The 139,163-nt window shown below is 39.5% G+C and overlaps 14 protein-coding genes, 1 non-coding gene and 1 pseudogene across 31 annotated transcripts in view; 10 read left to right on the top strand and 6 right to left on the bottom strand.

Moving 5' to 3' along the window:
• LOC147167081 (putative nuclear hormone receptor HR38) overlaps positions 1 to 5,099 on the top strand; it is a 10,113-nt gene extending 5,014 nt beyond the window's left edge. Inside the window, exons 3-7 of the mRNA XM_086086946.1 lie at positions 422 to 551; positions 798 to 961; positions 1,114 to 1,316; positions 2,898 to 3,076; positions 3,172 to 5,099. Coding sequence (XP_085943072.1) covers positions 422 to 551; positions 798 to 961; positions 1,114 to 1,316; positions 2,898 to 3,076; positions 3,172 to 3,434 — 939 coding nt within the window. The 3' untranslated portion in view covers positions 3,435 to 5,099. The remainder of the gene's footprint in view (positions 1 to 421; positions 552 to 797; positions 962 to 1,113; positions 1,317 to 2,897; positions 3,077 to 3,171) is intronic.
• Positions 5,100 to 9,649: 4,550 nt separating this feature from the next.
• Positions 9,650 to 15,751, top strand: LOC147167080 (uncharacterized). 2 transcript variants are annotated; one of them, XM_086087588.1, is made up of 6 exons: positions 9,650 to 9,749; positions 11,854 to 11,925; positions 13,301 to 13,432; positions 13,504 to 13,712; positions 13,796 to 14,007; positions 14,763 to 15,751. In XM_086087588.1, exons 3-5 carry the CDS (start codon positions 13,321 to 13,323, stop codon positions 13,970 to 13,972), a joined length of 498 nt encoding a protein of 165 aa, XP_085943714.1. In that variant the 5' UTR covers positions 9,650 to 9,749; positions 11,854 to 11,925; positions 13,301 to 13,320; the 3' UTR covers positions 13,973 to 14,007; positions 14,763 to 15,751. The 2 variants fall into 2 exon arrangements, with proteins under 2 accessions (XP_085943714.1, XP_085943713.1); XM_086087587.1 differs by lacking the exon at positions 9,650 to 9,749 and having other exon boundaries at positions 11,764 to 11,925.
• A 2,433-nt stretch (positions 15,752 to 18,184) lies between these two features.
• On the bottom strand, positions 18,185 to 27,189 carry nab2 (NGFI-A binding protein 2 (EGR1 binding protein 2)). Of its 2 annotated transcripts, none has more exons than XM_086086007.1 (8): positions 27,000 to 27,189; positions 26,821 to 26,880; positions 23,946 to 24,851; positions 23,729 to 23,862; positions 22,551 to 22,602; positions 22,337 to 22,445; positions 22,057 to 22,245; positions 18,185 to 18,481 (listed from the first exon to the last, which is right to left on the bottom strand). In XM_086086007.1, exons 3-8 carry the CDS (start codon positions 24,843 to 24,845, stop codon positions 18,384 to 18,386), a joined length of 1,482 nt encoding a protein of 493 aa, XP_085942133.1. In that variant the 5' UTR covers positions 24,846 to 24,851; positions 26,821 to 26,880; positions 27,000 to 27,189; the 3' UTR covers positions 18,185 to 18,383. The 2 variants fall into 2 exon arrangements, with proteins under 2 accessions (XP_085942133.1, XP_085942134.1); XM_086086008.1 differs by having other exon boundaries at positions 23,946 to 24,755.
• A 2,720-nt stretch (positions 27,190 to 29,909) lies between these two features.
• On the top strand, positions 29,910 to 41,080 carry dnajc14 (DnaJ (Hsp40) homolog, subfamily C, member 14). Its single transcript, XM_086086763.1, has 7 exons — positions 29,910 to 30,006; positions 31,104 to 32,500; positions 32,627 to 32,733; positions 34,008 to 34,127; positions 34,214 to 34,374; positions 34,455 to 34,557; positions 37,580 to 41,080. Exons 2-7 carry the CDS (start codon positions 31,292 to 31,294, stop codon positions 37,875 to 37,877), a joined length of 1,998 nt encoding a protein of 665 aa, XP_085942889.1. The 5' UTR covers positions 29,910 to 30,006; positions 31,104 to 31,291; the 3' UTR covers positions 37,878 to 41,080.
• inpp1 (inositol polyphosphate-1-phosphatase) lies at positions 40,601 to 44,925 on the bottom strand. Its single transcript, XM_086086765.1, has 6 exons — positions 44,719 to 44,925; positions 42,807 to 43,022; positions 42,656 to 42,716; positions 42,243 to 42,443; positions 41,990 to 42,164; positions 40,601 to 41,869 (listed from the first exon to the last, which is right to left on the bottom strand). Exons 2-6 carry the CDS (start codon positions 43,008 to 43,010, stop codon positions 41,380 to 41,382), a joined length of 1,131 nt encoding a protein of 376 aa, XP_085942891.1. The 5' UTR covers positions 43,011 to 43,022; positions 44,719 to 44,925; the 3' UTR covers positions 40,601 to 41,379.
• On the top strand, positions 44,031 to 47,661 carry LOC147167076 (protein S100-B-like). Its single transcript, XM_086086766.1, has 6 exons — positions 44,031 to 44,134; positions 44,858 to 45,015; positions 45,679 to 45,794; positions 45,887 to 46,030; positions 46,145 to 46,283; positions 47,246 to 47,661. Exons 3-6 carry the CDS (start codon positions 45,771 to 45,773, stop codon positions 47,296 to 47,298), a joined length of 360 nt encoding a protein of 119 aa, XP_085942892.1. The 5' UTR covers positions 44,031 to 44,134; positions 44,858 to 45,015; positions 45,679 to 45,770; the 3' UTR covers positions 47,299 to 47,661.
• Positions 47,662 to 52,015: 4,354 nt separating this feature from the next.
• LOC147167075 (peroxisomal succinyl-coenzyme A thioesterase-like) lies at positions 52,016 to 59,485 on the bottom strand. The gene is made up of 11 exons (XM_086086764.1): positions 59,275 to 59,485; positions 57,591 to 57,797; positions 57,196 to 57,295; positions 56,102 to 56,292; positions 55,856 to 56,028; positions 54,349 to 54,465; positions 53,614 to 53,699; positions 53,426 to 53,519; positions 53,273 to 53,353; positions 53,054 to 53,189; positions 52,016 to 52,943 (listed from the first exon to the last, which is right to left on the bottom strand). Exons 1-11 carry the CDS (start codon positions 59,399 to 59,401, stop codon positions 52,843 to 52,845), a joined length of 1,413 nt encoding a protein of 470 aa, XP_085942890.1. The 5' UTR covers positions 59,402 to 59,485; the 3' UTR covers positions 52,016 to 52,842.
• A 2,419-nt stretch (positions 59,486 to 61,904) lies between these two features.
• On the top strand, positions 61,905 to 65,066 carry sys1 (SYS1 golgi trafficking protein). Of its 2 annotated transcripts, none has more exons than XM_086087635.1 (4): positions 61,905 to 62,015; positions 62,793 to 63,042; positions 63,140 to 63,207; positions 63,853 to 65,066. In XM_086087635.1, exons 2-4 carry the CDS (start codon positions 62,881 to 62,883, stop codon positions 64,091 to 64,093), a joined length of 471 nt encoding a protein of 156 aa, XP_085943761.1. In that variant the 5' UTR covers positions 61,905 to 62,015; positions 62,793 to 62,880; the 3' UTR covers positions 64,094 to 65,066. The 2 variants fall into 2 exon arrangements, with proteins under 2 accessions (XP_085943761.1, XP_085943760.1); XM_086087634.1 differs by having other exon boundaries at positions 61,935 to 62,078.
• Positions 65,067 to 65,982: 916 nt separating this feature from the next.
• On the bottom strand, positions 65,983 to 72,619 carry LOC147167073 (neuritin-like). The gene is made up of 3 exons (XM_086087636.1): positions 72,363 to 72,619; positions 69,830 to 69,983; positions 65,983 to 69,078 (listed from the first exon to the last, which is right to left on the bottom strand). Exons 1-3 carry the CDS (start codon positions 72,412 to 72,414, stop codon positions 68,844 to 68,846), a joined length of 441 nt encoding a protein of 146 aa, XP_085943762.1. The 5' UTR covers positions 72,415 to 72,619; the 3' UTR covers positions 65,983 to 68,843.
• Positions 72,620 to 72,854: 235 nt separating this feature from the next.
• LOC147167072 (translocon-associated protein subunit alpha-like) lies at positions 72,855 to 77,885 on the bottom strand. Its single transcript, XM_086088004.1, has 9 exons — positions 77,722 to 77,885; positions 76,703 to 76,824; positions 76,533 to 76,626; positions 76,298 to 76,425; positions 75,904 to 76,038; positions 75,587 to 75,663; positions 74,436 to 74,514; positions 73,598 to 73,691; positions 72,855 to 73,483 (listed from the first exon to the last, which is right to left on the bottom strand). The coding sequence occupies exons 1-9, from the start codon at positions 77,789 to 77,791 to the stop codon at positions 73,419 to 73,421; spliced, it is 864 nt and encodes a 287-aa protein (XP_085944130.1). The 5' UTR covers positions 77,792 to 77,885; the 3' UTR covers positions 72,855 to 73,418.
• On the top strand, positions 77,351 to 81,352 carry LOC147167071 (uncharacterized). 2 transcript variants are annotated; one of them, XM_086088006.1, is made up of 6 exons: positions 77,351 to 77,375; positions 79,712 to 79,828; positions 79,916 to 79,943; positions 80,048 to 80,109; positions 80,186 to 80,277; positions 80,569 to 81,352. In XM_086088006.1, exons 1-6 carry the CDS (start codon positions 77,354 to 77,356, stop codon positions 80,806 to 80,808), a joined length of 561 nt encoding a protein of 186 aa, XP_085944132.1. In that variant the 5' UTR covers positions 77,351 to 77,353; the 3' UTR covers positions 80,809 to 81,352. The 2 variants fall into 2 exon arrangements, with proteins under 2 accessions (XP_085944132.1, XP_085944131.1); XM_086088005.1 differs by lacking the exon at positions 77,351 to 77,375 and adding an exon at positions 79,056 to 79,289.
• Positions 81,353 to 82,272: 920 nt separating this feature from the next.
• On the top strand, positions 82,273 to 83,704 carry LOC147167070 (ammonium transporter Rh type B-A pseudogene; annotated as a pseudogene).
• Positions 83,705 to 90,120: 6,416 nt separating this feature from the next.
• arfgap1 (ADP-ribosylation factor GTPase activating protein 1) lies at positions 90,121 to 98,668 on the top strand. 9 transcript variants are annotated; one of them, XM_086087143.1, is made up of 14 exons: positions 90,121 to 90,332; positions 91,335 to 91,400; positions 92,197 to 92,306; positions 92,517 to 92,688; positions 93,359 to 93,459; positions 93,537 to 93,623; positions 93,708 to 93,822; positions 94,903 to 94,959; positions 95,083 to 95,115; positions 95,935 to 95,964; positions 96,614 to 96,670; positions 97,372 to 97,431; positions 97,869 to 97,924; positions 98,000 to 98,668. In XM_086087143.1, exons 2-14 carry the CDS (start codon positions 91,341 to 91,343, stop codon positions 98,337 to 98,339), a joined length of 1,278 nt encoding a protein of 425 aa, XP_085943269.1. In that variant the 5' UTR covers positions 90,121 to 90,332; positions 91,335 to 91,340; the 3' UTR covers positions 98,340 to 98,668. The 9 variants fall into 9 exon arrangements, with proteins under 9 accessions (XP_085943269.1, XP_085943270.1, XP_085943271.1 ...); XM_086087144.1 differs by lacking the exon at positions 95,935 to 95,964 and having other exon boundaries at positions 98,000 to 98,667; XM_086087145.1 differs by lacking the exon at positions 97,372 to 97,431 and having other exon boundaries at positions 97,875 to 97,924; positions 98,000 to 98,667.
• A 3,880-nt stretch (positions 98,669 to 102,548) lies between these two features.
• On the top strand, positions 102,549 to 102,636 carry trnay-gua (transfer RNA tyrosine (anticodon GUA)). Its single transcript is given in 2 exon segments — positions 102,549 to 102,585; positions 102,601 to 102,636. It is a non-coding gene; the product is annotated as a tRNA-Tyr (tRNA).
• Positions 102,637 to 102,936: 300 nt separating this feature from the next.
• On the top strand, positions 102,937 to 123,630 carry LOC147167067 (engulfment and cell motility protein 2). Of its 4 annotated transcripts, none has more exons than XM_086086795.1 (23): positions 102,937 to 102,988; positions 105,744 to 105,813; positions 106,003 to 106,100; positions 106,243 to 106,283; positions 107,436 to 107,508; positions 107,580 to 107,630; positions 109,652 to 109,821; positions 109,999 to 110,098; positions 110,503 to 110,648; positions 111,242 to 111,320; positions 113,857 to 113,892; positions 114,178 to 114,228; positions 115,257 to 115,379; positions 115,814 to 115,933; positions 116,020 to 116,124; positions 116,208 to 116,316; positions 116,399 to 116,535; positions 118,451 to 118,614; positions 118,748 to 118,860; positions 118,975 to 119,082; positions 120,533 to 120,615; positions 120,968 to 121,045; positions 121,811 to 123,630. In XM_086086795.1, exons 3-23 carry the CDS (start codon positions 106,023 to 106,025, stop codon positions 122,009 to 122,011), a joined length of 2,166 nt encoding a protein of 721 aa, XP_085942921.1. In that variant the 5' UTR covers positions 102,937 to 102,988; positions 105,744 to 105,813; positions 106,003 to 106,022; the 3' UTR covers positions 122,012 to 123,630. The 4 variants fall into 4 exon arrangements, with proteins under 4 accessions (XP_085942921.1, XP_085942920.1, XP_085942923.1 ...); XM_086086794.1 differs by having other exon boundaries at positions 110,503 to 110,654; XM_086086797.1 differs by lacking the exon at positions 113,857 to 113,892.
• A 1,848-nt stretch (positions 123,631 to 125,478) lies between these two features.
• Positions 125,479 to 132,941, bottom strand: LOC147167066 (leucine-rich repeat neuronal protein 2-like). 2 transcript variants are annotated; one of them, XM_086087623.1, is made up of 2 exons: positions 132,738 to 132,941; positions 125,479 to 129,075 (listed from the first exon to the last, which is right to left on the bottom strand). In XM_086087623.1, the coding sequence occupies exon 2, from the start codon at positions 128,727 to 128,729 to the stop codon at positions 126,420 to 126,422; it is 2,310 nt and encodes a 769-aa protein (XP_085943749.1). In that variant the 5' UTR covers positions 128,730 to 129,075; positions 132,738 to 132,941; the 3' UTR covers positions 125,479 to 126,419. The 2 variants fall into 2 exon arrangements, with proteins under 2 accessions (XP_085943749.1, XP_085943750.1); XM_086087624.1 differs by having other exon boundaries at positions 125,479 to 129,070.
• Positions 132,942 to 139,163: the final 6,222 nt, after the last annotated feature.

Below are 139,163 nucleotides of genomic sequence, written 5' to 3'. Positions count from 1 at the left end.
AAAAAGAAGACCTATCTATCCCATTATAGCATGTTTCCATAAAATTTAATGAATTAGTTCCTGATTGTAAAATGGCCACTAGAGTGAGACTGATACTAGTATCGGCTAACGTCGTGAGTACCGATACCTTGAAATAAGACCATGTATCAACCTGAAACGACACTTGGTAATAATATTAATAATAATAATTATATATATATATATATATATATATATTCATCCTTTTTTTTTATGACTGACATTATTTTCATTTGTTGATTGACTTGACACAGTTCATCTCCCTCTTAGTAAGTCTGAATACGCTCAGGCTACCAAATATGGTTCCTTGCCCAATAAAGGGATCCTATTACTACTGTAATTTTAGCATGATAAACAATCATCCATCGGTAGTGATATTGTTTTTTGCCCCCCTGATTGACAGCGAACTGTGCAGAAAAATGCAAAATATGTTTGCTTGGCCAATAAAGACTGTCCAGTGGACAAGAGGAGGAGGAACCGCTGCCAATTCTGCCGTTTCCAGAAATGCCTCACAGTGGGAATGGTCAAAGAAGGTAAAGTCACGTCAGCCTCACTTTGAGTTTTCACTGACTTACGCATGATGTTGGCCAAACCAGGGTTTGTAATGACAATCTGAAACCAAAGCTCGGCATGAAAGACACATGTTAGTCAAGATTTACAATGCCAGCTGCAGAAAGAAATGGATATACTGTAGCAGCTGCTTTTCCCCCCCATGTGTGTGGTGTAGCCATGTGAAGGACACAAGCGTGCACTTAAAGACTTCCTCTCATCTTTTCTAGTCGTTCGGACAGACAGCCTGAAAGGTCGTCGAGGTCGTCTACCATCCAAACCGAAAACGGTGGCCGAGGCTTCCTGCACCACCCCCAACGTCAACATCATTTCCTTGCTAGTACACGCACATCTAGACTCTAATCCAACCATCGGCAAGCTTGATTACTCCAAGGTAAGTTGTCGCTGTTACTAGTACCATCACTATTATTGGGGCTCTCGAGGTTCTGGGCTAGCAGTAGCGAAACCTGTATTCGGAATCCATAATACAAAATCAAACATAGAGATGAGTGAATGATGTATTGCCTGCCTGCTCTTTCTCCTCAGTACCAGGAGACAGTGGGCAATGTGTCGGAGAAGGAGGATGCCGGTGACATCCAGCAGTTCTATGACATCCTGACCGGGTCATTGGAGGTCATAAAAACCTGGGCTGAAACAATCCCAGGATTCTCCGACTTCTGCACGGAGGACCAGCAGCTACTTCTTGAGTCTGCGTTTGTTGAGCTGTTCATCCTACGCCTGGCATACAGGTAGCTTGTCTGCTTTTAAGAAGTAATGGAATGGGCACCATTATGCCTTTTTGTCTTATATATAAACACTAGGGTTGAATGCTTGATCAAATTCAATTTGCAATTTTCAAATCATGAAGACTGTGATTTGGAAAGGGTGGAAAAATGGCCGAAAGCAAAAGTTTCAGTGTTTCCAAGTCCCCAGTAAGGAAAGTAGCTATTAGCTGTCCTATAAGTAGCGAGAAGTCGCTAAATGATGTCATTCCCTAATTTGCATAATTGGCAATTTGCGTGTAATAGTAATGGACACTGAGTTAGAGAGGAATAAGGTTGTGGGAGGGACAAAAAGTGAGTAAAAAAAACACCCTAAAGAACACCAAAGTTGCTAGTTTTGTCGCTATAGTCGCTTTTGACCCCCCAAAAATTGATAAGAGGCATTGGAAAGTCGCCAGATTTAGCGAGAAAATCGGCAAGTTAGCAACACTGCAAGCTTTGCATGTCATCACCTCCCATTTAATCTCTCTCACACACAAACATTAAACCTGGCCAGTAAGTCATTGTTTTAATATATATATTATATAAAATACCATCCACACTCATTGTTTCATGAAATAAAACGCAGACAAACACAGTACAGACTAATAATACAAGCAGGAATAGCCTAATAGCAGTCAATAACAACATTTAGCTAAGCTTGTTTGCTTTTCTCACTTTCCGTTTCTGACTCACTAGCTTATAGCCAATCAGAGTGATCAATTCTCGCGGAAGACCAACTCCATTTTGAATCTGGCGAAAACGGCTAATGGCTGACTCATTCAAGTCACATCTGTTCTTCACGTGCAGCAAGACAGAATTGATTAACTCGATCTAACAGCAATTGCTAAAGAATTTGTCAACAGAAATGTTAAACAAATACATTATTTGGGGAATTTTAAATAGGTTTTCAGATCAGAACTCCACCCAAAGAAATCCATAATATTTGAAAATAAGTATCCATATTAACTCAATTTCTTCTATTTCAGGAACACCTTTTTATGGAAGCAGCATATTTTGCCAATTAATAACACCAACAAGTTAACAACAAGCAGAAAACACACCACACGAATAAAAAGGTTTTATTATGTTGTTAAAAAAATAATTGCAGTTGAATAAACGAATGAACTGAAATGTAATGAATATTTAATTTCAATATCAGAAGGCGGCCATTTTGCCATTTGCTGTCGAGTGAAAATGATATAACAGTTGCTCAGGTCTGAGGAAACAACCAATCACAGCTCAGCTTAAAAAAACTGGTGAGCTATGATTGGTCGTTGCCTGAGCCCTGAACAACTGTGATGTCATCTTCAGTCGACAGCAAGTGGCAAAATGGCCGCCCTCTGAGATGGATAAAAACGGCAGGATTTTGCTGCATAACTCATATTCCACAAATGTAATATTAATCACCAGAATGGCATGTTTAGACTGGTGAGGTCACATATAATAATATAATAATAATATTATCAAGAAATATTTAAGGTTGACTTCCACTTTAAGAGAAAAAAAATCATTCAGCCCTACTTAAATGCAGCTTATCTTTTTATTCGTTGACTTTCATTTTTCCAGGTCAACCCCCGAAAAGCACAAACTGATCTTCTGTAACGGCGTGGTCCTCCACCGACAGCAGTGCGCTCGCAGTTTTGGCCACTGGATCGACTCCATCATGGATTTCTCCCAGAGCCTTCACCGAATGAACTTAGACGTCTCCTTGTTTGCGTGCCTTTCAGCGCTCGTCATCATCACCGGTTCGACCGTTTGTTTCCTTCTCACGGTCAATCGCAGTGTGTTGGTTACATGTCAGGACAGTGTTTTCTCATGGTGTGCCATCTTTGACTCTTAGATCGCCACGGCCTCAAAGAACCCAAACGTGTTGAGGACTTCCAAAGCAACCTCATCTCGTCTCTGCGGGAGCACGCGAGCGGAAACGGATCGGAAACAAGCCGAACCCAGCCCAATTATCTCTCTCGGCTTCTGGGTAAGCTTCCAGAGTTGAGGACTCTTTGCACGCAGGGCCTGCAGCGCATCTTCTACCTAAAACTGGAGAACCTCGTCCCCCCTCCACCCATCGTGGAAAAAATCTTTATGGATATTCTACCATTCTGAATCCAAATGAACACAAAAGGAGAATGAACGCACCTTATATGACTTTTGTGGTTTGGCTGGTGCTACAAAGCACTTTACTTGTCACCTAATAATGGGGACCCGATCTACAGAGGCTATCTTTAAACATGCATGCAGAATCTTTAAAGATTGGCACCCCACGGAACCATTAGAGGTGTTGTAGCACCAAGCGCTCTAAAAAAAAACACCTCTGTGTGTAATGATGTATAGTGAGATGTCTTCATGTTACATTATGTGTTTGGAGTGTGCTAAGGTCTTTATTGCTGTGCTATATTTGTAAATGTTGCCATGCTATGCAACTTTAAAAAAAATGTTGGCAATGCAGTGTCAATGATGGTAGCTAAAAACGAGCACACAAATCTCTTAAAGGGGAAGTCAACACCCAAAAAATGAAGACCCGCTAGTCTAAGTATGATATTCTGGTTAATATTGCGTTAGTGGAATATGACGCAAAATCCAGCCATTTTGGAGGCGGCCATTTTGCCACTTGCTGTTGAATGAAAATGACATCAAAGTTGCTCAGGTAACAACCAATCACAGCTCTGCTTCAGAAAACTGGTGAGCTGTGATTGGTCGTTGCCTTGAGCAACTGTGATGTCATCTTCAATCGACAGCAAGCGGCAAAATGGCCGCCCCCTGAGATGGATAAAACGGCTTGGTTTGGCTTCATAACTCATATTCCACAAATGTAATATTAATCAGAATGTCATGTTTAGACTAGTGAGGTCACATGTAACATATTATTGTCAAGAAATAGTTGACTTCTCCTTTAAGAGCTTTCTTGCTTGTTGGTCCCACTGAGAAATGAAACACTTACAGACAAGTCACAAGTTGCAAGTTAAAATGGACATTGCGCTTCAAAAGAGAGACACAATGACAGTTGCGGAAGGGCCAAAGTTTACACCTGTTATGATAAAACATTATAGTTTAGTAATGATCCTTAATGGTTTCCACCATTGCTCACCTGTTGCCATTTCTAACACCTTTTAAAAGCTGATGCTGGCAGGCTTCCAGTTTACGCACACGCTTAACACAAACTGAATAGCGGAGAAAAAAAAGAAAAAAAGTGCCTTCACAAAAACTCCTCAACACTTCCGGTGAGTTCATGTGACTCAATGTCACTGTCATTCCTAATATTATTATGATGACAAATTTGAAGTCAGCCATCACTGAAAAAGCTTTTTTTACAGAAAGTGCCTGTCGTGTGTGAGTCAATACATCCATCCATTTTCAAAATGAAAAGTATATACAGTAATATCATGTAAACATTGCACAGAGTGAGCGAGTGGTTTACAGAGTGGTTCACTGGATCAAATGTCTACAAATGAATCAGTTATTCAAAAGACTATTTGAAGCCATTTTATAATCTGAACGTGAGGATCATGCATTTCACTTTTTGGAGTTATTGTTCCTCACGCTGATCAAATGAGTACTGAATATGTGCGTTTGTGTCTGATGATGTCCTTCACATTCTTTTGTTATGTGTTTCCTTCTTCTTATTTGACCCTTGATGTGAACCACGCAAATAGATCTCAAACCAATGAGACATTATAGACTTCATTCTCCATTCATGCGGAGTGGGGATTTTTCATGATGCAGAAATGTTCACGTGGAGTATATTTGATAATAAATTCTGAAAATGTGTCACATTGTGCTTTCATTTTGAGGTTTCAATGTTTTCTTTGAATGCACATTTCTTGACTAGACAGTATTTTCACTGACATAAAAACCTACTGTGATCTACTAAAGATTGTCAATCTGGCCACGTCAATAAAGCATCTTCCTCCCGACCGGAGGAAGAAGACACTGTGCCGCTGTCCCCATCCACGCGACACTCGATACTACTGTACACCGAGATTTGGTCGTCTGGGCTTTGGTGCTGGCAGACTGAGCGGAAAGATTGGGCAGAAATGTAGAGGAGGGAATGTGAAAGTTAGACCCCACTTACAGTTTTTTTCACTTCTTGATCAGACCAAACCAAAGCCTCGGTCATCACTCGGTGACGTGGTCAGTCTGGACATGTATGCACAGTGAACTCTCATGCTCCCTGCACCCCCCCCTTTTTTTTTCCTTAAGTGTAACGGTATCATCTGGATATGCTGTCTGGGTTTCAACTTTAGAACTCTGTTCTGACATACAACACTCAGCATGCGGGCACAGACGGTAGCAATACACTCTCAACACACGGAATAATGTTCACACCGAATGTATATGCGCATGCATGTATATGTATATGTGACTTGCTTGTCATAGTGATTTGTTGTACTTTGCATGAGCATCTTCTATTACAGCAATAAGACGTATAAAAAAATTTGATTCTGCAAGTGAGTCAGGGCTCGTTGGCAACATGATTTATGATAAAAATAAAGTTGACAACAATTATTTATCACATTTCATATGACGCTTACATGTGTTGCCCACTATAGTAATTAGTTTGACATAGTTTGATTCTAACTTTTTTTATTTATTTTTAATCTTTTTTTTTTTCTCTATCATTGAATTTAACCCCATGGAGCAAAATACTACATAATTCATATTAAAACAAACACACACACACACACACACACACACACACACACACACACAAAATCACAGAATTTTCTGCTCACTTGTTGCTAAGCAGAATTCCGCAAAGCACTTTCCAGATCCACAAATGGGGGATAGGACAAAGAAAACCGGCACAAAAACACAGGTCTCAGGTCTCAGGTAACAACCAATCACAGCTCAGCTTCCGAAGAGCTGTCGACAGTAAGTGGGAACATGGCTGCCTCCTAAAATGCATAAGAATGGCTGGATTTTGCTGCTTAATTCATATTCCACAAATGTAATATTAATCAGAATGTCATGTTTAGACTAGTGAGGTCACATATAACATATTATTTTCAAGAAATGTTTAATGTTGCCTGCCCCTTCAAATTTAAAATACTTTTGTAGTCGTAGACATATCGTAACATCCCACATGATTTAATATCTTTAGATGAATTTCAAATGTATTAGCGAAGCAAATCCTATGAATTAGCGCGGAGCATTTGTGTGTGTTTAAGGGAGAGGCCGACGATATTGTCGTTGTGGGAAGAAAGCTAATAGGTTTGTTTGTGAGGATGTTGCACCTGTCGTTTATTGATGGACTGAGCCGCAAATAACTTTGGGAAGCTGCTTTGTATTCTGTAGGGACATAGCTGGATTGAATTCTTCCTCTTTCATTCCCATCTCTGTCAAAACTACAATCAGGCGTGCATTTTTTTTTTTAATTGCTGAGATTCACCTTTAATTCCCATTGCATGTTGATGTTTGTACATATGTGGCCTCCGTTTTAAAGCGTGGGTGTGTTACTGAGTGTGGAAAGCCCTCTGTGAGTTTATTTATAGCCGGCCATTGTTGAGCCCATAGAAACGTCTGTAATTTGATCTGGCCTCTCTCACCGAGAGAGTCTGCTGATAAATGACTTGGCAGACGTCAGTGGCCATGCCATCCCTGTGATACGCGTACACCCCAAATCACCAGCTAAAGCTCTTTTGCTCCCCAATGTATTAACTTCTAAGTGAATTATCATTCTCAAGTGGAGGATCCTGAAGGTTGCTGGGGATCTGTTTGCACTATTAAATGGCTCGTGTTGTTGTGTCTTTGGTGTCAATTTGAGTTTGACAGCGATGCGCTTCTTTTTGCATATGCCATGATGATTGCCATCTTGAGGAGCAAGCCAAGCATTAAGTTTGAGGTTAACCTGTTGTAAACTTAAATCCAAATGGACAACAAACCTCACTTTCAGGCTGTGGAACCATGTCATTTATTCCAGGCCACCAGCAAGGTAATGTAAAAGAGATCATTAGGAAATAAGAAAATGTACAATATACAATGAAGCAAATACCGATGGCCAACTGTTGCAATAAAAATAATAATAATAATAATAATAATAATAATAAAATACTGACTGAAAATGTATATTGGGTCTTACTCATGGTAACTCTATGGTAACATTTTTTTGCAGTGAGAATTTTTAAAATTTCAAATTAGCAAGAATTAGCAAAACATTCCTTAATAATTTCATAATTATAATTCATAAATGTATCTCTCTCTCTCTCTCTCTCTCTCTCTGCCTCTATAGAATGGGATCCTGTTTATGCCAGTTAAAAAATAATTAGGGGATAATTCCCACATTTTGTCGTGTATTAGTTCACTATACCTTAACTCTCAATTTTAGCTTCCCATGGAGCGCAACGACATCCCCGTATTGCCCAAACTTTTTTTCAGTGTGGGTGAAAAGTAATATCTAATATATTATGACTTAGTAACTCATAATTAAATATTTGTAGCTCTTAATTAATAATTACATTGTTTAGATTTATTTATTGATTAATTTTTCTGTTTTTCTTGGTTGGGTGGAGTTTGGGGGTAGGCTTCCCTAACCCTCTGGCACTTATTGTTTATAGTTGCTTTGTATTTACACTAATTATCTTCCCCTGGTGGAAATTATATTTTTCACTTTAATATGTTGTAGGGATGCTCGATACCACTTTTTCAGAGTGAAACCAGTACAAGTACTCAACTTTTGAGTACTCAATGATACCGATGTTAAGTACCGGTACCACTAGTACATTTGATACGTATAATCTTCCCCAAAAAACAATGACAGAATTAAAAAATACAAACCAAAAAAACCTATATGCAGGGTATCCCAATTTTGCATTTTGCAAAAAAATATTAATATTTTTCTTTCTTTCTAATTTCTAGCTCCTGATTCTAAAACGGCCACAAAAGGGCAACCAATACTGGTATCGGCTCCCGTCGCGAGAACCGATACCTTGAAATAATGCCGAGTCCTGGTGCGATACCGATACGTGGTATCTAGTGGTGCAACGGATCACAAAAGTCACATTTCGGATCGGATCAAGGATTTGAGTCACGGATCGGATCGTTTTTCGGATCAGCAAAAAAATAAAAAAAACATAAATAGTAATTTGTCTTCATTTATTTTGTAAAGCGCTTTTTCCACTACATAAAAAAAAAAATCAATTCAAAATGTCTAATATAGCCGTGTAGGATTTAGTGTCTTCATTTATTTTGTAAAACGCTTTTCCCATTAAATAAAATAAATAAATAAACAAATCAATTCAAAATGTCTTATATAAGCTTATATAAGCTTTTAGGATTTAGGGACACTCTTTTAGTACTCACTGATACTGAGTACCAATAACTCAAGTAGTTGTAATATATAACATTTACCACAATGACAGAAAATTGTGAACAAAGACCTTTCTTTCTGATGCACATGATGAGGAAGATTTACTTAATATCACATTTTGTTTTTCTAAAGTATCAGTAGATGGTATTAGCAGAGTCCATGAATACCTATACTTTAAACTAAGGCTGGTATCGGCATCGATACTGATAGCTGGTATTGGTACTTGCTCCTCCCTATTATGTTGTATAAACTTTTCTGCTTAACTAACACAATAAAATTGTGTGGAACTGATAAACAAGAAAACATCAATTCAAATAAAACATTTCAATGTCTCTTATTTAAAATAATAACGTCACAGCTGCTTGGAAAGCACAGCGCGAGATACAAAGGATATCGTTTTCCGTGTGTGTTCATGTGCGCTTCTCACTATGTTGGAAACATCTCTCTGCTCAGCCAAAAAACATGAGAATGTTACAATTATAAAACGAGATTGACAGGACGGATTGTGTTGCACTGGCAGATGACAGTTCCTGGCCCAGAAGTTATTCGCAGCAAAGCCCCCCCCCCAACACTAATATACACATATGCACGCACACACACATGCACACTTCAGAGAGCCCCCCAACACAAGGATCAAGTGCAATGCAAGGGTGGCAAAGTCCATGTATGTGGAAGGAGAGGTTCAAGGTCAGGACTAACATGGTATTCAAACCAGCAAATACAATTTGTGGTAGGAGGGATAAGATAACGAAACACATGCATAAATAAATAAAAAACGGGCCACTTCTCTAAAATGGACGTAAAGCATCTTTAACCGATATGTGTTTCTACCACATTAGCATTTTAAAAGCAATACATTCTCTATCGTCTATCGTCTTCTCGAGCTGTGTTGGAAGGGACAACGTGTTAAACAAGTCCTTGGAAACAAGAGCAGCTGTTAAAAATAGCGGTGCAAATATTTTGTGTCAAAAGCCTTCATACGAGCAGCCATGTGAATTTGCATCATACATTCGCACCAGCATCTGTGCTCCTCTGTCTTATGTTACTCGGAGTTGTACGTGCGGAGTGTGCAACTCTTATTGCCCCACCGCTGTCAGACACGAGCGCATGATCCGGCAAGTACATCATTTAAAATACATAGTGTATATAGTGTCTATCTTCGTTTTTATTGCCACGTGTGGTATCTTGTACATGTTAGTAACCTGACGCACATGATGAGTGTTACAAATGTAATCAAAATATAATATGTTAAGAGTAGTATTATTAGAAAATGTCTGGCAAAGAGCAGGGACTTTCGAAATAAAACTTGAAGCTTGACTTGTTTGTCACATGATCGTCTACTTTAAGCGCGAGTAAACTACAATAAGTGTCAATATATTCACCATTTTCAAACATATTAGTTGGAATTGGCTAATTTTCCCAAAATGATCTCTCATGGCACATTTATTTGCCACAGCACTCTGGCTGATCATAAAACATTATAAAACTTATTAACTTTGAATGTGATCTATTAAAGCGTCTGTTCTGTTCCACCGCCATCCACACTGAAGCCATTTTGGAAAGATGTGATGAGAGAGTGAGGCTCCCCATGTTCCTTAAAAAGAGAGTTACATAAGTGAAGTGGACTGGCAAGTCCGGGGGGGATCACAAGGTGCTGGCTGGGTGGTGGTGGTGGTGGGCGGGGGGCACTCAAGTGGATTGATGTCAGAGTCTGCCACCCATCGGACTCCGTCGCATTAAACAGGGTTTATTTATAAACCAATATCAGACTCAAGCAGCACTTCCATCCTTTCGTCTTATTAAAGGACATGACACTGACTCGCATTCATGTACGGGACATGTGACCAGCCACACCTTAATCATGCAGTTTGACAAAGACAAATATGTTTGGAATTTTTTATTCATATTTGGGAAAAAAAACTTCCCATCGAAAATAATGACAAATAATTATATTGTTTGTCATAATAAGAAAACATTTTGTCCCCCCCCCCCCCCACACACACACACAAATAAATCTTGACATTTTGTTCTATGCAGCCCCACTAGTCTAAATATGCTATTAATGTTAATATTGCGTTAGTGGAATATGAGTTAAGCAGCAAAATCCAGCAGTTTTTATCAAGATCAGAAGGCGGCCATTTTGCCACTTGCTGTCGAGTGAAAATGACATCACAGTCGCTCAGATCTCAGGTAACAACCAATCACAGCTCAGCTTCAAAAAACATGTGAGCTGTGATTGGTTATTGCCTGAGCAACTGTGATGCCGTCTTCAGTTGACAGCAAGTGGCAAAATGGCCGCCCCCTGAGATGGATAAAAACGCCTGGATTTTGCCGCATAACTCATGTTCCACAAATGTATTATTAATCAGAATGTCATGTTTAGACTAGTGAGGTCACATGTAACATATTATTGTCAAGAAATGTTTAAGGTTGACTTCCTCGTTAACAAAATCTGCAAACTTTTTTTCTTTTTTAAAACTCTCTGTTATCTTCAGCCAGTCTGCATTGCAAATGACTGTCTTCTCATTTACCTTAAATAAATAATAATATAATTAAAAACAAATAGTCTAAATAAATAACTTAATTCATCTGCAGTCAGTTGTTATCTGCACGGTTTTTGTGGACAAGAAGTCAACACATTTAGAGTGTAACAGGGAAATGATGCACAGAGGTGCAAGAAAGCAGAACACAAACTGACTTCCGCATTTTTTTTTATCAGTAAACTGGAGGAGGCCAGTGCTAGTGAAGATTTACCTTAAATCTAAAACTATGAATTAACAAACAAATGATGAACAAATGATAGATGACACATTTTAATATGTGTTTTAAGGGTGAAATTTGAGTTTTCACATCTCAGGCGCTGAAAAGTGGCACAGTTAAATATAACTGGGACCTAACGAAAGAATGGCATTTGTTGGGCTTACTGTACGTACAGTATGCTGCAGTTCAAAATAAAAATCTGTTTTCCAAATCCTGACACTGACGCTATTCTGATGTTGTGTCACGCAACAACAGATCATTGCACTTCCTATGACGTTCTAAAAATATATTCCGTATGTTTATTTAACCGATCAGGTCCTCTTTCAACAAAATGCTTTTCACTTCCTTATTCTCCTTAGCCACTTCCCTTTGCTTTACATCTTCTAGTGTAGCGAGGCGCGGGAGAAAAAAAAGCAAAATGCCTAGTATTTATATAACAACTGTTTTTGGATCTTACAGGAAGTCTGTATAAGATGAAGATGGTTGTATAGAAGTGAATGCCTGGAGCTGCGACAGTTGATCGTGTGACAGGTCAGTAAGTGTTTAGTGTTTAGTGTTTACTGAGACACGCTCAGTGGATGCTACTATTGCATTTTACTACTCAAATATTTGACCTTCTCATGTAGCTAAAATTGCGGTTCTGGACAGATGACTATACTGTTGAAATCCCATAATTGCAAGAAGAGTGAATCAAGAATGATAGTCATGGTGTGTATACAGTATAGCAGCTGTGGGCAAGTGGGTAGCACATCTGCCTCACAGTTCCTAGATTGGAGGGTGAAATCTAGCTTCCTGCGTGGAGTTTGTATGTTCTCCCACATTCCTTAGGTTAACTGAGGACTTGTCAATAGGTGTGAATGTGTGTGGGAATGGTTGTTTATCTGTGTGCGCCCTGAGGTTGGCTGGCAACCGGTTTCAGCCTCTCGCCCCAAAATCAGATGGGATGGGCTCCAGCTCACTGGCGACTTTTGTGAGGACAAGCTGTACACAATATGTATGGGTGGATATTATCTTTGAATTTATGAACATCACATGATGTCCATTTCTGTCATATACTTAATATAAACTCATCCCAAATATTCAAATCCAATTTAATATTTATGTTTTACTCATTGTCCATGCTTCTCATTTGTTAATGATGTCTTATTCAAAAATAAGTGTTGTCAATAAAAGTACATTTAAAAAAAATCTGTTATGTTATGTTATGTTATGTTATGTTACGTTACGTTATGTTATATTATAGTAGTAGTATATATATATATATAACAAGGACCTAAGAGCTGAGCTAGGTTGGCGCTAGCTAGAATGAGGCTAGTACAACACATTGGGACTAGACTTATAATGGAAATAAAAAGACCAACAACAAAAAATATCCTTTGGCCAGGATACAGTGCGGGATCCTGGGCAATAAAGTAAGTTAATTTAAAGTAAAAAGTAAAACCTTTCCATGGGTTGATAGTTGATATGTTGTGTCAATGCGCCGGTGTACACTCTTATACGTTTGAATGAGATAAGTGAATATGGCTCTGTAACTGTATGAGGAAGATATTAGTGCACTCCATTTACCATTTAGCTAAAATTGTATTTTTCATTTGTTGGACTATGATGTTTTTTCTCGGGGGCGGGGGGGGGGGGGGGTAAGTGCAAGCTGAGTGATGAGTAATGAGGATAAGAGGTAGCTTATAGAAAATAAATGTAGGCTATAGATGGTGTTATGTTAATTGTACATTTAACATACATTAGCATCTTATTACATTTTTCCCATCGTGGAAGCTAATATAGCCTAGCAATTGAGAAACAAGCTCAGTATTTACAGTTTTTGTCACAGATTGCTACATGTAGCAATTTCTATTGACTGTGTTGACAAAACTCGATCCTCATTCAACTAAACCATATGTTTCTACAGCTGCAGACTAATGAAGTGAGATGGAGGCAGCATACAGGGAACTTTACCAGGAGTTTGTTCGCCTGAGATCTCTTTGCCTTAGACAGGCGGCCCTCTTGCACCGTCTCATGACAACCCTAGAGAAGGCGAAAGGTTCAACAAAACCATCCAAAAAATAAGTCTCACAATCCATCATGATGACTCAGTAAAAGTGTTGTCTGCAGATGCTCTTAATGGAGACTTGGCCGCCGAGCGTATCCGAGAAATCCAAGCGCATTTCCAGGGAAACCCAATAAGTGCGCACAACACTGCAGCACAGTCTGACGTGTATGCACTCCATCCAGATGAGAGCGCATCTCATCTCCTGGCTGAAGATATGTCCAAGCTCAGCATGAAGGCGCCTGATGGCGGGAGACACAAGGACTCAAGGAAGGTAAATCAATGCGATTGTCATTTCTTTGCACCAACACATTGCTTCATACCGTTACCTGTAAAAATGTGTTGCGTTTGCCTCAGATGTCTCTGTCAGACCGTCAGTACCTCGGCTTTGACCTCCCGAGTCTTCCAGGTAGATTGCTGATGTCTGATGTGGCGCTGCAGTCTCACGTGTGCGACTTCTGCCAGGCCGTCTTTCCGGGACACACAACCACCAGGGGGGAGTTCCTGCAACATCTTCACAACCACGTCACCTAGTTACCGCTGTCAAAGGCATGGCACGAAATACAAGGGTGGGTTTCCTCTATTGGCTACTATTGAATTTATAAATTTGTACAATTTGTTTGAATTTGTAATTTGTAAAGGCGTACTCAAACTGTTGCCTGAGGACATTAGATGTACTTTAAAGGGGAAGTCCTGCGATTGGCTGGCAACCAGTTCAGGGTGTACCAAGCCTACTGCCCAAAGCCAGCTGGGATAGGCTCTCGCGCCCCCCCTAAACAAAATAAACAAATTCTTGACAATAATATAGTATATGCAGCCCCACTAGTCTAAATACAGTATGTTGGTTAATATTGGGTTAGGGGAATATGAGTTAAGCAGCAAAATCCAGCAATTTTTATCAATATCAGAAGGCGGCCATTTTGTCACTTGCTGTCGAGTGAAAATGACATCATAGTTGCTCAGGTCTCAGGTAACAACCAATCTACAGCTCAGCTTCAGAAAACAGGTGAGCTGTAATTGGTTGTTGCCTGAGCCCTGAGCAATTGTGATGTCATCATCAGTCAACAGCAAATGGAAAAATGGCCGCCCCCTGAGATGGATAAAAACAGCTTGATTTTGCCGCATAACCCTTATTCCACAAATATAATATTAATCAGAATATCATGTTTAACTTTAGACTAGTGAGGTCACATATAACATTATTGTCAAGAAATGTTTAAGGTCGACTTCCCCTTTAAAAACAGATGTGTACTATTCTATTTTGGGTACAATTTTGTACTCTAACTACAGTCTCTCAAACTAACAAATTAACTCTTAATCGTAGCCCTTCAAAGGGATCTTCTTTCTCAAGATCAAGTCGACCCGCTTGACTGTGACCAACGTCGGCGAAAGCTTCCTCGTAGAATCTACGGACTTGATCACAAACACCAATCATACTGATCCGATGAGTTTCATGACATCCTCTCTCCTACACAGTTTTATGCGATTATCATGTTTTCACATACTGACGTTGCCAATGTACTAGTTTCCAAAGAAAAATTATAAAATCTTCTTGAAAGGAGTTATTCGGTTTTACAGAGTTATGATTTGCAACATCGAATGATGCTGTGAAAGGTTGTGTGCCATTTTGCTCTTTTGCGCTCAAGCTATCATTTTCAAATTCTTAACTGTCATACAAGTGTCAAGATGAGTTGACCACTGAATTAAAAAAAAAGAAGAAGTCAAAGTGTGAATCTGTGAGTCTTAACATGCCTGACAGACATGGACAGTTGGACACAATGGAGAGGGAACATGAAGGTGTTTTCAGAGTCATACTGTCGCCCACTGCTGTTTATAGATATTGCAACTGTTGGCAGGTGGTTAAAAACATCTTATCTGCATTAAACTTGGAGTTTTGTTCGTAGGCTTCTGTGGCCATTTTTATACTAGCTGTTAGCCGTTATTTTTCAGCGATCAAGTTGTATATGTATTTGCTAATAGTGGCAACAGGACCCTCTCCTATATTACAATTAGAAATGAAAATTTAATACAAATATTATATTGACCACATCATATATTTAAGCACCAAAGTCATTACATCAATTTTTTAATTTGAAAACAAATATATGACATTAGAAACTCTGTGAAATGTGAGCCTGAAGACAAACGTATTATTCTGTTGTATGAATGGCAACAGGTGAGATTAATTATGTTCCTGCTGCCATCTAGTGGTAGTGCATTTAATTATTATTCCTGTCACTATACATCACTTGCATAGATAGAGGAACAATGATACGTATTTTTGGGTTATTAGGTTATAAATAACTTTGAACCCAAAAAGTGGGATGGGATCCTTTCCTGCAGCACACCTGATGATCACTCATTGCAGTGGTTGGGAGTTCATTGCTGTGATGCATGCTTTGGCTTTATGTATCAGACTAAACAGAATTTCACAGCATATTTTCAGATTTAAATGTTACGTAAGTCTCAAACGGTAATGAGCCCCCATAGGTTATTGGAATGGCAACCCAATTAAAAAAAACAAAAACAAATGGTTACTGTGTGTGTTTGCAATCAAGCTCTCACTGGTCATCTGTAAGCTGCTCAGTGCTGTGTTGCTAAGGAGGGAACACCGAGGCTAAGAATAGCCTCCGAGAATGAAGGCGTTAATTAACACTGCTGACAGCTGATTGATGACACTGTATTCATCTGCCTTCATTCTCCATCTTTCCTTCATAATTACGGTAACGAATAATTGAAATGTGTGTGGATGTGAAGGCCTTGTATTAAAATACATTAAATCGGATTGATTAGCCGCATCAAAGTTAAGACTCAGGGCTTTATTTTCATGACCAGCGTAAGTCCTGCTAAGTCTGCGCAGAGGCAGGTTAGACCTGATGTTGGTAATTTCGCAGAAGAGTGCAGGCTGTCAGATTCGGGGGTTGTGCTGCTGTAGGAGTGATAGTACATAGTACGACCAGGTTTAATACTTCTCAAAAGGAATTCAAGCCACAACTCCACTTTTAGAAGTTTGCAAGACAATGCTAGCTTTATTTAAGACATTGTGATGCATCTACTGTAACTTTAAAACCATCATTATGCACTCAAATGCACAGTATAAAAAATGGATTGAAAATGTATTCACCTAATTTGTATGACAAATAAAAATGTAACATTTAAAATTGACTTTACAGTTACTAAATATATATGCTTCCAAGTAAGTTTCTTGCAAGGGTGTTTCCATGTAAGTGAGTCCTGGTGGCGTCATCGTGAGTCACGGCTCGCGGGGGAGCGTCATCACAACAAACAAGATGACAGCGGGTGTGTTGTTGGCTTCTCACACAACAGACAGAAGTTTGTGTGTATTACGATACAACACACCGCAGCCTCAGGCAATAAAATTACTTTTTTTTTATGTGCAACAAAATAAGTGATCTGTTGGCAAATTAATAACCGTCACTAATGCTCAAAACAAGCAGGTGGAACAAATGCACAGCCCAGAGTGTATGTGTCATTAAGCAAGATGTTGAAGTTTCAGAGCCAAACGTGCTACTGCAACATTTGACGTGTAAAATGGACCCGTTGAAAACGTATGCGTTGTTTTGAGTGCAAATTCAAAGGTGAAAGCAAAAGCAAAAAAATAAAATATATATATATTGAAAAAATAAAAATAAAATACAAAATTTACAAATTTACAAATAGAAAATTTGAAAAATTAAAAAATTTGAAAATTTTAAATGTTAAAATTGAAAAATTGGATTTTTTTTAAAATAAAATTCGTCTCTATTACATACTAGTGACACAAAACCCCTGTAATCATATATTGTTTAAACCCGTGTCACCTTTAGTCTTGATTCTACAAGTATTGATGTGCAAAGTTGTTCTGATGATGCATATTTGGCACAACACATAAAACAAATAGAAATCAAAGTGAAGTGCAGCCGAGCCAAACGTCTACAGCTCATCAAACCTGAATTCAGTCCAAAAAAGGCAAACTTATTTTTATTTTATTTTTTCTTCTAAAGAGCTCAGTATTGTTCATTCGGTAATGTCATCATCATTGCTCTTTTTTTCTTTTTCTTTTTTTTTTGTATGTGGGTGACTATGTGTATGTGCGTGCGTGCGTGCGTGCGTGCGAGTGTGTGTGTATTCGTTAGTTCACCAAAAACCTATTAAAAAAATCCCATACCGTTCACCTAAACCGAACACCGCCGTCAGGAGACCCGAGGAAGGACCAAAGAAAACAAAGGAAAGTGAAATCCAGCACTGACCAGACACCACCCACCGGGCCACCAACCAGAGTTCTTCACCAACCCCAGAAACATCTAAATTCCAACAAATCAGGGAGACCTCAAGAGACCAAAGGAGAGACTGAGGAAAGGAAGGAAGGACAAACAAAGGCAAACTTCTTAATGAGCTTAGAAAAGGAAAAAAATGCATCAGATATACAAAAATAAAGATGAAGACCTATTATAAAATAATACTACTTTCTGTATAACAACAAATGTTAACACTAAAACAATCAACATCATTGACTCATTTTCTTCAAGTGTTTCCTGAAAGTAATAACTAGCACACTGTTCTATACTGTAGATGCTTGAACATGTCAATAAGACTTTTTTTTTCTTTTCTTACAGTGTTCTACTAGTCATTAAGAAGGTGTTCATTCCCAAAGTTGTAGTGCCCCCTTGTGTGTTGGGGTGTTTCAAGTCAAGGCACTGCTAGCATGCAACGTTGCTTATAATAAATAAATAGATTGATTCAATATGCAGAATGAATGCTTTTAATAACAAAATATCCGATAACAGGTCCATACAGTTTCACTGCAGGCTGATAATGTCATCAAATGAAGTTGATGATGATAATGATGATGTTATCGCCACTGGATGCTCTTCACGCCCTGAGCCCGAGAGTCCTTTGTGGTATGGATTGGATTTTTTTAATATATACTTTTAAAACTTGTTTTTCACTTTGCTCTGTGATTGACACTGTCTTTGGTGACGTTCGGGCTGATGCTCCGGCACACTGTGATCGGACTCCTCTGCTGAACTTTATCGGCATGCTCTACGGAGACAGGAAATGGAGAGAATAAACACATCTTCCCCAGCATTTAAAGCTGTAGTATATAATTTTACCTTGAAATTTCAAATACTAGGTCGGGTATACAGCATTCTTGTTGAGTGAATAACATCCCTGTCATCCTTATGGTGACTCACAATTAACCTACTTCAGTGGTCTAAAATATATGTATATTTCATGTTGTTAGCATTAGCATTAGCATTGCTGCCGGTGTGTCTGTTGTGTGTGGCGCTTATAAAAATACAAAAATGATTAAATTGCAATTAAATAAAATGTTATGGTTTGTTAGTGTTTTGTTTCATTAGTTAGCTTCTTTAGATTCAAACCGTGGCGTTGTTGGTTTTATTCCCTTTAATTGCATGACAGACAAAATACTCAATGGTCTCAAAGTGAAAACGCAATATAAAATAAAAATTAAAAAGTCCCCCTTTTTTGAGCTATGTTAAGAAAAATGCTACATAAATTAAATTGATTATCATAAATGCTTAGCAATTGTCTATCAAAAATTCAATACCTTAATGTTTTTACATTAGTAGTTTTTTGTTGTTTTACTTGTGTGACAATAAAAGGGGAATTAAATAACTTTAAAAAAAACCAAACATATTTATTAAAACTGTCAGTATGACGAAAATGATCTTATAGTACAAGTAGTGCATGACAAATGATTGCCACCTCGTCAGTCACGCCTTCTGTCGCTGATTGGTTATTTTTCCTCAGGCGCGGCGGTTTCTTGCAAATCATATTAGAGGACTGATTTATTTTTATATAATTTTACTCATATACTGCTGTCAAGTGATACTGACAGGTTTCACAAATATGACTTGTTTGTTTGTTTTAAACATTTTACTTTATATCTATCATTTGTATATTTATTTTATTTTTTATATTTTATTCTTACTTAAAAACGTTTCTTACAAACATATTGAAAATTCTTTTATTTCAAGATTGTGAAATTGGGAGGTTGACAGTTTTGCTTCACTTTTATTCACTTTATCCCGCTGGCTATGCAAATTATATTTATGCTCTCATTTTATTTTCAGTGGCCCTAAAGGAAATCACACACAGTTATTCTCTCCTGCTGCTTTAATGGCTTGTTACTATCTGAGAATCACTAAGGACCAACATGCTGCAGGCAAACACTTCTCTAGTCCATAAATGGAAGTTTAAAGAATTACAGAAAAGTGAGATTTCTCTAATACACCCCTTGGGCTCTGATGTGATACAGTAGTCTATTTAATATGACTGGACGGCGTTAAAGGCTAAATATTAGTCACCGCCACGAAGTGATGTGTTTTAAAGACTTTGAATAATAGTTTGGGGAATTCAGCAAGAAACACCCCCACATGAAGTGAAGTCATCACGGTTCATAAATTGCGTGAAGAACATCTTGCCAGTTGAATAACAAAAAGATGTAGCCATAAAGTAAACAAATGAACAAATTTACTGGCGATATATACGGAAACACACTAACAAATGCATTATCCTGACTAGATCTATAAGAAATCTGTGAAACCACATTCAGAGGAAGTGAACTAAAGTTAGGCAAGTGAAAAGACAAGAAGTGAGGCAGATTGACGTCAGAGATGAAACGTATGTCACTTTTCTTTTTTTTATTGTTGTTATTTCCGCAGTCCTTTTGGTTGCGGGAGTAGAGAAATAAAAAAGACTGTGCCATTTCGCAGCCCACAGGTTTTATTTTGGTGCACTGTCGCTTGGTGAGTCAATGCAACGCCCCTCAATTACCTCCCACTCCATCGCCCCCACAGCCCATCCTTCCCGCCCCTCTGCCCACGCAGCCAACGCACTCTGACGTCAGTTGCCGCTGAGGTGGCGGCGTTGCTGCTGCTCCTGATGCTGTTGGTGGTGGTGGTGCTGGTGGGGGTCTTATGCTGTCGCCCACAGAGTACTTCCTATACCACCTCCCTCCCTCTTCGCTCCCTCCATCCACGCCCACTCATGTCTTGGCCGGAATCCTTTTTCTCGCTCTGCCTATCACAACTAACTTGTACACATCACTTCTTCCTCATAAGGCAATGTGATACTAGGAAGAGCCTGAACGCCTCTCATAGAATCACTCTAATTTCACTCTATAAATATATATTAGGGTTGTCCAATGCTACTTTTTTTCAGGCCGATACCATGAGTACAGATACATAACATGAAAAAAAAAGGAATAATGTCAAGCAATTAAAAAAAAAATTCTATATATCCCAATATAACATTTTTCCTTCAAGTTGCATGAAATTTATGGCAATTTCTTATTCTTATCATTTCTAATTGGCCGCCGATATCAGGTATCGATACTCGCCATTTAGGGATGTCCCAATCAAAATGTTTTCACCCTCGCCCAAGAGACTTTATTTTGAGTATCTGTTGATACTAAGTCCTGATCCAATACCTATATAATGCAATTTAATGAAGAAGAAAAATATCACATCCAAATAGTCTAAATTAACTTCTTTTTTTCCTTTTTTTATTATAAAGGTATGCCAAGAATATGCATTTTTTTAAGGCTGTAATCCAGTAGAAGTTAAGAAACAAAATATTATATTCTTGATTTATGAAATTATGAAGAAGTTTTTTTTCAACCAATAAATCAAATCACATGATCGGCCCAGCTGTTAAAACAGATTTGGTGTTGTTTAGTCTCTGGAATAATAAGACAAAATGTGTAAGCATCCATTCATACTGTATATTATCTACCATGGACTGTTGCCAGCCAATCGTAGGCCAAATATAGAGATTGAAACTATCATGCATGGTTTTGGAATATGGTGGAAAAATATAAACAAACAAACAAATAAATAAATAAATAATCCATACAAGGGTATGCAAACGCCACACAGGAAGGTTGCAAACCACTAGACCACTGTGCTGCTCCAACAAAATGCTAACAGCTAAAGTCATGTCGACTTACTAAATTAGCATAAGTTCACAACATAAACAACTATCATAGCTAAATTTCTAGGACCTAACCTAAACTCAAAACCATAAAAAAAAAAAACTTTAAAGGTCAGTATAGGAACATCACACATTATTATTGCGGCTAAACTTTTGCTGCTGTGATGCTGTCAATTAATAGCTTGGGTAAAAAGCTAATTTGTTGGAAATATTTGGGATGATAAGTGCAGAACTGGACAAACTATGTAACATTTGTGATGTGTCCAATGAGGAAATGTTTACCCTGCCTGCAGTAATCTTTCCACTGCTTATCCTCACTTGGGTCGCAGGTGAGCTGGAGCCAATCGCTGTTGACTTTGGGTAAGAGGTAGCAGGTGTGCTAACTACTAGCTCACTGCGCTGCGTGCAAAAGGCAAAGGCGGATAATGCTGGGCCTTCTGCAACAACTGTATTGCACTATTTTGTGGTGTTTTGTTTAAGTGATGCTAAAGATGGTCAATAAATATGCATACCATACAGGTTTTTTTTTTTGTCTAAGTATGGATATTTTTATTTTTTATTTTTTTACTTGCAAAGAGACGGGCAATCATTCCAAAATAATCGTTTATTCTGTTGGCAAAAATAAGCACATAATAATGAGTTAATATCTGAAAATTCACCTGTGGAGTGAGTTCCGTCTGACCCCAACTTGATCTTGGCGGCCCGATCATGTGACACCATGCGAGCCAATCGCAGCCCTTCGTCCATGAGCGTTTGTTGCATGAGATGGCGACTCCAGTTGGGCGGGTTGGAGCTGTCGGTGGCGGGGCACGGCGTTGGCGACTGGCTGCATTGTGAGCTCATCACGTCTGACAGGACAGACGGCAAGAGAATGCTGTTCAGAGTTTTAGAGGCAGGAAAACATCTGGAATGGACTGAATAGCATCTTTAAGTGTTTACCGTGTGACACGCTGTCCGGACTTTCTGCAGACAAGCTGTCATCATCGGCCCTCTGATACAAGGCCTCGTCTGCTCCGAGGAGTGACGACGTGCTCTCGGGCGCAGTCACCTGGAATTAAATACACATTTGCTTGTTAAGAGCCACTTCTTATTTCGGTCAATATCGAGATGTTATCATCACAAGCACTCCCATAAGAGGGCTTTGTCAACTCACTTCCAGTCTTGCTCTCTTCTGGGACGGCAAGCTGTTCTCTTCCGCGTTTGACCTGCAGGGAAATCACAATCAAAATTTCGACCTTTGCATTGCAGCTACTATCCAATTTCAATGTTCTACCTTTACAAAGATATTTTATTATCACTTTTTTTGTTGTTGCGGTTTTTCATTCATTGATTTCATCATTTCAGTGCATGTCCTCATTAGGAGTATATTCCTAATAGCACCACAAAAATAAAACATTCACATTTTGCAACAATTGACAATTCAGACTTGAGTCTAACATGCGTGTTTTTGGAATGTGGGAGGAGCCATAATGCCCGTAGAACATACAAACTCAAAATCCGAAAGCCTGAACCAAGATTTGAATGCAGACAATCTCAATTGTGAGGCAGATTAGATTACTTTTTTAGCTGTTTGGGTTATGATGGAAGGGCAGTAAAGTGGAATAGTGGAAAGAAGTATGTGTTACATGTTACTAGCTGGCAACCAGTCCAAACGCCCGGGTTAGGCTACCCTGACTAGCAACCCGGTTAAAGAAAAAGATAGATGAATGGACGTAGTTATGATGGATGGTTATGACCTATTCTCAACATGGTAGTACCCTGTTGACTAACAAATGAATAGACAAACACACAAACACAAATTCCTATTTTTTGTAAGAACAATTTGATCTCTCTTTAGTCTTGTGACCAAGGATGAAAAAAATGGTAGAGTCCTGCTATCTTTCATCATCTTTTGTAGGGATGAGCGAGTACCGATACCAGGAATTGGTCCTCACTACAAACTAGAAATGAGAAATTAGAAGAATTGAAAATTGCCATTATTTTCATGCAATTTTTATGAAAATGCCACATTGGAATGTATAGGTATCTCTTTAAAATGATCTGTCATTGGTTTTGGGGGGGAAATTGTATGTATCAAAAGGACTAGGGGTATCGTGACTACTCAAGAGTTGAGTACTCATACTGGTATTGGTCTGAAAAAAAAATGGTGTTGAAACATCCTAATGTAAGGTTAAGGTTAATATTGTTTTGGGACAAGATCATCATTATTTCAGTACATATACTTTTTGTGCCTTGGCTCAGTAAAGGTTGTGAAACACTGGTTTATTCATTCCTTGTTTGTTTTTTTGTTGCTGCTGCTGCGTCGCTGAAAGACAAACACGTTTGTCTTACCTTGCGTGCTTGAGAGTGGAGGTGTAGGCACATTTTCTCGCCACCTGCCGAGCCAAAGAGAAGAGCTCCACCCTCCTGAGTAAAAGGGCGTTGTCGCGCATACAGAACTGGGCAGCAGCCTCGTTGATGATTAACTGAGGAGAGAAGACGGATGGGAGTTGTGAGCCGTCGGGTGACACAAGGATATGAAACATCTGCGCTCTTTGGGCTGTTTTACCTCATGCTGTGTGAGTAGCTTGCCTTCTCTCCGCTTGGAGTCGAAGCGTCCGTAGATGAGGCTGTACTTGCGGATCTCCTCTTCCTTCTTCCCGTCCTGGGAGCCCATGTTGAAGATGTGGCCCACGGTCTTTGCGATCTTCTTGTTTATCCTCAGCAGACTCTTCACCTCCGTCGGGTCGGAGCGAGGCAGAGTCCTGAGGAGTCTCTCCACGCTTTCTGCCACGGCGCGGCTCGCCTCCCCGTCCAGTTGTCCTCCGGGCCAGGCTGACAGAGGGGCGGGGGCAGAGGATGAGCTTGGGGATGTGGAAGGACCGGGAGGACCTACGGGTGGGCTGGGCGGATCTTCTTCGATTCCTGGTGCGGAGGCTACAGTGCCGTTCCCGTCAGGCTCCGGGGTGAGCCAGTGTGGGTCCATGGGGGACAGTTTTTCCCGGTAGTGTGAGTCCGGTGGCTGGGGGGAAGCCTGCGAGCAGGGGCTCCGGGGGCTCCCGCTGTGCATGGGTGTAAGACACGCCCGATCCTCCCGCTCGCACGGCGACCCCGGCTGCCCGTTGCTCAGCGACTTCCTCGGTCCGCCCGCTGATCCGCTCGGACCCGTGCCGTCCACTTTAAACAGCGGGATCCCCCCGAGGGAGGGCAGGCTGGAAACGGGCTGGCTGAAAAGAGCCGGATTCGCCGCCCAGTCTCGGAGGGCCTTCTGCAGCCGACGCACATGCAGCGGCTTGGTAGCCATGCCGACCAGGGCCATGATCTCCAGGAACTCGTCCTCGGCCGCCTCGCAGAGCTGCTGCACGTCGTCGCCGCCCTGCTGGATGAAGGTTTCGTAGTAGGCCAGCAGGTTGGCTCTCTGCAGCACCCGATAGAGCTGCAGCTCCCCAAGTGTGCGTGGCAGAGACATGGCACGCTGCATGCAAAACGGGAACACAAAGGAGACGCACGGAGCTACCTATGAAAAGTTGGACATCTTCGTGATGAGACAGTGAAACATGTTGATGCGTACTTTTGAAGCTGGTTCATTCTATTGGAACCATTGAGCAGAAGTGGAAAAAGTAGTCACGCGCTGTACTTAAGTACTTTGGATGTTCAATACTACTTTTGTTTCAGACCCATACCAATAAAAGTACTCAACTCCTGAGTAGTCACTGATACCGATACCACTAGTACTTTTGATACTTTTTTTTTTAAACAATGACAGATCATTTTAAAGAAAGACTTATGTATCCCAACATAGCATTTTTGCTTAAAAATGCATGAAATTAATGACAATTTTCTATAATCTTTTTTTTCCATTTGTTCATGAAATCATATAGGACACACAATGAAATTAATTGTAATAAATAAATAAATACATAAAGTAAACCAGTGGCCAGAAAAAGTCAATCAAAAATATATTTAAAAAATGCTGATTGAGTACAAACCCAGCAGGGCTCTGAGATCTACAGACTTGGGGCCAACTAGTGGAACCCAAAGTTCAAAGTAAACAGGGTGAAGCTGCATTTAGCTGTTATGCTGCACATCAATGGAATAAGCCCAGAATGTAAATGCTTTTAAATCCAGGTTACAAACTTTGCTCTTTTTTTTTTTGCATACCTTTGATTAAGGTATTTTACACATTTTTAAATCATGTTTTTCCCCTTTTAATATTATTATAATTAATTTTAGTATTATTATTGTAAAATGTCCTTCTGTTACCTATTTTTGTTTTCTCTTCTTTACTTCTGAATGTTGTTAACTGCTGTGTTTGTTGATGCCTATAGGTATTGTTTTTCCTTGTGTAAAGCACATTGAGCTGCCTTGTGTATGAAATGTGCTATACAAATAAACTTGCCTTGCCTTGCCTTATGTTCCAGATCAAAAAACGGTATCGTGAGCAGTGGCAAGTACTGATACCTAAAAATAATGTCCGATACCAATACCTGGTATCGGGAGGTTGCACAAACTCTAAAGAGTACCCAAGTACAAAAGTACAAAATTATTTTTGCTGCCAGTTACATACAAATAACACTCATTTTTATAAGTTGACAGCACAATATGTTGTTTGCTGTTTCCAATGATCTAGCTAGCGTTGGTTTTTATGCTATAAAAAAAATCATAGCTTTGCTAAATTTGTGTCCTGAACAACAAAGTGTGAAATTAGCTAATGATGCCAAATGAAGTATTTCAGAAAGCCAGAAATCACTGTTTTTTAAGATGACACAAGAAACAGTGCAGTCTCCACCAATCATTCTTGTAGCTACAGCAAACAATACTCTTAAAAAGACCTGATGGGGAATATCTTGCTTCTCAGAAACTGTTGCCGTTAATGCTCCCTCGGCAGGGCTGGACCGGCCATCTGGTCATTTAGGGTAGATGCCCGGTGGGCCAGCGACTTTTGGAGCCGATTAGTTGTTATTTAATTATGTTCCCTTTTTATAGCCCAAGAGACCGGCCCGCAATTTAGAGGGAGCAGCCCATGAATCCATTTACAATAAAGACAGCAAACATCAACATCAGTGTCAGAGCTATGTGGTAGCTAGTGGTGCTCAGGAGTCGGGCCAAAATCCCAGGACCATTTTTTTTTGTGCCAGTCCAGCCCTGTCCCCTAGGAAATGTTCCTCCGCATCTCCACCTTACAAGATTCCAAGAGCTCAGTCAATCAAGACCTTAACATCGTCAAAGTAAGCCAATTTTGACAATAAAGAAGAAGAGGGAAAACAGATAAATGTTTTTGAAATGCATGCAGTATTATCACAAAGTAATGAGAAAAATAAATACTTAAGTAAAGTACTGGTACATGAAAAATCTACTTCAGTAGGGTTAAGTCTTTTTTTAATTTTTTTTTACTTTGACTGATTTTCAGTCAAGAAAGTGTTACCAACGCGCATTGCTCTTACCTTCTTCAGGTCAGGAAGCAGAGTGAGGCTGCTGAGAAGTGTCTCAAACAACAGATGTTTCTGTACATAGGGGGGGGGGGCATCTTCAATCATTGTATCGTTTAGTCAAAACAAGTATCAAATACATCCATGCGCCATTGAATATGTTGCAACCGAACACGTTGCAAAAATGCGCCTACCTTGAAGCAATCGCGTCAGATCGGCGTAGTAAATCCCCTCAGCCTACAGCGGCTCGTCTGAAATCACTGGCAGAAATCCTCCTCCGGCGCACCGTATTGGTCGCTGGCTGCCTCTCTTTCTCTCTGTGTGTCTGTGTGGGCTGGAGAATGACGGGGGCGGACTGCAACGCGCCATCTGACCGAAAAAGAGCCTTCCTCTCCCGGTAGAGAGGCGGCTTTCAAATTGGAGATGTGGGTGGTGGTGGTGGGGGGGGATCGGAATTAACCCTGTGCGTCTTCAAGATGTGTTCAGGAGCGGGACGACTTTAAGGGGGATTTCCAATGTTGACAGAGACCCCTTGAGTTAAATAAACAAATAAAGAAATATCACATGTCAATAAAAAATGTTTTTTAATTGTGCATGCTGCTTTCTTAGTTTGCAGGTCTTACACTCGTACAGTGCTCAACATGAGTAAACACCCATTCTGAAAAGTAAGCGTATTGTCCATATTTCTGAATTTTTATGAATTATTTTGCAATGCATTTTTAACAAATTAAAAATACCATATCTATCTATCTATCTATCTATCTATCTATCTATCTATCTATCTATCTATCTATCTATCTATCTATCTATCTATCTATCTATCTATCTATCTATCTATCTATCTATCTATCTATCTATCTATCTATCTATCTATCTATCTATCTATCTATCTATCTGTCCGTCCGTCCATCTATCTATCTATCTATCTATCTATCTATCTATCTATCTATCTATCTATCTATCTATCTATCTATCTATCTATCTATCTATCTATCTATCTATCTATCTATCTATCTATCTATCTATCTATCTATCTATCTATCTATCTATCTATCTATCTATCTATCCATCTGTCTATCTATCTATCTATCAATGCCAACGACTTCAACTGCTGTTGTACTCGTTTTTGCAACGTTAAATTAATTTGTTTCAAAGTTGACATTTTTACACGTTTGAATCTCAATAAACACCTTTTTACTCATTTTTTGACTGATTAACTTGTTTTTGTCCCTAAATTTTATGTTGTTATGTTTTATCCATCATTAACATATTTAGCTTTAAAATGCCCCTTTTAGGTTGCTCCAGTTAGTTTGATTGTACAACATTTTTTTTTAATTATTAGTATAATTTAATAAGCCACACTTTCTATTTTAAAACAACCGTTGATTTCCTTTTATCAGGTTTGCAAGATCTGCATTGTAAACGCCCAGGATTTCCTTTTTTCAAACTACTTTGTATTTTAGTTGGTCTAAAATGCCTGACCAGTTGAGAAGACTTGGTTTCTCATTAATATTTGATATATAATTAAGCTTTGCTCTGATTGGATGGCTCCTCACCTTGATTTGAATATGTAAAAGGGCTTTGCTTTGCTCTGATTGATAGTATGCCATGTCTCGACGTCTTGTTGCATTTCGCTGTCAGTTCTTCCTATCATCGTGAAGCAGAATTTGCCAAGCAATGGATTGTTTGCCCACTAAAAGGGAACGTGATCTGGGTTTAGACAGTCATTAGATTCGTTAACCTGTGTTGTCACAAAAGTAAACATGGAAGCTACCAAGATATACCCTAAATCGGACCGGCCAGTGGACACATATCTCTAGCTACTTTAGCTGCAATTGCTACATTTGCTGTTCATGCTAGTATTGGTGATGTGGTGTAGTTACAGGTGCTTGCTGGTTAGTGTGGAGGTGTGTAACCTCACCTGCATGAAACTGAAATTACACATTGTGTCGTAAGAATGTTTTCTACACTGGATTTCCTTTGCTGATGGTTATCATGTGTAACATGCAATCTCTTAGGTGTCATCAGGTGGCCAGATCCAGCCCACACAAGTCTAATGGAAATACAGGATGTAGAAATATGCTTGACATATTATGACAATTTGTTCAACCATTTTGCATGTAATTTCACAGGGTTGTCCAAGACCAGAAAGTATAACCCCTGCCACAGATTGGCTTTGGCCACAGATGCTTCTCAATTGGCAGGTGAACGAGCTTGTCTCAAACTGTTGGGTAGAAGCACCTGTGGCTAAAGCCAAATAGTTTCAGGGTTTTTACTTTCTGGACCTGGGCATGTAAAGAGTTAAACAGAAAATGTTTCCAAGATTTTTAAAATCAGAGCTAAAAGTAAACCTTTCTAGATGTATTTTTTTTTCCGAATCTGCTGTCATTTATTCTCTAGCACATCCATTTTAAATAATAATAATAATAATAATAATAATAATAATAATAATAATAATAATAATAATAATAATAATAACAACAATAATAATAATAGAGTCATATCTAGAGAGTCATATTTAGTAACATTTATGAATTAAGGGTGAGGTTCAGCAACAGGTGGATCCCCCCCCCCCCCCCCTGAAACGTGACGTCTATAGCTGGAAATTACAACACATTGTAAAATTTGTACTCAAAAACTGGATGTGCAAGAAAAAAAGTATACATGAAGTAAAATCATTAAAATGCTGATGAACAGTGTAATAATTTTCATGGATGTGCTAAAGCATTTGCAACTTCAAAGAAATGAGAAATTTTCTGTGTATAAGTGACACAATTGTTTAAACATTGAACAAGTAGTTTTAAGAAATGATATTCTGATCTGAGGAATGTAGCAAAACAACTGAGAAAAACTGTAAAATAAAACTAAAATGTTCCTGATATGACATACAGTAGGGCAAGTATTTAGTATAGCTAATAAATGACCTTTTCAATTAGCTATAAATAAGTATGAGTATTGAGTAAGTATAAATCATTTTGAAAAACACTCAAAAAATCGAATTCAACCAGTCAGTCGCTTGAATGCTTCTAGTCTGCCTGGTCAGTAGGTGGCGGTAGCACCCACATGTGTCGGTGGACTCTGGAAAGGTCCGGCAATAAAGAAGCCGAACAAGAAGCAAGAAGGAAGTTAAAAAATGAAGAGGAGAAGAAGGGGACCATAAAAACAACACTACGGGCACCTGGCAGTCTGTTCACAAACAAGGTTACACACTTTCCGAGAGATATACATAGCACCTACCGTATTTTGAATGCACATGAAAATTAAACGTCCGTCTTCCCGGTGGCCAAATGATGTTTGCACTGCTTGGTGTATTCCCACAGGAAGGGGAAACAGTGGTTTATCAGCTAACTGTTACCACTCGTCGCTAGCGAATAGTTAGCTCATCGGTGACATGTTTTCTCTTGAAAGGACAATCTATAGTTGTGTGTGGGTTTTATCGCCGCATTTCCTTGGCATGTAACGTAAAACGCTGACAAGCGGCGGAACTAAATTTAACTCATTTATCCCGCCTGTACGCCTGCCTTTTTTGGTAGGGTGTTTCCCAAGGCTAACAATCAGGGCGTTTGCTAACATAGCCGCCTCTAATGCACCTGGCTGACATGAACTCTACCAGTAAAGCTATCAAACACAATAGCAATATGATTCCACTTTATATCAGATTTTAGTCAAGCTGTTGGTTACGTTTATTTAGCAAAAACAACTTGAAAATAATGTGACATACTTTTACTTTGTTAATGTGAAAAGTTAAAGTTTGCCTACGCTATCAAAAAAATTTATTCTTGTATTCATTTTTATTTACGTAAATCGACTGTGGTTAGTGGGGACGTACAAATATCAGTACACAAAGTGTAATTTTGAAATATACTTTTGAGGTTGAATTGAATAGTAGATTGACATTGTTCAGTTATTTCACGATGTTGTGGTCAATGATCTGCAATAGTTTATGTATAAATAAAAATCACGTCTGAAGTTCAACCAAATGTGCAAGGACTGCAACACAAGCAACTTGTTAATATGCTCACTTTTGGTGAACGCTTTTTAAAATTGAATGATGGGCACACTTCATGTGTCCTGTTTGGACAAGTCTTGGGAAGGGTTGATTTTTAACTCATGTAAAGCACATTGATTGCATTTTTTTTGAATGTATAAATAGTGCTTTATGAAGAAAGTTTAATTGATTGATAATAAAGAGGCTTTCTAACAGTATAAATTTATTGTCACAAATCAAGAAATAATATACCAAACATAAATGTTCTTTCTCTTTTTCTGTGTTTGTAACCTGTGGTGTTTCTTTTCAGATTATTTCCCTGCTGCATGATGGTAAATGTTTAAAAGCCAGAATCAGCTGCTGATATGGTGTACCCCAGAAGCCCCCAGTCTCACACTGGAGTGAGGGTCTGGGGAGAATATTGTCACAGATTATGGCTTTAGGAGATCGTCTTCCACAAGATTCTATTTTCACCGCTCCGAAATAAGAGATTGGAAGATGGAGAGAGTGGCAGCTGAGAGGGAGATGGACGCCCTTACAGATTCTGACGAGGAGCTCACTGATGGTGATCATTCCACTTCAGTAAATAAGTCGAGTCATTGGGAGACAAGAGCTGTGGAAGACGACCGTGAGTACTTGTCTAATGCTCAGGACACCCCAAACCCAGCCACCCCACATGACTCTGGGATTGGGGACGTGGAGTGCTGCGGCTCCACGGAGGGCAGAGACGAAACCGAGGACATTTCTGACGAACACGAAAGCGCTGATGGTCACGTGAGCTCCGGGGTCATAAATCAAGAGGAGGACGAGTCTGCGAAGGAGCAGCACATGAACGGGGAGTCGGCTTGGAGGAGATTCGGATCTGGAAGGAAGTGCAAACTGAGGAGCGGAGTGTCGGTTTCGGAAGAGAGTAATCAAAGCGCCTTTACGCCGCCCTCCTTTCAAAAAGGCGGTTTCATGTCGAGCGGCGGCAGGCACAAGCAGACCCGCAAACGCAACCATCATCACCATCAGTTGAACCGAGGTCGCAGGCGCTCGGGCAAACAACTCGTGTTTGCTTTGAAGGAAATGCTGTCAGAGTCTGTCAGCGTCTGGTGCATCTCCTGTGTCCACATGATGATCGAGATTATCGTCACCTTAACTCACAATTGTGGCGTCTGTGTGGAGACCGGAGGGTTGAAACTTTACAGCTTGGGGCAGCAGCTCATTGGAAAAATCACGGACATCCCGGGAATGAAGGCCGATGCCAGTCGGATTTTAAAATGGACGAAAAGCGTAGGCACGGACGTGGCGGATAAAGTCGTTCGGTCACTCAAGTGGACTAAACAAGCTGCCTTATCGACTCTTAGACTTCTTTGTGCTTTGGTTGTGCTCGGGTCCCAAAGGCTGAAAATTGTCTTGGTCCGGCTTGGTGGTGAGAGGGGAAAACGGTATTGGACAGCATTCCAGGATTCACGTTTTTGGAAGCGGGTGCTACTTATTGTGGAAAGAGTCAAAAATTGCTTCAGGAGGGTTGGCCACGCGCACACGTCCGAGTTTGAATCACCGGGACGAGCCGGGAAAGGCCCTCCAGGTCAGGAGCTGGAAAGACTTCTAGCCCTGGCTGAGGTCCCCGAAGACGAGCTTGATCCCTTCACGGTGCTCGGCGTGGAGGTCCACGCGACTGAGGCCGAGCTGAAGAAGGCCTACAGACAGCTGGCTGTCCAGGTTTGCGATTTTAAACATGCAATACAAATGCATCTATTGATTGTCTTAGATGAGTGGATGACTAATAAATTTGTCTCTTTACACACAAACCCTTTTTTTTTTTTCTCATTCGTTCGTCTCTTTTAGGTCCATCCAGACAAGAATAAACACCCACGAGCTGGTGAGGCGTTCAAAGTACTGCGGGCTGCCTGGGATATTGTCAGTAACCCGGAAACACGAAGAGAATATGAATTGTGAGTAGAAACATGACAAAGTATTGCGCATTGGCATCTATCAAAACAATTCATTCAAGGTTGCTGGTCGATGTGTCCTTTTTGCAACATTCTTATACTGACATAACTTCATTTTGGAATGTCACAAAAAGAGAAGAACATTTTGTTTCTGCCATAATTTAATTAAATATAATAAGCAATAATAGCTTAGATTTGTATAGCACCTTTCAAGGGACCCAAGGATGCCAAACAATAACTCATGAGTGCTTCAAATGTTGAGTATGTTAGTAGGGCCTTGCTAGTGGAGGAGTAGCTCGCTAGTAAACTTCTCAAGATGAAGCAGAGAAAGGTCAGTGGTGGAAGTTAACAGCTGATCAGTTGGTAGCGGCTCACTGTAGAAGGTACCGCAATTAAGGATAAAGAGTCCTTTGCAATATACTGCTGCTTGAGGCTGTTTTTCTTCAGCTGGAACTGGGGCATTAGTCAAGGTGGATCAGTTCCAAATAGCAATCCCTGTTAGCAGAAAACCTAAAGGCTTGTCAGGAAAAGCTGAACTTTATTTGAGATTAAATAAAGGCGCTTTTAATTTAACATGAGTTTTAATGTGGTCGGTTAATTGTGAACCCAGTTATAAGAGGGTGTGTGCACTTGTGCAACCACATTATCTTAGCTGTTTATTTTTCCTTACCCCCTCAAAAGTATGTATTTTTTTTAATTGTGTTGTACAGGTTATTAGTCACAATGGTGGATTTTTTTGAGTTATCTTGGTTTCATTTTTTATAAAAACAAAAACCTGCATTTAAACAAAGGGGTGTAGAATTTTATATTTATGAAAGGAAAAACACTTCTTCTTTTTTAACCACATGAATAATGTCTCGTCTGTACGTGATCATTTTAATGTTACAGTGTATGAATTGAAAGACATTTCATCTTATGCACTAATGTATTAATGCACATTAATGAACAACAAATTAAGTTGTAAATATGCCAGACTCTAGCAGCAGTAGCTAATTTGTATCTGTAGTCCCCTATAACAAAATGATGCTTTCAAAAATAGACCTCAAACCTTTGAACAGTAGTTAATGCATTCAAAAAAATTTTTATCTTCGTATCACTGAGCCAAAAATGTAATAAAACGGCTGCATTTGCGTAAAAGTTTTGGAATTGTACGACCTCTGGAACGTTCAGCTTTTGAGTTAATTATCCTCTAAGCGTTGCCTTCCATTGAAATGGTTTTTATCATACCTGCACATTCAAATCCACATCAGCCAACGATCTGCTCTCTCCAAACTCAGGAAGCGCATGGCTGCGACCGAGCTCTCCAAGTCCATGAACGAGTTCCTCACCAAGCTGCAGGACGACCTGAAGGAAGCCATGAACACCATGATGTGTACCAAATGTGAAGGCAAGCACAAGTATGTCCTCACACACGGACTGCAAATTGCATGCGTGCACGTTTCGAAGAGAATGACAACCACCGACGCGTCCTTTTGTCCCGCAGGCGCTTTGAGATGGATCGCGAACCTGCCGAGGCCCGCTTCTGTGCCGAATGCAGTCGTCGCCATAGCGCCGAAGAGGGCGACCTGTGGGCCGAGTCCAGCATGTTGGGTCTACGTATCACGTACTTTGCTTGTATGGACGGCAAAGTCTACGATATTACAGGTGGCGTCTCTTCAGGCATAAACAATGAAGATGTTGTCGATAGGGTGGAAAAAGGTTCTATTTGTGATGTTATGTTTCAGAGTGGGCGGGTTGCCAGAGGATAGTCATCTCTCCCGACACACACCGCGTGCCCTATCACATCTCCTTTGGGTCCAAGAACAACAGCAATGCCACCAGAAACAGGTGACAGGATGTCCATCAACTTCTATCGCTCACGTCATCTCATATATTATCCCTTCTATCGTTCAGTCCATTCCAGTATTTCCTCGAGATGTCATTGAGGGCAGAACAATTAATCAAATTCAAAATGACATCACAAACTAGTTGAATGCAATGTTTTGAATTTGAAGCGTTGCAGTTTTGAAAACAAAAAACAACCCTGCTTTATTTTGGTCAGTCAGTCGGCTTTATTTTTATTGGGGATGTCCGATGCCATTTTTATTTTTTATTTTTCAGACCAATACTAGTACGAGTCTTTACTCTTGAGTAGTCACCAATACCAATTTTGTAATTTAATTTAATTTAAACTGGAAGTCAACGTTAAACATTTCTTGACAATAACGTTAAATCTGCCCTCACTAGTCTAAACATAACATTCTGACTAATATTACATTTGTGGAATATGTGTTATGCAGAAAAATCCAGCTGTTTTTTTTATCCATCTCAGGGGGCGGCCATTTTGTCAGTTGCTGTCGACTGAAGATGACATCACGGTTGCTCAGGGCTCAGGCAATGACCCATCACAGCTTACCTATTTTCTGTAGCTGAGCTGTGATTGGTTGTTAGTGAGACCTGAGCAACTGTGATGTCATTTTCACTCGACAGCAAGTGGCAAAATGGCCGCCTTCTGATTTTTGCAGCTTAACTCATATTCCACTAATACAATATTAACGAAAATACTGTATTTAGATGTGTGGCTGCATAGAACATATTTATTGTCAAGAATTTTGACGGTGGGTTAACACCTTGAAAAAAAATTGTAGCCGAAGACCTTTTTTCTGATGTAGATGATGATTTAAAAGTGTTATACCGCCAACTACTGGCAAGGAGGACTTGGTGTCAGATTTTGTTTTGCCTCAGGCATCGGTGGCTGCATTTAACTCTTTGACTGCCATAAACATTATAAAACGTTTAGCATAAACCTAGGGAAGGGCGCCGAGGACGTTAAAAGACGTCCCCTATGTTTTTTTTTTTTTTTTTCCAAAAACGGGTGCAGGAAAGCCTTGGGCAGCTGTGCTGAAAGTATCAGGCAGATATGATTAGTCAAAGACTCGTTTTGGCCCCTAGAGGGCAGCGATGACTCTCTTTGCACAAGGTTGGATGGGCCGCCCACCGTGGGCGTCAGTAGAAGACGTGAGGCGGAGCTAGAGTGTTGAGGAGACAATGGCTGATCCAAGCCACAATGGCTTGACCAAGCAACCGGTTACAAGCAGCTCACGCTTGAGCATTTTTTTCAAAGACGGAAAGCATCAATCAATACTAAAAAGCGCATTGATGTCGACGATGATGATGACTCCGAGCTCTACGCCAAAGTTGGAAGCTTTGGCGCGACTGTTACTATCACGTAGTAAGCCTCACCGGCTAAGCGCGGCTAGCGCTGCTAAGGCCGGAAAACGCGCACAATAGCCGGCCGGGTACTTCTGCACAAGCGGACATTCGATCGGGCGATGGAGAGTTGGCATCGACCAATGCAGATTGATGATGATGATGATGATGACTCCGAGTTTGACGCCAAAGTTGGAAGCCTTGACGTGTTTACGATCACGTAGTAAGCCTCACCGGCTAAGCGCGGCTAGCGCGGCTAGCGCTGCTAAGGCCGGAAAACGCGCACAATAGCCGGCCGGGTACTTCTGCACAAGCGGACATTCGATCGGACGATGGAGAGTAGTCGAAAAGCATCGACCAATGCACATTGATGATGATGATGATGGTCACTCCCGAGGTTGACGCCGGAGTTGGAAGCATTGACGCGGCCGTTATTCTCTCGTCATAAAGCCTCACCGGCTAGCGCTGCTAACGCCGGAAAACGCGGAGCTGCACAAGCGGACATTCGATCGGACAATGAAGAGTACCCCGAGTCCAATGCATATTCATCGGAGGAGCGGGTACAGTCTGATCACGGAGAAGACACTGTTTCTGGACTACGATGCCACCATGAATGGAGTGGATAAAATGGATCAGAACATCTCCTACCACCCGGTATAGCAACTGAAGGACACGGGGAAGCGAGATGTAACGAAACCGTAGCATGATCCTGATATTAGACTTGATGACACACTGCAGTATATACTTGCTATTCCCCGGAAAAAAACGGCCTGCAAGAAAGTGGCGCACGCGAAGAGGCAATCTGTTGTGCAAATGCTGTTGCGTCTCCTTGCACGCAGGAGAGTGTTACAAAAAGAAAAACTGTCGTTGAAACATCCACATATTTGTAAATAGCACCACAGTTGCACACATTTGTAAATAGTTTGCCAAATTGTTGTCAAATTGTTACACTGTTGAATGTAAATAAACGTATTTTGCTATCAAAAAACACTTTTTCATTCTTGGTGGTAGTGTTTTATAGAAGTAAAGCACTATTTAGGTGTTTGTGGCATCATTCATGGACAAAAAGAAGTGTAAAATTCACTAGAATGCATGAAATAATATCGTTTCACTAAAAGCTTGATTTCTCCGTATTTTGGTCCAAAACAGGCGAAATTGGGTCAAACTAACCATTTTCTATTGTTGATTACTAAAGAACGGAATAAGGTAGAAACAAACTCTTTTTTTCTGATGAAAGATGAAAGTCCAATCTTTCATTTGGTAGTACGTGTGTTTCCATAGTCCAAACAGAACATTTTCTGTGGACCTTGAAAGATCAGTCAAAATGCTTAAATCGGCTGGCACTGACGGCATCCCTTTTCTGAAAACGTCTGGCAGTCAAAGAGTTAAAAGACACTTGAGTAAAAAAAATAAAAAAATAAAATGTTGGTAAAAAATTGACCAATCCACTATCTGGGGCTATTTGACCCAATTTTCTGGGTTGATACAAAACGACTTAATTTTATTTGTAGTTGTTTTTTACAAAACAATCACATTTTTTCAATTGTTTTATACTAAATGATCCAATTATCCGAAATATTTTGGGGAAAGTCGGTTAAAATTGACATTACATACTCCTGTACTCACACACATCCCTCCCTTCCTTCCTTCTTACTTGCAGGCCAACCTCAGAGCACGGTCCCGGTCCGGCCAACCCGGCAGATTTGCAAGACTTCTTCAACCGCATCTTCAAGGGAGCGTCCCCCAGTGACATGCCAGCCAACGGGGGCTTCTTCCCCTCAGGTCCATCTCACCACCCTCCACCCGGTGCCGGAGCTCCCCCGTTCTCTCCTCCTCCGGGCCAGACGGGCTTCTTCATGCCAGGAGCCCAACGGCCCGAATCTGGCGAGCCTTGGAACGAGGGCGGCAAACCTCCGCCTCGGAGGAAGAAGAAAGTCCGCAAGCCCTTCCAGAGGTGAAGTCTGCTGAGATGGGACAGCTACTGAAACAACCCAGGGACACTTTCTGCACAGGCCGCTTTGGGTCTGGCTGACATCCCAGCGAGACGAGATTGATGTTGCTTGGGAAGGCTGCGGTCCCACAAGACCTGAAGATGAGCTGTGTGCTCAATTTCACATTTTGGAAGGTTCAAGAGGTGCCAGTGGTGGTGCGTTACCTCTCGTTTCATTTGAGGTTTTTTTTTTTTTTTTTTTTTGCTTCATGCTCACACCGACTGTAGCCTCGCCATTCTTCTGCAACTTTTCCTACCAACTGCCGCAATGCGCCGTTCATTTATTCATCCGCTCTTTGCCACTTCCAGTCACTCACTTCCTTTGGAAAATACATCTTCGCAAGCCATCGTGGCACCAGGCATGGCTCACCGTAATCAGCTAATCAATTATGTGACACCATGATCACCTTGTCTGCATCACTGTATTACAGTGAGCAGCCATATTAGCAATTTAATTTGGTAAATGCGCTTTCACTTGTGTAGTGCTTTTCTACCTTAGGTACTAGGGGTGGGAATGATAATCTTTGTATTTATTTTTTTAAATGCATTGATCGTTGTATTAAAAAAAGATTCTAAATTGATTCAGAGGTATTAAAAATTTATTTTTAAAGTTTAAATAAAAAAAACTAAAAAACATTTGTCTGCTGCATATTGCACTTTTATGTATTAAAGTACAGGTTACGCTAAATCAGATCAATTAAAATGTTTTTATAAATGTTATAAGAGAAGTTAGACATTTGTTACAGCAAATGCTGTCATTGGCGCGTTTTAAAATTTGTGTTGACACACTAGTCTAAACCAGGTTGCCTTGCCACTTTAATAGAAGTCAAAGTGTGAACTATAAACCCTTGCTTTTCCTTGAGTTCTGCGACTGCTTTAAAAAGGTAGCAGCAGTGTTTTACATGGACTATAAAATGCAAGTCAATGTGATGCTGCAGAATCAAATCGAATTGTAGGCCTCTGAATTAGAATGAAATCAAATCAGAGCCTCTGAATCAGATTTATAGAATAGATTCCCACCCCTATTAGGCACTTAAAGCGCTTCAACACTCGCCTCATTTGATCTACTTCCTACTTTACCGACATCGGGAGCAACTGGTGGTTCAGTACGTTGCCATGGAAACTTCAACATGGTTACAAGGGTTGAGGATCAAACCCACAACCTTCGGGTTGGGAGATGACCACTCTTACCATCTGAGCCATGCTGCCCCACAAAAACACAAACATGATTAGTTCTGTGTCTGTTCATAAAGTTGTCTTTAAGATCGAAAATCCCAATGAGCTCAGTCCCAAATGATTAGCCACCATTGGTGCTGCGGTGATGCAAAAGTACATTTGTTTGGACAGATATACATTTAATGATGTCAAAAATAGCTCAGTTTAAATTAAAAGCTGATGTCCAACTTTTTCCCACAATTTTCTTGATAACCAAAATCACTAAGTTTTTACATCAATAACTATGACATTGCACTGGCGCTGCAATGCAATCCATGTTTTGATTATATTAGTCACATAATACACCTGGGGACGCCTCTTAGCTAAATACTTGATAACCTTTAGTACGGTGCCAGTGCTTTTGGAGGTCCCAAGTGGGATCAAAAGTTTTCACTTTTCAAAAACAAGGAAGTAGCTCCTTTAGCAAACTGCGGTGTGCCACCGGGTTCAGCGTCAACTCAAGTTTTGTGCTTTAAAACGTTTGTCACGCTGCCATTATGCCATTAAATGCTGTCCGGAAGTTGACATACCTAAATATTGGCCTATACTGCCATCTGTTGCTTTTCAGTGCAATTACAGTTCATCAAACTAGCTCCACCTGGTTAAAAAAAAAGCACTACATTGTAAGTGATATCTATCTAAATTTCAGTGTGTCTACTAAAGTAATTTAATTTTAGTGGTAATTATTCAAATGTTTAAAACGGCCAGTTAAGTTTTCAAAACTAGAGAAATGTATATTTTGTCTGCATTTAACAGCATGATGGGTTTGCTACTTTCTGCTGCTTGCGTTCATAATCACTTCAAATAAATTCAGGAAAACTACTATTTACACTTACTGTGTAAAGAGTGTCAGAACACGCAGAATTTGGCACTTGTATGAGACTTTATTATTATTATTATTAGTCAATTTGATACCTTTTGTGTTAGGGCCTGTGACCTCAAGACTGTTGGATGAGCCCAAGCAGTTTGTGTGCAGCTGCACAGAATTGTGACGTTTGCTGCATTGTGATGCCTCTATGGGTTGGAGTGATTGCCTGTTTTATTATCATTTTTTCCCAGAATATTTTAGTGTGTTGACACAGGATGCTGCCATGGTCCTCCCCGTGTCAAATCGCACATCTTTTATGCATTTGTGGTGTCCGATCAAATGAGCCATGCCAGAACCACAAAGGCTTGTAATGCTTAAACATGAGATTGCTCCTCAGCAGTGGCACTAGAACATCGCAAAGAACAGATTTATATTTTGTTCATAAAGTAGCACGATTTTAAGTTTTCGCTTTGGTTGATTTTTTTTTCCAATGATGTGCAATTTGTGGTCTGCCGTCCATTGTTTTAGGCTTTGGTTATCTAATTGCCATGAACATTGAGAAAATGTGCATTTTGTTGACTTCATATTCACCTCAGCATGAAAATGTAGATTGATGGACATAAAGGGTGCTGCTTGAAAGTTCAAAAAGACAACGGCAGAGTCCACAATGTTTTCTTTTGTTTTAATGTTTTTAACAGAATATGCAGAAATATTGTACAAATTTTATCTGACAATCATCGGGGGCTTTTGTTCCCTGGCTGGCAGACCATTTTCAAATATCACACTTGGGTAAGGTTCCCGTGCTTTCTCTGGTTTTTAAAGTAAAAATAATTTCCTAAATGCAACAAGTTTGCCCTGGTTTGTATGCATACACTGTTTACAATGAAACATAAAGCAACAAATAGATATTGTAAGTCTAATATGCTGTACTACAAATGGCTCAAGCAAAGGAAGTTGACTTGTGTGATTGGCTGATCTCCTTACAAGGAGATGTTTGAAAGAGGTGCGCATGACTGCACACCGCTCCATCCACTTGACATATTTATAGTATCTTGACAGGTCAGCTCAACAATGAAATGATACTTTACATAGTTACAGGTTGGACTCCTGCTCTTTTTGAGGCCACGTCACCTTCACGCTCCTTACACAGTCATGCCACAGACGGGTTCTGAAAGTCATTTAAGACAACTTTTTGCATAATCCTGTGGAAGGCATGTCATGAAAAAGAAAACCTGTGATGTGAGTACATTCTTGCCAGCATTAAACACTCATTTACTTCATATTCACACAAGTGAATACTCACTTGAACCCGTACAGCTTTAGATCATTTGGCCCATTTGCCATATATACACACACATATATATATTTGGTTAAAAATAAAATGTTTACAATTTAAAATATCAGCAGACCTTTCTTTATAATGAGTATGATCTAGGCAACAATTCATCTACAGCTTTCCTCTCAGAGCCCCCATGATGCTGCTCAGCTGAGAACAGTCTCCATATGCCACCAGGCCTCCGTAGTTGGCCCAGCGGTCAGCACCTTTACCCTCAGTGTAAGGCTGGTGATATGTCAGTTCTACCTTTGCCTCCGAACTGCACTTTAAACTCTTCGTCAGGTCCACCACGCCCCCTCCGAGGGCTCGGAGCAGCGCGTGGGGCGCGCACGAGTCCCACTTAAAGGTGCTTCCTTCTGAGAGGACGTAGGCGTCGGCCAGGCCCTGAATGACGCACAGGATTTTGTAGCCGGCTCCCGAGGCGTACATCAGCTTTTCTGGTTCGCACAGGGAGGCCAGACTGTCCTTCACCACTTGCTTCTCACTGGAGCTCAGCACAACCGACAGAGCCCGACGTCCTTCGGTTCCGGTTTTGGGCTGTGACACTGAGCACATGTTGACGTCGCCGCAGGAAACGCCCCAGAAGAGCTTCCCCCGCCAGCTAGACATAAACGATCAATATTCAGAGCAAAATACGCTAAATGACAACACGTAAAAATTTAACACAATTTCTGTCCATATTGTGGTATTAGGTGAGAAGTAGAGCAGTCGTGCAGCTCACCGTCCACCTGCAGGGTCTTTGTGGTTGAATGGCTGATTGATGACACCCATGACGGGCTCACCTGTGCTGCGCAGGTAAACCCCGATGAGGACCAGAGCACAGTGCAGACCTGATGGTGACAGGTGACCCTCCTCCAGCACCTCCTCGCGGCCTTCTATGTACTGACTGGTGGCATCTGAATCCACCAGACGACAAACGATGAAACCCCTGTTGACTTTCTGCTTCACCGCAGCATTAAGGACGAGGCTCTCACCGATCGGGTCGATCCAGATGCCGAGCTCGGAAGGGCTGAGCGGCACCGCTAGTCTGTCCGCGTTAGCGTCGACGCTGGCCGGGTCTTGGTGGATGGCTCGTGCCAGGAGCGCCGCCGCCGTCAGGTCGCCGTCCAGCACCGTGGCCAGAAGCGCTGCCGTCTCCTCCTCGGTGCCGCGCACAGTCACCGTCACACTCTCACCTGCGAGGCAGGCCCCCCCCCAAAAAAAATCGACTTACACTCCTGAACGACTTATGTAAAAACAAAACAAAAAAAACTATTGTTTTTTAATCTTTATGATGCATTTTTCGGCTGATATGACTCCGGAGTGACGTATAGTCTGAAAAATCTGATACAATTGTTCAAAATTTGTAGATTTCATATACTATACTTGTATCACTCTAAATACTTACCAAGTCCATTTTCAAACTTGTTGGATTCTTCTCCGTGAATGAAGCCGACCATCTCAGGGAACTGAACACAAAGAAAAAAAGCACATTAAGAGAGCACTCTTATATCATTCATGATTCAAGGTCAAGGTCAAGGTCAAGGTCAACTCCATACCTGAGCGCCAACATCGTGCCGGATCACCTCCTGGATGACAACATCCGCCAGCGTCTTGAAGTCCTGCACAAACTTCTTGTTCTTGTCGTCTCCGGTCTTTTCTTGGACCAGGAGCTGGAAGAGGGGCGCCTCCTGTCTGCAGACGCGAGCCACATTGGCGGCTTTCTCCGACACCCGCAGCAGCAGCTTCAGCAGCTCGGTCATGTCTGGACCCCTCTGAGGAGATTTTGGTGAAAACGGAGATGGAAAGTGTGACGTGTGGTTTGTGCTGTGCTTATTATAGCTTCAAATGAAAATAGGGCATGTGGAGGGGAAAAGTGCGGTGTAAGGATGTGGGTCATTGCATCACTAAATTTGCCACCTATCTCTCGGGCAATGTTTCCCAACCTTCATTAAGCAACATAAGCAATTAACATAAACGTTTCAGAACGTTTTTTTTGTTTTGTTTATCAGCAATATCAAGCTCATGTGTCCATTCTCGCAGATGTCCATTGTTTTATATCCATTTATTATATCAGGGGTTTTCCTGGCTCAAATTGAGGCAGAGGTAGTATCATCCTGACTATGATGTATCGGTGCCAATACCAATCTTATTTTACCAGTCACCGCCGTGAGTACCGATACCATTATCGGCCGCCCTCCTGCGGCCGTTTTACGACCAGGGACAAGAAATGAGAAATTACAGTATATGAATACAAAGTTGCCATTAACTTAATGCAATGTTAAGGAAAACTAATATATTGGGATATATAGGTTTTTCTTTAAAATAATCTGTCATTTATGGGTGGGGAATTTTATTTACTAGTGGTATCGGTATTTGGTATCAGTAGTGGTGACTACTCAAGCGTTGCGTATCGGTTGGGAAAAAGTGGTATCGAACATCCCTAATCCTGACCATGCGCCATGATGTGCATGTATTTTGTAAATTCAACAGACTCACTTTCATTTTTTTTTACAGGCAACATATAGTAATTCCATGTTTCAATAAGAAGAATAGTTCTAATAAGAATATGACTATTATCACGTTAAAGCATTCATTCATTATCAGTCACTCAGGCTGGAGGTGGCGAACAAATAAGGTGAAGGTGGCCGCCTCTGAATTTTGTACACAGGAAAAATCCTGAGCATTAATTTAGTTAAGCGAAAAAAGTAACTTTGCGTACGTAACCCAACGTGCTTTTGACTCACGGTGAATTTATCGGAATCGCTTTGAGGTCAGAACCGGCAGATTCCAAGTCAGATATGTCTGAATTTCCACCTTCCTCGAACGCGGCATAAGGGACAATTCTCAACTATCTCTTCCAAGGTCAACATCAACCACTTTCAAGGTCAAAGTATTTGTTAGACTTACAAATTACAACAAGCATTCACAGTTATACTCATTCGACAATAACTACACTTTCTTTAATTTAGAGCATTTTGTGAAACTGTTTTATAGTTGTAAAGGAGAAAAAAATGGGAAATGGAAAAGATTTATTGTTACCAATTAATACACCATTTTGTAGGTGGCACTGTAGAACTTTCCACATGCTGTGTATGACATATTGAATAATTTAAAAACACTACTGTAAATTAAATACGATTTATATATTCTTGGAAAGCTAATTGTTCGCATCCACCTTTATTTGTCATCGCATAGTGATATAAGGCTGAGACACGAGCGTCACTCAGGTGATACCAAATAAATTAATTAATCAAACCTAAAATAACAGTGTTGTGTTATTGTTTTCTTAACACGCAAACAGAAGGAGCCATAGAGGCTCTTTAGTTTAATTCTCCTGACTTTAACTCAGCTTTATGACGGACGAGTCATAATTTGAGCGACATTGCAGCTCTCAGGGCGGCTAAGGAAAATAAATAACGTTAGCATGTTTTCGGTTCACACGGGCAGCAAAGGAATGTAAAAGCTTACCAAAACACTTTATCTTCTTGAGATCTCGTTTTGTCCTCCACGGGTATAGAATACTTACCCCGTCCCGCGAGCACCAATTCGCGGATAACGTGATGTGACTTGTTAGTGATTAGTGGATTTTTTTCATGTTCTGTTCCAGTTTCTTGACGTCAGCAGCAGGAAGGCGGGCAGTGGTGCATTCGCGTCGAGAAAACCAGGAAGCGAATGAAGACAGGCGCGCGCAGCAAACAGGAAGCGGGGCGCGCGATGCGTTCATGTGCAAATAGGACTTTCCAGTAGCCTCCGTTGCAGTTGCAGGTGCGTCTCAATGAGAATGTCGTAAAAAAAAAAAAAAAAAAACATGCTAGAAAATTGCTTAAATTTCCATTAAATATTCAATTGATATTGTGAATTATAAATGATGTTGTATAATGCTGATTAAGCAAATTCCAAGCAAAGGGACAACACTTCCTATTCCTAATATAATGGCTGCTAGGTTTATGACCGTGTGTTTGTTTTAGCGTAGTGACTTTTAAATAAAAAATACATTTCAAGTCATTTGCACCAACAAATTTTCCAGCTTACACAAAGTAAAAACAAAAACAAAAAAACAGAAAAATGTTCTCACGATATATAAATCTGTAGCACACTTGTAAAAGGCATATTTCTATACTTATTGGTCCATCATATTTTTACAATTCCCATGACTTTGTGTCGCACGTGTAACCAAAGGCTTTTACCAATATTTCTGTCCATTATCTCACTGGTAAATGATCTCTATTTGAAACCACAAATGCACTGTTAACAGCCTTTTATTTAACCACTAGAGTCCATTAGTGGCAGTAAAATGGAGAACATGATATCCAAATGACAAATTGATGGCTTTTGGTGAAGTCTTATTCCACCAATATCCATTATATGTGCATTAACCTGTTGATGGATGGATAACCAGCCTTTGTACGGTCGATCAATCATATACAGTCTAGTGTCTACTGTGAACTGTGCAAGACAGTCAACGCCCTGCCGAAGAAGCCACCCGTGATAGGATCCTCAAGACCCAACGCTTTCTTCACATGGGAATAAGAAACACCAGAATGGTAAGGCTAAACAATTATTTTCAATATTTCTAGTTTGGCAAATATATGATAATGAGCAATGATTTGATATTTGATGCATTTGTTTATCGCAGGCTTCAAAGGAGTGTATGTCCAACTTGGAGACTGGCATGGTCATTATCATACGAGTGTTTCAGAAATATTCGGGTGAAAACGGAAACTTGAAAAAAGCTGAGCTCAGGGCGCTCATCAACAATGAGATGGGTCATTTCATAAAGGTGAGCTTTACAAAAAGACACAGGTGTCGCAGATCGTACAATATTCACCATTCAAACGACCACTGTGTAGCAGCTGCCATGTTTCATCGTTAATTTCTATTTGTGGTTGAACAGAAAATCGACAAGAATGAACTGGATGAGCTCTTCGCTGACCTTGACCAAAACGGTGACCTGGAAATTGACTTCAAGGAGTTCATCACCCTTGTTGCCATGGTTACTTCAGCATGCCAGGAACTATTCACTCCATGTCATGGTAATGTATTTTCTTGTACGTCTATGAGGTGAAAGGGCCTTTCTAAATTGAACACCCCCCCAAGAGATAAACACCGACCAGCTGCAACATTGAGACTACTTGCACAACATCATGTCTAATACAAGAGCTGGAGCAAATATTCTGCCTTACAATGTTGATTTTGATTGATATGTTTATTATTGTGGTTATAGTTTCAGTGGTGTCGAACTGCAGTACAGAACATTATAATGAGATCTGTGTGTTATAAGTTAGTTACCATATTTAGTTACATGAGATTCAAAATTAAAACGTTTAAACACAATCTATATCACTCAAAAAAATAAACAATTGAAGCTAAGGCCAAGATAAATATGTGAACATACCTGCAGCTACCTCATAAATATTAGGCTACCTCATAAATATTATTATACTAACTATATATGCAGCAGTCACAACAAAAAACAACGCAGTTATTCCTTGACATTAGCCGTTCAATGTCTTCACGACTCGACAGCTCCTCTTTGTGGTGAATCTGTGAACTTTTGTGGCAAGGCCAACTTTGCATTTAAATGAGATAACCGTTGAAAATGGAGTTCACGCCCTCAGATTTGTGTCCGTAAACATCAAGATCTTCCTCCAAGAATCTTCCTGTGCAGCAGCGTGTTCGGTTATGATCAACATATTCCAATTTAATTTGATCGTCCTATGGACTATAGGTGAAATATAAATGATGAATAAATACAGCTATTAATTCACCGCAAAAATAAATCTCAACACAGTGAACATAAGCTGAGGAAAGTTCATGCAGCACTGTGCAAAGGTTTTGGAAACCATTTGATTTCCACTTGTAGCAATGTTAAATGATAATATAAATAATAAATAAGTACAGTACATCATGTCATCCTGTAATGAGGATGTGGCAGTACAAAAAGCTACGATTATTTGTATTTTGTCCACCTGCCTTAAACCATCCCTTTCCCCAGGTGCTGGCTGCAGGCCCCAGAAGAGACCCATCGGCTCACAAGCCCAGATATGAACCGCCCTCGGAATGATCCCGAGCCACTGTCGAAGGCACAAGAAAGAGGTTGCTAGGAGGAAAGTCGCAAACATCTGCATGAGTTATGGGCAAACAAGTCATTTGAGTGTAATGTTGTCATTTTAGCCAACATAATGAACATAACACGGGATTGTGGTTTGTGCAGTTCACTATGCATTTAAGAATGTAAAAATATGATAACCATATATAGATATAGCACGTTTCATTTCAAGAACATATACTGTCAATTAAAAGTGCATGACTCACGGTTGACGGTGCCATCTTCACTTGTGTTATAATGGCCAAAAGCCTCCCACAGGTCACCGTCCTCACTTTGCAAATGTATCTTGTGTTTTATGTAATACTCAAAATCTTATAATAGGATATTGACCCAATGATTTGCTTGGATTTGAAAATGTCCCTATTACAAATAAATGAAATATAAATCATCTGTTTTAAGGGGGTTTATTTCTCATTTTATGACCATGTAGTGTTTTATCACTCCATCTATTTTTTTTTTTTTTGTACTGCTCACGCTCATGGAGAAGCTGACCTATTGCAGTTGGCTTTGGGCGAGAGGAAAGGTACACCATTGACAGTTAATTGACATTTGAACATAGTAAATAAGTGACTGTTGCGTTGTCTAACCTTGACGTAATAATCATTGTTATTTTCTTCTTCGGTTCATCATCTTTGATATCCTTGGGGAAAAGTATACACAGCCCAAAAACCTTCTGTAATTCTGTTTTGTGAAAGGGAAATACTCTTTAGGCCTGAGAGCTGAATCACCCAACAAACTCATTAGACTTGGGTCAGTTGTTGGCTGACACAAATGCATGTACGTATCAGGGAACAAATCAATTGAAGTCCAAGAACCTGTTAACATAAACATGGTGTCTTCACCAGATTGTGACTACCATTGTGATCATCGCGGGGAGAATCGATCAACGTTTATGGAGTAAGAGTTGATTTCAATTATGTCTTTATAAAAAGACATCTTAAATAGAAACGTCCACCGGCATGTGTTATTACGGACAGTTCAAACAAAGAAATCAGGAAAAACCTGCACTCAAACTCATCTTAAATTTGAGGATTACACTGTATCTCTAGCTAACACTAATAGTAAACATCTATGAGACTCACAACACAAATATTTGTATAGTACAATGAAGTAACCATTTGCTGATCATTTTATGTGACTTTTAGGTTTGCATTAGTGATTAGTGGATTTTAAATTTTTTTTTTTATCATGCTTTGTTCCAGTTTCTTGACGTCAGGTTAGGAGGGCAGGCAGTGGTGCGTTCTCGTCCAGGTGGGGCACAAGCAAACAGGAAGCGGGGTCATGCGATGTGTACAAAGTGCAAATCAGACCTTCCAGCTTTCTGGAAATATCACTCCAACATTTGCGGGTGTGTCTTAATAAACTTGAATGTTAATATACAATAAAAGTTTTCATACTCTTGTTATCATAAAAGTGTGGGGGGGGATTACTAACAGAAATATGGCTGCATGTTTTAGTTATTGATAAAGTTAATTCATAATTCATAAAATTGAGTTAAAAGCAAAAAGATGTACTGGACTGTAAAAAACGAGTGTAATATTGATTAGTGTTGAGGTCATTTTTCTGCCACTAGATGGCATAATTACAGTTGTAAGACGTTGGTGACAGCTCAGTGCCTTTTTCTTTTTCTTTTCATATTAAGAGCTGAGTTCAGTGGCCTTATATGAAGGGGATGAGGTGATGGACATTTTCTATCAGACAAAGGTAGCGCTGCAAAGTCAATTTATCCACTTCAACACAATTTAAAGAGGCAGTCAACCTTAAACCTTTCTTCACAATAATACTAGTCTAAATACGGTATATTGGTTGACATTGCGTTCGTGGAATATGTGTTAAGCAGCAAAATCCAGCAGTTTTTATCAATATCAAAAGGCAGCCATTTTGCCACTCTCTGTCAAGTGAAAATGACATCACAGGTGCTCGGGTCTCAGGTAACAACCAATCACAGCTCAGCTTCAGAAAACAGGTAAGCTGTGATTGGTTGATGTCATCTTCAGTCGACAGCGAGTGGCAAAATGGCCGCCCCTGAGATGGATAAAACGGCTGGATTTTGCTTCATAACTCATATTCCACAAATGTAATATTATTCAGAATGTTGTGTTTAGACTAGTGAGGTCACATAGAACATATTATTGTCAAAAAAAGGTTTAAGGTTGACTTCCACTTTAAATTGGGTTGAAGTGGTTAGGTTGACTTTGCAGTCCTACCTTTGTCTGACATTTCCATCACCTCATCCCCTTGATATCAGGTTGATTAGCGGAGGCCAGAGTTCAAAGCAAACATGATGAAGCGGCATATAGCTGTTTTGCTGCACGCAAAGGGAGTAAGCTGCCAACAGAAGTGAAATCAGCTCCGAATGTAAATGGGAAATATTTACCACGTCTAATTCAATTTGTTATTGGTGATCTAGCGAATGGGGAGCTCACATCCTGAGAATATGTTTTTTAAAATATAACTCTTCCAAGTGATATACACTGACCAGCTGCAACATTCTGACCACTTGCACAATATAATGCACAATACAAAAGCTGGAGCAAATATTCCGTCTTACACAAATAATAATGGTTCATTTTCATTGATAGCTTTATTATTGTGGTTGTAGTTTTCAGTGGTGTGGGACTGCAATACAGTACATCAAAAATGAGAGATGTGCATAATAAGTTAGTTAACACATTTAGTCAAATGAGAATCAAGATTTAAAAGTTTAATCAGAATTTATTTCACAAACAAATCAACACCTAATGCAGTTGTTTCTTGACTGGGTAATCCCCCCTCCCCATTTTTTACTGTACTTCACTAGAGATTCGTTCATTGTCATCATGACTGAACCTCTCATTGTGGTGAATCTGTGCGCTTTTGTTGCAAGGCCTTAAATTTAGATAACATCAGATGCAAATCAGGTTCACGCTCTCAGATTTTGGTCCAAAAATGTCAGGGTTTTCTTCCAAGAATCTTCCTGTGCAGCAGCATGGGGTGCGGTGTAGTCCACCCCCCCCCTCCCCGGCCCACCCCCCCACAGAGCGAGCACTGCTGGAGGTACACAACAGGGCAGCAGTCAGTTATTTTTACCGTTCGTAGAAGGACACCTGGGTATTGAAATCGAGTGTCTGATTTGTTACATATATATATTACACAAACATAAACCAAATATTGATTTGGAGATCTCACTTTTTTCTGGTTTTATTCTCCACAAAGATTGTCTTGAGTGTGGCGTGTAAGGGGGTTTCAATCAGGTGGCCAGCGCCAGGATATGACAAGCAGGTATACAGGTGGGATTTCCCAACAGTTTCCAGGACATTTTCAATCTGAAAAGCACGAAAATTGAACTGCATTAACTTCAAATGTGCAGCCAACTCTACTGAGAAGTGGTAATCTAATATATATGTACCAGGTTTGAATTCTCAGTACTTGGAGAATTTTGGTCATCTTCACCTAAAATGTACATCACTGGACAGGCCAGGTTCTCTATCTGCAAGGATGAGACACAATTTTTATTTCTGTTATAAATGTATAATACAACAAATCTAGGTTTTCATACTCTTGTTAACAAAGGTAGAATTTTTTTTTTTTAAACTAATAGAAATAGTTAAAATGAATTTTTGACGTCTATAACCGTCAATGGCAGTGAATGAGTTAATTAACTGTATATTGGTTGTTTCATTGTGGTTTGCGTCATTAGATGCATTTATTTTTTTATGAATCTAAAGCTATGCCAATCGTGTATACGCATGCCTCAGTTATAAAAGAAACTGCATGACTCACAGTTGACGGTGCCATCTGCACCTGTGTTATAATGGCCAAAAGCCTCCCACAGGTCACCATCTTCACTGCGCATTTGTGTGCACAATGTAACCGGATGGTGTGGTGGCAGAAAACGGGCCTTTATGCTGATTGGATCGTCCGCCAGGCCACGGGCTGGAGCGGCTGTCAGCACAGGAGCTGCACTGGAAGTGGTACTCCATCGCCTCCCTAGTGGACAAAAGTGTGTACTGTTTATCAAGTGTGTACAAAACAATAGTCAGGGCTGCACCAACATTTGTACAGTATGCTATCTGTATTTTCTTACCTTCATCACTATGCAACCAGCAAGATTTCCTGTGTAGGCCAACAAGTGGAGTCATCTGCTTTCCTATGAGATGCCGGTATGCTGCCATTCGCACCTGAGCCCAAATCATTATGCTGGAAATGGACAACAATGGAGAAACAAGAAACAATCGTGTGATGTCTGAAATGGGTTCCACGGGCTCACTGAGCCCAAATGAAGTAACGATCCAGCACCAACTCGCGGATGATTTGATGTGACTTTAAGACGAGTGGATTTTTTGTTCTTGACTTTAGAGCAGGAAGGCGGGCCGTGGTGCGTTCTTGTCCAGGTGAGCACAAGCCAATAGGAAGGGGGGGGGGGGGGTGATGATGTGGACAAGTGCAAATCAGACCTTGCAAGGAAACATCTTTACAACATTTGCAGGTGTGTCTTTATAATTTGAATATTGTCATAAAAGTACATGTATATCAGTACTATGGTAGGAAAAATAGAGCTACTTCTGGGGATGATAACTGATTAATTAATTGAATGATATTTATTGATTTATGACCACTTGCACAATATAATGTCAAATATAAGAGCTGGAGCAAATATTGCACCTGACACAAATGTTCATTTTAATTGCTATGTTTATTATTGTGATTATAGTTTTCACGGGTGCAGTACAGTTTATCATAATGAGAGTGGTGCACAACAAGTTAGTGAGCATATGTAGCTAAATGAGAGTCAAGATTAACTCATTCACTTCCATTGACGGCTATACACGTCAAAAATTCATTTGAACTATTTCTATTAGTTTAACATTTTTTTCCACTTTTGTTAAGAGGATGAAAACCTAGAAAAAATGTTTAGTGTACATTTAGAACAGATGTAAAATTTGTGATTAATCGTGAGTTTACGCGATTTAAAAAAAGAAAGAAAAGATTATTAAAAATAAGGAGCATCAGGCGATTACAATTTTTAATTGTAGTTAATCGCATGACTTCACTAGTTAGCTCCCGATTAATCACACATTTTATATCTGTTCTAAATGAACAATAAAAAAATTCTAGGTTTTCATACTCTTGTTAACAAAAGTGGGAAAAAAATGTTAAACTAATAGAAATAGTTCAAATGATTTTTTGACGTCTATAGCCGTCAATGGCAGTGAATGAGTTAAAATATGTAATAATAAATCAACACTCAAAGTAAACGCTTTGATAAATAAACGTGTGAAAAATAGCTGCAAATTACCTCATAAATATTAGCAAACTATTTATAACAGTCACAACATTAAACAATACAGTTATTTCTTGACCGGGTAATTTTTCCCATTTATATCGTACGTCATTAGAGATTCATTCATTGTCATCACGAGTGAACATCTCTTTGTGGTGTGAGCTTTTGTTGCACGGCCAACTTTGCATTTCATTTAGACAACATCAGATGCAAATTGCATTCACGCCCTCAGATTTTTGTCCAAAAATTCCAGGATTTTCCTCCAAGAATCTTCCTGTGCAGCAGCGTGGGGTGCGGTGTGACCCCCCCACAGAGCGGGCACTGCAGGAGAAACGCAAAAGGGCAGCGGTCATTTATTTTGACCTTACACAGAAGGACACCTATTTGAGTATCTTACACATGTAAACTAAATAGTCATTTGGAAATCTCACTTTTTTCTGGTTTTATTCTCCACAAAGATAGTCTTGAGTGTGGCGTGTAAGGGGTTTCAATCAAGTGGCCAGTGCCAGGATATGACAAGCAGGTATACAGGTGGGATTTCCCAACAGTTTTCAGGACATTTTCAATCTGAAAAGCACGAAAATTGAACTGCATTAACTTCAAATGTGCAGCCAACTCTACTGAGAAGTGGTAATCTAATATATATGTACCAGGTTTGAATTCTCAGTACTTGGCGAATTTTGGTCATCTTCACCTAAAATGTACATCACTGGACAGGCCAGGTTCTCTATCTGCAAAGATGAGACACATTATAATAAAAAAAATCTATTCTTTTGTACTTACCAAGATGTTCTTCACATCACCTTCACTTGAGTTCCAGGGGAGTAGTTTTTGGGTGAAGACAGGTCCTTAAAACTGAGATAGCCTCCCTCATCCCGTGGCCAAAATCTCTGGTCGCTGAAAAACAATGATTTCAAAGAAAAGAAATAATTTGCCCCAACCAGCAACGATTTGTTTCTATGACCTAAAATGTAAACCATAACTCAAATACCTTTCAGATGCTTTAGGCTTGCAAAACATTTGTGTGAGGCCCACGTTGCTTCCTGCTGGGCCATTTATACAAACCAAACAGGATGGCTGGGGAATAGAGTGAAGTTTTGGAATATTAGGCAAACACTATAGTCAAAATTTGGTTCATCATTGCCAAAATTGCATTTTGATGAATGCTCTATGTAACAGTAGTAGGTGATGTCTGGTCGGTGCTTGATTTCACTTTTCTTTCTTTTCTTTGATCCTTCCTCGGGTCTCCTGACAACTTCACGACTATAGCTGGATTCTGAAGTATTCGGTTTAGGTGAACGGTATAGGATTTTTAATAGGTTTTAGGTGAACTAATGAGTACACACTCACACGCACGCACACATGCACATACACACGCACATGCACATACTCACGCACATACAAAATACAATTAAAAATTAAAAAAAAAAAAGAGAGAGAGCAATGATGATGACATGTCGAATCTGTAAAATTCCCGAATGAACAATACTGAGCTCTCTCAGAGAAAAAAGGAAAAAAAAAAGAAAAAAAAAGAAGAATGCTCTATGTAACAATTTGCCCAAAAATATCTATAGCCTTTTTTATTTGACTGTTTATGACTGAAACAGATTAACACTTTAGCCGGTCACAATGGGTATTCCTGCAAGCCTCTGGAATAGTTTTAAGACGAGATTCGGGTTCAATTCCACACGTTAAAATACGGTACTGTATACAAATGTGCACCTACATTTACATCAGAGTTAGTGGCCAGGCGGAGTCCTAGGTAGACTCCATAGGAGAGACCAATGATACCGATTCGATCGCCACAGATCTGAGGATGATCCTGAAGGATGTTAAATGCTTTCTGGGAAATAAAAGGAGAAAAAAGAAAAAAGGAACTTTTAGACAGCTTTGGTGATTTAATGAATGAAGCGCTGTTAACTCGTTTTGAAATACCAATGGTGGGCATGTGCAGCACACTTTGTTAAAAACTGTTATATAATGATTGCTCAAGTTTAGGATTTTTCAGTGGAAAGCTTATATTATAGTGTAAATGTGTTCCCCAAAATTATAGAGGACCAAAGCAGCCAAAATTCAAAATAAATGACTAAATAAATGAATAAATGACTAAAAGTGAAAATAAAAAAAGATAGTTAGAAACTTAAATAAAAAACAAATACACATATACATGAATAAATAAATTTATATTTAGTTTTTGAATTATATTTTTTATATCCATTTTTATTTTCACTTTTAGTCATTTATTTATTCATTTATTTTTTTGTGCAGTTTTGGTCCATACTGCCAGGACGAAATGTTATTCAAATGAGGTGGCGGTCCTAAGCGTGTGAATACTCCGCCGTTGCAAATTTACACGCTTAGGACCGCCCCCTCATTTGAATAACATTTCGACCTGGCAGTATGGACCTAAACTGCCAAAATTCCAAATAAATAAATGACTAAATAAATAAATATATTACCGAAAGTGAAAATAAAAACGAATATAAAAAATATGATTCAGAAATTAAATACAAATGTATTTATTTGTGTATATATATATATATGTATTTTTTTTTATTTCCATTTATATATATATATTTAATTACATTTTTTAATTATATTTTTTTATATCCGTTTTTATTTTCACTTTTATTCATTCATTTATTTATTTATTTCGAATTTTGGCAGTTTTGGTCCTCCATACAAAATACCTCAAAATACAGCCATTAATAGCTAAACCCCTGACAACAAAAGTGAGTACACTCCCAAATGAAAATGTCCATATTGAGCACAGTTGGTAATTTTCCCTCCGTGTCGTGACTTGTTAATGTTACAAGGCCTCAGGTGTGACAAGGGAGCAGGTGTGTTAAATTTGGTATTACAGGACTGGACTGGCCAGCTAGCATACAGGGCAGTTGCCCGATGGGCCAATGTGCAGTGACCCCCCCCCCTCCATTTTACCTCAAGAGACTGGCCCACAATTTAGGACTAGCCCATTAGTCGATTTGTAATATAAGATAGCAAACTTAACCAACATCAGTCAATATCAGTGGAGTCAGGGGCGGCGGGCTTAAGTCAAAATGCCAGGGGCGATTTTTTGGGGAGTGACAGTCCAGCTCTCACGGAAAAGAACTCTCTTAAGAGCTGAAAAAAGAATGGTTGCTTTACATAATGATGACCATGGCTGTACGAAGATTTTCAACATCCGTGAAACTGAGCCTTGTTCTAAAGGGAGTCTAACTTAGACATCTTGCCTTCATATATCCATCCGCAGCGTTAATATCTAGTTGGACCGTCAGATCTTTGTGTTCCATGTAGGTGATGGAGAAGCTGGCAAAGCCCCTGGATGCAATCAGGGACGAGCGGTACTCCACTAGTCCTCCACCCATACCCCACAAGTCCAGCATGGCTGGAAATCTGCCTGGGCCTGCCGAGAAAAGGCAACAAGATCATAGAAAGACTCTGAAAAGAGTCAAATTTGTGGTCAGGTTTGCGCTCACCTGGCGGTAAGAATAACGTTCCCACAACTCCATTTTGGCGAATGTCTATTCTTTGAACACCTGGTGCCATGTACCAGCGCTCAGTGGTTGCAACAGCCAGCAAAGCTATCTCTTTCTCTCTGGGAGACACGTGACCATCCAGTAAGGAAATGTCCACTATCAGTGGAGTCTCCACATTCTTCTTTCGCAGCCTTTGCAAAAGACAACAATTGTGTTATTTTCTACCCATTTATGGCGACATAACATCATTACATAATATTAAATAATTTCACATAAAATGTTATTTTAATAACATTAAAAAATACTGGGATGTGTTGAACACATTTTCACCAAATTCTGTACTGAAGTTGATGTAGATGTAATTAAACAGTCTTTGAACTTGTTGTGGGTGGTGTGGTGTCTTGCAACCTAGTGGTTGTGGGTTTGATCTCAGGCCATTGTGACCACGTCAAAGTTATCCTTGAGCAAGATACTGAACCCCCAATGGGCTCTTTGCACAAATCCACTACTTCTTGAACTCAGTACCACTCCATTTCCTGTCTTTCATGATTGGACAAACTGATTAATCCAGGTGTGTCTGACATCAGTAACCACGACAACAATGACCAGACACACCTGGATTAATCAATTTGTCCAATCATGAGTGACAGGAAATGAAGGAGTGGTATCAAGTTCAGGAAGTAGTGGATTTGTGCAAAGAGCCCATTGCGCCTGATGCTGTGCCATGAGTAGTCAAATGTTAAGCGCTTTGAGGACCTTGAAAGATGGAAAAGCACCATATAAATAAAGTACCAAGTACCCTTAATCATGATGTTTTTTTGTTTTTTTTAAAGCATACTATAAGTTTTTTTTTCTTCCTGGAAGGGATTAATGCATTTCCATTCATTACAAAGGAGGATGATGATTGTTTAGACTAGTTACAAATGAAGTCATGAAATGACTTGAACTATCTCAAGTATTTCTATTTTTTTTAAACAGGCGTCTAAGATTTAGGCTGAATGAATATTAATGATAATAACCTGAGGTTGTGACTCTAAGAAGCTAAGAACATAAGACAAGACCACTTCAAATGAGATGTATTTTTGTCCACCTGCCTTAAACCCTCCCTTTCCCCAGGTGCTGGCTGCAGGCCCCAGAAGAGTCCCATTGGCTCACATCCCAAATATGACCCGCCCACGGAATGATCCCGAGCCACTGTTGAAGGCACAAGAGAGAAAAAGGTCAAAAGAAGCTTGATGGGAGCTGTTATGTGTCATATTTTGAGATTCATATTGTCATTTTAGCTAATAAACTTAAATCAGTGTTAATGAACAATTATTGAAAACAACTACATCACAAGGTTGAAGTTTGTGCAATTCACTATGTAATACACTATTTATTTAAGAATCTAAAACTATGCTAATCATGTGTATATATGTTTCAGTATGAAAGCAATTTCAAACAGACGCACCATACTGTCAATTAGCGGTATGTGTTTGGCATGACTCACAGTTGACAGTGCCATCTGCACTTGTGTTATAGTGGCCAAAAGCTTCCCACAGGTCACCATCCTCACTACGCATTTGCGCGCACAATGTCACCGGATGATGCGGTGGCATAAAACCTGCCTTTATGCTGATTGGGTCGTCCACCAGGCCGCGGGCTGGAGCGGCTGTTAGCACAGGAGCTGCACTGGAACTGGTCCTAAATGGCATCACTGGTGGAGACAAATATTTAATATTCAGAGAGTGGGGCCAAAATGATTCAGGTCCTGTTTGGAGGAACGGAATAGCCATGACATATGGGGTTCCTCAAGGGTCAGTCATTGGACCCCTTTTGTTCAGCCTCTACATTCTACCCTTGAGTCACGTTTTTTGTAACTCTAATGGTAACTATGACTATACTATGACTATGTTGATGACACGTATCTAGCAGTTGTTTCATTCTGTAAAACAAATAAAGTACGGAATGAAGCAAAATTTCTTTCAGCTAAAACAAAACAGACTGATTTTGGCAATAAAGAAAAGAGAATTGCTGTCCAGTAAACACTTGGGGTCCTGTTTTTGGAGACAAATGTAAAAACCATGTTTGGGAATTTGGCAGATCATGTCATGCCTCGCTGGGCGTTCTGGCTGATTGAGGGCATTTTCTATTACATGCCCCCGGCACACCTGACAATTTGGTGACAGAAAGTAGACTAGAATTCAGACCAGCTAAAAGCAGGGCTAAGTTGTGGCGTAACGGTGTAACACGATTTTACCCCCAAGACCACATCTGAAACCTTGCTTTGCTGGAAGATTCAGATCTGATTTTCAGCAGTCACATCAAATCAAGCACTAAAACAGCCTTTTACCAACTAAAATACATCCAGAATGAAGGGTTGCATGCTCCAAACATACGATACCAGGAGAGGCTTAACTATGCTTTTATGTCCAGTAGACTTGACTTTCATAGTAGATTTCTGATGGACTCCCTCAAAAGAGCAGCTCATCCAGAATGCTTCAGCTCAGGTTCTTCTGACCAGAACAAAGGCTTTACCGTCTGCTAAGCAGCTGTAGAATTTACTTTAACTCATTCAAACCCCAAAACATGTAATTTAATACTTTGTCTTTCACTCCCAAATACGTATTTACACTTTCATTACAAAAAATCGGCCAGCAGGTGGCAGCAGAGTATAAGAGATCAGCTAAGACTATGTTGCCACAAGCTCTTTTTGACTGTTTTCACCAGGAATGTGAATATTGATTAAACTTAGCTATATTCTAAAGCTAATTGCTGCAAAACAAAAAGAGATACAAATATACTTTTTTTTCCTAATAAAAGAAGAGATTCTAATCTCTGTTTTGGTAGGTTCCATGTTTTGATAGCAATAGAACACAAAATTCTGTGGGCCTGGCAAAATCAGTCAAAATTCAGTAAAACAGCCGGGAGCGAAGGGGGTTGCTTCACTGAAAATGGCTTGGAGTGGATGAGTTCAAGTACTGCTATTGGTGTATAAATCACTAATATGAGCATCACGAGGATCTATCCACATTTCTGGAGTAAGTGTTGATGTCAGTTGTGATTGAACAAAAAGACATGAAACTTTGGCATTGGCGATTTACAGTATTTGTGTATCCCAATAAGGGTCCACATCACAATGCTAAACAGTCCACTCAGTACATTTGTACAGTATGCTATCTGTATTTTCTTACCTACAGTCCTATGCATGCAGCAAGGTTTCCTGTGTAGGCCAACACGTGGAGTCATCTGCTTTCCTATGAGATACCGGTATACTGCCACTCGTACCCGAGTCCCGATCATTATGCTAAGTCTGTCCATGAAACGGACATCAGTGGAGAAACAAGAAACAATCCTGTGATGTCTTTAAACTGCTTTGAACAGGATTTACTGTGCCCGACTGAGTGAACGATCATATCTTGGGGTTAATATCCTACATGGCTTGAAATGAACCTTGACCCTTTACTTTCTGTATAGTAAAGAAAAAAGATAACGTTTCCCGGTTTTAATTAATATATTACCAATTTGACATTCTGTATTTCTCAATTCAACTTATATCTGACTCTGTATGGTTATTCACAATACAGTTCTGTTGGACTCATTACAATTATATACACAGTATGCTGGATTTTGTTTGCATGCAAAACCAACACCCAAATGTACTGGATAATGCCAAAGTCTTACCTTGACCGTATTCACCAAAGTTGCTTTGGTCCAAATGTTTGGTTAGGTTTATCAGCAAAATTCTGCTTCACTCCAAATAGTGCGTGAGATCACACTTGTCAGTAAGAAAACTGCACAGAACCTGTTTTAACGTGTCAAACTATTTTACAGTGGGTAAACCAGTATCCATTCAGTGTTCATCATACTGTCAATCACAAACACACCCTTTTTTTTTTTTTTATTTGAGCACATTTGGAAACACCCTTACCCTTAGAGTATACTTAAATATATCTAAGTTAATTTTTTTCGAGTGTACTTATGCTTGTACTAAAAGTAAACTCCTTGGGACTAAATTGGCCAATTTTAGTACACTTAAAAAGTATGACAAATAAACAAGTCACTCAAGCGTTGAGGAACAAAACGTCCAAGTGTAAATATTATTCTAAAACTGAATCTATTTGATCCCAATCGAAATAGAGTCAAATTTACCAAATTGACTGTGTACTTAAGCATACTTTCAAGTATAGCCTACTTTATATTATATTTGAGTACACTATTAGGACTTAATATTAATAGGTCACAAAGGGTTATTCTAATCATTTTTTCAGATGCTAGTCATGTCAAATTTCATATATGTTTCAAATAAACATTTAGAAAGTAAATATGTGTCAATTACTCAGTATAGGCTACTACACAAACAAAACTTTCACTTCAACTATATACTTGAACTCCATATAATTGCCCATTTTTTTGTTGCTGCTATAAACCTTTCACCCAATAAATGTAATAAAATAACATTGATTTTATTTTTTTATTGATGAAAACAACCTCTAAAATGAACATGTAAGGCTTTCCTTTTCCTCAGACCTCTCCTGCTCTTTTCCATGGAGATTATGACTAAAGAAAGCTAATGTGAGATTTAAATAGTTGATATCCTTGTGCAAATATGAACTTTGATATCTTATTGTAGAAATATAACATTCTGTGTCTAGTTGGACATTAGTGTAATCCAAAAAGTTATGTGGTGCAATCAAACACTACCTGTTGCATCATAATGAAATATGTTGAGATACAATAATGGAATGTGTTTTTGCTTCTCTAGAGGCAGCTGTTGGGTACCAACTGGCAAACAGAATGCAGCTTTGATGGTCATGGAGGCAAAAACTCGGGCGCGGGAGAATTTCGGTGAGGTCATATAGAATGACTTTCAGTCGGCTTTGAATAAATTCTGGTCCATGTTAGATTATTAACATTGTTTTTCTGTTTGAATTTATATTTTAATTGTTTTTGATATTAGTTAGAGATGTGTAATAATAAGACAACAGTTCATTCAGATGTTAGTCAATCTATAATCTTTGTTCTCTTCCCTGGGGAAGTAAGGTTTCTGATTCAATCTAAATGAGGGGATGTCTGTAAATGCAAATCAGAGGGCCGTCCATAAAAATCCCTGGTGCAAGGAGGCGCCGGGGGCCAATTGTTTACCCACATCTTGAGTGGACTAAGATAGGAACTGAAGTAAGATAATCAAGTATTGTATTTCACTCTGCTGACAGGACAAGATGAAAGGGGGGGGGGGGGGTAAACGGTTTTTGTATAAGTAAGAGAGAAAGGAAAGAGGGGGTACACTTCTGGACCAGTTGCTGTTTGAGCAAGGTTCTAAAGTGACTTCAGAATTCTGAAAATAAAGCTGGCAAAACTTCTTCACAGATCTCAACTTTGAGTTTTATTTGAACACGCAGGAAATCAAAGAAACAATTTCTAACATCCACCAGCTGATGTATTTGGAGGGGGGAGCACCATTAACACTGTGTATACTGAGTTGTTGTGGGGAATACTTTGAATATATCTTCAATTCCATCAACACGCCAACGAAACTAGATGTGTTTTGTGGACTTCAGGGAAGTACATGATACCAGGATGATATGTTCAGAATGTGCATACGTCGAATAAAACTATTCACTGGCTAATTAATTTTGACACAAACAAATAAATAAACAAACAAACACACACACAAACAAACAAACAAACAAACAAACAAAGAAAAAATAAGTGACGTTAAAAGGAATTTCTTCGGAAGTCGTCATGTAAATAATATTTTAACAGGAAACCCGTTTGCCCGTGAAGTGTTTTATTCTGACAGACCTCACTTAAGCTGCAAAGTTTTCTTTCCGGTTCAAGAACGTTTCCGGTTCAGCATTGTGACTTGACTTGAGTGTTTTGGACTTGTCTGGTTGGAACGTAGGCCTGGGTCAGATCTTATCAAGCTAGTAAGGTGCGTAAAAAGAAAGTCTTTGGATTACAATGATCGGTCAGCTTTTTCAGCATCAATGACCAGGTTAGTCCCGTTTTTTTCTGGCCTTTTTAGTAAGAGGTTCCGGTTTTTCTCATATTGAATGACCTGTAACTTGTCGCAATATTCCGTGTTGTACAGCTAAACCAGGGTGGGACGTATTCGCTGAACTAGGTTGTACTGAAAGTCACACAGTCGCATTTAATGTATTGTTCGTGTGTGTTCGTAGCATTGGCTAACTGTTGAACGCGTTGTATTTACCATTCGTCTAGCTAGCTTCGTTCATGTCCGCGCAATCATTTTATTTCGTGTTTGGCCGTCGTAATTAGCATTTGTTGTTAAGATTGAACGGTATTAGAAAATCGTAACTGTTTGAACACGCTGCCAACGACCATAAAATGGTGGCAGTGGATATTTTGCCGTGACCGGCAACTCTCCTGCAAGCGTTATTTTGCCGTGAACGGCTCTGATTGGTCAATCGCCTGACCAAGTCATGCACTGGGTGTTGTTGCTGCTTCAGCCCTTTCTGTCTTTTCACAAAGTTTTCATTTTGTTTTGCTACCGATGATATCGGCGTTACCAGCCTAACCATAACCGTCAGAGCATATATGTGTAGGCTGTTGTTAAGAAATTGTAGTAAACAACAACTACAAAAATGTATTTTAGCCAAAGGGTCTGATTTACAATTAGGTTGTAAAAGAATGAGCATGTGAGGGTTTCTATTTAACTCGTGTTTTCCCCCTCCTATTTCTTCTTCAGATATTGAAAATGAAACACCATGGATGGCACGTCTGCTAACAGCCGGGCCAGATAGAAGCTTCCATTGGATTTGCACTTTGAGTCCACGATGGGCAGCCACTTCCGAAGCTACATCTGGGACCCTGTTCTCATTGTGTTTCAAATTGTGTTGATGCAGTGCATCTACTACAGCTTTCTCGGCTTGTGGTTGGCAGGAGTGGACAGTCTGGTGTCAGCACATGGATCATTAGACCAGATCTTCAGCTATGAAGTGAGTGGACTTGGTTTGAACCCGTACATTTTTATTTATTTATTTTGCTGTGTTTGTACGCCTGATGACACTGTTTTTATTTTAATATCTTTGTCAGATCCTTAGTTTTTCATCGCTGCTGGGCAGGCTGTCAATGATGGCGTTCGTTTTGAACTCTCTTACCTGGTGAGGCTTTTGAACCAATTAACCATTACGCGGCTCCAGTACAGTTGGCCTAAAATTTTTGTTTAATTTATATACATATTCATGTAAAGAAAATTATACAATTACAGTAGATTCCAAATGCACATTCAGCTGTAATTTAAAGCATGAAAGTGAGTTTTCCTGATTTTTTTCCCTTCTTTTTTTGTGTAAAATGGGACTGAGTGATGCACTTGGGGCCCCTGCAGAGTTTCCTCTCCCCCATTATACAACAACAGTTCCCAGGGAACTGGTTCCCTTGTATTAACTCATTGGGCAACACGCCGCAGTGCAGATGGACAATGACCCGAAGCCTATGTTGAAAGCAATATAAATAAAATAAAAAGAGAGTTATTTTTTTGTTTAAGCCAAAGAAGTAGGATTTTATGCAAGGGCCAAGCCAATCACCAGACCTGAATCTGGTTGATTATGCATTTTACTTAGTGAAGAAAAAACTATTACTATGTTGCAAATTCCTTTGTGGTCAGATTTACAGGCAGAAAGATGAGACTAGTGTCCATGTCTCAATATTTATGGACCTGACTGTAATCGTCAAATAACAATAAAATGGTACTTTCTTGGTTTTTATATGTTTATTGTGAATTGATAATGATTGTATCTTTGCTGCAGCGCTCTGGGCTTGTGGTTCTTCATCCGCCGAGGGAAGCAGTGCCTGGACTTCACCGTCACGGTGCACTTCTTCCATCTGATCAGCTGTTGGATCTATAATTCTCGCTTTCCCTCCACGCTGTCCTGGTGGCTGGTCAATTTGGCCTGCATGGTGTTGATGGCCGTGATCGGAGAGTACTTGTGCATGCGGACTGAGCTCAGGGCCATCCCGGTCAATTCTGGACCCAAGTCTAACCTTTGAATTATTTTCTTGTCACACTGGCTGAAAATGGGACAGTTTGAGTGAGAAGAACTCCTCTCACAGGAGGACAATCGCCCTGTGCTTACGAAAGGGAACATGGCACATACATCGGACCGATCTTTCTATATCTGCTCTACATTAGATGGTATATTTATTATTGACTTTGCATTAAACTATGGACAGTTTTCTCCGTGCAGCCATGAAGACACTTAAAATGCTTGTCATAGAGGATGTTGGGTGCATCTCCTCTGTGTACTGCTACCTTTTATTTCTTGGTTATTTGTCCGTTTTTTGTTGTCTGTTCTCAGAGGGAAAAAAACAGTGTAAATGTACTTTCAGTTAAAAGTTTGTGTGAAAGCAAATATTGGTGCGAACTACTTTTAAAAAAAATGCTAGTTAACAGGTGAACAGATAATTCAATGTACAAACATGCTGTATTTGAAACACAATTAAAAAGTAGTCTATAATTGAACTTCAATGTACGAGGAAAGTTTTCCACTTTTAGTCTTACTATTACCCTCATGGTCAAGGTCAAATTGAACTTGTAAAAAACTTCTTCTTTTTTTAACCAAATGTGTTTAGCATTTTACACAGCAAGCATTTGTTTCCCTCCACCCTTGTCATAATATATTATGTTGACATGATGGCCTCTGTGGGAGGGCTTTGTCAGCTACCAGCTGTGCCCTGACAGCACAAAGTCTCTGTTCCAGAAAATGCTGTCAACTCTTTGAGGAGCTGCAACATGGGAAATGTCATTTTATGTGAGGCACAAATAGTTCAGGAACAGTTTTATCATTCTTATTTTGAGCTTTTAAAACCCTGTCTGGATGAATTAAGTTGCTCTGTGCTAAGTGGTTTAATGGTACAGCATTACATCTATTTTCTCTCTCTCTGTTTAAGATTAAAGCTGTAATTTAAGTCATAAAGTAATGAGAACAAAGTTGTGATAATAAAGCGTTGAGCTATTTTAAGATGTGGGCTGTTGGGAGAGTTTTTTTTTTCCTTCATAAAAAGTTCAATATTTTGGAAATGGCCTCTTGGATTGTGAAGTGTTTTTGACACACATTTAATGACGTTAAGAGTGTATCCATATGATAAATTCATGCCGGTCTATATAGAAAGACTGCTTACACTTTTGTGAAATATAATGACTGGGGGAAAAAACACACTTAAGACAACTTTGAAATTATGACCTCATTTTCATGACATTATTCTTGTAACAACATTTTTTTTCCCATCATAATTTGACTTTTACATTGCTGTCGTGATTTTCTTTCATACAGTTATGGTCAACACATGTATTTTATTTATTTTTTTTCAAATATCCAATACCGCCCTGCATCTTAATATAACATAACTCTGGTCTATGTGTTATTTGAATACAAAGAATCTAAGAAATGGACCTATCTTGATATTTAAAAAAAAAAAAAGAATAAAAGTCTGTTTTTAATAAAACTCTACCAATTCACATTGGCTGAAGGAATGTGATTCTTAGTCAGGAAAAGTTGGAAGATAATTGACGTCTGCTTCAGATGCCAAAGCCTATCTATGGTCTTCAAATGAGTGGTGAAGTGCAGCCGTGCTTTCGCTCTTCTGAAGAGGTTCCACCTCAGGCCATGATCCTTCATTTTCTTCTACACTGAACGTGTCCAGGTGGAAAGAAGCAGATGGGAACGCACAGACGGGTGGAAATGTGCTTGTTATGCTCCTCATTACCAACACTTGGCTAGAGGGGAGGCTGAAAACAGAAAATCTGTTGTAAATGAGTCATAAAACGTCTCCACTCTCTCTTGACCCATTTCCTGCTGATTGATTCACTCCGATACCGTTCCATCACTTTTGCTTCCCATCGTTATTCCTCCTAAGACATCACATACTCGAGCGGCATGTTTAGCAGTGCTGGTGCTTTATTACAAACACATGACTTTGCCATATATTGCTTGTATCCTATACAGTCTCGTAAATAGTGTGCTTTTCTAGTAGCAAACAAAAACATAAGATATTGAACTTGGTTGTACATTCAGAGGTTTACCCGAAATTCAAATCATTTTTATGACAAAAAGGTTCATGCGCTCTTGAAATACACACGCAGGGATACGAGTCCTCTCTGAAAAGTGACCTTACATATTGCTCATGCTTGAGGACAATTGGATTTCTCACTACTGCATACACACAATGGATGACATCATGCTAGCACCTGCGCAACGTTAGAGAATAAATAGAAACAACCAGAAGGATCATGCCGATAGAGGAGAAAGGGAGGGTGCGGGGTGGGTGATGGATGTGAGTAAGGGTGCCGATAAGCTGCGGGGCTCGTCTTCTATCTTCATGCACTGACCAGTATACTTTTATTTGAGGTCAAATCATCGCATTCCCCTTTGGTCTGAAGCACCGTCACAAAACCGTCATGCTGTTATATGATGAGAGAGGTAACAGGAAAAAGATGAAAATCAACTGTTGGTCGAGAGAGCATGTTGATATTAAAAATAGATAGTGCTTCTCATTACCAGTTAATTTATGAGACTATTTTGTTGGTGCCAGTGGATCAATAAATGCAAATGTCCTAATTAAAACGGCGCTCGTGGTAGTTTATTGACCAGGTGTGTCAAATAGTTTGGGTTGAGGCGTAGAAACAAATATACTACCAGCCTATAATAAATAGATGTGAAAATTAGATACTGTATACAACAAAATGTAAATAAATGTGTCAAAGATGTCAATTGAGAAATGTAATATTTGATTGGTTTGGTCCTATTTTAAATCCTGTACCTAATTTATTGAAAGTACTATGCTATTTTATATAAAAATTGCATTTTGAAAACACTTTTGCATTACAAAAGCAGCTTCTATTGCTTTGACTATTACATATTTGACTTGGCCGTGTAAGCACCTAGAGGGTAAATACAGTTAAAAAATACTATAGGTGCACAAAATCAAACACTTTTTGGCATTTCAGAAGGAATCATGGAACTTTGTCCACAATGTGTTGTGAAAAAGGGTTTGGTAAAAATCCTGATTGTCATGACTAAATTGTACTAAAACGAGGGTCTCCACTTGCTATTTATTTCAACTAGATTCTCCCTTTTGCAGAAAAGAGTTCTTTCAGAATATGTGTTTCATTTAAACGTGTCCCCGAAGGGCACTGAATCAAAAAATATTAATTTGATCAACTCAATTGTATGATAGCATTCAGGAGGGCAGCTAGTAGTTGACATGCCAATAATACATTTAGGCTAATCCTTTTCCTGAATTCATATGAATGATTTTGAATTAGATAAAAAAAATGCTGCTAACATACATTGTGAGAATGTGCCCTCATTATTTTTTTTAAACAGGCGAATTTCATGAAGCTATTACAGCTTTGTGTTAAATAGGGAGAAGAAAAGATGGTTAGCTTAGTTTAGCACAAAGAAGTAGGCAGGGATAGCAAATCCCGTTTTACAAATTTGTTCCCAACAGTCTATTCTCTTCATTTCCTCACAATTTTACTGGTTAAAACTCTCACAGTATTGTATATGGATATTATTATTTTGTCCTCATCCAATCAGATTTCTGCCTCTATGTGCTGTCATGTCAATCTAATCTGGCCAGCAATTTCAGAAACAACTGGCTGAAGCAGTATAAACGACTAGCAATTGGACTGTTTTGTTGTTGTTTTTTTTACCTAGCTAGCTGGCCCACTAAAATGTTTAATAATCAGCATGTATGGTGAGTGTAATGTATTTTAGTAATTTTTTGTTAATGTTTCTGTCACGGTCTATGTTGTTTTGATTAGGCTACATCAAGTTTTGCTTTGTCATGGTTTTCATTGTGAGCCTTTTTTAAATTCTTGCTGTTAGGTTTTTGTTTCCACCTGTTCTCGTCAGCCCGGTCGGTCCCTTGTGTCAACCAATTAGCTCCATCATCCACTCGTGTCTTGTCAAGGTGCTCCTCGTTGTCTCGTCAATTTGCTTGTATTTAGAGTAATTTCTTGAGTATAAATGTTGTTTTGCCGGCTGGTGTTGTGCTGCGCGTCTGGAGAGTCTGGCAACTGGGAGAGCTAACGGCAGGAGCTAGCAGCTAGCAACAGCTAGTTCCCATACCCATACCCATAGTGACGCAAAGTAGCTATTTGAATCTTCCTTTTTATTTGGGGGAACGGGGGGGGATTTTGTCAATTTTAAATGTTTTTATTATTCAAAGTGCCTTGTTCTCTTTTTGTTCTTTGGAAAATAAATTGTGTGAAGTTGTGGGTGCTCTTATTGCTTTTTAGCATAGTTGTGATGTGAATGTGATAGTGATGGTATTACAAGGTGGATTAAGCAGGGTAAGGCCGCACTGGAGGTCCAGGTAAAAAATGCACGGCACAGCCACTAATAGGAACCATACGCGCAAAGCTAAGCTAGCTAACTGTTGGCAGTAGCATCATATTGAGCGTACAGAATAAGAGGAAGCTATTGCTAAATTTTGAACCCTTTCTTTGACTTATATTGATCTAACTTGACAACATATGATACATGGGTGCCCTCAAAACAAATACATTAAAGCATTGCTTTAAAAATAACATCATTGGTGGGACCACTATACCTTTTGACAATTTTATGGTTTGATTTCCAAGATTGTTTGACTAACTACAGATATAGCGTCAAAATAATCCTTGTTGTTTTCCTTGGCTTTAGGTTGTGCTTGGGAAGACTGAGCTTGGTGGAACCTCAGACAGGCATCAATCTTCCCATCTCATCTCCTTCCGCCCCCGCTTCTGCGGCCGCCTTTACATGAAGGACCATCTGGGCCCGGTGGTGAGCAACATGGCCGTGAGTGGCAGGGTCAGCGCCGCAACAGGTGAACTCATGCTTGGAGATGAGCTGGGGCTACACAGGTCAAACAAGCTTCCCTGGAAGCGCATCTTTCTGGAGTCCTGCCTGAGAGTCTCCCAGATGGAACTGACCTCCTGCTGGCAGTCGGACAACGCCGTCAGGGCACACGTGTGGAAAGCTTCCCAGTGGCTGCGGCAAACAAAGAATCAACAGATCAGTGCTGCCAATCATCTGCCATATTACTCAGAATTCATCCCTGCTGGCTGTCGCGGATTCATTTACTTGCCAATAATCCATCACGGCTATGGATACAGTGGCTCGCAGTAAGTCAAATTGAGCTTCAACTACCATGGCAACCGCTTCCGAGAGAGAAACAATATCGCAGATGATATTGCGAGTGGAAATTCTTCAACAGAACCCTCGGGTTTAAATCGGTGTCTACGCCGGGGTGGTGGAGTGCAATAACAATGACAAAACAGTCCCCGGAATTTCATTACCACTGCAGCAAAGTCATAAATTATTTAGATGAGTGGCTCAGTGTCTCGGCACCATTCAAATCTGTCTTCATCCTCTTGGATGATGGACTGGGCTCTTTGCTTTTGTCACGAGATGCAGACGCGTTATTCTGCTCGGTCATGAATCCTACTCAGAGAAATGAAATATATATACTTTCCAACCAATTGCGCTAGATCCAACATAGGTGCTGCATCAAGAATTCTCCCTTTTCAAACATAATCATTCTCAGTTTGTAAAGCTTGTCATAAAAATAAAAAATCTTTATAATAGTGGTTGTAGTTCACAGTATTTGCCTCTCCAATGCAGCTGCGGAAAAAAAATGCTAATAAAAATAATACATCTCGGTATAATGCTGTGCAGTTCTACACCTTGTCAGATTAGAAATTGTATTTACAATTCTTCCATTCTCATAAGGAATCATCACCTGCACACGGCTGCCACTCCTCTCTCACTGGTCACGTTTTCCTGATAGTTGTCCATGCTCTCCCCCAGCTCCAGGACACAGTCCGAGAAGTCCTTGTAAACGTTCTCACAATTCACATCGGACGAATCTACCAGCACGCAGATGGACAGGAACACTGAAATGCACATGCAGGTGACATATTGTTACCACAGAGAGCCTGATCAATAAAGCAACGATTCATCTCGCAGTAGAGTGGAATGTCTTGGCAGTTGTACAATTATGACTTTGACCACAAACCAACCCGCTCTAAAGTCACAAACAATGTGCTTTTTCTGTTACTTTTTGTGATGGTGCAATGAAAACAAAGAGGAAAAGAATAATTGAACTAAGTGCGATTAGAGAAAATAATACGCAAATCTCTGGATACTCAGTAGCCTCCGACTCCAATAACAGTTGAGAGGTTCTGGGTTCGAACCTCAGCTCAGACCTTCCCCCCTTGTTTTCAGGGGTTTTCTCAAAGTATTTTGGCTTCCTTCACAAATGCATAGGTTAAATAAAGAATGTAGTCTAATTGAAGACTTGTGTAAATGGTCCATATAGGCATGATTGTGAGTTTGATGGGTTGTTTATTTATAACTATACACACCACATGGCCACCTCTCGCCAAAGTCAACTGCGATAGGCTCCAATTAACTCATGAACCTAATTAGCACAAATGCTATAGGATGCCTGAATGGCCAATAAACTGCATTTAAAGTCCTTAGAAAGTGAAAAGAAATATGTCTGAGAACTGTTGTTAACAATCCTGCTAAATATGAAATATTGAAAATGGGAATGAATCATTTTCTAGGCCTTCTACATTGTGACTAGCCACATGCTAGCTCGTGAGCTAACAGGCTTCCTAGGTTCCTCTCGGCCGGCGGACAGACAACAGGCACCGAGGGTGCTTAGGAATTTACAGTATAGAGAACAGACCCGGTTCTCTGTAAATTGTAGCATCTAGGTAAAATGCATTTTTTGGGTAAGGTGAGCTTATTCCCATTTCCAAAAAAAGAGGACAGTTGCCCCCGGCCTTGAAATTGTGGCACCAGTCGCAGTTACACAGTGTACTTCACCTCCTATTAGTCACGCAATGCCAACCGGACATCATGAATTTATAAACGCCCGAACAGGATGTAAGAAAATGGTTTGTCCTCCTAAAAGAGGCACGTTTGGTCACCCTAATGGGCATATAACTGCACCGTAAGTGGTAGAAATGGGCCTACTAATAATATCCAAGTACAGTAATCCCTCCTCTACGGCGGATGTTTTGTCCTAGACCACCCCTATAATAAATGAAATCCGGAATGTTAAAATACCCTGTTTAAATACGCCCTGAGCATGTTTTTTTTTACAACAAAGCTTTTTTTTAGGTCTTTAAACAAACTTTTAAAATAACCCAAACACAGAACATATTGCGAGAGGGCAAAAGCATTGGGAAAAAGACACAAATATTGTACATGCAGTGTAACAGTGTACCACTTCCTCTATGTGTTTACAGTAAACAAAGTTCTTATTTTGCTAACTAACAAACTTAACTCATCATCTCACAAGACAGTAATAATCATGCCCAAATTTGTACATAATAAAGTGAACCTACAGCCATTGCCCGTCGCTTCTTGTAGGCATAAAAAGCAGGATTGACAGGTAATTACATTGATTAACGTTCAGCAAAAACTACGCTGATGTGATTGGCTTGCGCCCAGTTCAGGGTGTAACTCGCCTCTTGCTGAATGGCAGCAGCCATATATAGACTCCAGCTCAATGACAACCCTGATAAGGATAAGCGCAGTAAGAAATCTGATTGATGTAAAATTGTCCATCCATCAATTTTCTGCCTATAGCTCTTCGTCCTCTGTAGGGCGACGGATGAGTATTGGAGCCGATTTCATCTTACTTGGGCAGGGACCGATAGAACCACGAATAGTTGCCACCCAATTACACTTATCAAGCAAATAACTATTCACAGGTACATTCATGCTGATGGTACATTAAAACCAGAGAAACCCCATGTAACATGGAAACTATACAGCCAAAATTCGAACCCAGAACCTCAGAACTGTGTCAACAGAACCACCACTTCATTTTCCTGTCCTTTTAGACAGTGTTTGATGAAATCCACGAGTGATGTTACAATGAAAAAGGTTGACTGAGTTTATAATCATTTCCTAACGTGATACACATGGCACCTCCAAAGATCCCATACATAAATCATTATAATTCAATCAGCCAGTTGGGCTTCTTCAATCATTTGCATTTCACCCACCCCCAAACTTGTCCTTAAGATGACATCTTTAGAAAAAAGGCTAACTTCAAAAAGAAGCAATGAGGTTAATTTAGAAAAACTTGCATGGAATGTCCGTCTGGCTCTCTGCGTGTACTCCATCGACCACATGTCTCATGTAACATCCCCGTCAGGCGTGTACAACACTGATGTCACACTTATGGCTGCACGCAGCGAGATAAAAATAAATACATAAACATGACAGCACGTAGGTAGCTAGAGATGGCTTACCTAAGGCAAAGCCGAGGATCTCCCCGATCTTGGTCGACGTGAACAATCCCATGTCATCTCATTTCACTTCAAGCGGAGAGGCGATCGTGAATCGGATGACAAGAAAGGGCGCTCATGAAACTGAAGAAAAAAAAAGAAGAAAAAAAAAAGGCGCTGGGCAAATTAGCTGCCCATATTTTATACGAGTCGTGTATCAGTACAAAAAGGGTGGCAAAAAAAAGAAACACTCGGTGGGTGTGTGCATGCAAGCCCTTCCCCGCTCCGGTCGAGATGACGTTGTCTCCCCCCTCCGGCGGGCGCTGAGCTCATCGTCGGACATCCCCCTTCCCTCCTCCATCCCTCCCTGCCGATGCCAACCTTGATGCATCAAAAATTAAGCGGTCTGATTTATCTGCTTATCTCCATGCAGGATGTGTAAATAATAGATCAAACGACTGCTAAACTTGCAAAGACGTCGCCCATATTCTGCCAGAAAACAAAAGAGAAGTCAGATGTTTTTTTGGTCACATTTATTTTTCTCAAAAAGGTATTTGAATCCCCACAATAAAGAATCTGCAGACCCCTTTTAGACATCTATAGGAAGCGTCTAACAACCTGCAGAAAAACACGTTTGTTCGAATTGCAGCTGCCATCACCCCACAATATTTGAAATGTTACTTGTAGTGATTTAAAAAAAAAAATCAAAATTGCATTGTATTGTTGTTGGACACTGGGCAATGACGATTAAAAAGTCTAATTGTAACTGTTGTGCTTTGGGTCCTGTGAAACGGCACACGGTGAGGATCATTTGTCTCGTTATAACTGCACAGCATTTTTATGGCAAAATGCTTGCAGCCATACCCATTTCTTGTCCAATCTTTGACATTCCACACATAAAGTTACCAAAAAACATTAAATTGGACAACAATTTGGTTCAGCTAGTGTCAACTCTGAGAGCAGTGGAGTAGAAATCGAAGTCCAAAAACTGTTATCCATCCATCACGCATCCGACATAAGCGAGAAAATGAGCTTTGAAATCCTCATGGCCTCATGTTGACTGAAGGGAAAGCAACAGCTTTATTGATCCGCTCCAGCTGCCCGCTTGGTTCGTTTCCGTGGCGAAGTTTTGGGGGAAGCTTTGTCTGTAAGATAGAAAGCACACATTTGAAAAAGGAATGACAATGCAAAATGGCAAGATAGACTTCCTTAATTATACATTATGGTTGGACAGTGGACACAAAAAAAAAAGAACCTACTCATGGCTTTGAGAGTTTCCTGAGGAATCCAGCTGATGTCCACATCACTCATCCCGCCAGTGCCCTTCTCTAACTTTACTGTGATTCTCTTTTTCTGAAAAACAAAATTCATACCCTTTCTCATATTCCTCCGCAAGAAACAAATCAAATCTCAGGACTTGCCAGCCCCTCCAGCATTAAAGAGGAAGTCAACCGTAAACATTTACTGACAATAATATATATGTGACCTCACTAATTCTAAACATGACATTCTGATTAATAATACATTTGTGGCATATGAGTTATGCAGCAAAATCCAGTCGTTTTTATCCATCTCAGTGGGCGGCCATTTTGCCACTTTCTGTCAATTGAAGATGACATTACAGTTGCTCGGGGCTTAGGCAACGACCAATCACAGCTCACCTGTTTTCTGAAGCTGAGCTGTGATTGGCTGTTACCTGAGACCTGAGCAACTGTTAAGCAATTTTCACTCGACAGCAAGTGGCAAAATGGCCGCTTTCTGATATTGATAAAAACGGTTGGACTTTGCTGCTTAGCCCCTATTCCACGAACGCTATGTTAACCAGAATACCGTATTTAGACTAGTGGGGCTGCATAGAACATATTGTTGTCAAGAATTGTTGGTTAGGTTGACTTCCCCTTTAAATACTTGAATTTAATAAACACGTTAAAAAAATAAATGTTTGCACAGTTATACAAGTTTTAAGATAATGACAAGTTTAAACCCGAAGTAATTTACATGATTTTCTATGAGAAATAAAGATTCCAACTCTGATCAAATCAGAAGTTGACCAGCATTTCTATCGCTCCATTTCATAGTTGATTTCAAAGACCCTACCGTCCGTGATTCCAGGACTTGGTACATCGTAAAGAGCATCAGCACCACCAGCCCGGTAAGGAAGATGTACAAAAACACTCTGCAAGATAACATTACAACATAGTCATTGTTGTGTGTCCATTGGTCGGTGCAAGAAGCATTTATCTCAGATTAAAGCCATTCATTGGGAAATTTATCAAATCAGCAGTTGATAAATGGAGTGTGCTGAAATATATCTGCAGTTTATTTAATGAACAAATAGATTATAAAAAAAACACAAAAAAAAGAGCACTAAAGGGAAGTGCACTCCATTTATCACATTTTAGAAGTAAAGTTAATAAATGTGTTTGGTCAGTTAGGTTTAAAACGTTATTTTGCAGATCTTTGTTAACTCATTCACTGCCATTGACAGCTATAGACGTCAAAAAATCATTTAAACTATTTCTATTAGTTTAAAAATGTTTCCCACTTTTGTTAACAAGAGTATGAAAACCTAGGAGAATTTTTTTTACTGTACATTTAGAACAGATATAAAATGTGATTAGTCATGAGTTAACTATTGAAGTCATGCGATTAATTGCAATTAAAAAATTTAATCGTCTGGCGCCTCAAAATTTTTAATATATATATATTTTTTTTAATTACTTAATTATTTAAACTCAAAATTAATCACACATTTTATATCTGTTCTAAATGTACAATACATTTTGTATCTAGGTTTTCATACTCTTGTTAACAAAAGTGGGAAAAAAAAGTGAAACTAATAGAAATAGTTCAGATGAATTTTTGACGTCTATAGCCGGCAATGGCAGTGAATTAAGGAAAAAACTACTTTATGTATCTAATAATCACATTTCATAACTTGGTTTAACGAAGTAGGTAGGTAATAAAGTAGATTGTCATTAGGACATGGTCAGTAAGTCCACATGGTAAAGAAGCTCCTGATTAAGGATTTTGGAAGTTGGGAGGCATTAATAAGACGATGAGCTTTCTTGGGCAATGTCACACCTCCTTTTATAGTTCGGTACTAAACCTTTGAGGAAATGGGAGCTGACTGTGGGCATTTAGGTAGGGAATACTTAAGAGTTGATTACGCGACGCTAAGATGTAAAGTTATTTTCAAATGAAAGGAACAAATATCCACAGAATAGGACAAGAAAGGAATGTCTTACGTTTCACCATCCAGTCCCTCTTCTTTCTCGATGATGGTGACAGTCTGGTTGTAAATGGCCGTCTGGAACACATGACCCTGAAAGCAACCAGTAGTAGCAATTAGCAATTTCAGAGATTTGGGGGATGATGTGGTCAATGTGGACTGGCGACCAAAAATGGCACATACCAAATAGCTAAATAGACCTGTTAAGGTTTATAAGATAATTGATTCGATACCATTTAGACAAAACACCTTCCCACATGTTACCTAAGTAACTTTTCGATTCAAAGGGGAATGAATGGACTCGATGTACAAATAGATACGGTCCTCTCTAACCTCAGTGCTATGATAGTTGAGGAGAATAACGAGACCAAATGGACGGCCGGCCATGGGCTGCGCTGGGATGAATGAGTATTCGAAGGAGGCCTGCGCGCCCGGATGAACCACCGTGCTCAGAGGCAAAGCTGTAAACTACACAAACATATGAAAAAAGTTTTTAGTTACTAAGCGGTGACTTGTTCATTCTGTCAAACTTTCAAATTTTCTGTTACATGATATTGATTGTTAATTGTTTATTGACACAACAGGCAAAACGCAGTTGATTCACTCTTAACTAGTTTAGTCAAGAATTCACAGGCAGATAATAATAATAAAAAATACAATAGACTGAATTTGCAATGTAAAAAAGTGCTAGGATGTCCTTTGTGGTACTGTTTCAGATCCGACTTACATTCTGAATGTAGAACTGGAAGTCCTGAGGATAACGGAAGGAGGCCTCCAAAGACTCAACGGTGAAGTCCTGACTACCCTTATTGGTGAAACCCACCAGGAACCTCACAATTTCATTGGCAGGGAACTCTAAAGTATTTATACAAGGACATGAGTATTAGAGTGCAATGATGACCCCCCCCCCCCCCAAACACACACAAAAAAAGGCAGATTTCTTTAGCCGAAATCTGGCTCACCTTCTCCTGTCGTGAAGACGATGGTTGTGTCGGCATCAGCGTGAGATGTTAACAATTTATCATCGCCTTCAGAGTCATCGTCGTAGTCTTTTTCCTGACAATACAACACAAGATGAAATTAGAGGTGCATTGGAAAATAATTCCATTCAATTTGTATTTTTGTCACATACGGAGCTTTGGATCTGATCTTCTTCCACCGGCATTTCTTCTTCTTCATCTTCTTCTTCCTCCTCATCAACAGATGCGTCTGGGTCAATGTCCTCAACGGATTCAGTATTGGCGGACACTCGCCCTGCACGACAATAGTAAATATGTTTCTGATATATTAAGGCCAAGTGAATATTGATGTATTGGATTCAATCAGAGTTAAATTTTGTAAAAAAAAATTGACTTTCACAAACAATCTATCCACTTAACACAACTTTAACATAACCTGCACAATTTCTAGTTGTGGTACTGTTTGATGATATGCACACACTCTCTGGTCACCTGCAAAAATTATACCTTAAGGTTATGGAGACACTGTATACTTTGTTCTAGTAAATAATTGCACCTACTTTGTGTGTACTTTAAATCGTCTTTTTCCATAGTTGTGTGCATGTTTAGTCAGGTTAGCCTACTAGAGAGGTTAAATATATTGCGTTTTTAGTAAATTGTAGAAAACACAATGAAGATTCATTAAAATGATTGAAACCACGTAAAACAAATATACATTATTTGTCAATTGTAACAAATTCCCGTTTGCGCAATTCCTAATGCTGAGTGGGGCAGTTTGACCTATGACGTCAGGCAACGCTCCAAATACAAGTTAGCGTACATCTATGGTGACGTGTCCCATCAGGCGTGAGTACTGAGTGTTGCTACAGCCACACACTTCTAACCTGGCGAACATCTGCTTTCTTGCTGGCGAATAAATTCAACTTTTCCTTACTACGTCCGCGATAAATCCTCTCGTTTAACGCTAACAGACGTCGATAACTTTCATTCATTCCAAACGAGCAATTGTCAACTTTGACTGGAGACGATCAATGTCCATGAAGTTTATAGTTTCAGATAATGAAGAAAAGTAGTTTAGAATCCACACAGCCGAATGGCTTCACGTTTTCTCTTGGGAAATATGCCACGTTGGCTTTTTAATCCGCATTTTAGCAGGAGAAAAGACACAAAACACGGTCTAAAAACAACTTACCCGTGCTCATCAAGCCGCAGGGGAAAGCCAGGAGGAGGAGCAGCAGCATTTTTGATCCAAAAGTGAACATTTTTGTAGCCTGTTTGCAGACTGAAGTTAGTTACACATCAGCGTTATGCAGAAAAGAGAGACCGGGTTGAGAGGGGCATGGCCAAGAGAGGTTAGACCCGCCCATTGGCTAATGCTTGGAGGAGTTGGGGGCGGGGGCGGAAACGTGTATTGTCAAATAGCCCCGTATACTCGCGATTTGGCATACCGCGCATTGCCCTATTATGACCTATTCGCGAATTTCAAATATGTTTTAAAATGGTTTAGTTTGTTTGTTTGTTTGTTTGGTTGTTTGTTCGTTCGTGTTTGAGCCAACCACCATGTTTCGTGGGAAATATTGGAGGTTTATCTGCTATTTAAAAAAATAAAAAATAAAATAAGCGTTCTGGATCGTTCAGGATCCCGATGTTGCATACAATTACACATTTTTAAATTAAACTTGCATGGTTAAGTACACAAAATAACTTGTTATTAAGTGTTATTAATTAAAATAAATAAATAAATAATATATATATATATATATATATATATATATATATATATATATATATATATATATATATAAGAAACGTATCAATAAACAGTAAAACACAGGGCCCATTTAAAAGCACATTGAATACTTAAAACTTTCACTTAACATACACACTTTTTTTATGGTTAAATGGAGTGTTTGCTGTAGTTGCACTGATGTTAGCTAGCAGGCTAGCCATTATGTTTTTACTTTAATTACTCAAAGCCAACTGAAAGACAAAACCAACACAACTAGTTTTTCCTTTTATGTCAATGGGTTGGGTTAGTGTTACACCATATGCTCACCAGCACATAAAGGAAAAACAATGAACCTCAAGTCATTAACATAACACCTATTGACCATTTAGAGTATTCCAACCTAACATGCATGTTTTTGAAATGTGGGAGGAAAGGAAGCCACAGTAAACTACCTGGAGAAAAACCTTGCAAACACGGAGAGAACATACTCCCCACAGGAAGAGTGCAGCCTGGATTCAAAGCCCCCAACTTCAGAGCTGGGAGTCAGATATGCTAACCACTTGTACACATTGCTGCCCAAGTATAACTCCAGCAAAACAAAATTCACCAATAATTGTGCTTTATACATTTTAATATATGTATTCACTCTTCTGGCACATATTTCCTGCTGTCACTTTCCTGGCTGTCAACCTTTGATAGCATCAACTACCAAAATATTCACAAATACTGTATGTCTTTCTGAACAGGTTATGCCGAAACACAATGTTTTATTTGAGTCATGCCTTTTCAACTTTTTTTTAACACGTAAATTATTACAGTTTTACACACACTCTTTACTTTTTGACATGTTGTTCTCAGTCTGTGGTTTTCTGCAAAAGCGCACATCCTGTGCATGTAGTGTCATTTTATTTCCTTGCATGCCATCGAAGAAGACAACAGCTCCTTGTACGTCACTATTCAAAGGGAGAGCGAGTAAACTGTCTGTCTGTGTGTCAACATGACAAACTGTTGTAGTACGACAACCTCAGACGGTAAGAGAAATATATATCATTTATAGATCTATATAATACACCCTCAACAATCCTTTAGATACTGATCTAATACAAGAACTGTAGCGACATTTCTACTTTTACGAAGATTTACAATGTTCACATTTAATCGACACAATCAGAGATGTGTTAATTTACAATGTTGTATATGGCATTGGCGGATGCATGAATGAGTTAACATTCATTCAACCTTTACTTGCCATATTAAAAGTGTGTTGCATGTTTCTATATGATTGATATGTGGGTCAGCGTTGTCACATTGTTGCTCAATAAACAGCAAAAGCTCAACGCAACAACAGGCAACATTAACCAATAGGTTATCAAATTAACAATCACGGCAGGTAAAATATTTACGATATTAAGTTGTGCTCATAATCAATATGTTTTGCCCTCTCTTTTACCAGGTGGGAGTCCTTGGACCTCTCTTTTTATGCCACCTTTATCCTGGGTGACCAGTGGATTACTAGTACTCTTGTTGTCTTTCAATATTATTTGCTGTGTTTTGAAATTATGTTACTCAGGTAATCAATTTCTTTGGTTTTAAATCAGTTGAAGCAATGTATTTTGATCATCTAATATTTGACTTGTTCTTCTGCATGCTTCATTAGAGAAAAAAAACTGTTGCTCAAGGACAAGGTATGTACATTTGACCAGATCCAGAGAATATAGGAAGGTTGCACTTCAAAAACTCCAATACTCGATTGAAAACAAATTAAATCTCCTTTTTTGTGCTGTTTTAGTCAGAATCGTCAGCAGATGCAAGATAATCCAATTTACGGAAATGTAAACTGCATGCAAAGTAGTAAGTGCATTTTGGGATCCTTCTCTTGCATTATTGAATTGTATTGAATTTCATTATTTCATCCGTACGTCCACAGGTACAACTGCAATTTCGGAAATCAAACCTGCACACTTGACAGCCAGCTCGTCATCTCTGAGGGATCAACTGAGCTTACCCTCTGACTCGCAGGTTTTGTATTCATATTATTTGTTTAAAATAATCATCACGTGCTTTGACGTCAAGTATATAAGGGTTTTATACATGGTACAGAAAAAAAAAAGCAACAGATAAATTTGAGGACAATCACATTAGAAAATAAATCAAAGAATTGGACTCTATGGCTACATATCTACTTTATAGTCATTCTTATATTTTTTGCCGGAAAACCCAAAAAATTGCTCTATAAGTAAAATACTGTACAATAGCCAAGCACAATATGTCAAGCAATTCTATTGATTTCTTATTTCTTTCTCTTTTCAGTCAAACTCTACAGACTGTTATGCCAACCTGAACCTAAAGGCCCATCAGACTAAGCCTGCTTGCAGCTCCCCTCAGATTCAATACTCAGTCGTGTTTCTGTCAGATGAGGTGGGAGAGAAAGATAAAGGAAACTTGCATTCGGCTACCACCGAGTCGGATGTGTATGCTTCTGTGCAAACCAAGTGCGCCAAAACAGTCGACAGTGCAAAGAGTGCAGAAGATTTTGCCAATCATATTTGAGAGGCGCAGTGACAGAATTGAAGTGTCAACCTCCAATCACCAGATGGCACTGTTCATCCTTTTATGATAAAACTGCAGAGGCAGTTAAAAAAAAAAGAAGCAGTAATAAGTAAAATTGTTCAATAGATAACCGTTTATGTGATTAGTTGACAGCACACAATCCTAGTTTGATGCTGAAATCAATAGTAACAACTTGAAACTTGTTTGATAGCTTTTATAAGGCCAATAGCATCTCCCTGTTCATGTGTTTTTAACTGTTACTTCTTTTTTGTCAAGCACTGTGAATTGTCATGTGTATAAATTGTGCTATACTGCACAAATAAACCTGCCTTGCCTATGTTATTGATATGGAGACCCCACATTCATTACTTTTGTGGTCTTTAATAGTTAATCAGCCAGGACCACTTATAGCATGGAGAACAGTTTCTGTGATAATTACTGTTTAGAATTGTACACAGTGTATACAAAAACACACTGCAAACTAAAATGTCCAGATTATCACGAGAAATGATGCAATAAGACATGTTCAACTATGAATATTGAATTTCATGTATATGCCCAATGATTAAAAAACAAAAATAAGAAAAGAAAAGAAAACTCTAGACCTTCCTTTTTTTAGTCTCAGTCTTTTTTCATTTTTAATTGAAAAATTGTTTTTTATTTTATTTTTATTTTGCTGTTCTCATCCTGTTAATAGAATTTGTTTAATGATTAATTTTTTATAGCTCTTGATTCACCCTTTGTATTCTACTTATCATGATAGTTAGTTTATATAATTCATATTACATAGCCTACTCTTGAGGCTCATCACTCGCATTTTGAGTAACTGCGACAGATTAAAATTTTGTACAGGTATGTTTTCAATGTTTTTCAATTACGCTTATTCTTGATTTTGTCTGTTCTTAGCGCTCTTTTCAGTCCCCCGCTGTCACAAGTGTTTTCTCATCGTTTCCTGACCGTTTTATCAAGATCAGTCACTCTGACGTATCTGTGAGTGTTAATGTTTTTTTAAGTTATATATATATATATATATATATATATATATATAATTTAATTAATAATTTTAATTAACTGTGTTAATGGTGACCATGTTTTCTTGTTTTTGGAAAGCACTTTTTGTGAAGTAATATTGTCTTTATTTTTTATTTTTTTAAGTATCATACTGAATAAGTAAATTTTGATCATTTGATTGACTTAGATTAAAACTGCTGTGTAATGAAAATGATAATTTCTGTATTACCTTTTTTGTTGTGACAAATAAGGAGAATAGAAAATGTTCCGCTTATGAGGGATTAAAGTGCAGTCCCATGGGTTGATACAATGTTAAATAACCTGTCACCTGCATGGACCAGTGCTCTTTAACCATTGTCATTAGCTTTCCTTATCTGATAAAATTGAGCATAAAAGGAAGTATTAGTGCAACAGAGCCAGTGTGAGACCAGACCGTCGTTAGTGCATGTCACCATGAATGCGTCAACAAGTTTACGAGTGCGTTTGCCAGCATTGGTGTTGGTCTTACAAGTCATCATGCTGACTCTATATGCCATCTTTGTCACTTATGATGACAACGCCAATGCCAAGCTGCAAAACAATGAGACCAACCCGATGGACAACAGCGTGTATCGCGACTATCCTTTCTTCGCTGACGTCCAAGTGATGATCTTCGTGGGCTTCGGCTGCCTGCTGGCCTTCGGCCGATTCTACGGCTTCAGCGGGATGGTCTTCAACTTTCTGACGGCCACCTTTGCAATCCAGTGGGCTATCATCATCCAAGGCTTCTTCCAGTTTTACCACGATGGTAAAATTTACCTGGGCGTCATCAACCTGCTGTATGCAGAGTTTGCGTGCGCCGTGGTGCTCATCTCCTTCGGGGCCGTGCTTGGGAAGACCAGCCCGGTGCAGCTCCTGGTGATGGCTTTGCTGGAGATCCCTGTGTTTTCTGTGACGGAGTGGGCTGTATTGAAATACATCAGAATAAACGATGCTGGTGGCAGCATTCTTATTCATTTGTTTGCCTGCTACTTTGGTCTGGGCGTGACATTTGTGCTTTATCGGCCAGCCCTCAATAACGGCCACTCCAAAGAAATCACCAGTTACCATTCGGACATCCTCTCTACCATGGGAACCTTGTTCCTCTGGGTGTTCTGGCCCTCATTCAACTCGGCGCTCACCTTAAAAGGTGACGATCAACACAGAGCCATCCTGCACACTTTTATCGGTCTGAGCTCATCCACTCTCACCGCATTCGCACTTTCGGCAGTGTTCAATAAGAGAGGCAAGCTCACGATGGCCGACATCCAGAACGTGACTTTGGCAGGTGGTGTGACAGTTGGAGCGTCAGTGGACATGATGATTTCTCCTTCAGCTGCCTACGCGTTGGGCATCATGGGCTGCACTGCTTGTTTTTTTGGATACAAGTACCTCAGCCCCTTTTTAGCACGACGCATGAAGATCCAGGACCAGTGCGGCATTCACAATCTGCACGGACTCACGGGCCTCATCTCATCCACAGCTGGAATCTGCGCCATCCTGCTCGCCACTGAGGAAACCTACGGACCCAGCATGTACCAGATTTTTTCCCACCGCGCTCCACCTGAGGGAGATCCAAAGCTGCTGGAGCTTCAGATGCTAATCCCCGGGTTGAAGCCAGGCTTGGGGCGTACGGCCCAAGAGCAGGCTCTGTACCAAGTGGCGGCCATCTTTTCCACCATTGCAGTTTCTACTGTTGGCGGGCTGCTGACTGGTTTGGTCTTGAAGTTGCCATGCATGGCTTCCCCATCTGATGAGGACTGTTTTGATGATGAGGTGTTCTTTGATATGCCGTCAGATTTTCATCAAGTGGAAGAAGTCAAGGACTCAATAAACCTGCAGTGATGTTGATGTCCATAAAAATTAATCAGCTCCATAAAGTCAAAGGTCTGACCAGCCACGTCAATGCTTCACTGCTATTGTTTGTATAAATGTGAGTTATGATCTTCTGATCTGTGATTGTTGTACGTTATCAATCATAATGATTGTTATTTATAAAAGTGAAGCTGCAGAATCCGTTTTTTTTTTTAAACACCTATATTTCAAACAACATGCCATATTTTTCTGGTATTAGCCATCAATTTTTAAAGTGCACATAATTTTAGATGAACTAAAATGATCTTTCTTGAAAATGTATACAGTAAAATCATAGAGCAATGTAGAGCAGCGGTTCTCAAATGGAGGTACGCAAGATTTTAAAATAAATTTAAAAAGCAGCATACATGCAAAAGTCCTTTAAAAAGTCATGATTACATTATGTAAATATTTCAGGGAAATCTATGTTAATAAAATGACATTTATATTCAGTAGGCAATTCAATTTCATTGTCCTAAAAACCCAGTCTCCTCAAACTAAATCGACCCAATCTGCCACCATCTAGGATCACCTGTCAATCATTTGAAAATTTGATTTAAAATGAATCATTTTTAGTCTTTTAATTTCCAAATAGTTCAAGAGAGACCACTGTACAAATGAAGTTCCAAAGTTTAATAAATCAGACAACATTGGCACCGCACTCCCCCCCCCACCCAACCCTATTTTTTTTTTTCACTGCGTAGTGATACTTGGCTGAAAAAAATACTTCACAGGGGGTACATCACTGAAAAAAAGGTTGAGAACTACTGAAGTAGAATACACACAGTTTGAAGATTGCGCCATTAAGTTTACACAGAAATGTCACTTAAATCATCAGTAGCCTATTTCTTTTGATTATAAGCGGCTGCTTATCATCTGCTTCTGGAAGGCGATACCACTGTGTGCGATAATAACACATACTTTGGCCCCACCTGACCTACAAACACAAACTGAATGTTCAAAAAGTGTACTCTCACATAACTAAAGTAGTTGAATGGATTAGTTGTAGAACAATCAGTGAGATTTTAACAAAGGCCTAAAGGCCTGCAGTCTATCAAGACCAGTTTATAGTTAGTTACATTTACTTCAACATCTACTTTACCTCGATAAGCTTAGAGAGGATTTAGTATTCTAACAAGCTACTACCGCTATTACAACTAAGTTGACACAATTTGGAGAGAATCATCGAAGCAATCATTTGAAAACATATTGGAAATACTTAAAGAGATGAATTGAAATAAATTGTTGCATATTGATATTTATGTGTGGAAAAAAATTATCATTGATGATATTATTGTGTATGTCAATGTCTTCACATAGTTGAAGTTCAATAAATATAGATTATAACATTGAATTATTAATAATTAATAATAAAGGTAATTTGAGGTAATGTGTCAAATTTCAATATTTTGATCAGAATAGAACATAGATGACAGGTCAAAAGTTTAAACTGAGAAAATGTATAATTTTAAATGGAAAATGTGTAGATTGTAAATTTCATGGTGCCAACACATCTAAAAAAAAGTTGGGACAGGTAGCAATAAGAGGCTGTAAAAGTAAATTGCACTTGCAGGGTTTCTCAGAAGCGAAGATTGGTCGAGAATCACCAATTCCTCCAATGTTGCGCAGAAAGATAGTGGAGAAATATCAGAAAGGTGTTTACCAGCGAAAATTTGCAAAAAGGTTGAAGTAATCATCATCTACAGTGCATAACATCGTCCAAAGATTCAGAGAATCTGGAACAATCTCTGTCTGTATCTTTTCCACATACTAAGGCGCCAAAAGCACTTCACACTGACTTTGCATCAATTGGGGGTTCAGTATCTTCAAGGACACTTCGACATTGTCACAAGGACCACACAACGTCCGTGTTGCGAGACGATCACTCTGAGCTTGGCAGCCCCATATAATTAAGGTTGTGAAAACATTGTTTCTGCTGATAATTATTGCCCTATCTCATTATCATTCAAAATATTGCAGCGTAATGGAGAAATACAAGGGTACATGTCACGTGTGTAATTCATCAACCATGTTAAACATTGGATACTCTGCAAGATGATGGCAACAGCACTATTGTCACAAGATTGTTCCTAGTAAAGTTGCAGTATCAGGCTTAACATATCCATTAAGGAACATTCGATTTATTCAAGGTGGTACAACTTTTTAAAACACTTACCAAATAGATAAGCGTATCAGTAAACTGAACACCGTTGCTTATATGATTAGACTTTGTGCTTTAGTTCATAGGAGACATGTGCTAAAATCCAACATTGCACGAATTTCAGCATCCCTAAAGTAAGTAGTTTTATTAAGATTTTCTTCTAGTTACCTTAATAACTTTTTAAAGATGCGTGATTTTTAGTAATTTTGTGTTGATTGAGCTGTGAAGTGGAATTGTAAATAAGTGAGATCATAATAGACATTACATAATCAGCTTAATAAAATATTGCATTGACAGATTCAGAATCAAAATGCACTTGTTGAACTATACATATAATGTATGACCTGCTACTGGCATGAACATGATTTTATAATTTTATCATTTATAGTCTTCATTAATTATTTGCATAGTATCAAAAAGCATATCGACGCCTTCTTAAAATAATCGCCTAAGTGATTTTTCAGGAAACACCAAAAATTCAACCATTTGCATCATGAGGAGATGATTTAGGCAAAAAAAAAAATGTTTTTGCAAAAAAAAAAAAAAGACAGGCAATTATTTTAAGAAGGTGACAATATAGGCCTATTGAATAACATACTGTATGTGACTCATTCTATGCTGAAGGTCAAATGGGACCAATTGCAAAATGTTGAAACCATAAACATCTGCAATAAAGATATACATATATATATATGAGATATATACTTTATTAATGTGGTAAGGGAAATATTCGTAACCAACGAAAAAACTTGTCTGTTATGACATCATGTATTTTACTGGACATTTTAGTGTGCACTGTGGAGTAAGATTAGCATAGAAACTATTCTATGACAAGACGTGGACCTGGCTGGTCCATTGATAAAGACTGCTAAAGTATAGAATGTGGAGTCTCATTAATGACAGATACTGTAGTCCATATAAAAGCCATCAAAACGAGTTTATTAGCTGTTATTATTGAGTTCAGTACCGATTGTGTGGTATCAGTGACAGTTGAATTACATACTTAGACTGTTAAAGGGACATTATTTATTATTATTATTATTATTATTATTATTAATTAATTAATTAAATAAACAAATAAATAAATAAATACAAATACAAAGCAGTATACAGTATAGTTGAGTCTCTAAAACGACTGTATTGTAAACGATGATCAACAGCGCCATCTGGTGATTGGAGGTTAACGTTTCAAACCTGTCACCGCTCCTTTCAAATACTGCACAAGACTAGTCTGTATGATTGTCATAGTCTTCTGCACTTCTGCCCAATGTAGACTCTACATTGTTAGTTTTGGTGGTCTTGGTTGGCATAGAACTATAACGGTACACATCAGACACGGTGGTCGCGGAATTAATGTGTCCAATGTTTTCTCTCAACTCATCTGATTGAAGCACAACCGAGTAGCCTCTCGAATATGAGAGCTGCAAGCAGACTTGGTCTTCGGGGCCTTTAGGCTCATGCTGGCATAACATGGCTGTTTCTGACTGAAAAGAGAAAGAAATGCAGCAGTGGAGTGCAGCAAGTAAATCCATGTTTGCTGAAGGTCAATGGTGCTTGACTTAAAAATGTATAAAAGAGAATCAGAGAATTATAATATACTTTGAGCAATCCCTGCTGTATACATTCCATATGCTGTTTGCTTTTCCTCTTTGCAAGAACATCATAATCTTGAACCTTATTTAATTCACAGAATCGTATTTGTTGGAAATTTACTGGCCAAATAAAATTCACAGCCAAATTAGATCAATGTTTGTGCTTTGATAAAAAGCCTGCTGATTGTTCTTTTGTTAATCCAATCAATGACAACTTGTGTGTCAGTCTAAGTCACTTTTTCAACAGTCTATCTGTAGGTCAGGTGCCAAAGCATACATTATTATCTCACACAGTCAGTGGTGTTACTTTCCAGAAGCAGATAAGCAACTGCTTTTCCTCAAAGAAAAAAAGCTACTGATGTTTAAAGTGACATTTCTGTGTAAAATTAGTCACGTAAACCTTTGTGTGCATATTTAAACTACACTGCTCTTCTGCTTAGTTTTATTGTACATATTCAATAATGAAAGCTGATCACGTAGTAGTTCATCTTAAATTTGTGTTTAGTATAATTAGACAGGCCACAGCAAATTTGAATCAGATGGCTTTATGCGTCCCTAAATGTTTTTTTTTAACACTCATTTCAAAATGGTCTTTACTTTTAATGTAGCACATCGGGTTTTTGAAATATTTTCATTTTTTGTTTTTAAGTTTGACCTATAAAAGCTTGCGCAATATGTATTACCGTGTGTTGTAATTCATAGCTATGACGTTTCAGAAGAAAAAATCGACCTGTTGCTCAATCTATTATGATGCGCTAGAGAAAAAATGAGGGCAGATTTGGAATCAGAGCAAATTAAATCTTTGGAAACGTTTACCTGTGTCTTTGATTTAAAACAAATGTAAAAAATTCATGACTAGTGTTCTTGATGAGTAGTACCATGAAGATATGTTTAAAAAAAAAAGGAGTCTGTGCCTTCATTCTTTTTTTTTAATTATCCGTAAATAAAAATAATAGTCAGAGTGATTGATAACATACAATCACAGATCAGAAGATCACACATTGAATAACTCACATTTATACAAACAATAGCAGTGAAGCATTGGCGTGGCTGGTCAGACTTTTGACTTTATGGAGCTGATTAATTTTTATGGACATCAACATCACTGCAGGTTTATTGAGTTCTTGACTTCTTCCACTCCATAAAAATCTGACAACATATCAAAGAACACCTCATCATCAAAACAGTCCTCATCAGATGGGGAAGCCATGCATGGCAACAGTAGAAATTGCAAGCAGCAGTGCGGTGGGAAAAGATCTGATACATGCTAGGTCCGTAGGTTTCCTCAGTGGCGAGCAGGATGGCGCAGATTCCAGCTGTGGATGAGATGAGGCCCGTGAGTCCGTGCAGATTGTGAATGCCGCACTGGTCCTGGATCTTCATGTGTCGTGCTAAAAAGGGGCTGAGACATTTGTATCCCGAAAAACAAGCAGCCCATGATGCCCAAAGCGTAGGCAGCTGAAGGAGAAATCATCATGTCCACTGACGCTCCAACTGTCACACCACCTGCCAAAGTCACGTTCTGGACGTCGGCCATCGTGAGCTTGCCTCTCTTCTTTTTCAAATGTTTTTTTTGTTATAGATCAGTTGTTATACTTGAAGTCAATCAAATAATCGACATTTATTTATTCAATATGTGCTTTCCTTGGAAAAAGGAAAAAACAAAGGGTTAATATTAACACACACACACACACATGCGATAAAGCAGTCGGGAAACAGCAATGTTGAGAAAACACTTGAAGCAGAGTAAGACTGAACTGAGGAAATCAAAAATGAGAGTAATCAATTTGTTTTACGTATTTAAATTGACCACCATTTGAAACAGTTATTTGCAGCGATAAGCGCAAGAGTAATAAAATATATATATAAATAACTATCAAGATAAATACAAGACAAAGGGTGAATCAAGAGATATAAAATCAGACCATAAAACAGATTACAGTACTCCATTCATCCCTTTCAATATTGTACAGAGCTAAGTAAAAGATTACCGTATATTACTGTATTTATATAAAGAAGAATAACAAATAATTGTTCATTTAAGACAAAAAAAAGTCTTGCTGTCTTGTTTGCTTTTAAAAACACCATTAGGCCTATATGGTATATACATTTCATTTAGCTTGATTTCACTACTCAGGTCATGGAGTGGCCATTTGGATTGCAACTTTATTGGTCACTAAATAAAGGCAAAAACCTGGGTTTGGGGGGAGTTTCTTTGAAGCTATGGAGAAGAAATTCTTGATGCCTTCAAATACATTATGATGCACCAACCGGTATATAAAATAATAATCCATTCTCATTTTTTAATTGATTATTTTTTTCCCTAACTAAACAACCGATTATCCAATAAAGTAAATGAAATATGGTAAATGTACAATTGTGAATTTACAATTCATACTTAGTCTATAGTTTAAATGACAGTTTATAAGACTATTGGATTGTTTCATGTTGCGCATTGAAGTGTATGCAAACAAAACACGCACGTGCGCTCACACGCACGCGCACACATGGTGGCAAGTCACACCTTATTTATGTATTCTTATAGTTTTAACGGTGTTTGGTAATACGTGGTCCTGACTGCGAAAAAAAATGGCCCTTGGTCTATCTATCCTCACACTGACAACCGAGGACCGACAGAAAAAAAAGAAGAAGAAAAAAAAACACGGAAATCCCATAATGCATTTCACTGCCCACGTATGCAAACAGGAACATGGCTGCCGGTGTTTGACACAGCAGCAGTCCATTTTCTTTATTTCTGTCCGCCTGACAGCCCTCTAAAGTCACTTCTTCACACTTGCGTCACGTCTGCGACTGAAGTAGAACATTTGTGGCGTATTTTACCACATCTTCTGACAACAGTATTTTTTTGTTGCTCGCCAAGCAAACAGGTAAGAGTTAGTTCGCTAGATAGCTCGGCGGCTAATTTAGCCTTATCGGTGTTAGTCATCGTGTCAAATCAGAAACATTATTGACTATCCATTTATTAAGCAAAGACAAGTGACATCCTTGCCGCTGTGCGGTAATCTTTGAAGACACTGTTTAAATCGGTCAACCCATGCTCATTCGTGAGTTCCCACCTTTTTCTGTTCTTAGTAATACTTGTACTGTATAAATATGACACTTCATAGCATAATACTATTGTCTCATGATGATAGGCAGTGGTTTTTGCCGTGACCAGCAACTCTTCTGCTAGTGTTATATTGCCGTGAACGGCTCTGATTGGTCAATCGCCGGAGCAGTCTTACCTGGCGAGAACGGCAATTTAACAACATTATAGTAGGTTGGCAGTGAATGGGTTTCTTTCGCGTAGTTGGTTACAGTCTCGCATCTCCCCCTCTGTCTCTTTTCATTAAGTTTTCATTTTGTTTTGCCACATAACATAGGCCCTTATTAGCATCACCGGCCTAGTCATAACCCTCAGAATAACTTCAATGTTTCAATAAACACGTCAAACAACAACTCGTTTACAACCCCCGACTGGCTGAAATAAATCATAAACATAGCAAAAATAATAACAATACAATTTGTAGAGAGCATTATTTGAGGCCGACCGACCCCTGACCTAGCAAGCGCTCCACCCACTACGCCACGAGCTGGTACACATTCACTGCACGCAGTTAATATCAGATCAAGTGCATGATCCACCGGCGCGAAATTTGTATTTGTATTTTTAGCAAGATTCATGGCAAAAATAACTGAAGGTGATGAGTTGCCTGTCATGGCAAAAAATAACCACGGTCTAATAAATAATATCCTTCATCACTCTTGGTTGCAAAATTTTATGGCTTTGAGAAGCTGACTACTGGCTATACTAGCAAACAAAATGTAATTATGTAGATGATACATTGAGATTGAAACTTCTTAATTTTTTTTCCCCCAATTGTTTTCAGTGAATCATGGCAAGTCCAAGAACAAGACGAGTTTTGAAGGAAGTTAGAACACAAGATGAAAATAATGTAAGTCCACAGAGAAACCTGATATTGTTTAATATTTGCATCCTACGGTTCCTGTATTTGTGCTAATCTTTAAAAAAAAAAAAACTAAATGAATGCAGTGGTGGTCTTAATGGTGACAAAGTGCTAGAAAGCTGAGTAAATATAAACATTTCTACATTTGGAGGTTTTCTGTGTAAAAGTGTTCGTACAGTGGATTTAACAGATCTGTTTTTAATAAGCCCATTATTATTTTATAGCTCTAAAACCTGACATTTGTGTTTGTGTAGACATTTTATATCCACTTTAGTGTTTAACCCCAAATTTATTTATTTATTTTTGTTTACACTTTCCGTGTGGCTTCGTTCATTGAGAGCAAGCAGTCTGGTGGTCATCACTTGCATGAAGGCCAGGTTGAAATGCTGAAGCCACACAAACATATGCATATATTGAAATTGTGTGATACGTGTCTGATGTTGTGGCAGAAGTTATAATATATGGAGGGCCCTTCGACTGCATAACCAAATGAATGGCAACTGAATGTAATAAGCATTTCAGACATAGCAAAGGTTGTTCACATGTCATCGAGCAGGCAGAAGCCACAGACCATGTAAACTGGGAATTTTCTAATATCCTTTGGTTTGTTACTATTAAAAACAAAGAAAAAGCCACCCTTCTTCCCCCAGGGAACCAAACCAGTTAATACTGGGCTCATGATTAAAAATACTAATGTGTCTGCAGTTGCTAAGCATACTTTATAACCACACTAAAAGTAAATACTCTATTCCTGATATAATGCGTTTTATTTTATTCCTCACAGCTGTGCTTTGAGTGTGGGGCATTCAACCCTCAGTGGGTGAGCGTGACCTATGGAATCTGGATATGTCTGGAATGCTCTGGAAAACACAGAGGTTTGGGGGTTCATCTCAGGTATAACAATTTTTTTGTAATGTGTTGTGCTCCCAACTTTGAACTCAATGATTCAACACCCTTGAATTGACACACCCTTAAAATGATGCATGTTCACGTAACCGTTAATAACATCATAATAGAATGTGAATTATTACCAAAGACCTGTTCCTATTTTTTTTCTAAAATATTACTTAAATTACTGGTGAAACATTTCTGTTATGTTTGCAGTTTTGTACGTTCTGTCACTATGGACAAGTGGAAAGATGTTGAGCTTGAAAAGATGAAAGCAGGAGGGAATGGCAAATTTCGTTTGTTTCTCGAACTCCAAGATGATTACAATCCCAACTGGACCTTACAGGAGAAGTATAACAGCCGGGCTGCTGCGCTTTTTAGGGACAAGGTGAGCTGTGCAAGAAACTATGGCCTGGTGAAGGTTCACCCTAACTATACTAACTGCTTAGTACAGTTAAGCCCAAAATGATTCTTACTCTGGCCAGATTTTGGGTTAATGTACAGTTTTGTTTGTATAATTTGCATGGATCAGTGGTAGAGTGATCCAGAGATTGTGGCTTTGTTCCCCAGCCCTTGAGAGCATGCAGAAGTGTCCTTGAGCAAGACACTGAACCTCCAGTTGCTCCTGATGCTGCTCCATAAGTCAGTGAATGCAAAGTCAGTGTGAAGCGCTTTGAGTGCCTGAGCATGTGGAAAAAGCGGTGAAAGGCATACCATATTTACACCATTTTACACTTAAAAAAATAAAATCATTACATAAACATGATTTTAGCTTAATGACTATGATGTAACTAAAAAATATGCTTTACATACTTTGAACTGTGAGGCCTTAATAGGTGGAATAAAGCGAAATACCTTTATTTTACCAATAAAATCTTTTGTCAAATTCTTGTGACATTTCCAGCCTGGCGATGACCATTCACATACTTGAACTAAAAGCTTGGCCGTGGTATGAATCATTTTGGTCTTAACGACGAATAATAATTAATATTTGAAGTCACCATATTAAACATAGAAGTCCACATTCTCTTGTTCATCTTTGATATCGTATGCATCAGGTTGCCACTGAAGCAGAGGGGAAGGAGTGGTCTATTGAAACATCATCTGCCAAAAATTGGACGTCACCCCAACCCAAAAGCAGCCTTTCATCCGCACATCGGTAAGACTGAAGGGAAGTTTAATACCTGTATATGATCCAGCAAATGACTAGTCGATAACTCTGAATGTGCGCTACAGATCCGGCGGATCTGGAGCCAACTCTGCCGCAACTGGTGATAAAGCATTTGAAGACTGGTTGAGTGATGATGTCAACTCTTATCAGAGGTAATAACTTAATCTTCCTATCAATGATTGTTCTATTTTTCTTTGTTTTATGTTGTTTACTACTTTGTTTAAATTCTTCTTCAGTGGAGGTGGTTACAGTGGGAATCAAGAGAACCGCTATGTTGGCTTTGGCAACACGGTGACCCCAGAGAAGAAGGAGGATGACTTCATAAACAATGCTATGTCCTCCATTTATTCAGTAAGACACAACAATAATAATAATAATGATAATAATAATAACCGCGAGGGTTACAAAATACCAAGTTGAAATCTGGTGCGGGATAGCTTTTCTCCAGCTATGGGTCAAATAGCTTCTTCACCAATATAAGAAGTAAAAATGTAAGGCATCCATACTGCATCGCTCGTTACGCGAGTAAACAAGGAGTGTGTCAACATCTCTTGAATGCATATAACCAAGCAATAGAACACCCAGAAAATCTGCCTTTGATTTTAACCGAAAGAAGCTACACCCATATCACAAAGAATGATATATTGCCGGAAGAACAGAGAGGTTGTGCCAGGGATTCATATGGATGCAAAGATCAGCTCCTAATAAATTAAATGATGATAGAAGATTGCAAGAAGAAGAACTTGAGTATGACTTGGATAGACTACAGAAAAGCCTATGACAGTGTTCCTTACAGTTGGATACTGAAGACCTTACAGATTTAATGAAAAACTAATCAAGTTGGTGAAGACCTCAATGAACAACTGGAAAACCACGGTAAAGCTGTCTTACAATGAAGGATGTATCACAACTGATCAGATTAAGATCAAAAGAGGGATCTTTCAAGCAGATTCATTCTCACCTCTCACCTCGCTATTTTGTCTAGCCCTTGTGCCCATAATATCAGAGATGGCTACATCTGGGTATAATTACAAGATCTCAAACACAAGTGCTCCAATCAGCAATCCGCTTTATATGGTTGATCTAAAATTGTACAGTCAAAACGAGCAAGAACATGTTGGAGAACTGAAAATAGTGAACAAAAATTCAGTGATGATATTGGTATGGAATTTGGACTTGAGAAATGTGCCAAAGCCAGTTTCAAGAAAGGTAAACTGGCCTCAACTGGAAACATAGTAATAGATGGTGATCACCCAAGTAGATTTCAAGAAAATTTTATTAAAAATATAAAAAAACGCGTCGTGACCAGATATACCGTATGTAACATTAGTTCGCCGTTACTCACTTGAGGATCATGAGGTTAGAGGAGACGCAAGTAGCAGGGTCATTGTCTTTGTCTGTCATTTATTCTGCTGTCTTTTTGTTTTGCAGGGTTGGAGCAATTTTACTGTTGGGGCCACCAAGTTTGCTTCCATTGCAAAAGATAATGTAAGAACCCAAAATGTTAAAACTGCATTTTCAATCCAACATTTGTTTTACTGTTTTTTGTTTTCATGAAGTGGTTGCATTTTGGAGAAACGTTCCTCATAATTTTTCACATTTTTCACCCAGACAACAAAACTGGCAAATCAGGCAACTTTGAAGGTAAGAATCATATAGTTACTGGTGATGTCATTCAGGTACACAACACAAACTGATCACCTATAGCAGGGGTATCAAACATACGGCACAAGGCCCGGATTAGGCCCGCAAAGGGGTTTAATAAAAAAAAAAATTGTAGTCTGATCAATTAATCAGATGGCCACAATCAAAACATATACATTTGTAGTTTCACAAGCAATCCTCAGATGAGCAATGCAGTTTCTACATTGCGCTGGGTCTCATTATTCTACACACCACCTAAAGTTACGGTTTGTTTAAAATAATAATAATAATAAAATCAGAGACCAACATAAATGTGTTAAATATAACACACTTCAATTACTGGTAGACACATATGACAAGGATTAATGTCCTTATAACTTAATTGACTGTGCCACACAATGTATTCTGGGAACAATATATATGCAAAACAGGTAAATACAACACATCCGGAACTCATACAGGCAAAGTGTTGCCGTGTTCCATTTGCATTCATGTTATTTTATGGAACAATATAATTAGAGTTGAGCCCCGTAATGTAGGGCTGGCCCACAAATAGCGAAAATCTGCGTATAATGGACGGCAATTGTTTTTAAGTTATATACCATGATTTTACCAATCTTGCCCGCTTGGTAATATATTTTCCTCCATGTGGCCCTTGAGCTTATATGAGTTTTGACACCCCTGACCTATAGTATATATTAGTAGTCTGTTTTTAGATAGACTGTATGCTTTCTTTATTTCTTTATATTGCACACTTAAAATATAAAAGCATGATGCTTTAATCGCTGTTTAATATCTTTTTGCTTTCTCTGGACATAGTTAAGGGGCTATAAGGCGCCCCCAGAACCGGTAAAGCAAGAAATGAGTGCATGAGATTTTTTCTGCATCATGTTTGTATACATGTCGTGACATTTTAATTTTCTTGAAAAAAAGAAAATGAGAGCATGGACATTTTTCTGGCCTTATGTGTATTTTTTTTTTATTTTTATTTTTTTTAGTCATTTCATTTTTGGATTCTTCTGCTTGCAAGATGTTTTTTTTGTGCTTGCCAAGAGACTTTTCACAAATGGTTGGCTTCACTGCATCGTGTAATATGTGCTATGAGTTTATGGGTAACTTAAACAATAAATTTTTAGTCTTCCCTCATCAGTTGCTATTTTAATGGGTGAGAATTAAAGAAAAAACAACAACATGAATACTGTATACAATAGACTTCCATTACAATGTGTTATCCATTTATGCATGATAGTTTTGAGTTTTTTTGTGCTGTCGAGGTGTAACGGCGCGCACACACAAGAATATCATTTCAATATACCCTTAATTATATGTTCAAAGGGGTTTAGTCAAAAGGAATCCTAAATCTAAGCCTCTAATGTTCAACAGAGCCGTCTGAGCCATTACACCGACAAGTTCCAGTGTCATCAGTCACGTCTTGCCGAGCTGTCAATATGTAACTGTGTAATTGAAGTGATTCTTTCCCCCTCTGACTTCCAACTAGGCCTCAGAGTTAGGACACACAATAAATGAGAGTGTTATCAAACCTACCCAAGAAAAGGTAACATTGATGTTTGAAGTTGTTCAATTGGTGGTGGGTTGCAGCACTTAAAAAGGAAACATCTTCAGATGTGAATGTGCTATTTTCTACAGCGCTTGCTTATCAGCTTCACGCGAACGCACATTATAAGACAAAAGCTGTGCTTAAATTTCCAACTGTTTTAGTGGGAGTTGGAGATTGAAGTTATTTTTGCCAAATGATCATTTTCTCCGCACCTTCTGGTTCTGGAGAGCAGTTAGTCATTAGACAAGCCTACTATGCTTCCTTCTTTTGCCTTGTAATGTACAGTTGACACACTGTAAGGCACCTGCAGCATGCATTTGTCTTTTCTTTCATACTGAATGATTGTAGCCGCTTTTCTTTCAAATTAACTAACTTTGTTGAGGCAATTGAAATAAGAAAGTATAATCAGCCAAAAATGATTGCTTAATATCTGTTGTTCTACATATACAGTGGATATATATATAAAAAAAAAAAAAAAAAACACACACACACACTTGTGTTCAAATGCCAGGTTTTTGCGACATAAAAAAATGAAACTTATATAAATCATGATTTTTCTTCATCTTGTTTTATTTTTTAAACATCACAAAAACCTGGCATTTGACCACTGGGTTGTGTAGACTTTGTATATGCACTGTGATTGTACTAAAAATGTATTTCTATGGTATGTTTAAATCAGTACAATTTGGCTCATTCAGGTGAAAGATGGCAAATTGCTAGATGAAATGACAGTCGGCATCACTGAGTTGGCAAACAAGGTAGGATGGATGGCAGAGCTCTGCCACACTGAAGGGACAAAACCAGTCTTGTGAGTGTGACGCATCACCAGGACAGTAATATAGTTATTTAATCATAATTAATGGAGTGGGGTGTGCTATAATGATAGTCCTCGTTTCCACCCTCAAAAGAGACTGGTTTTGTTGAAACATGTATATACGTGTATATTAATTCTATGTGCTGCTGTTTTTCTTGCTGCCATTTTTACTCCGGTGGTGAGTATTTATGTGCACTTCTATGTTATCATAACTGCCTCTCTTCTCTCAAGACTGTAATAGTAACATTACTGTATGTTCAAATAATATTAGATATTATATGTGGAATTGATCAAATATGACACTAGTTTTCACTGAATACAAAAGATGTATCTGTAATTGTCAATCATATACACTTTAAGTACATTCACACTTTACCTTAGGTTCAGGGAGCTGGTGCCAAGTTGACCAATATCTTCTCGGGAAAAACAGAAGATGGGTAAGAATACATTTAATTAAATTTGTATGAAATGGCATACCAAATTGTTTTTACTTTGAATCGTATTGTGTTTAGGGCTGCTGGAGATAGCTACCAGAACATGGACGCCACAGAGGGATATCAGGGCAGTTCCAGTCAGCCTGTCTCAAAGGACTTCTGGGAAACGTTTGGTAGCAACAACTCCCTGAAGGCCAAGAAATCCCCAAGCAGTGACAGCTGGACCGTTGCAGATAACTCTGCAAAGAAGAGCTCTGACAGCTGGGACAATTGGGGCTCTGATGCCGCATCCAACAACAAACACAGCACAGAGGAGAGCTGGGAGGCCTGGGACAACAACTGGGAGAATGCAGATGGTAAGGCCAAAAAAAGTCCCACGAAACCTGCTGAGGAAACCTGGGGTAATGCAGACTGGTAGTCATCTCCCGAACCTCAACTTCCCCATTCTGCTTCTCTTTCACGCATCATCCCATTGGCACTGACAGGGAAGGGGCAGTTTGCCTAACACTTCCTGTCAATCCATTCAAACATTCTATACAGATGCCCAAGGTTTACATTCACCAAATGATAAAACTCTTATTGTTAAAGTGGAAGTCGGCTTTAAACATTTCTTGACAATAATAATGTCATATGTGACCTTACTAGTCTAAACATAACATCTTGATTAATTTTGCTTTTGTGGAATATGAGTTATGAAGCAAAATCCAGTCATTTTTATCCATCTCAGGGGGCGGCCATTTTGCCACTGGCTGTCGACTGAAGATGACATCAATGTTGCTCAGGCAACGACCAATCACAGCTCACCTGTTTTCTGAAGCTGAGCTGTGATTGGTTGTTACCTGCGGCCTGAGCTACATTGATGTCATCTTCAGTCGACAGCAAGTGGCAAAATGGCTGCCCCCTGAGATGAAGGAAAACAGCTGGATTTTGCTGCTTAACTCATATTCCACTTACACAATATTAAACAGAATACCATATTTAGATTAGTGGGGCTGCATAGAACATAATATTGTACAAAAAATTAAAAAGGGGTTGACTTCCCCTTTTAAATATTACATCTATATTGAGTTGGAATTGTTTTATATTATTGTAAATGATGGTCTCCAAAATAAATAAATAAATCAGTGTATATAAGATCCTGAATGATTACACCACCCCGTAAAGGGGAATAGATCTACTGGCAAATATGTCCATGTTCATATTGTATACTTGTTACATTGTGATACTGTTGCTCATTTCGCTTCAAAAAGAAAATGACGCATGAGATACAACATTTGTTGTAACTGTAAATCATTGTAAATACAGAATGAAAGACCGAGCACTCACCATAGTTTTGTCCTTGTGGTCAGGCGCACTGACTTATTCAACCCCAGGACCATATCGGCGTGCATCACATTTTAATGACCTTCAATTCCTTTGCATACTGACTTGGTGTTATGTACAATACAGTTGGAAAGAAAAAAAATCATCTATATAAATAATCAGTGGCATACAGCTGTATGCGTCATGAAAGCAGTTAAATACCCTATAAACATCTGTCAACTGAAGAAATCCGTTACTAACTTTTTGAGCAATCCTCCTTTCTTAAGATACTATAAATAATAATAATAAATCCCTTCATGCCTTTTTACATTGCATTAGAGTGAAATTGATTATTTTTGGTTGAACATTTTTATGATATACAGTACTAACAACTTGCAAGAGTTCATCCAGCCATTTGTAATTGAGGGAGAATAGGTGCTTATTTTTCATAAAATTGATGGTAGGTTGTACTTTTTGTACAAATGTTAAACACACATTTACTTACACAAAGGAAGAATATACTTTATGAAGCTTTATAAAGTGCTGTCAATACAAGTTGTTTGGGGTGTTGTCAATAGTGCACACGGAACTGCCATCGTACTTGATCAATATGGAATATTGATGTCAAACATTTTCATGTGCTGACGTCGACATTTTGGGCTGCTTCTACAAATCGTGAATGCTGAACGCTTAGATAGGTGTCGCTTTCATCACCTGTCATTTGACTGGAACCAGCAGACATGACGTTCGTAGCAACGTTTCAATATTGAAATCAAACTTGTTTAGTGTTTAGAACTAAGGGGAAGTGTGCAACCACACCTTTTATAATGTGGCCTTTGAATCTCTGCAACAATTTAAATGTGTCACAAATTAATCGATGCGGATTTGTCTACTTGCAGATTTATTTTAATTTATTATTTTTTTAAACCTATCCATATTCCCTGCAGATCACCTACCGGTATTTGCTGTTTTTGTGCTCAGCCACCATCTGGTTGCATCTTAGTCATAAGGAGGTGAATTGAGGAGTTTCATTTGCTACAAGTTTTCGCCACAAAGATGCAAATGCATTTTTCCGTGAAGAGATTTAGCAGATTTTAGCTCTTTGGAGCTGGGCACAGTCTCTATAAGTGGAGGTTCGCTGTACTTGATCTGCATCTAGACAGACAGATGATCAGTGTTGTAGTGATTTAAAAACAAACATAGTCCTAATGTTTTTGGGGCTTGCGTGGGTGGGACGTGGAAACGTGTTCTTTCCAGCAGTGTAATTTGTGTTACTCTTCAAAATATCTACCCCGCCTTTTAGTTCCCCCACCCCCAGGTATCCACCATTTTATGCTTTTGTCATTAGGTCATGTTTGATGAAGGCAACTTTATTCCATTCTGTTTCTACCTCGAAAAAGAGTTTACTAAGCAGTATGTATTTGTTGTGTCTGTATTGTTATTATGTGGATTTCATGTGACGTTCAAGCAAGACAAAATGGGACGAGAGCAACTTTGATGGGTTTCACTGTCAATACTATGATAATAAATAAATAAAACTTTGTCCTGCTGGACCAAGTGTGTTCATGTATGCTTATGTGTTGAAAGCCTTAAACTGCTCTGCTTTGTTCATACTGATGTCAGCTTGTTGTGACTCTGTGATGTGAGTTTGTGAACGAACCTCTCTTATTACGCATTTGTACATTGTCATCTGGAAACTTTACTATGAGATTTTTGCTTTTCATTTCGTGACAGCATGACGGCTATATAACATATCTGATACTCGTTAAAAAACAATATTTTTCAATTCACGTGAGTAAAATCGGTAGTAAATGCTTTATTGGGTTACATTAACAGAAAAATCGCTGATTGTGTCACAAAACAATATATTAGGGTGCTGACATGAAAACAGGAGAGACTAAATTGAGTCTACTGTATAAACCTGATTCTCCATTAAAAAAAAAAGAAGCTGCTCAGCAGCTATGCCTGCAAAACATTGGAACTATGCTATGTTCATGTTTCTCATGACAGAGATATTTTTTGATGTTGTGCATGAGATATATGGTGTGAAAAATAAAACATCCAGCTGTTGTCAAATCCTCAAAAGTTGTATCTTCAATTTGTTTGCTTGCGCACCAGCAGCAATCCAGGTGAGCCATGCTGTTGATATTTTGTACCCATGGTTTCTGTGCTGAATAAATTTGAGTTGTAATTATTTTAGTCTGCATACCAGCAAGCTTATAATGGCACACTTAACCTTGTTTTGAGAAGAACATGCAGAAGACGACAAAAGGGGACAGAGTAGACCAGGGGTGTCAAACATATGGCCCGCGGGCCGGATCAGGCCAGCAAAGGTGTTTAATTTGGCCCGCACGACGATTTTGTAAAGTAATTTTTTTTTTTGTAATGTCAGACCAATTAATCAGCCGGCCACAATCAAAACATAGACATTTGTAATTTCATAAGCAGTCCTCAGATGAGCAATGCAACTTGTACACGGAATCGTCCTGGATGTCATTATCTTACACACAACTTATGTTACGGTATGTTTAAAAAATATATTAAATCATAGACCGTAAACGTGTTAAATACGACACAAATTCAATTACTAGTAACACAAATACATATGACAAGGATTAACGTCCTTATAACTTCATTAACTACGCCACACAATGCATTCTGGGAACAATATATAAGCAAAGCAGGTAGATTTAACATGTCCGTAAATCATACAGGTAAAAATGTTGCCGTGTTCCATTTGCATTCGTGATATTTTTTTGGAACAATATTATTACAGTTGATCTCCGTAATTTAGGGCTGGCCTACAAATAGCGAAAATCTGTGTGTAATTGACCGCAATTGTTTTTAAGTTATAACATTATTTTACCAATCTGGCCCACTAATATCTTTTCCTCCATGCGGACAATTAAAATTTTAAATTTATATTTTATTCCAGACTCAGGGTCCACACAAGCACCCCCCCCCCAAAAAAAACATACAAAGATTAAGAAAAATCCAGTTACACATTAAGAAGACAGGCATACCAGTGTTTCCATGTTTGACTGGTAGCGAATTGGTTGGCAGGATTCTCACCGACTTTCTGACTTTAAAGTGAGAATTCTGAGTTTGTGACGTAGAGCTATCTTTCTTCAACGCCACGCACCACCCCCCCCCCCCCCCCATTCATAGCTCTACGTCACAAACTCAGAATTCTCACTTTAAAGTCAGAATTTTGAGAATAAAGAAACTAGTGAGAATCAAGCCTTTTTCCTCTTCTCTTCATAGGATTTTTTTCCCCACTACATCATAATGTACAAATAAAAGCTAGACAGCAAGCGAGCTATCCCCTTCGATAGCTCAGTTGGTAGAGCGGAGGACTGTAGGAGCTAAAAGCTGAAATCCTTAGGTCGCTGGTTCAAATCCGGCTCGAAGGAAACTTTTGCCACCTTTTGATTTTCTAAATCATATTTATTAGATCTACCGACACAAAGTATTAATAATCGAATACATTTATTATGATTGTTTAATTGTATTACATTCTTGACTGTTCTTGAACAGTCATTCACGATCCTCAATTTTCCACGCTGCTCGCACACGAGCAAAACGACACAAGAAGACATTGCGTGTCCTTGCGTGTGCTTATTTCAGGAAGATGTGACATTTGCATTGCGTCCCGCCTACAAGGCGTTGGAGGAGTGTCTGCTGCTCTTCTAAAGTATTTCACCGGGGAGGGAGGGAGAGAGAGAGAGGGGATGCTCTCAGCATCATCGATGGCCCAGCCACAGGGTGAGTAACACCGAGCACCGGCACAAACCGTATCCGTCACTTCCATCATTCGTTCTATCTCGGGACTTAAAGTGAAGCCCCGAAGCATAAACACATCTCATCGAAGAGATACATAGATAAAGAGAGTCATATGCTGCTCCATGGCTGCAGTTGGGGAGCAGACAGATGCATGCCGGATGATTCACGCTATGAGAGGAGCAACGTTTCCGATTGGACTTTGCATCTACTGACTTTGCCATTTAGAGCAACTTTCACTGTTGCGCCAAGCCACTAACGTGACGTTAATTTAACCTCACCTAATCGTTGTTACTGGTTGGTACTGTTGAATATCTCGAGGTTACATCCGGTTCAGCATCTGACAGTCACAGCTGCTAATAATGTGCTTCCCTCCGGCGTCATCCAGGACTGCGACTCGAACTCTGCTTTTTACTACTCAACCATTATTTAATGAAAACGCGAGCTTTACATCTTCACGTCTTACCGTCGACACACACACAGGCATGCCTTCCGGGAGCTGTGCGTTAACACTGCCAACAACCAACCGTCTCTAACTAGGCACAGGCGGACACTTCATTTCGTTCCATAGCAAACTGGGTTGTCTTGGAATGTTTTTTATTTTTATTTTTAACAACAACTCAATATGGTACATTTGTTGCCATCTCCAGAAATCATCTGCACAGACGTCATCTCAACGTAGGGGGCGCTATAGCCCACTAGCTAAGTAAAAGTTAGTTACTTCCTTTAGGTGTGTAGTCAGTTTAAAATCAAACTGCAAATCTCACGGTAACTGTGGCGTCAGAACATTTTGTGCAGTGCTAAAAATAGTATGTGGTGGTCTTGGAAACTGTCGAAATTGGTCGTTATAGAAGTTGAAGCTATTTCTTCTTTTTTTTTCGTTAACGTAGCCGCCAGGCTAGTTAGCGGTTGTTGCTAAGCTACCAGAGAGTGCACATGCTGCTGCTGAGCAGGTTGAGGCCATTGGGGCTGACAAATCTTGTCACTGCTACACACCGCAGTTTCCCAGCATTGACCACCCTCTTGTGCAACACCTGAGGCAGAACGTTTGACACATTGTTGTCTTAATTTGACTCCCAAGAATCTCGATAAATTAAATTGAAAATGGAGTACATGGATTATGGTGCTATTGTATATGTATTGTCCCATATGATATTTTGGATAAAGGTATGTTTTATTAATCTTGAGAGAAAATTAAGGAAAATGCAAGTTATCCACAAACTCTCTTAACAATTCAAAATAATACCACAAAGGCAATTGATAACATGTTGCTCAAACTTGTTTGATGTGCTTGTACTCCAATCTTTCCCAACCGGTATTTTTAGAATAATATTATGGCAAAGCACGCAAATAACAAATGTCATAAAAATATATATACAGTATATAAAAATAAAATACAAATCTCAGATTTACTTTGTGTTAATTGTGAACTTGTTTATTTGAAAACAAGCTATTATTCTGTTGTTTGAATGGCTACAGGTTAGTTCTCAGCCACAGGTTAGTTTGACCTACTGCCATCTAGTGGACTTGCATTTAATTATAGATAGACAAGATATGATGTACTGGTGTTATTTGATGTTTAAAAAACAAAAAACGATTTCAGACACAATGTGGGGAATCTCTGCTGTACTCAGTGGATATCAACGTTTCGGATAACATTACATTTGGATATTTCTGGTACACCGTAAAATGGCGTCAACTCCAGAAAGGCACAACAACGTTTATCATGGTTTATACAAGCTAATTTGATTTGCAACTTGGTGAAACTACAAGGATTAACACATCCACAGTCACGTTTGTCAATTTGGCATGGTTCAAGATATTTATTGAGACGGACCTTGCTGGATAAATGGAAAACCAGACAAAAGCAAAAAAAAAAAAATAAATAAAATAAAGACCAAACAGTTAAAAAAATAAAATAAAATAAAAAACTCAACATCTACTCCTCATTTTGTCATAATTTCCAAAGACTATTCTATTCATTACTTTTTTGTGATAAAATAAATAAATAATTGATACATTTTAAAGAGACTTAATAGACACATTTTATAAATTGTGTCAAATTGCTGTCCATAAACCCAGAGTTAATCCTTGTGCTGACATCTCATTTGCAGGTCTGAAGTTTCATTTAACATAAAATCCTTCAAATGTCACACAAAGCCCAATCCCTAAAGCAATTAATTCTTAGCAAGCATTGTAAAAGCTGTATTGGCAGAGAGATTCTGACAAGTCACTTCAGTGGTAAAACAGTGATGATGCAACAATATTCACCAAAACGGAGTTCATATCGCTCACAGACTGCCCGCTGGTGGCTTTGTTCCCGTATCCAGTCCACAAAGCCTGTTGGTGCTGCAGTATACAAATGCTGAGGCTTTGCTACTGGCTCATTTGAATAGAATGCGGCCGTTATTAATTTTTGTGATTGATTTTATCCATTGCGCTGGTGTTGTGGTGACAATGTTGTCTGAGGCAGAAGACTTCGGATTTTTATCATTTTAGATGCTATTTTAATTGTTTGTTTACATGAACAGTAAGTTGACATTATAGAACATACACACTTATTTAATGCCTTTATATGAATTGATCCTTTGACATTTTAGTAAGCAAGACATGCTGACACTTGGGTCACATTAAATGGTTGAGTGGTAACTCAATAAAACGACACAAATTGTACCTCGAGCTGTTTGCTTGTCAGAGTGGATTTAAATGAGCTAACACTTGTTTTGTGTTGTGTTCACAGGGGAACTGACACAGTGGCTACTAGAGCAGTGGCGTGCAACAGAGTGACCCCATCTACACTTCTCCTTTAGGTAATTAACTTTTAGATTGTATAACAAAACATCAATTCCTCTGTAGTTTGGAGCAGCACTGTAGTTGCTTGCCTCATCAAGAGCTCCATTTGTTTTGTCATGTTGTGGGAGGGGCAATGACTTCAAACTGCCGTTTTAAATCTAGATGTAAAAATGAAGTGTGTGGAATTTATTTTCTTTTGTCTGCAGGTGACAAGAAACAGGCAGTCATGCCCCCACCTGTTGACATTGTGAAGGTGGCTATTGAATGGCCGGGTGCAAATGCTCAACTTATAGAGATGGACCAGGTCTGTGCATCCTCAAATTGTAATTGTAAAAAAAAAAACAAAAAAAACATCTCATGCGGATAACTAAGATAAGACCTTTTTATTTTCATAATAATGTAGTACTTAGACCACTCTGTGCACTTTATGCTTTTTCTGTTTGTAGAAAAGACCTTTGACCTCAATCATCCGCGAAGTCTGTGACGGGTAAGCGTCTTCTCTGTTTGCTGTTTCAGTAACTATTTTTAGCTTCACTGTTTGTTTGTTGGCAGTTCTCAAAAATCCACAGTTACGTAGTGAATAATAAACAAATCCCAATGACAGACATCAGACATGCAGTAGTTGGGGAGAATGAGAGTGTGCAGTTTCATTTATTGCTTGTCCTTGGCGGAGATTTGAACTCGAGTTTGGTTCTAGATTTAGTCTGTCCCTGTTTGTTTCTGAAAAATGAATAAAAAAAATACATTTGGTCTTTTGTTTTATGTAAAGAAGCTTTCATTAGACAAAAAATGCCGATTTATTAAATTGGGTCACTGATGGTGTCGTGGCATATTTGCCTCACTTGTATTCAGGCTGTGTGGGTTTATGATGGTGTGAATGTAAGTGTGAAAGTATATATGTGCCCTGTGATTAACTGGCGACCAATCCAGAATCGGGTTGGGGGGACACAGATGCATGTACGGATAAATCAATTGGCATATGTTATCACCTATAAACTAAATTTATGCATGCATCATTTTAGTGGCCTCAAGTGTAATAGTATTGAGGTCATCTCTGACTTTATATATTCAGACTATTTCCTCTCTGCAAATATAGCACATTGCCGTAGATGTGATTTATTTCTTCTGTTGTGCAGCTTTAAAGGGGTGCACCCAGTGTGAACATGAACACATTGAACTGCTTCTGTATTCCAAAAATGCACCCTTTCATAAAACATTTGGTTAAGCTTTTTCTTCCCTTAAATATACTTTAACTGTGGGTTGTTTGCTCTAAAGACTGTGCTGGGGATTGTGATGCAAGAAGACAGTCATACGGGAGACAGGCCACTGGTTCACAAACTCTACTAACATACCTTGCAAATGTATTCCTCAGCTTCCTTTTAATATAATGATTTATGACTTTCGCCATTATTGCTCCTTTCAGCTTTACATACTGCCTTGATTTGGCAACTCTGACCCCAAAAAAAAACCCCAACCTCAGTTGCAAACACCCACAGAAAATTACTCCTACATAGTCTCACAAGTTTCCCACTGACGCACACATAGCTGCTGGAACGACTTGTCGTAACCTTTTGTGAATATTTTCCTGTTGATTGCTCACTTGGTATCTAAGGAATACATTTGATTTCTCAATTTTCAGATGGTCTTTGTCTGGCTCTGAACAGTTTGCTCTGCGGTATGCTGATGGTCCTCAGCTTTATATCACTGAACAGGTGAGCTTCACTTTTCCCACTATTCTGTGATCATAACGAAAGTGAGCACCAAACTTGTGCTTTTTCTTCAGAGTCGCAGTGAAATAAAGAACGGGACCATCCTTCGATTAGCCATTTCACCCGTGAGTAACATTGTACTTTATTTTGGATTTTTGAATACAGTTTTTATTTTAATTTAATTTTTTTGCTGTGACGTGGAATAAGTGCTCTAACCCAAGTGCATTAGATGCACAAATGAAAGCACTTCCTGAGTGTAGTTTAATCAGCGTAGCGGCCCCTGCAGTGTTTCTTGACAATCACTGAGTTTGGCCTCAACAAGTCCAAGAGGAGTTCTTTTTTTGAGCAGCACTCACTAATTATGCATACGTGTGTTTCACTCCTAACCAGATTCTCACACCTCCATCACAAAATCAACAACAAAAGTTTTAATCCACATCCAAATTCGACGGCGTACCAAAAATGGCCCAAAAAGTGTTTTTTTTTTGTTTCGGACAAGACAGAAAGTATTTTATCACTGATACAACCCAGCAGAAACAGGATGTGGTGACACATGAGAAAAATATGACCGGCACACTTGACAGGATAAAGGGGCATGAATCAGGGTATGTCTCGAGCTTCGGCTAGCCCGATCACTGCTAGCCTTAATAGATTTATATAGGCGGTAGCGGAACCACAGAATGGCGGCGAGGAAAAAGAGCAGAGGCTTCATCGTCAGATTATTATGTCCAATAATGCGCTGACATTGCTGGACAACAACCGTGTGTGCTAACGAAAGTTGTATTTTTTCATAGAAATGTTACGACATCACACACTAATACCAATTCACTGCTATAAATCAAACATATTTTAATAATTGTGTACAGTAATTGATTTATTGTAATTATTTTGTGCAATTGCATTACATTGATTTTATTGTGCTTAGTAGTCAATAACATGAATGAAGAAATGTAACATGTTGTATGATATCAGTTTGTGCGGGTGGTTTTAATTTTATGGCTAGTCAGTGTAAATTGCCTACATGGACAATTCATGAAGAAGAAGTCAAGTCTTTTATTTTATTATAATTTTTTTTTTTTACACAATAATATGATCTATGTGGCCCCAATATTTCAGGTGGTGGACATTTAGCCACTTGCTGCTGAATGAAAATGACACGACAGTATAGATACACGATATGTTTTTTTTTTCCAGGGCCGATTAGTAGTCAAGGAGGCTGATAGCCGATATTCATTTTCACTAAAAGGGGAAATATTTCCATCAAAACTGAAAAAAATACAAACTCAAACTCTGATTTAAAAAAAAGCATATGTTTATTGAACAGCGAACGTATAGAGTTCATTAAACATTGGACTTAAAAAAAAAATTCTTAGTCAATCGACAGCTTTGTTATACAAATCTAACAAAAAGTTCAGGAATCTTCCAGGGTCAGTAGCATGTCTTTAAAAGTTAAATAAAAACTTGAGTAAATAGCTCTCTATTGTTTGCTACAGTAAATAAAGTTTTTAGAAATTTCAAAATATATGAAGTATTAAAATTTTACTTTTGTAGTTTTCATTTCAAGCATAGACAGAAAGTGCAGAATTCCCAGGGTCAGAAGCATCTATGAAAATTTTAATAATTAGTTCCCTGATTTATTTATTTTTAATTTCCCTGGACACTTTTCAAAATGGATTATTATCGGCCGTATGATCCTTCAAAATGGCCGATGTCGATATTCGTCAAAATGCTGAATATCGGCGTCCAACTGAAAAGCAGTCTATCCCTACACGACAACGTCTAAAGGCTCAGCTTGCAAACGTTACATGACCAAACCCAGAAAACAGGTGAACCATGATTGGTCGTATCCTGAGCCCTGAGCAACTGTGATGCCATTTTCAATTGAGAGCAAGAGACAAAATGGCCGCCCCCTCAGCGAACGAGTGGATTTTGCTGCTTAAGTCATATTCCACAAATGTAATATTAATCAGAATGACATGTTTAGACTAGTGGGGGCGCATAGAATATATTATTTTAAAGAACATTTTTAACGTGACTTGCCCTTCAGTATTATAGTTGTCAATTATACATTTATTGTAAGTCACTTTTAAGATGTTTCATGGTTGGTGGTCTTTACTGAATGATGGTTTCCTCTCGTGGCTGACAGGGCCGTGCTGCTCGTCAGCTCCTGGAGCGTATCCAGTCCCATGGGATTGACACTCGTCTAGAGGCTCTAAAGGAGCTGGCCAAACTGTCAGCAGACCCCACGTTTGCCGCTGAGTTTATCAATATGGAAGGGATCGGGACGTTGGCCCGCCTCGTCGACAGCGGCACCCAGTGAGATTCTGTCTTTAAATTTTTGTTTTGTCTCATGTCAACGTGGATGTTACAAACATCACAAATCCCTCCTTTGTTGTTATGTAATGTATCCATTCATCCGTTTTCCAAACAATTTCATACAGGTGGAGAAAAAAACAATACGAAAATGAGATGCATGTTCTTTTCTTGCTTCAGCTTTGGTGAAATGCTGGCGTTCACTCTCACTGCATTCCTGGAGTTAATGGATCACGGCATCGTATCCTGGGATCTTATCTCGCTCTCCTTCATCAAGCAGGTAGCTCACATCATCCCACGCTTCACAGTTGCATATTCTCAATTTGTGCTGTCTAAATCCTTGTTATTTGCTCGCTTTGATTTAACTTTGACCTTCCTTACTTCCTACACAGCGGAAATGAGTGGGTGCCGTTGCCTAGCAACTCCTCGGATTATCCGGAGCTCATTCAGTGTGTGCGCGCGCGTGTGTGTCTCTTTTCTGAACACTTTACTATGGCCCTGAGAGTTTCTCAAAGTAAACAAGCATAACTCTTTTGTTGAAACATTTGATCATTAACAAGGATGTTCCTATCCCCAGTGTCATTGCTCTAATAATGATTCACAACAATGTTTGATGCAGAGCTTTTATAGTACCCCGTCCCGATTCTTTTTTTTTTCTTCTTCTTCTTCTTCTTCTTTGCAAAGATTGCCGGCTATGTGAACCAGCCCATGGTGGACGTGTCCATCCTGCAGCGCTCTCTGGCCATCCTGGAGAGCATGGTACTCAACAGCCACAGCCTCTACCAGCGAGTGGCTCAGGAGATCACCGTGGGACAGCTCATCGGGCACCTGCAAGTGTGAGCACACACACATGCACAGGGGGCTTTCTGCTCTCTGATTTGGGGACCGGATGAAGGAAGTGCTGTGGGTTTAGATAGTGATGGCAAAATGAAGCTTCATGAAGCACTTGCGATACTTTTTGACTCCTCAAGATGGCACTCATGATTCAAAGATGCAATGCAAATGTAATCCATTTTCATTGCACTTGCCTTTATCTTTAAACCAAGAGCACCATCTAGAGGAGTCAAAAAGTATCGCAAATGCTTCATGAAGCTTCATTTTGCCATCACTAGGTTTAGATGCTTTACTTGTGCATCAATCTTTCAGCAAGACTGCAGTGAACATCATTTTGTCATTCCCCAAAAAGCAATGCAGTGTTAACAAAAAAAGTAATTTCTGTGGATTTGTCTATGTTAAAATGATTTATCTTTTACATCATCAAATGATGGAATAAGACACTTGGTGAACCGACCTATATTAATCATAGCTGAGAAAAGTATATTTAGACTTCAATTTAGCGATACAATATTTTGGAATTCTGTGGTCAGGTATGTGGAGCAAGATACTTCTAACAGGATTCGTTTGTTGCTTGATATCCTTTCAGGTCGAACCAAGAGATTCAGACCTATGCCATTGCCCTCATCAATGCGCTTTTCCTGAAAGCACCTGAGGATAGACGGCAGGTCAGTTCACCTGAATGGAAAAAAATATATCATATGGCTTAGTACTTTAGACCAGTGGTTCTCAACCTTTGTTCAGTGATGTAACCCCGGTGAAATATTTTTTCAGCCAAGTAACCCCTAACCTAAAAAGAGAAAATACTTCAAATAGAGTGCTGTGCCCTCATTGTCTGTTTTTAATCATTGGAACTCCATTTCATTAATCTCTTAAACTTTTTGGAAATAAAAAGATATTACTAAAAAAAAAGAAAGAATTCAAATTATAGATTTGTGCACACAAAAAACGATCACCATTAACTTCTTCTTTGGGGTCATAGGAAAACAACTGTTCTCAAAAATAAATATCTTAATTTTGAATAAAGTTTTGGAATGATTGACAGATGATGCTAGGTGGCATATGACAGATTGGGTCGAACCATTCAGCTATATGGGGAGACTCAGATTTTTTGAGACTATGAAATTGAATAACATTTATTTTATGAACTGAAATGTTACTGATGTATTTGCATAATTTAGTAATTATTTTTTAATTATTCTTGCCTCAATGTTTTAATTACTCTTTTTATTTTTTTAACCTCCCTGGAGTGCGATCACGTACCCCGATTTGAGAAACACGGCTTTAGACCAGTACGATTCTAATAATGAACCTCTAATGGAGGGCATCACTTTTTTTAATATACTCATAAGCGGGGCTTGGCATGAACTTTTTTGCTCACCAGCCACTTTGGCTTGTGTTTTTGGCGAGTTAATAGCCATGCTTTTGTTGTTGGATAATATGGTTATGTGTAACCAAGTTCTGCATGTAGCAAAATAGGTCACAGATAAAAATTATTTGAAGAATTAACAACAAAAATAAAAACAGAAAAAAACCACTCTTAAAAATTTGCATATAGTCAAGTCACTTCCTGAGTTGACTGCTTACAAATGCAGCCTAACATTTGGGCACCTCCACAGCAATGTGCGTGAATTCATTCTCCAACTGTGAGAAATGTGTTTTTAGACTATAGGAACGTCATGCTCTATACATTGAAAAGCCTACTTGGCTCATCTGGCGTTTGAGGTACGTGATGTGTTCCAACAGAAAAATATCCAGCACGCTGCCTCATCTCTTCTAAAGATAAGCCATGTGTTTGATTTACCCAATGGTTGCCGTAGAATACTTGACACTTATCTATTTAAGGCTACAATCACTTTGCAAGCATGATACCCAATTTGGATTTTTTTTTGTTCAATCCTACCTTTTTACATACTCATTTACATTACAAAAACAACTTATAAAGTGAAAGAAATGCTTTCGTGAAGTGACACGCGTGCACACAAAACAGAATGTCGAGTGACACGCATACGCGGAAAACACGACTTCATGTGGCGCAGTGTTTACAGAAGTAAATGTGGTCCCCTGTGTAGTGGCTCATTTTATATTGACAAAGGAGCGAGGCGGGAGGAGGTAGAAACATTATGCTGAAATGAGACGACACTCCGCAACTTTATCACTTCATGGAGACATCTGTTAAAGATGACGCCACATCATTGTCGCACGTAACAAATTAAATGTCTATGTGGCTGAATGATTACTATCCACAAGAGTCCACTTTATGCTTTCTGTTTCAAGTGTTTATTTTATTTTATTTTTTTACTATTGTCACCACTGACAAAAACATCTCTTAGAGCAGGCAGTCACGAAAAGGGTTGCACCGGAACATGTAAGTGGTAGTAGCAGGCTTTTTTCTGCCTGGTTTGCCAAGAACAGATCATGTTTTTAGAAATTTGCCACGGAGAAACTATTGTTTTCTATCTGGAGCATCAGTTGGGGTGTCAGGCGATTACAATTTTTAATCGTAATTAATCGCATGACTTCAGTTGTTAACTCACGATTAATCGCAAATTTCACATCTGTTCCAAATGTACAATAAAATGTAAAATAAAATATTTCTACGTTTCATATTCTTAACATAAAAGTGGGGAAAAATATTAAACTAATAGAAATATGGCTGCATATTTTAGTCATTGATACAGCAATTTAATAATAATTCATACAATTGAGTTAAAATTAAAAAGGTGTACTGTACTGTAAAAAACTAGATGGCATAATTGCATTTGTAAGACATTGGTGACAGATTTTTCTTTTCATTTTAAGAGCTATCTAATCTTTAACGTGAAGTAATTTGTGAAATTCTGCACATTTAAAAAAAAAAAAGTAAAATACAACCACAAATATATGCATTATTATTAAATTTATTGCTGCTAAATTTTGACGTGGGCGTGTCTGCTGCGTTGCGACTGGAATTAATTAAAATAATTAGTGGCGTTACAGGAATTTTAACTCAAAATTAACACACAAATTTTGACCCCCCTACTTTAAAGCTTTCCAAACTGGTGCTAAACTGCAGTCCTGAAATGGGATAAAAGGAAGTGTGTAATTGTGCTGTGTTGTTTCTGTGCATGCCGTGTCAGTGATGTATTCCTGTATCTCATGGTCCATGTGTGCACTTTTTGTTTTCGCCACCACACATCCACCTCCTCCCCCTTGAACCTGTAGGAGGTGTACACTAACCCGCTGGAGCAGCACCTCACTGTGAGTACGCACCAGCATCTCATATCATCCTTCCCACCCCACAGGCCTTCACGCCCTCCCTTTTCTTTGTTTAAAGCTGCTGCACTATCCATGCGAACGCGGGCCGAGCATAAGCCTGCCTGTGCTGCACACTGATTCATGTTGGTTCAAACTGCCATGTTGCAGTTGAAGGTGTGAATGAGAGGCAAAACTGGTTTCAACTGGAGTAAACCTCTTGAGTGCTTGTTTTTGATGTGCAGAATCAGTCTCTCATTTTTTTGTTGTTGCATGTGTCTTTGCTCACAGGAAATGGCAAGCACCTTGGCCCAGAAGCACTTGCGGTCCATCATTCTTAATGTGAGTAGTGCCCACGCACTAACACAAATTGTCATCTACCAAATAAAATGACTGTGTATGTCTATTCAACTGAGATTAGGTCAAGGACTGCTGATCAATGCTGTGTTCTTCAAATGATATAACCCCCTGTTTTAAATGGTGCTGGAAATGACTTCTGCTGTAAGAAAAAAAACAGAGCATCTTTGAAAATCCAAATATTATGATTCAGCCCTCTCGGATGCTTCATGCTCCAGACCAGCCGCTCAGCCAGTGGAAAGATTGACTAACATGAAGCGTGTTGAAGCAGAACTAGCAAATGTGATATATGCATGAAGTCCATGAAGTGGAAAAAAACTCTGCTCTCAGAATGATTCCTTTTGGCACCAACTTGTGTGGAAGTGCTTCCCTGAGCTGGCTGCAAATGAGGAAGACTGTGCAGTGTTATTTCCTGGAGCGGTCACAGCATTGTGAGCTCTCTGGAACCAAATCCTCCAAGACTGCGACCCACTTATGATGACTGTTGGACCATAGCAGTGTCTGTATCCTAATTTAACCTGACTAAGTCCAAACAACATGTTTTGCAGCCGTATATCGAGTGTAGTCAGACCTAAATTTCACTGTATGGTAAAAGTAATGACACTCATTTATTAATCCAGTAATTATTCAATCAGTAGATCTCTCGGTTTAAACCACTCAGTTGTATAAATAATGAAAATACATATTGGAAAAGTCTGTGTGACCAGTTTGGGGGCATGAACTCAATGATCTATTATGGCATGCTTGCATTAGTTTGTTGTGAAAGAACATTTGTAACTACTAAGAACACTAAAACATCAACAATAAAAAACAACAGAGCACTTCAAGACTTACAAACAAACAAAGCTGAAATCCGGCTAATTAAATACTAAATACACCATAATAACTTAAAACTGCCATCAAACAAAAATCCAAACTCTTTTCCTCCATTTACATTTCCTACCAATGTAACAGCTGGGTGTCCTCCTTTCTAAATCGGCACTCTAATGTGTTCCGCCTGTTTTTCCTTCCAGCACGTCATAAGAGGAAATCGACCAATCAAAGCAGAGATGGCGCATCAGCTGTATGTGCTGCAGGTGTTGACCTTTAATCTTTTGGAGGAACGGATGATGACCAAAATGGATCCAAATGACCAGGTAAAAATGGAAATCAAGTGTAAAGTGTCAGTTTAATTTTAATTGTATGCAACATAAATGAAAATCCAGGAAATATGTGGTTAGAGAATACATTAAGCATATATATTTTGGGTGTGCATTTGTGCTGCTATGAAGTACTTATTGGGCTGAAATACTGCATGGGATAGAGCCTAGGGCCCCATGTGAATTGCGAGGTCCCCAAATGACCACTAAAAAGGAACAATTATTCTCTTTAAATGTACTGTAAATGGGATAGAAAATGTGAATGGTCCACAAAGTGTTCATTTTGTAAATATCTTTGGATAGGGCAGTTTTAAGGAGTTTAACTGACTGTGTAGACTTGGAGTCCCTGATGAACGGAATTTAGAATGTTTTTGACTAATCAGTTACTGATTTGCCCTTGCACTATAAATGTGCCGATTTCTGTGACTCAGACTCAAAGAGACGTGATTTTTGAGCTGCGGAGGATTGCCTTTGATGGAGAAAACGACCCCACTGGCACAGAAAAAAGAAAGGCGTTGTACGTTAAGGATTATAAAATGCTCGGTTTCACGGTAAGTTGTTACAACTTAATGAGATAAATGACAACAGGATCGAAGTATTTACTACATTTTGTTTCAAATTTCTGCTTCAAATTTAGAACCACGTGAACCCTGCTCTGGACTTCACTCAGACTCCCCCAGGGATGCTAGCTTTGGACAACATGTTGTACCTAGCCAAAGTCCATCAGGACACGTACATCCGTGTAAGTTCTGACTCGTGGCAGGATGCCGCTCATCTCACATAAGTGAGCAAATCACATGCAACGTGTTTTCCCCCTCATGACAGATTGTTCTGGAAAACAGTAGTCGCGAGGATAAGCACGAATGTCCCTTTGGCCGATGTGCCATCGACCTCACTCGGATACTCTGCGAGATACTACAAGTTGGAGAACTGCGTAAGTGCAGTCTTGTGGAGTGGAAACTGACATAATCTGGTGATTTGGGGGGGAAATCACAAATGTTCTGTTTGTTTACAAGCTAATGAGGGCTGCAATGACTACCACCCCATGTTCTTCACACATGACCGGGCGTGGGAGGAGTTCTTCTGCGTCTGCATCCAGCTGCTCAATAAAACCTGGAAGGAGATGAGGGCCACCTCCGAGGACTTTAATAAGGTCAGTAAGGTCTAACCGATGGAGGTCCAAAAATGCCAAAATTAAATATAGATAAATACAATTGAATATAAAAATGGATATAAAAAACATAATTCAAAAATAAATATAAATGGAAATAAAAACAACAATATATATATATAAATACAAGTTTAAAAAACAAAAAACAAAACGAGAATTAAAAAAAATGAATATAAATATAAATACAAAAATAAATATATAAATAGAATTCAATGTCAATAAATAAAAACGCTCTGCTCTCATATTTCATGCTGCAGACGCTGTCAGCATGAAAGCTGTCTTGAAATGTTATTAAATAAAGAAATATGAGAGCAGAGCCTTTTGTTTATTGATTGATATATAAATCTATTTATATATTTATTTTCTATTTATTTCCACATTTATTAAATTTTTTAAATCTTGTTTTGTTATTTGTGTGTGTGTGTGTGTGTGTGTATATATATATATATATATATATATATTTTTTTTTTTTGTATGTAATTTTTGAATTGTATTTTTATATCCGTTTTTATTTTCACATTTATTTATTTACTTTTTAATTTGGGCATTTCTGGTCCTCCATATAAACCAGAATGGGCCAAATTTATCAATCTAGCTGAAAGTGTGACGTTTATGCACTGTCGAGTAGATACGTTTTTATTTCCTTAAAAAAGGATGCAAAACAAATAGCTCAACTGAGGAATATATGTGATTAGAAAGCCATTGCTTTTGTTAAACTCTGAACATTTATTAAAAATGCTGTGATTGAATTGGCTTTTCTGCATGAAAACCATTTCATTAGCAAGACACATACTAATTTGTTTAGTTGTACTGATTGCATTAATTTTCAATTTTAAGTTTCAAGTATGTGTGAAATTATTCATGTATTCTTCTCCAAACAACATGCCCAGGCTCACCCCTGAGAACAAGAACAAAACAGTTATGCGCACCCATGCAAGTCATAAAAATTATATTTTCTAACAACATCTCGTTTGAAGATGAGGAAGGCAAACTAATTCTAAATATGACCCAAAATAATATATTTGATGTGAAAGTGTTTCTCTTCCACTGAAATCATGGGACACCCTATACTATAGGAAAAAATGTACACGACAATGAAAACATGACGCAGTTGATTTACAGTAATTGTATCTTGACTATCTTTGTAAAATATTGGGGCCCCATTTCAGTTTGTGCTATGAATTGTTAATGAATGAAAAACAAATATTTCATGTGGTACAATGTGATTAAATTCCAGGTCTGTATAAAATGTCTGCTTTTGAAAATATAACAATATTCAGCTTTGATTGAGATGTTATCATATATTATTATTTCAAGTTTGAGTTACCAGTTTTAGCTGCATCAGAGGAACTGTGTGGATTGTGTTTGCTTGATTATTTTATTAATTTTCCAAGTTTAACAACGGAATTTCTTTGTACCCAATATAAATGTTACAAACACTCTTATTATTCTGAAGGATGAATAACTCCCATTGTGGTAAGTTGTGTTTGTTTTCTCATAGTAAGAGCTAGATCGCATTTCCATCACTCAGCGTGAAAGTCAACAAAGTGTGTATTCTTCTAAATGCTGCTCTCTGCCTGCACAGTTTGTGTGTGTGTGTGCGTGTGAGAATCCCACAATAATAGGCGGCTAAAAGGCTTTTGCTTCAATTAATATTACACGACAGCTAAATTCTTAATGCTGCTGACTGCAGTTCAAAGCGCTACGTTCACATGTTTTGACTCGCTGGAGTTTATTGTTAGGAAATTAGCACTGGTGGCTTAGCTTGGGTACATTTTGAATATAAATGACTTGAGATGAGGAAGGTTATTTACTGACAGAATTGGAAGACAAGTCTGTGATTTACTATTTATGAAAAAGTGCAAATTGTTCTGAAGACTACGTGTGTCGAAAGCAGGTGATGCAGGTCGTCCGAGAACAGATCACCAGGGCTCTTGCCATGAAGCCCTCGTCTTTAGACCAGCTGAAGAACAAGCTGCGAGGTCTCAGCTACTCGGAGATACTGCGACTGCGACAGGCTGAGAGAATGAGCCAGGATGACTTTCAGTCTCCGCCCATCATGTCAGTGTCACGTCAGACATCTTTTCTCGTTCGCTATGTCATTTCACACACTTCTTAAATTGTCTCCAAAGCAAATATTCCGCGTCACGTGTCATCCAAAAGGCCTCATGCTTGTGTCATTTGTGCGAGGCAGTGAGTTGCGAGAGAGAATCCAGCCGGAGATTCTGGAGCTCATTAAACAGCAACGACTCAATCGGCTATGTGAGGGCAGCTGTTTCCGAAAAGTGGGGAATCGCCGAAGGCAAGGTACCACATCAATACAATCACTTTGCCTTTTTTTTACTTTTATTTTTATTTTTTACACAGTTTACGCTGCTTCTGTTGACTCTGTTGAGCTAAGCATTTCTGCCCGTGTTGCAGAGAAATTTTGGTTCTGCAGACTCTCTCTTAACCACAAAGTGCTGCACTATGGGGACTTGGATGAATCACCTCAGGGGGAAGTGCCTTTTGAGATGCTCAGTGACAAGAGTAAGGATCACTTTTGCTTTTTACTGAATATATTTTCTTTAAGGCATCCAGTAGGTTCCGCTGTTTTATGCATAACATATTTACAAATGAGTCTGTGACATGGTTTATGTTTGACATCTTGCCTATTTTCTCCCGTGCCATATTTCTATTGTAATCTGTAATCTTCCTTGATTGTTCCTCTATCTTTTTACAGTTTATTAACTGTGACGGTGTACAATAGACTTAATGTGCAGCCTCAAAAGGCGATACAGGGCATCCATATATCAAAATTCTCAGTGCGCAAGTTCATTCAATATTAAGGAGAACAGCGATCCAAGCAAAGCAAAGCTTATTTACACATCGAATGGATGGATGGATGAGATCTACCCGCCCCAGATGCCAGGCCTTTAAGACCAACTAGAATAGCTTGAAAAAAATGCATCCAAGGCAAACCCAGTAAAAGGATATTAACTTTTACTTCTTTCTTTTTTTTAAGTGTGGTTTTAAGTGGGCCAAGCTGTATTCTCATGTACATATAAGTATTAATACATTTTGATTTACCCAGTAAAATAGTCAAATTTGTCACTGTATGACCTTCTGTTCAACATTTATTTTCATCCCCAATGCTTTATCAACCGCTGAAACCACGATTTGGCAGAATTCAGGATCAGACATTTTCCGTCATCATAGATATACCTTCGTGGTATCTGCTGTGACGTGGAAACTAATGTTAAGTGGGTGTATGCACAATGGGGTATATGCCACGGAGGAGGCGGGACTTCCGACTTCCCGGTTTTCACACATCGGCTTTGTTTCAGTTTGTTGGCGACGTGTGGGCCGCGTCCCAGTTCTTGAGCCTACGCCTTTGTACCCCTCAGTTGCGCATTCCCGTCGACGGGTGCGAGTGTGTAGTGTGTCTGTCTCAGTTGTCCGAAGCATGTCAGAGAGTTGAGGCGCCGGTTGGGGGGGGGCGCATGGATGGGGGTGCGAGTGTTGGAATGCGGCCATCAGTGGCCGGAAACGACTCTGATGTGTGAAACCCGGAAGTGGGAAGTCCGTGGCATCTACCCCATATTGTTGATTGTGAAATCCAGTCTAGGATTTTCAGTGCTGGGAAAAAGTTGCTGTTCATTTTCATGTCATTAGCTATTTTGGATGCATTCATGTTAGGATATATGGATGCAATTGATATTTAATCAATTGTATTAATATTGTACTTACCAGTAAGACTGTTTCATCTTTTCTTTTTATAATGTGTTATAAATTATGGTTGAATCCCAAATTGGTCGACTTTTGAGGTTCCTGGGTAAAGTGTAAATGTAATGAAACAGCAACTTTGTATCACTTTACAATGACCACTGACCAATGACCGCTTCGGTATTTTTTATGACGGAGGACCATCATTAGAGAACATGACAACTGGAAAATACCATAATAAGCTTTTAGCATATTTAATCTGCTTTCTTTCTAGTCCCGGTCTCTGACATCAAGTCTGTGCTGACTGGAAAGGACTGCCCTCACATGAAGGAGAAAAGTGCTCTGAAACAAAACAAGGTAAGCTTGAGTAAAGTTCCAGTCAGTCCAGTCTAATTATGAGATGGAAATGCACTTGGCCCCAATCTCTTTGAGAACGCACCTCGGTGGTTCAAGGATAATTGTACCTCTGCCAAAGCAAAACCCCTTTTAATTATGACACACAATGTGACAAAGATAGGGCTGTACCAGGAGCAGTTTTCCACTATTCTACAAATTTTCAAGGTTTAATGTACCAGAGTAAGATCCCACAAAGGCTGTTTGAATTAGCTGAGGGCAAAGTTCTGTACACATAGTACATTTGTCACCACGCTGTTACAAATCTAAAGCCTTAGTGTGTGCATTTATTTATCATGCATTTCACTATTGACAGGAGGTGCTGGAGTTGGCTTTCTCTGTCTTTTACGATCCGGATGAGACGCTCAACTTTGTTGCGCCCAACAAATATGAGGTGAGCTGAGAAGAGATCATCAGTGATTGTACACAGTGATTCTTTGAATTAGAATTTTTCACTCGATGAAAAATCACAGGGGGGGGAAAACATTACAATATTTCACATTCCATCCTCCTTTTGTGTGAAACTATTACCTATTCCACAAGATGACTTTTGCTTTAGAAATGAATAAATACAATAAAAACGAATTCTGTCTATTTAATGTTTGGCCCAAAATAACTAAATGCCAAATATAATGAATACAATTGTGACTTTTAATTCTAAAATTGTATTTGATTTGATTTGATGTATTCCGCCAAAGCCATATCATATATAATAATAGTATTTCCTGTTGATCAGCAAGCTAGCTGACAACCATTTGTCCAAAAATCAAGCAGCCCTATTGCTGCATCTTCAGCAACAATGTCGTTGGGTTAAATGTTATTATCGCAACTTCTTCTGCCAAGACACTGGCCGTAAAAATGCACATCTTGTACGCAAAGTGAGTGACATCACTATAATGACTGACATGTAGACTACCCAACAAATGAACAGTGACTAAAATACGGCCTATGACAGAAAAGTCATGATGTGGCGGGCACTAACAAGGAAGAAGGATTTAACTGGATTTATCCCCCCCCCCCCCCCCCCAAAAGTACCAAAAAATCATAAAGAGGACTTCTGGTTATGTGCTTCATGGTAGCCCATACTTGCACGCCACACCCTGTTGTGACCCGTGATTCTTGCAATCATCTCGGGTGTGTACGTTTGTTTGTGGAGCAGTATTGCATCTGGACGGACGGCCTCTGCGCACTGCTGGGCAGAGAGATGAGCAGTGACCTGACCCGCAGTGACCTGGACACGCTTATCAGCATGGAGATGAAGCTCCGCCTCCTGGACCTCGAGAACATCACAATCCCAGAGGCCCCGCCCCCTGTCCCCAAAGAGCCAAGCTCTTATAATTTCACTTACAACTACAGCTGAGATGTGTTGATTGTAAAGCAAAATAGCAAAGCTCAAGAATGTGCTTACTATTCATTTTAATTTTGTGAGATTTGGAAAAGGCTACAGTGGAATCTCCAAAGGTGAAGATGTCTTAATTTTTGTTTTGCCAGACTCAAGCTGTTACCACCACCAGTTGACCCCCGAACCCTCACGTCGTCGCGGTTTGGCTTACAAACATTGTTTTTCATCTTGCAGCGGTGATTAAAACATGTAGAGCCTTAAATGTTCAACCTCCCGCCTCGAGTTTTGACTTTTGAGGAATATTTTTCCCTAGAAAATTGAACACGTTATGGAGCTTTCAAACAATGGAGGTTTCACTGTACTAAACTATTTTATTTGTTTACATTCCTTATTTGTGATTGTATGATCCATATTTTCCATACGGCTTATCTGAACCTAGTACGCTTTACACAGTGCGTGTGCATGTGTGTGTTTACAGTTTTATCTCCGCATCCTGCCAATTCTGAGTTATTTCCAAACAGTGGTACACAAAAGCCCAGTTGGAACACAAGGGCCAAGATTCGAACACAGAACCTTGACAATACAGTAATATATTTTTAGGAAAATGTTTAGGAATGTTGTTATTCTATACTAATGTACTGTAATACATATTGTAACCAGGTTTTACAAGTTATTTTTTCATAGGTGCAACTAAAAATATGATTACAGAAATGCATTTGTTACATTTAGAAAATGTCTCTGGAGAAAACGTTCCTATAGATGGAATGATTGTAGTCTTTTATGCGTCATTTTGGTTAGTTTAACAAAAAAGAACAATTACCACCATTTTGTCTTTGTAATTAATACAGTGGCCATTGTGGTCCGTACTAACCCTGCAGTGTGTTTTTGTCATCTTGTAATAACCTGTCAATGTTGAATCTAGTACAAATCATGTCAATGATGTCATTTGTTAATGCTGAATAGAATTATATTTTTGTAAATGATTGTACACAGTGAGGAGAATGGTATTGAAATATTAGCATCACTTTGTAAAATGCTTTTTTTCAGCATGCACATTTTGTTTGTTAGAGGTATTTACCATGCTGAATTGACCACAATGCAACAAAAGGTTTTGGACCATCTTGACCGTGTTTTCAAAATTCATTGTGACTTTTTTTGTATTTTATTTTAGTATTAGAATAGGCACTTTATCAGACAATGATGATGTCAAAGTTAATGTGTCCTGTATGGCTGAAGGGTATTGCAAATCCCAGTACTATTGATGCTATTTGTGGAAAATAGTCTGTTTTTAACTTCTAATGGATGTTGTAATAGTTTCATATTTTCTACGGATAAGAAGCTGCTATCTCAGAATTCCAGCAAAATTTAGCGTACCGCATTAACTGCAGTGACTGAAGGGTTTTTGCATTAGTTATGCTACAAGTATGATTTTGCATCTGGTACTTCTTTCCACTTGCTTGTAACAGTATTGGAGGGAATGTTGTTAATTTATAAATACAACAGCAAAAAAAAAACAACAACCCAAAAAGTATGGCATACATTTGCAGTAGATGTGTGTATATATTGTATTGTGTTGCCTTAATTAGAGAAAATGTACTGTATAATGTTCTGTGTGAATAAACACAAAGTAACCAGTAGCCACTGATCTGGACCTGTGTCTTTGTCCTAGTTTTATTTAAAGCAACAATATGTTGCTTCAAAAACATGGACAAGTATTGATAATATTTGTGTACGAACCTTGATGTCGCTCATGTATAATAATAATAGTCTCATCACCTGAATGATTCTGGCATACCAAAACCAGAGGTGCATTTTCAGTCAGGACATGACACCTGACCCTAAAAAAGAAGAAAAGGGTGCTCTCCCTGGTGTCCGGGGCGGCGCGGTCCGTCGCCCAGCGATGCGGTTCGGGTTGGGTGGGCCTCCGGGGTGCCCTGTGGTTCCCTCCCCCTTCCCCTTGCTGCCTCTCCCTCCTCCGCCTCCCGGTCGCTTCTCCCTCGTCACCATTCCTCCTCCCCCCTTTCCCTGCTGCCCTGCCGCCGCCCCTTCCCCTTCTTGCCATCTCCGCCCCCCGTCCCGTCCCCCTCCCCTGTCCGCCTTCCTCCGCCTCCCCTGGGCCGGGGGCTCCATTCCTGGCCTGGGCGGGTGGGTGTCGGTGTTATGGCCTGCCCCGCTCCAGTGAGCCTCCTCGGGCACCTCGGGCGAGGCCCCATTGGTCACTCCTCTTAACTCACTCCACTAGTTTGCACAATACACTTTGTGCTCCCTTCTCTCCTTCCGTGCCCAGTGTTCTCTGGCACAGATTCCTGGGTACGGGGGGTCCCCGGGATTTAGTGGGCTGGCGGGGGTGGGAGTGGGGGTGGGGGGTGTCTGAGGGTTTGTGGTTCCGGGTGGCGGCGGCGGGGGCTGGGTTGTGGTGGGTGACGGGTGTGGGTGGGGGAGAAATTCAAACACAATCTGCTTCTTTCTGTAGTCGCTGAATCGGTGGAGGCTGATGTCTGTGGATCTCACTATGCTTCATCTATCCTTTCTTCCTTTCTTCAGTCTTTCCTTTGGTCTTTTGATGTCTCCCTATTTTGTTGGAATTTAGATGTTTCTAGGGTTGGTGAAAGATTCTGGTTTGTAACCCTGTGGGTAGTAGGTGGTGTCTGGTTGGTGCTGGATTTCACTTTTCTTTCTTTTCTTTGATCCTTACTCGGGTCTTCTGAACTTCACTACTCGACGAGCGGGATTCTGAAGTCTTCGGTTTAGGTGAAGGGTTCAGGTGAATTAATGAGTTTAATTGTTTAGTTTAGAGAGAATTCCTTATTAATTGGGTCTCATTTTCATGACTTACTCCATATTGCAACCACATAACAATTGCGTTCTGATCCACAGTTTAGGGATTACGGCAACAAACAATTTCTTTGGATTTTATTTTGTAGTGGCGAGTAACAAAGATGGTTGAAGGAATTTTGATGATTCACTTTAAGTACAGTATAAAAATATTTTTTACTCCCATTACATTACAAGACTGGCCATTGTCTTATATTTGTTATTTCAGATGATAGATGGATGTTACAAAGCCAAAGTGGCTTAGAGGCAAGCTAGAACAAAAAACACCAACATATACATTTCTTAGATCTAATGTCATCTCATGACATGTTCAACGTGAATATGCATTATTATGGTAACAGATTGAGTTTCATTTGATGGATCTTGAGCATCTACTTTGTCTAAGTGAGCTACAATTGTGAATTATTGTTAATTGTGATACCGAATTTGTTGTATATTTATGCCAATTTTCTACAAGTATTTACCTCAGATGTTTTAATATAATATGTTTACATGTAGCTTTTTACTGCAGCATTAGGTCGGGTATGAAATATGCACAGAGATTGGAAACCTGTTCCATTTACATTTACAATAGGCATATATAAGGATTTTTGAATATCATAATTGAAGAAAACAATATATGCACAAAAAAAGAGAGTGGAACAATGACATCTAAATTAAAAAGATTTATTGTATAATAGCTCAAAATAGAATTTGACACAATCACTGAGAATCATTTTATGCTGAAAGAGGATATTGGATGTTAGGCGAGAAATGCTGTATAAGAACAGTAGTCCAAGATATTTAGCGCATCAACCACTTTGACGTACAAGAACAAAACAAGCTGTCACATTTTCTTTTCAGATGATCAGATCAGTCATCAGACAGTGTTTCGTCTGCTTGGTTACAGTATGGTTCAATCCATGTAACATTAAGACAGGAAATGTAACGAACATCCTTGAAACATTTGTCCCTGGACTGAATGAAGTTTTCTTCATTTTCAGCCCAGCAGCCATAAGCAGTCATTTATATTGGATTTGTGAGTGCCAGTTTAAATCCACCTGGTTTGAGTTAAACATTTTTTGATGATATGTTCTATGCAGTCCCACTCGTCTAAATACAACATTCATTAGATTAATATTGCATGAGTGGAATATGAGTTAAGCAGCAAAATCCATCAGTTTTTATCAATATCAGAAGGCGGCCATTTTGTCACTTGCTGTCGAGTGAAAATGACATCACAGTTGCTCAGGTCTCAGGTAACAACCAATTACAGCTCAGCTTCAGAAAACAGGTGAGCTGTGATTGGTCTTTGCCTGAGCAACTGTGATGTCATCTTAAGTTGACAGCAAGTGGCAACATTTTGCTGCATAACTCACATTCCACAAATGTAATATTAATCAGATGTTCATGTTTAGACGAGTAAGGTCGCATATAACATATTATTGTCAACAAATGTTTAAGGTTGATTTCCCCTTTAAGGGATTCTTTACAATGTGTCTCAACACATAAACTGTGGTTTATACTGTACACACTTTATATAAAATAAATACAAATCTTTTCTACATCACTGACATTTCGTATTATGTTTATCATTTGAATTTCCATGATCTCAGCAGTCGTGATGGAACAGAAGTTTCTCACTCGGTTTTGCCTCTTTCTCGTTGCCCCCCCCTGTCTTCTGCATGATAATCACAGCCTTATGACTTTTGATTTCTTGGAAAAGAGCACCCGGGTGCTTTCCACCGTCCCACCCTTGGCCGGCCAGCAGCATCAGTATGATGGCAAGGATCATCAGAATTGTCGCCGCGGTGGACGTCAGCTGCAGGCTGGCCCGAGGCTCTGCCGCTTTCTTCGTTCGGAATGAGACGCACTGAGGTTTCTTGCCTGCTTTGCTTCTCCTGCTGGCATGCTTGTTGCCCTCACTGGTCCCTAAATGTAAACATACTCTGTAAAATGTCTCTGCCTGCAGGTGGGTCAGGTTGAAACGGTGTGTGCCGGCAAGGATGCGTGTGGTGTACGCGGGCGCGTCTGAGCTCATGGCTTGCCACGATAAACGAGTCGAGGGGAAGTTGCGCTTATTCTGCCAGGACAATACAGCGCAGTGTTCTCCAGCCTCCGTCACCTTTAACCTTGTCTCCGCTTTGAGTAATGAATGGCCCTTCAGATTGGAAGCCACCACCTTCCTCCTTGTCTTCTGTCTTCTTTGCACGACCACAATAACACTGCGTGTATCAGCACCTAGAGTATTCTCAGCTATGCAGGTGTACAAGCCGGCGTCTCTAAGGGTGACCTTTCTGATCTCCAGGGTCCCCTCAGGCAGGAGCCAGTAGCGTATGGTGGGGATATTACCTTGAGCCTGGCTGGGGGAGATGCTGTAAGCAGATGAGTAGGCGGCGGCTCCAGAAGTTGCCGGCGGTCCCTCAGATACGTCGCTCGAAGCCGGCCCGAGTCTCAACCCTGAGGGGGTCACCCAGTAAAGTTGAGGCTGCGGATCTGCCACAGCTCGACAGTGCAAAAGAAGCTTCCCGCCTTCTCTGACAGCCACGTTGGAAGGGAGCGAGGCGGAGGGGATTGTCGGGAGGCAGGAGGCTGACATCTCCCGCGAGGAGATCTCTCTCACCCTCCGAGCTTTCAATTCTGGGGGTTCGGAGCACAGCGTGGCTTGCGGTTGGATGAAGCGCACGACCCGAGATGTTTGATGCTTGCTGGCTTGTCCGTCCCGGTGAGGGTGGGCGGCGTCCTGTGCGGCCCAGTGAAATAGGCAGTCACAGCGGAGCGGGTTGGAATGCAGACTGACCTCCTGGAGTTTGGGCAGGGAGCTCATCGTGCGGCGGTGCAGGGTACTGAGACAGTTCGAGTTGAGCATGAGACTCTCAAGTCTGCTCAGCTGAGCGAAAGCTTGCGGGTGAATGAAGGACAAGCGCGGGTTGTTGGTGATCTCCAGTTTGGTGAGCTCTGGGAGGTTCTCCAGCGCGGCTCTCTCAATGGACATCAGCTCCTCCATGTTGTTCAGGCCAAGCTCCTTTAGGTGGACCATATCTCGGAAGTCTCCCGTGTTGATTAGTTTGATCCGGTTTTTGTTCAGGTCGAGAAACTTGAGTCCTTTCACTCTTTGCAGAGCCCGAGTAGGAACCTTGATTAGTAGGTTATCGTAGAAGGAGAGACTCTCCAGGCCCTCCAACCCATCCAGAGCATTATCAGCTAACCCTCTCAAGCCCATGCCGCCAAGAACAAGACTGCGGAGGGATTTCAAGGCTAAGAAGCCCTGCTCAGGCAAAGTCTCCACCGGGTTGCCTCCAAGCATGAGAACTTCCAAGTTCTGCAACGCTTCAAACCACCTTGGATTAACGGTAGTGAGTCTGTTATTGTTGATGTGCAGACGCAGAAGAGAATCCAGACCAGTGAAGGCTCCGGGTGCAATAGAATACAAATTATTATGGCTGAGAAAGAGCTCCTGTAAAGCCAGCAGTGAGGAGAAAGAAGCTTCCGGCAGGTGGCTGAGATGATTTTCCTCCAGATGTAAAGACAGCAGAGAGGGCAGAGACAAGTTCTGCGTAATAGTCTTGACGCAGCTGAAGTGATTCTGCGAAAGGTCAAGATCAGTGAGGTTGGGGAGCCCGTGCAGCACCGCGCCGTCCATTTCGGACAGATTGTTCCCCTGCAGGTGCAAGGTGTGTGTGTTCAAGGGCAGGGGCCACGGGAGGCCAGCCAGCAGCAGGTCGTTGCAGTCCACGGTCGGAGCTTCATGGTAAACCGAGTCTGGCGAGAACCACGGCTTGATGTGACACACGCACCGCCCCGGGCAGGGGACGTGCCATGGCAGAGCTTGAGGCAGCGAGCCCAGCGCTCCGAGCACGCACACGCCGACAAACGCACACAGGAGACACCGTGATTGTAGAAGCATCAACATTGGCCTCATAATCCTTACGGGGGGTCACAGGTGCGGATTGGAGGAGGTTTTAAGATCTCGCTGTGTGAGGGAGTCAACTGTAGGGGTGTGTGTGCAGATGGCAGAAGACGGTTACAATCGCTATCACTGGTATGAAATTCTCAGGCAAGCGGGATAGGATTCTCATATCGACACCGTTTGTCGCTTTACACAGGGAAATATTCAAATGTGACTCTTGCAGCAAAAAGTACAGTGTGTCTCTTTAGGAACAATTTTGATTGCAGTGGTAGAACATGATGATGGGCTTTTTCTTGTTACGCCATCAATCTCACATCCTGGCGGCGGCCGGGCGACTCCTGGCTCTTAGCTCACTGCTCTGTCAAACATACGCACACACACACACACACACACACACACACACACACACACACACACACACACACACACACACACACACACACACACACACACACACACACACACACACACACACACACACACACACACACACACACACACACACACACACACACACACACACACACACACAGCAAGAGAAACAAATAGAGTTGAGAGTGGGAATGGGAAAAATGGAAATAACTGAAGCTTATCATTCTTTACTACACATTGAAAAGAAATGTGTGATTCTTTGTGAGAAATTTCAATTTCACATGCCTGGTATTCATCTCAAAGGTGAAACTTCTTGACAATAATATGTTCTATACAGTTCCGGTTTATATTGCGTTAGTGGAATATGAACTAAGCAGCAAAATCCATCCATTTTGATCAATATCAGGAGGCGGCCATTTTGCCACTTGCTGTCGAGAGATAATGACATCATAGTTGCTCATGTCTCAGGTAGCAACCAATCACAGCTCAGCTTTAGAAAACAGGCGAGCTCTGATTGGAGCCCTGAGCAACTGTGATGTCATCTTCAGTCGACAGCAAGTGGCAAAATGGCTGCTCCCTGAGATGGATAAAAAGGCTGGAGTTTGCTTCATAACTCATATTTCACAAATGTAATATTAATCAAAATGTCATGTTTAGACTAGTGAGGTCACATCTAATATTATTGTCAACAAAAAAAAAATTGTGGGTGGGGGTTGTTTTGACTTCACCTTTAAATTTGGGTTAGGGCATCAACAAGGCTTCACTTTACAGCAAAAGCTGCTGTTTTTGTGCTGTTTGTTGATGAACTATCATGCTGTTTTGGAATGAAATTAAATGATGGATAAGTAGCAGTAAAATTGTCATGAGCATAGCGATCTGTAAAAAAATAAAAAAAATAAAAGCAAGGTCTAGTGCTTTGTTGCCATGGAAACAAATCTCCTCTCCTAGCTATGTTTCAGTGTTCCTTTATTTGTAGGATTACTTTGAAGGGGAAAAATTGTTGCTCGTGGTCAAACATCTTTTTTGACTCCAGAACTAATTTCACATAACTCATATGTGTTCACACTGTAAAGCTCATGATATATCAAAAGGACCACCTTTATATTTTACATCCAATCAATTTGCTCCAATGTCATCAATGATGGCTTTGATGTATTAAATCTAATTAAGGTCTTGGTTTTAAAAGCAGTAAAGAAATCCTTCCAGCCTCAGAGACTGTGGTTCACGTTGGCAGCGGGCGAAACGTCTTCAACTTTCTTCTTTTAACAAGATCAACACGTCATGAGATGTCGCATAGCATTGACAACATTCATCGGGTTATATGAGCTGCGCAAAGTGAGCATTGTACGACAGTTGTGTTTGAGTCAACATCATCTTTCCTCCCGGGGTTCTTCTCAATCTTCCATCAGCCATTCACTTTCATCTCCACTCTCTCGTCTCTCCACATGCAACCTGCTCAATTATGCATTCGTCATTTAATTTTTGATGCCCCCTGTTTTTATCGTTCGCTCTCAAATGTCAACAAATGTCAGTTTCAGGAACGCAGAGCGGTGAGCTGAAGCATGCCTAAGAAGGTTTTGTAATTCATACTGCTCATAAGAGGATATTCAAATACTGTATATCACTTATGCTTTCGATGTACAGGCTTGTTCAAATCGGGGTAGCGTTTCGGACGCACCTTCCAACAATCCAAGAGTCCATAATGAAAGTTCGAATAGTGTTTTGTGATCCAAGAGATCCAAAATAAAATGTATTCAAAATGCAAAATGGTATTCAAAAACCCTAGTGGTCGAAAAACTGTCTGTCTACGCCGTCCAGCTTCTACGTTGCACGTCCCACCTGGCACACCTGCAAATCAGTGCGAACATAAGCCTGCCATACCTTAATAACACAAAAGGGGGCGTCATCCTTCCAAATATTCCAAAACTAAAGTATATACGCAACAGGTTTACAATTATAAAATACAACATTGAGGCTAAATTATAAACACAGATTGTCAACATAAAATATCTCAAATAAAGCAATGTGGCTCAATGTTTGTGGTTTATGCACTTGTGGCACTTTACATCAAACAGTGTTGATGCTGCAAACATAATTTTGTGAGTTGTGACAATGACATTAAATCTTGGATCTGACGAATTTTACAAATCTGTGCATCAATCACTACCTTTTTCCTCAGCATTCATCCTGGCTGGCTTCCCTCCCCAACAGTTAGCGATTTGACTGCACAGTAGCTCATGGATTACTGCAGGGGTGCTCAAATTGGGTCCTCCAAAGCCCCTATCCAGCCTGTTTCCCAAGTTTCTCTCCACTCACACACCTGATTCATGATCAGGCTCGTTATCAGGCTTCTGCAAAGCTTGCTGATGAGCTGATCATTAGATTCAAGCTGTGCTGCAGGAGGGAAACATGGAAAACAAGCTGGATAGGGGCTCTCGAGGACCAAACTTAAGCACCTCTGCTTTAGCTCATTTGTAGCACTATGTGCTCCTAAACCGCAGACACAGTGGCCACGTGGGTTTGATCCCAAGTGATCCCTAATGTTTTTTGTTTTATTTTCTCCCCATACCAATAATGTAGGCTATAGCATCTTTGAGTCAACTTTGAGTATAATTTGAGCATCTTGACGCCAGGCCGAGTGTCCTCTATTTTGGAAATCAAAATGTTGTCATCCTAAGCCAACTACAACCACAATAATAAACATTTGAAAATGAATAGAATTCTGATCAAATTGAGAAAGTTTGTATTTGATGCAAGTAATGCTGCCATAAATGAATGTCAGTTCACTGCACTTGGAATTAGTTTTAGGACTTTCTTTTTAATTATGCCCAGATTGAACACTTTATCTTTTTGATTAATGAGAAATAGAAAACAAAAAAAAGATAGAAAACAACATATACATAAAATATCTTTGAGCATTGAGACACAGCTGACATGGTGACATGTTCATACTGCAACTTGTGCATTTTGCAGACTCACTTCTTATCAAACAAGGATTTCTCTGTTCTTTTTCCACTTGGGGAACTGGACCTATAAATAAAATCACTCTTTAGTAATAAAATAAAGGCAACCTTTTGATTGGTCTGAGTCTCAAATCTGCACAGAATCCTCCTCAATTTTCATTCTGCAACAGCATGCAATATTTGTAAAATGGCAATCGTCACACGAAGCACATCCTTGTTCACCTGTTAGCAACACATCTGAGTGCCCCAGTGATTTCACTACTCTTAAAGGATTTGAACATAATCAGCTTTTTCATTAGATAAGATGAGCACGTGCTTATCTGTGCTGTTCCTCCTTATCAAACTGGAGATAAACCTTGAAGCATTTTATTTATTTACTTCAAGCGGCTGGAGGTGACAAATGGCTGTTTGTATGAAGAATGCAAATACATTTGCATGTACTGAGGATTACATGCAGGAGTATGGGATGTTTTGACCGAGATGGAGGACCTGGATACAGATTGTACTTGGAAAAAGAAGTCACATGATAATGCAGGCTGTTGCTGCAGACACATGTATGCACAAACTTACCATTTACCACCAAGCCCCTCGATTCGTAAACCACTCACACCGAGCGAGCATGCATGCGTCCCGCATCTACATGTGTACACGTCTGTGCCATCAACGCAAATTTCCGTTTTCTTACCCGAGCTGGAAGGATCACAACATCGCTCTGTTCAGCCTCGCTTTCCGCGCTTAGGATGTTATTTCTTGTCTCCCTCTCAGCCACACAATTAAGATTCTTGAAATATCACGTCTCTGCTGCACTGGAGCTAGAGAGAACATCAGCAAAGTCTCTCTCTCTCTCTCTCTCTCTCTCTCTCTCTCTCTCTCTCTCTCTCTCTCTCTCTCTCTCTCTCTCTCTCTCTCTCTCTCTCTCTCTCTCTCTCTCTCTCTCTCTCTCTCTCTCTCTCTCTCTCTCTCTCGGTCTCTCTCGGTCTCTCTCTCTCTCTCTCTCTCTCTCTCTCTCTCTCTCTCTCTCTCTCTCTCTCGGTCTCTCTTGGTCTCTCTCGGTCTCTCTCTCTCTCTCTCTCTCCCTCTTTCTCTCTCTCTCGGCTCTGCAGCAGAGCTTGTGTCCCTCTCATCCCGCCTCCCCTCTTCCATCGACTACCTTACTTGCTCCCTCGTTCTCTTTTCCTCTGTCACATGATGGAAAAATACTTGCTGTGGGGTATGTGTGTGGATGACAGGTTGTCTCCCACTGCGTAATGTATGCATCTGGTTTAGGAAAAAAAAAAAGTTTGTCTTATCTCTTTATCAGATTTGCAACACTGTCAACCTTCACACGAGCTGCCATCCTTGCATTGTTTTGTGCATCCCTTCAATGTGATTAAATATATAGTAGGAAAACTACTTTTCTTCTTCTTCAAAACACTTCACTCACTCCACTTCAAAATGTCATGTATGTTATATATACTATAGCAAGTGATACCAGCAACAGTTGTTGTACCAATTCTCATCTGTCTTGCCAAATAGAAGATGGTGGATGCATTTTGTAACAGTAATTAAAAAAAAGTATGCCTGCAGATGTTTCAAGAGAATTATCCCGCAATACACATTTTGACAAAAACTTGCCTGAGCATTTTTTTTTTTTTTTGTGACACTTGAATCTTGATAAAGCAGCTTTATCAATATGTTCACACAAATGAATCAATAATGTAATGAATCTCAACAGAATATTATTGGACTCCTCTTGGCTCCATCTTGAAATGTGCCTCAGCTGTTTCTCCTTATATTCAAAGGCACTTTTTGCTTTGCTCTCAATAACCCAAGAGTGTAATTTTCAGCTGTTGTTGCAAGTGGAAACAGTGTTCAAAGAGGACAGATGCTGGCACGTAACATCACAACAAGCAGAGAATGCAGTCAGTGTAATATCGCGGGGGCGTATTTACAGTGGCATTAGGGAGCAAAGCTTCCACAATGATTCATTTCCAAACCTATGACAATCACTATAGCCCATACAATTCAATATTTTTTTTTCTGAGGGGAAAAAATATTTAACACATGCAATATACTTTACACACTTATGTGGAATTGATTGACAAGAAAAATCACTCCAATTCAACATTTCATATTCTGTGTATATTCTGAGAAAAGTGCATGGTTGGATTTGTGTTGTATATTCTTTCATGTGGGCAACTAAGATCCTGTCAGACACAACCATTTTTTCTAAGTAAAAGATGTAATAAAGCTTCCAGAAGCAATAAAGTTCCCGTTTCCCTTCCATTCATTGTCGCAGTTAACTAAAAAAACCAAATTAAATGAATGTTTCATTTGATGCATGCGCTATACATTATCAAACGTGTTCCGTTTGAAATGATGTGGATAGCAACAAGAGTCCAATGGTGCACAGCCAGCTGCGAAAACTGCTTGCGGCCATACATTTTTTATTCAGCACTTAGAGTGCTAATTAAATGATGAAGAAGAGAAATACAGCTTCTGGACTGGCAACAAAAACACTGGCGCCTCAATGAAAGTCAGCATGTATGGATGGTTTTGATGAGAGTTTTATTTTATTGTTGAAGGTGTGTGTGAGTTTCCTCCTGATTGTATGTCATCAAATGAAATTCAGCTGTTGTTTTTCCCCCCCTCAGAGAATTAGCCCGAAGAAACTCCCCATATAACCTTGCTATTTTCCGTGTGTGTGGAGCACTTGTGGGGTTGGGAGAGCAAAATTGCACAAAAAAGAGGAGGAGGAACAGAATTTTTTTTTTTTCAAGAGGCCCAACAAGTGAGTCAAATAAGGTTGAGGCATAAAACATTTTTGCTGCTTCAGGGCCGATCTTTGTGCTCATGCTTTTGTGTGTGTGCGCCAAAGTCCGGCTTGCCTCTCTAATGCGTCTCCCTTCATTTGCCGGCTTCACGGCAGAACACACACCCACATGTCCTGCTGACTGAAAGGCAGCAAGGATAAGTGGTAGCTTGCTGAAAGGAAGCGAGAGAGAGAGAGAGAGAGAGAGAGAGAGAGAGAGAGAGAGAGAGAGAGACAGCGAGAGAGAGACAGCGAGAGAGAGAGGAGGTCTCCATAGCAACACCGAGGGGTTGTTGTGCTTTTATCGGAGGGAAAGAAACTCGGTGCTTGCTGCATTTTACCTTCATATCTGTCACGCTCGCCTTTCTTTTTAGTCTTGCCGTTTGTTAATTTTCTCTCCCAAAAATCGCTATTAGGTCACTTCATTCGGTACAGCTGCACACGCACACGCAAAAAAAAAAAGACAGCACAGTGAGCTAATGTCTGCATCACAGTCACTATTGAATGCAGTGGGCCCTAAATGAGGTGAAGCTCATATCTGTTAAATGCAGGCCTTTTAATCGACCCCAGGACTTTACAGCTGCTTATTGGTGTTGTTTACATTCCACCTAATGCTAACGCTAACGCCGCATTCAGACTATTATACGATGCTGTCAGCAGTCAGCAGAACAGATATCTCCAAGCAGTTCACACCAAAGCAGGGGATGTGAATCATGCTGAATTAAAGGCAGTAGCCTACTGCCCAAATTACATCAGTATGTGCAATAAAGGCTGCAAGGCTAAGGCATTAGCACATCTGGGTCAGTCCGACCATATATCTCTGCTCCTGTTGTCAGCATATAGGCTACTCTGCTCGGGAAAAGTGCACCCGCCACAGCCAGAGCGATTAAGCAACTTCAGGACTGTGTTACGGATGTTGAGCAGGACAGTCAAATTTTGCACGACCATCACCATTAGAGATATTTTTATCCAATCGCATTGTGTTACTGTGCCAGGCAGCTTCAAACGGTGGATCCAGAGGTTGGCCCGCAATCTTTGAACAGATCTTAATCAAATGTCTCAGTCCAGATTTTGCAGTGACGCTGAGGCAACTGACTGTGTGGCGAAGCTAGCAGGAGTATTCACCAAGATTTTTAAACAATCACTGAGTATGTTTGCATTTAGCCAATAACCCTTCCAAGACCCGAATACTGGCAATATTTGTGTTTTTAAAGGCCATGTAAAAACCTGAATATGCTATTATTCGGGTTTAAAAAAAAAACACACACACACAAATAAGACCCCTGGGTTACCCTTTTTCTAACCGGAATATTTTTTCATATAAACGCGATCGGCATGCCTCACTTGAACGAGGTATTGGTTTCTGCGCGGCGATGTCGCACTCACTAAACAAGTCATTCGATTTCTTCACTTTTACGTCATTTTTCATGTTACCTCCATCAACGGGCGTCCATCGAGAAGGTCGGCTCGCCGTCATGCGCGTCACATTTCCGTGTTTAAGTTTCCAAGCTCCTCTTTGCCATCCGTCAGCAATAAATGTCCGAAATATGTTTTTTTTTTTTAATTACCGTATAAAGTATTTTGATGTATATTTCGACTTCAACGGTAAAATCCGACTTACGTGGAAATCCGGGCTACGTCCACAGCGTATGAACAGAACTTGTTCGTAAATCAAGGACTCCCTTTATATGTCTTTTTATTGAAAGCAGAAACGTCTATATTGCGTAATGATGTCCGTGCGTTGCTGACTGTCCCGAACGGTGTCTTCCAATTGAGCCCGTTCATGCATCTAAATGTTTCAGATAGCAGAATTTTGACCTTAACCCGAATATTGACTGCATGTAAACATAATCACTGAGTCAGGCTATATTGTCCCCTCCTGCCTGATGTCCTCCATCATTGTCACACTTTTAACACCATCCGCAGCTTAAGTGACTATCACCCACTGACACGTTGCCAATGAAAGCCAAGTGCTTCTAGAAACAGATCTGAACCCACATCAAGGCCCCACGGACTCAACCAGCACTACGGGACATACAGGTTCATAGCGGACACCATCACTGCGGTCTTCCACAGTAAACGAACACACCTGGAGCAGCAGAGAAGCTGCGCACAGCTGTTCTTTGTGGATTTCAGACATCGTATTTTCTACAACAGACTGTGTCAGTTTTGGTTGACTTGGTCTCTTGGTCAGGGACTGCAACCAAAAGTTGACTGTAGTCCCCATGTCTCCACAGTCCTTGCCTCCCATCAGAGCAAACATCATAAGGAAAAAAAAAACCAGACTAGCCCTCTTTTCACCTGAGCACCTGACCTGGAGTGTGTACACTAGAGCCATCATCGAAAAGGCTCATCAGCAGAGACTGTATGACCTCGCACTGAAACAGGCTGTGTCCTTTGACTGATGCACAATAGAGCATCCTAACGCACTGCAGCTGTGTGTGCTTTTCCAGCTGCACGGCGGCAGGCCGGCCGGCGAGGGCTCCAATTGGTCATCAGCAAGGCTCGCAGGATTTCTGGTTGTTTTTCTCCTTCCTGGGTGGAACTCTACAATTCTCGCTGCCTCAGGAGAGAAGTACATTCTCACGGACCTGACCTATGCTGGACAACACTCTCAAATTCAATTGTCATCCTCTGGCAGACAGTTCAGAACATTGCGAGGACCAACAGACAAAGGAAATGTTTGTATGCGAGAATTGTAATTGCCAGCGGTGGGCAGTCCGTCAGTGCTGACTGAAGGTCGTTCAGATCGTCCCTGACAGACCCCATTTTGCGCCAACTTCCAGAAGCTGGTGTTCCTCAAGGCGAGGATGTCCCTGTTGGGATACCCCAGCAACAAAGGGCAATTTGGGGAGGAGAAGCAGGAGGAGTATAAGAATGTATTTGTTTTTGTGTGTAAAGTTGTCCAATCTGTTTCTGAATTAATAAAATTGTGTGCTCTTATCCTTGTAAAGTTTTTTACTGACGGTCCTAAGATAGCGGTGACAAACTGTCATTTAGCGATGACGGAACCGTGGTTAATCTAATGATGACGGCGTGACGGACTGACAACTGAGGACTGGGCTGGTCTGAAATAATGACAGGTTGGCCGCTGGTGAATGACAAATGACGGACCGGCATCTTTGGTAATTTCTCACTGATCACTGCCAAATTGCTATAATGTACATAGTGACTTTAACCCGATCTGATCGGCTGGATCGGGATCGGATGATATTTTGCATTTTTATGCGAAATTGCTGATTGTCTGTGAAAAATAAATACAATATATAAAAATATAAATATAAAATATAATATTAATTAATAAATATATTAAATATAAAAAAACGATCTCTCGGCTCCACAAAATAAGACATAAATATAATATATTTAATGTTTGTCAGTGTTTTTTGTGTTCCCACCATCCATTTCAATTTTCGTCAAGTATGTTTGTTTATTTTGTTGTTGTTGTTTTTTTGCTATTTGTGGGCTGGGCCAGTCCCCATAGAGTAAATATGAAAGTTGTTTGCTCCATTTTCTAATTGAATCGGTGATCGATTATCCGTTTTTTTCAAACTTACTGGTCGCTGATCGGCCCAAAAATGCTGACCGTGTAGCACATACATTTACAAGGAATTTCATATTGCTCTAATTCTTATCATACCACCCCTCGCTGCACTCTGAGACACTTTTTACAACTAGTATCCTCTTTTGTTATTTACTGTGTGAGTTTTCTATGGTACCTTAGATGAATGCTGTACCACGGAATGTGGAAGAAATCCAAACGTCTACATGTGCATTCCAATTGCAGGAAGCCCAAGCACAAAACTCTGTTGGTCTCCTGGGTAAATGTTAATAATAATATTCTTATGTAATCCCCCCCCCCCCCCCCACTGCCAGAGCTTTTCATATCCACTGGCACTGAGGTGGCTCTTCTCGTACTAGACTCCATGTATGGGCTCAAGGACAAGCACCCACCCACAAACACCTCAATAACGTACTGTGTGCTCATATGTGTGTGTGTGGGGGGGGGGGGGGGGGGCACATGGGTAGGAGATTGGGAATTTGCTGCCATGGTGACAAGATTTGCAGTATCTAATAACAACAGGATCTTAAGAAGCCTGCAGTTTGTGGGTGGAGAGGAGAAGCAGAGGGAACACATAAGTAGAAAAGGCTAGCGAGTGCATGCTTCGCACTAAATCATCTCTTTATGAAATAGTGACATCATAGATACATCTATGACAGTAACAGTTGCATTTCCTTTTCAATGATATTTCAAAATGACCAGATGATTGTTATTCAGTGTTCTCATGACCTACCTCTGATAAAACGTACAATATTCTT

The sequence above is a fragment of the Leptonotus elevatus genome, chromosome 10, assembly GCF_054856555.1.
Source record: "Leptonotus elevatus isolate MCC_2025b chromosome 10, RoL_Lele_1.0, whole genome shotgun sequence".
Classification (NCBI taxonomy): domain Eukaryota; kingdom Metazoa; phylum Chordata; class Actinopteri; order Syngnathiformes; family Syngnathidae; genus Leptonotus; species Leptonotus elevatus.
Note: the sequence above shows the minus strand (reverse complement) of the source record. Positions and strands in the feature narration are given on the sequence as shown.

What these genes read in the sequence shown, in the direction of transcription:
- LOC147167066 (XM_086087623.1), bottom strand. Translation starts at nt 128,729, where the DNA reads ATGAGGCCAATGTTGATGCTTCTACAATCACGGTGTCTCCTGTGTGCG.
- inpp1 (XM_086086765.1), bottom strand. Translation starts at nt 43,010, where the DNA reads ATGACCGAGCTGCTGAAGCTGCTGCTGCGGGTGTCGGAGAAAGCCGCC. An exon ending in GGCACGATGTTGGCGCTCAG is followed by an intron (nt 42,717 to 42,806) that starts GTATGGAGTTGA and finishes CTTTGTGTTCAG; the next exon opens with TTCCCTGAGATGGTCGGCTT. An exon ending in CAAGTTTGAAAATGGACTTG is followed by an intron (nt 42,444 to 42,655) that starts GTAAGTATTTAG and finishes CCTGCCTCGCAG; the next exon opens with GTGAGAGTGTGACGGTGACT.
- arfgap1 (XM_086087143.1), top strand. Translation starts at nt 91,341, where the DNA reads ATGGCAAGTCCAAGAACAAGACGAGTTTTGAAGGAAGTTAGAACACAA. An exon ending in CAAATCAGGCAACTTTGAAG is followed by an intron (nt 95,116 to 95,934) that starts GTAAGAATCATA and finishes CTCTGGACATAG; the next exon opens with TTAAGGGGCTATAAGGCGCC. An exon ending in TCGGGAAAAACAGAAGATGG is followed by an intron (nt 97,925 to 97,999) that starts GTAAGAATACAT and finishes TATTGTGTTTAG; the next exon opens with GGCTGCTGGAGATAGCTACC.
- nab2 (XM_086086007.1), bottom strand. Translation starts at nt 24,845, where the DNA reads ATGTCTCTGCCACGCACACTTGGGGAGCTGCAGCTCTATCGGGTGCTG. An exon ending in AGAAGAGAGCAAGACTGGAA is followed by an intron (nt 22,446 to 22,550) that starts GTGAGTTGACAA and finishes ATTTAATTCCAG; the next exon opens with GTGACTGCGCCCGAGAGCAC. An exon ending in TCCGGACAGCGTGTCACACG is followed by an intron (nt 22,246 to 22,336) that starts GTAAACACTTAA and finishes CTGTCCTGTCAG; the next exon opens with ACGTGATGAGCTCACAATGC.
- LOC147167073 (XM_086087636.1), bottom strand. Translation starts at nt 72,414, where the DNA reads ATGGGATTGTTCACGTCGACCAAGATCGGGGAGATCCTCGGCTTTGCC. An exon ending in GATCCTCGGCTTTGCCTTAG is followed by an intron (nt 69,984 to 72,362) that starts GTAAGCCATCTC and finishes TGTGCATTTCAG; the next exon opens with TGTTCCTGTCCATCTGCGTG. An exon ending in GGAGTGGCAGCCGTGTGCAG is followed by an intron (nt 69,079 to 69,829) that starts GTGATGATTCCT and finishes TGTTTGCCGCAG; the next exon opens with CCACTGGGAAGCTTTCCACA.
- LOC147167071 (XM_086088005.1), top strand. Translation starts at nt 79,256, where the DNA reads ATGACAAACTGTTGTAGTACGACAACCTCAGACG. An exon ending in TAGTACGACAACCTCAGACG is followed by an intron (nt 79,290 to 79,711) that starts GTAAGAGAAATA and finishes CTCTTTTACCAG; the next exon opens with GTGGGAGTCCTTGGACCTCT. An exon ending in TGTAAACTGCATGCAAAGTA is followed by an intron (nt 80,110 to 80,185) that starts GTAAGTGCATTT and finishes GTACGTCCACAG; the next exon opens with GTACAACTGCAATTTCGGAA.
- sys1 (XM_086087635.1), top strand. Translation starts at nt 62,881, where the DNA reads ATGGGCAGCCACTTCCGAAGCTACATCTGGGACCCTGTTCTCATTGTG. An exon ending in ACCAGATCTTCAGCTATGAA is followed by an intron (nt 63,043 to 63,139) that starts GTGAGTGGACTT and finishes TATCTTTGTCAG; the next exon opens with ATCCTTAGTTTTTCATCGCT. An exon ending in GTTTTGAACTCTCTTACCTG is followed by an intron (nt 63,208 to 63,852) that starts GTGAGGCTTTTG and finishes TCTTTGCTGCAG; the next exon opens with CGCTCTGGGCTTGTGGTTCT.
- LOC147167075 (XM_086086764.1), bottom strand. Translation starts at nt 59,401, where the DNA reads ATGGACAGACTTAGCATAATGATCGGGACTCGGGTACGAGTGGCAGTA. An exon ending in CCACTAACTCTGATGTAAAT is followed by an intron (nt 53,700 to 54,348) that starts GTAGGTGCACAT and finishes TCTATTCCCCAG; the next exon opens with CCATCCTGTTTGGTTTGTAT. An exon ending in CCCCTGGAACTCAAGTGAAG is followed by an intron (nt 53,354 to 53,425) that starts GTGATGTGAAGA and finishes TCATCTTTGCAG; the next exon opens with ATAGAGAACCTGGCCTGTCC.
- dnajc14 (XM_086086763.1), top strand. Translation starts at nt 31,292, where the DNA reads ATGGAGAGAGTGGCAGCTGAGAGGGAGATGGACGCCCTTACAGATTCT. An exon ending in AAATGTGAAGGCAAGCACAA is followed by an intron (nt 34,128 to 34,213) that starts GTATGTCCTCAC and finishes TTTGTCCCGCAG; the next exon opens with GCGCTTTGAGATGGATCGCG. An exon ending in AGCAATGCCACCAGAAACAG is followed by an intron (nt 34,558 to 37,579) that starts GTGACAGGATGT and finishes TCTTACTTGCAG; the next exon opens with GCCAACCTCAGAGCACGGTC.
- LOC147167076 (XM_086086766.1), top strand. Translation starts at nt 45,771, where the DNA reads ATGGGAATAAGAAACACCAGAATG. An exon ending in GAATAAGAAACACCAGAATG is followed by an intron (nt 45,795 to 45,886) that starts GTAAGGCTAAAC and finishes TGTTTATCGCAG; the next exon opens with GCTTCAAAGGAGTGTATGTC. An exon ending in AGATGGGTCATTTCATAAAG is followed by an intron (nt 46,031 to 46,144) that starts GTGAGCTTTACA and finishes GTGGTTGAACAG; the next exon opens with AAAATCGACAAGAATGAACT.
- LOC147167080 (XM_086087588.1), top strand. Translation starts at nt 13,321, where the DNA reads ATGGAGGCAGCATACAGGGAACTTTACCAGGAGTTTGTTCGCCTGAGA. An exon ending in AACCCTAGAGAAGGCGAAAG is followed by an intron (nt 13,433 to 13,503) that starts GTTCAACAAAAC and finishes TGTTGTCTGCAG; the next exon opens with ATGCTCTTAATGGAGACTTG. An exon ending in GACACAAGGACTCAAGGAAG is followed by an intron (nt 13,713 to 13,795) that starts GTAAATCAATGC and finishes CGTTTGCCTCAG; the next exon opens with ATGTCTCTGTCAGACCGTCA.
- LOC147167067 (XM_086086794.1), top strand. Translation starts at nt 106,023, where the DNA reads ATGCCCCCACCTGTTGACATTGTGAAGGTGGCTATTGAATGGCCGGGT. An exon ending in ACTACAAGTTGGAGAACTGC is followed by an intron (nt 116,317 to 116,398) that starts GTAAGTGCAGTC and finishes TTTGTTTACAAG; the next exon opens with CTAATGAGGGCTGCAATGAC. An exon ending in GGGGAATCGCCGAAGGCAAG is followed by an intron (nt 118,861 to 118,974) that starts GTACCACATCAA and finishes CCCGTGTTGCAG; the next exon opens with AGAAATTTTGGTTCTGCAGA.
- LOC147167072 (XM_086088004.1), bottom strand. Translation starts at nt 77,791, where the DNA reads ATGTTCACTTTTGGATCAAAAATGCTGCTGCTCCTCCTCCTGGCTTTC. An exon ending in CTGCGGCTTGATGAGCACGG is followed by an intron (nt 76,825 to 77,721) that starts GTAAGTTGTTTT and finishes ATTGTCGTGCAG; the next exon opens with GGCGAGTGTCCGCCAATACT. An exon ending in TCAACTATCATAGCACTGAG is followed by an intron (nt 75,664 to 75,903) that starts GTTAGAGAGGAC and finishes GGTTGCTTTCAG; the next exon opens with GGTCATGTGTTCCAGACGGC.